The sequence below is a fragment of the Sciurus carolinensis genome, chromosome 3, assembly GCF_902686445.1.
Source record: "Sciurus carolinensis chromosome 3, mSciCar1.2, whole genome shotgun sequence".
NCBI lineage: Eukaryota > Metazoa > Chordata > Mammalia > Rodentia > Sciuridae > Sciurus > Sciurus carolinensis.
Window position 1 is genome coordinate 161,559,941 of NC_062215.1, and position 144,179 is coordinate 161,704,119.

The 144,179-nt window shown below is 37.8% G+C and overlaps 1 long non-coding RNA gene and 1 pseudogene across 1 annotated transcript; both read left to right on the forward strand.

Annotated features, from left to right (window-relative positions):
- Positions 1-9,585: 9,585 nt before the first annotated feature.
- Positions 9,586-69,343, forward strand: LOC124978978 (uncharacterized). Its single transcript, XR_007107599.1, has 3 exons — positions 9,586-9,672; positions 12,434-12,495; positions 69,250-69,343. It is a non-coding gene; the product is annotated as an uncharacterized LOC124978978 (long non-coding RNA).
- A 73,516-nt stretch (positions 69,344-142,859) lies between these two features.
- On the forward strand, positions 142,860-143,719 carry LOC124981397 (40S ribosomal protein S2-like; annotated as a pseudogene).
- The last annotated feature ends 460 nt before the right edge of the window (positions 143,720-144,179 follow it).

Consider the following 144,179-nt stretch of genomic DNA (forward strand, 5'->3'; position numbering starts at 1 on the left):
CAGGACTGTTCAGAGGTGAAATGATTATATTATGAGAAATGTGACCTAGTCAGTGGATTAATTCATTTGATGGATTAATAATTTGAAAGGACCACTAGACTGGAGGTGAATGGGCAGGTGGGGTGTGACTGGAAGTGGTGAGTCACTGGGGGCGTGCTTTGGGAATTATTTATTTTGTTCCCCTTCTGGCTCCTCCCTCTCTCTCTCTCTCTCTCTCTCTCTCTCTCTCTCTCTCTCTCAGCAGAGCAATATTCCTCTCCCCTGCCCTTTCACCATGATGTCCTGTCTCGTCCTGGGTCCAGAGCAAGGGGACTGGCTCACCATGGACTGAACCTCTGAAACTGTGAGCCAAAATAAACTTTTCCTCCCCTAAGTTGTTCTTGTCAGGTATTTTGGTTACAGCAACCAAGAACTGACTAATGCAACTTAGTCTCTTCAGAAAGAATGATCTGTAGAAACAAATATTGCAGGAGAGCTGTAATAAAATAGCTGGATCACACAAGTTGCCTACTGAGATGCCAGTCAGTCACTGAGTTCCATCCACGTGTACAGGGTTTCCAATCAGAGCTTCAGCGCCTTGATTCTAACTGTGAGTGGATGGCAGAGGGTCACCAGACATTTGGGGAAAGCCTTCAGTATGAAAGAATGATCAAGAGGGAAGAGGAGAGAAGGAAAAGTGTGTGTAGACAGCAAGGTGATGGTGGAAAGGAAAACGGGAGGAATGCCTCAAGAACAGATGTTTTTCATTAAAAATCTTGTGCTAGTTATCTTTTGATAGAAATAAGAACTTAAAAACAGCATAATGAGAAACAAGAACTATTAAGATACTTGCTTTTAAAATGTTCTTAATTATTCTAATACTGAGACAGGTTCCATAGTTTCCTCTTTTTCAGTATCTTTCCAAGTTGGAAGGACAATGAGAGGCCAGGACACATGGGAGATTGTGCTACAGAGACCCCACAAGCAGTCATTGGCAGGAAAGAATTATTTCAGCTCCTTGGGAAGGTAGGGGGAAACTTGTTTCTCAATGGCCAGATCTCCTAATGTGTTTTGACCATGGGAACATTTGAACAATGAGGGGATTACAGATACTAGGTCACAAATCAAATGGGATGACTAATGATTATTTCCAGAATGTCTTGATGTACTAATGTATACCTGTTAAAAATACCCCAAATCGTACATAGCTATGTTATGGACTGTATATGTCCCCCATATTCATATACTGAAGCCTTAATCCTCTATGTGTCTTTATTTGGAGAATAAAGTAATGAAGTAATGAAGGTCAAGTGAGGTCATATGGGTGTGGCCCTGATCCTATAGGGATGATTTTCCTTATAAGAAAGTATACCACAGAGCTCGCTCTCTGTCTTTGGGCAAGTACAGAGGAAAAGTCATGCAAAGAGATTGGAGAAGGCTGCCATCTACAAGTCAGGAACAGAGCCCTCACCAGAAACTGACCCTGCCTGACTTTGACCTTGAACTTCCAGTCTCCAGAATTGTGGGAAAATAAATTTCCATTGTTTAAGCCACCAAGTGGTATTTTTAAGGACAATGCAAGAAAACTAATATAATGTGTTACAGTAAATAAAATTAAATGCATGCAGTTGCTTTTCAATATGACAATACTCCCTTTCTCTTTGTGTTTTTTTTTTTTTTTTTTTTTGGCGGTGCTGGGGATCAAACCAGGGCCTCATGCTTGCAAGGAAAACACTCTATCGACTGAGCTACCTCCCCAGACCTCTCTCTGTTTATTCTTAAAGATACCTAACTTAAGGGGCTGGCAAACCTAGGAGCCAGATCTTTTGTTTTTATGCAGCCTATTGCTAAGAATGGTTTTAAGATTTTCAATGGTTAAAGAAAAATTTAAAAATATTATGATGAGAATATTATATGAAATTCAATTTTAGTGTTCATCAATGAAGTTCTTTAAAATACAGCCAGGATCATTTTCAATGTCTTGTTTATGGCTGCTTTCCTGCTTCACTGGCCCAGTTGAGAAGACCATATTGATATATTGCCCACAAAACTGAAAATATTGGCTCTATATTCATTTAGGAAAAGTTTTGCTGACCCCTAAGGCAGAACATCAAGGTGAAATATCTTCCTAGATTCTTCTACTATTTCCCCCAATCTTCAATAGTTGTCTTGCTAAGATTTAATTCAACAGCAATATTTTAAATGTCTCAATTTCTTTGAGTCTTTCCAAAGGAATTGAAATTGTTTTCCACAGAAAATGCTCTTTTCACACTTTTATTTCAAAGGTTCAAGAAACTGTGGACTAATTTGGTTTATGATTATCAAAACAAGTGCACCCAGTATAAACAGTTTGGTACCTAGTGACTGATCCCTAGTAAACATAACTCAACTTACAGGAGCAGAAGAGCATTGGCATTCCTGCTTGGGACATGCCGTCAGCACCACCAGTGTGTTTTAATGGGAAAAAGTAGGAGGCAGGTTACTGTGTTAGGTGGGTTTGAGACATTTTACATTGCAATTCTAGTCTGACTGTTTCAAGTTTTTGGCTGTGTCTCTCCAACTAAAGAATAAACCCTCTGAAGGCAGGGATCGTCCTTCTATTTCTTTTTTATTCTTCTAAGCATGGAACGCTGAGTTGAGTACATTATAAATACCCAGTAGATATCTCTTGAGAGGTTAGATGTTAAAGTTTTGATGAGCCAGAGATGACAATTGCTGGGGTGAGCCAGCTCCCAGCCTATTATGGTTTAGATATGTGTTATTCCCTAAAAACTAATGTGTGAGATAATTCAAGAATGTTCAGAGGTGAAATAATTAGCTTTTGAGAGCTGTGACTGAGTGGTAACTTTGGGAATGTAGGATGTAACCAGAAGAAGTAGGTCACTGGGGACCTGCCGGTGGTGTTTATATTTTGCTGGTGAGTTAACTCTCTCTGCATTCTGGCTGTCAGTCCTGAGATGCTTCCCTCTGTCACACCTTTCCACCAGCATGTTCTGCCTCACGTTAGATCCAGAACTTTCTAGTTGGCCAACCAGGGACTGAACCTCTGAAACCATGAACCAAAATTAACTTTTCCTCCTCTAAGCTGTTCTTGTTAGGTCGTTTGGTCACTGAGATGCAAAGTTGACTAAAATGCACACATAGAAGGGTCAACCAGTGATTTCAGACTCGGTCTGTTTTGATTTGAGATGCTGTGTCTTTTTTTTTTTTTTTTTTTCATTCTCCCAAATGATGCATTGGCTTTCATGGTTCATTTTTATGTTTTCTTGCCTATCAGCTTCAGTATCAGACTTTTGCCTAAGCAGCAAAATTCAAAGACATCAGTCCTGTTAGAATTGCTGATGTGAAAGAAGATGGTAAGGTTCAAATGAACTCATAATGCACAAAACAATGCGAGTGAAAATGGGGAATAATACCTATTGTTTAAGACGCAAATGAAGACAGTGCAAAAAGCTTGCTCAGTGTTGGGTGGGATGGGAATTCTTGCTGCAGATTGCCTAAAATTTGAGTTACATCATTGATATTGACTTCAAAAGAGAACTGTTCTAAGGCCAGTTGTTACGTATATGTTATGTGGTTCTTGCTTTAACCTTTTAGCTCCCCAGGAGCCTGGTGAAGGATCTATAGTAGCACAATTCAGTCTAGTTTCCTTGTTTTTCTAAGAGCAAATTGCTTTTGGTTGAAAATTCATGCAACGTTTTGTAACATCTTCATGTATAATACAATCAAATACTGAATGTGTGTAATCTGGTATAGGAAGCACTATAGTAATTAACTTATTTATTATTCTTATTTTTTATTTATCTTATTATTTTAGTTAACATACTTTTTAAAAAGTTAATCACCCTCTTTGGTAAAAGCTGGATAAATTTATATTTGGTCTGCCCATATTAATAGTATATTGCCAGATGCATAAGAACAATCTACAAAGTGGTGTTTGTGCCTTTGGGTTTCATGATATTTATCAATTAATATTTTCATATAATTGGCACTCTGGTCCTTGCTCTGGTGGTATGTCTGTGTTTAATTGATTGTGTTAGAATCTTTGTGCCTTAGGTTCTGTTCTTATAACACAAATGTGTTGAACTAGATAATTTCTTATTCCTGGGGCTCAAAAAATTACATGATTTTTAAAACATTAATGTCCATTGTAATTTTTTAACTTCTCTTTAAAAAAATGCTCAAACACATAATAATGCTACTTTCATAACTTGCTAAGCCTTCAGGTACCTGTTTTGTATATATTCAGATTTTGGAACATTCATCTTAGCAAGGGATATGGTTTCTATCCTAAATTTACTTTTGTTTCTAAGTAAAGATGAAGATCTGAAATTTTACCTCTAGTAAGAGAAAAGACTTTGTTTCTCCTCTTGGTTTAAGTAAAAGCTGTCTTACTCTTTTGTGTTAGTCAACTTTCTTTGTTGTGACCAAAATACTTGACAAGACCAATTTAAAGCAGGGAAAGTTTATTTTGGGCTGTTGGTTTCAGAGGTTCCGTCCATGGTGGGCAAACTCCATTGCTCTGGGTCTGAGTTGATGCAGAATATCATGGTGGGCAGGGCAAGGTGGCACAAGCCTGTAACCCCAGCAACTCAGGAGGCCAAGGCAGGAGAATCTCAAGTTCAAGGCCAGACTCAGCCATAGCAAGACCCTGTCTCAAAACAGAAAGAAAGAAAGAGAGAAGTGGTGGGAGGACTGCGGATGTAATTCAGTGGTAAAGTTCCCTTGGGTTCAACCACCAGTCCTAAAAACAAAACAAAACCAGAACTAAAACCCTCTGTGGCAGGAGAGCACGGAGGAGTACTGCTCCATTCTTGGCAACCAGGAAGCAAAGAGAGAGGGAGAAGGGGTCTGTAGGGAAGATGCACCCTTCCAGACACTTGCTGAGTGATCAGCATCTTTCAGCCTTCGTGCTACTTGCCTACAGTTACCACCCAGTTAGTTCATTCCAACTAGGATGGGCTGTTTAGTTCACAGCTCTCATAATCTAATCATTCCACCTCTTGCATTAACACAGGAGCTTTGCAGGGGTGGGGGAGGGAGGACCTCATATCCAAACCATGACACTACTTCATGATTTCCCACGTTTGGGGGCCCTAGAGGTGAGTGGTGTAGTGCATTAAATAGCACCTCTTCCCAGGCTGAGTTCTAAACTAATGACAGGTGGGAGCCAAAGTGGAGAAAGTGACTCAGAGAGTGAAATAGGCCAGCGAGTTGTGCCCAGACCTAGGCAGCCCCCTCTGCCCATCTGCTGGACAGGCATGATCTTTGCTCCAGCCAGGCCAGCTGTGTGAACAAGCACAAAAGCAATGTGAATCTTAGTGAACAGGCTCCCTACCTAGGGGACAAGGAGGACAGCAGTGAACAAGCTTGTCAGGGTATTCTTTACAAATATTCAAATCTAGTGAGTTGCTTCACTTCCCAGAGGAAAGACAATGAGAAAATGGGCAAAGGAGAGCACCAAGGCTGTGCTTCCAGAAAATTGCCAGGAACAAGGAAAAGGTATTACCTCTGCAATCATAATCACTACTGGCCATGTTCTCTAGAAATGAACTTTTGCAAATTAAAAAATAATTAGAAAATGCCAAGATAAGTCGTGTAAAGCAATTTAATGTAACTATTCAAGCAGATTTGTCTATAATGAAACCACTCTTGATTTTTTACATTTGCAGATGCTCTTTGCCAGAATTGTATGCATGTGTTTAACATTTACCTTCAGTATTAACTGTGTTAACATTACTGTTGCTTACTTTGACATTTTAGTTTTAGCATTTATATTTGGAGGAATTAAGAAGAAACACTTCAAAGGAACTATAACTCATTTCCACAATCTGAGTTCATGCCTGTGTTTTAGGAGAAATTTCAGAAATGACTTTGAAGTTTTCTGCTACAATGTTTAAGATTATGCCTTTTGGGAATTGAAATCCTACTTGTGGGAATTGCTTCTAAAGAAATACAAAACGACATACAACATAGAATGTAGTTTGACAGAATGAGAATGTTAGAATTTTCACAGTGACTAGACAAAGACCTATAATTAAATAATAACTAGCAAGATAAGAACAAAACAGCTGCAATTGTAAGTACAGTTTGACTTTCATGACAATAGATAGAAATTACAGAAAGGTATATTTTATTTTAATGTGAGGATGAACTTCCTAATGGTAAGAGCTATTCAGACTGAAATGGTGGCCTTGGTTAAACAAAGGCTATAAAATCACTCGGTGATGATGATACTTGAAAGGGACTCACTAACGCTTGTCCCATACTGGATAACTTCCAAGTTCTCTTTCAATTCTAATATTCTTCAAGAGCAACTGAATCAAGTAATGATATGAACTTTTTCTATTTTTTTTTCTTTTTCTTTTATAGTATTGGAGATTGAATCCAGGGGTACTCTACCACAGAGCTAAATCCACAGTCCATTTTTCATTTTTGAGATCAGGTCTCAGTAAGTTGCTAAGTGTGGACTCAAACTTGGGATCCTCCTGCCTAAGCCTCCCCAGAAGCTGGGATTAAGACATACACTGCCATGCCCAGCTCAATTTTTCTTTTATTTGTTATTGAAATAGACTAAAACTACTCAGCATGTGCCTGCTCATAGTAACAGAAAAAAAAATTAAAATGTTAGGAAAGAAGAGAACCATTTGAAATAATTCTTTTTTCAAATTACAGTGTTGACAAACATACCTATTTTCTCTACATATGAAAAAAAATCCTTGTAAGTATATTATTAGTATTCCTTTGCTAGTAATGAAAAGATTTCTGTGTATTATTCCTTAAACAATATTATACGTAATTGAAATTTTATTGGTAAAATTCTGTGGCTGACTCTAAAGTTAATGGGAGGAAATCCATGAACAAAGATTGCCCAAAGAGTGAACATTATTAATTTGGAAGCCTAGTCCTGAGGGTTTCCTAAATAGACTGGTTGTGGTAAACTGGCCATATTTTATAAATTAACCACAACCTCTTGTTATGCAGAAATGGATCAACCTTGACATTCGGTCCTTGAAACAATAGGACTAGTCAGAACACAAGACTAGTTTCTTCTTTTTCTTATAAATATTTTATTTTTATTTTTAGTTGTACATGGCAATAGAATGTATTTTGGCAGAATATACATTCACAAAGTATAACTTATTTTATTCGGTTCCCCCTCTTGTGGTCACACATGCTGTGGAGTTACCCTGTCGTGTATACAAATACAAGACTAAGAAAGTTATAACCAATGAATTCTACTGTCCTTCCTGTTCCCTTCCCTCCTCCCTGCCCTCCATTACCCACTGTCCAGTCCAGTTCATTTCTTTTATTCTCCTCCCCTGTATATTCTCCTCCTTCATGTACACACACACACACACACACACACACACACACACACACGCGCGCGCAACTAGTTTCTTTATTCCATCTTACAGTTGGGCTCCAGCAGAAATCAATTCACTGATTTGATGATAAATGTCATGCTCTCAGTGACAACCAGGAGGAGCTATTTGGTCTCAACTCTGCCTCAAAACCATCTCTGTGGGATCAAAGCATCACTCCTACTTGTATCGAGTTTATCTTTTGTGTCTTTTGGTCTACATATATAAAGGCTAAAGAAAAATATAAGTATTTTAAGTTCTGTAAAGAAAGCACAATTGCTGGATGCTTGGAAAATTAAGAGTTTATGACAATGACCATTGTTCTTTGTCCTCAAGAGGATTTTGTGGGCTTTTTTGAAAGGGTGACTTGTTGAATTCCCAGATCAGTCATCAACCCTGGGTTCTGTTTCTGTGCATGGGAACTTTTGGTGTGTTCTCAACTGCTCTTTTAGTTTGAAGATAAAGAGTTTCAAAATCTCAGTCTATGGTCTAAACCAAAAAACATCTTTTCTTCTGCTCTGCTAATACAAAATCCCCAATCTCATTCTGCATAACAGAATCATCACCTCTTTTCATTTCAAAGGGCCAACATTATAAAACTAAATCCTCATTTATTAATATAAAAACATTATACTGGAAACTAGTGTATGGTTTCTGACCTCAGATACTTTAAGATCTGAGAGCAGACACAAACTAATAGGTTCACAATTGGTACCAGGAGCAGTTAGAAACAAGAGGATATGGGGTGGAGGACATTTTTTTCTGTTGTGGGATTGACGAACTGTCAATATATTTCTTGGGTGCACAGTTTGGGGAGTTAAAGGACAGGAGAGTGAGTAAAGTTTACGAACATTAATTAATTTTTATTTTAATATTTTGCAGTGCTGAAAATGGAACTCAGGACCTTAGGCAGGTTGGGCAAGTGCTCTATCACTGCGCGACACCCACAGCCCTGAACAATTAATTTTTGGTGTCTTCCCCAGATGTCAAGTCTATAAAAACCAATTAACCAATTAATAATGTGAGCCTGAACACCCCTTAAATAATATTAGATTGAACCAAATGATCTAATTATTTCTGTAGGTCACAATGGTTCATATTGACAATTTAATATGGTTTAACCTAATTAAAAAAAAAAAAAACTGTGCTGCGTTAGTTTTCTGTTGCTAATTACGACAGATTTAGCAGCTTCAAGCAACAGTCATTTTTTATCTCACAGTTCAGTAGGTCAGAAGTCTGGGGTGGACTCCACCCGTTCCCAGGTTAGGGTCTCACAAGACTGAAATATACACAGGGCCGCTCTTATCTAGAGATCTGAAGAATCTGTTTCAAGTCTCAGAATGCTGGCAGAATTCAGTTCCTTGCAGCTGTTGCCAGGGGTTTTTCTCAGAAACCAGAAGCTACTCTCTGGCCCTTACATGTGTTCCCCTCTGTCCAAAAGCCAGCCATGGTATGTTGTTGATTCCTTGAGCTTTGAATCCCTCTGACTTCTCCTGTCTCCAGCCTTAGAAAGCTCTTTTCCTTTCAAGAATTTGTGTGATAACATTAGCCCCACCCATCTAGTTACTTTATGATTATCTCAAAGGCAATTGATCAGTGACCTTATTTACATCCACAAAGTCCATTTTGCTGTGTGAAGCAGTGAGCCAGTGGCAAAGCGCTTGGGCTCAGGAATCTAGGCCAGGTACAGAGGATCTCAAGATGGAGGCCAGCCCGGGCAACTTAGAGCCAGTCTCAAAAGAAAAGATAAGAAGGGCTGGGGATATAGCTCAGCAATTGAGCTAGTGCTGCTGGGTTCACTCTCCAGTGACACACACACACACACACACACACACACACACACACACATACACACATTCCAAAAAAAAAAAATAAAGTAGAATCAGTATGTCTGACTTCAACACAATGCTTGATCACTAATTATGTGACATTGGACAAAGTATCTTAGCCTCTCTGTAATTCTGCCAAACAAGTATCATCTTTAATAACTTGTTGGTTACCTTGTTAAGTGGATTAAATAAGACAATTCATGAAGAATATTTAGCACAGTGGCTGCACTTGGTAATTGTTCAGTAAGTAACACGTTGTTGGGGAAAAGGAAAGATGTAACCAGAAGGGAACAGCGGGAAATTGAGGGATGACAGAAGGAGCTGAGGCTTGAATGGAATTTTTATAATCAGAGAAGGGCAATGTCTTCATTCTAAATTGTATCAAATTTACCAATCAAGGTTTTTTACTTTGTAGAAATGAGAAATTGATTATATCTGCTTATTCGGACAGCGAATGGGACGAGTGGCAACCCATGCATTCTGCCTGTTGACAACACCAGGTCTGTACAGTTTCATCTTCTTCAACAATAAGTAAACAAACCAGCCAGCCACAAGGCTCAGTTAACATTTAGTTCTGGAAATCCAAGCAACAAAAATGTTCACTCGCATTTATTTGGAAAAAAAAAAAAAAAAAGAAAGAAATAGTGTTCAGATAGATGTGGAGAACCAAAACCCATTTAGTCATTCTTCCTTTACGTGCTTCATGGTCTAACACTCTTTAGCCAAATTCCTACAACCAGCCCCTATGAATTGTTCACAGTTTCTAACATCTCTCTCTTCGTATAGCACACTTGTTCCATGGAAACAGTAATGTACTGCTAAGTGGACCGTACAGATTATTTAGACCAGCTTTCATTTGGAATGATAGATTTCCAGGAAGTCAAGAATAGTGAAACATTTTAAAGGTGGCGGACCTAATTTTGTCAAAATTCCCTCAACAACTTGCTGTCGAATGTACTTTTAATCCTAACTCAAATATGGATAGTGGAGTTCTCAGTTTCATAGACTTTACTCCTAAGTAGACATTTGTCTTTAGAGTGAGTGGTCAAGCCTCACTCAGTAAATATAGCTTGAAAGAGATCTTGGAAATTATCTAGTTCGAATTATTATTATTATTATTATTTATTGGTTACCGGGTATTGAATTCAGGGGTCCTTGACCACTGAACCACCTTCCCAGCCCTATTTTATATTTTATTTAAAGATAGGGTCTCAGTTAGTTGCTTAGCACCTTGCTTTTGCTGAGGCTGGCTTTGAACTCCAGATCCTCCTGCCTCAGCCTCCTGAGCCAAGTCGCTGAGATTATAGGCCTGCCCCACTTGCTGCTAGTTCAAACTATTATTTGTCAGAGGTGGGAAGTGTTTCAGAAAATGGCATCCAGTGGAGTCCACAAAGCTAAGAGAACATTCCAGGAAGGAAAATAGCTAGAACAAAGGCACAGAGTTGAGAAAAGAAAAGCCCAGACAAAATCTGGGTGTTACCTTGGTAGTTTAGAGATTAACTGTGAACATGAAAGAAAAATTAATAAGTTCAAATTACAGGAGGCTTTAAATGTTAAAGGGTTGTTTTTCAGCTTTATAAACCACACAGAAGTAGAAAAAAATCCAATAACCAATCTTATGTTGTCATCACTCATCCCACATGTAGATGAACACACCATATCCCATCCGTGCCTCCCTCCGTCCATCCCTCTCCATCTTCTCTCTCCATTCTTTCCTCCATTTCAGTCCCAATTATTTTGAAGCAAATCTTGGTTATAATATCATTTCCTCTATAAATAACTTAGTGTATATCTCCAAAAGATAAGATCCTGGAGGGTTTTAAACTATGTCCTAGATAAAAGGAAGCCCGCCTTGAAGTATTTTGAACCTGGGGGACACCATGTTCAGAACCGTAGATGTCCGGCAATTACAAGTGGGATGGATTGGAGCAGGAAGAAGCCCAGCAGAGCAAGAACTGAATATTCCATAATACCATTGTCACATGAGCTATGTGAAAATTGTTTGCTAGCTTCCAAATCTAAAATATGCTGTATGGTTTCCCAGGCTGCTATTTAAGGGCAGAAATAATTTACACATTTTTGGTCCATGGATATATTTGTGTTTTAAAGGTTTTGTCATCTTTACATTTCAGTTTCATGCTTTGTATTTTATTCATTGAGGTGCACAGCAATAATGTTAAGTGTGAATTTTTATTTTTATTTATATATTAAATATTCCTATTTTATTTTATTATATTGCTCCTAAGGACATTCTGAGTACTGGCTTGATGTTTATGGGGGGAAAAAAGCTTCCTTAGCTCTAAAAAATTGACTTCTAAGTTTCTCATCTCTATAAGTAGCAAAATATACCACATAAATTATTCAGGCAATGTGAAAAGAAAATAAATCTATTTCAAGTGGCTATCTAAGATAGAGATCATTTCTCTGTGCAGGGCTCTTTTTCACATATACACTGTGAAACCATGGAAGATTGAAATATTTTCTGAATGAGAAAACTTTCAACATGATGCGCCACACGGGGCATTGCAAATAGAAACTAAAATAAACCCTGTCTGGCCTCGGGGTTCATGTCGAATATTTAGAGTTGGAAATACTCATTTCAGGGTACATTTTTCTTTAACCCAGTCATCCCAGAGTGGAACAAGAGCACTTGAGAGTAGATAAGAGTGTCCATCTGGCCAGCTGATACGCTGTCCTTCACGTTGCAGAAAGATTTAGAGTATGGTGGAGGTTTCTAGGTCTTGAAACCATACAATACATCTTCTGCTTTTAATTTATGCCTTGAAGATTTACACAAAATACAAAGACAAATAACTCACTTTCCAGTTAAAGTGCTCACATTTTCCATCTGGCACATCGTTATGAATAACGTGTCTGCATTACATAATAGTAAATTTTTCATACCGAGGCTCGTCTGCCATCAATTTACAATCAAAAATGTCACATGATATATTGAAAAGAAATCAGAATTACACATGGTGGCTACATTTGCCTCCTTATATTTCCTACTAGAAGCTTTTTCCTTCACTTTAGTTACCTCTGTAAATTGCGTGGAGTCATTAAAGAAAAACCCAGGTAGAGTGCTAGCAGTTTCACAGAATTGTATAAAAAAAGAAACAAAAACCTTTGGCTGAATGTCACATTCTAAACTCTTCCATTTATCTTTCTAGATGCATTTTTTTTAAAACTCAAAACACAAAATGAATAGATGACCGACAAAAGATTTCCATAACTAAGCTCTCTGAGTGCTTCAAATTTCAGACAGACCAGCAGGAAGTCATGTGAGCAGGTGCTGTAATGGGCAGACCGATACATCATGCTACGTAAGTTTGTTTTTGTGGCAGTCATGTAAGTTTTCTGAAAAAGAATTCTAGTTTCCCTACAGGATTTCGGCCTGAAAAAGTCGTAAATGTGCCCAAAGCTTTCCCAACCTCTTCTCATTAACAGAGGAGCGGCAGGAAGCCAGGGTTCTCATTACCAGTCTCCCACCAGCGTGTTGTGCCACGTTGGGTATGTGGCCAGTTTCTGTTTTCAGTGCTTCAGTTTTCTTTTATTTTCAAATAAGAAAGAATTAGAACTATCAGAACAGGTTTTGAAGAGCACACATGGGTAATCATCACTATTATTTTTATTTATCTAATTCTGGGGAAACACAATTGCCAAGAATCACTCAACCACAAACATTTATTGAATGTCCATCATAGGCCAGTTTTATTCTTGTTGCTGGGGATTTAGTAGAGAACCAGAGGGTACAGAGTCAGGGAGTCAGGTATCAGTGAAAATCATCTTAAATGTCACAAATATTTCAAAAGGCAGAGTAAAGAGTGCTCTCTGCAGGAGTGACTCATAGGATGTGCTAAACAAATATGGGAAGTCAAGGAAGTCCTACAAGAATTGGTGCAGAAGCTTATCCTTTGAGAGGATAAGCTGGGCAAAGAACTGGGGAACAGTATTCCAGGCATCAGGAATGTCATGGATTAAAGTTCAGGAGCAGTGGAGATGCTGGTACTCTTGTGGAATTGGAAGGAGATCAGCATGATTGGACTGGAGCCGTGCTTCCTGGTATTTTTCATGTCATTGCACACAAAAATCAATGGACCAGCAGGGCCTCCAGCAATTCCAAGGGCCTCAATGTCTTGGCATATTTGAAGTTAATTTGCAGAAGTGCTTTGGGCTTTGGCAAACTAGGTGGGAAGCCCTAACTTAGCACTTAAGAGAGGAATTGGCATGAGAGGATGCTGACAAGGTAGACTGGAAAGAGCTGGATGCTGAGTGGGAGGTGGAAAGTGCAGACAGCACATTCAAGATCATCAAAGATCAGACAGGTTTTGCTGAGGATACTGGACTAGACTGAGGGCAACAGGGAGCCAAGAAAGGGTTTTAAGCCGGAGAGATGTCTGGGAAGGGGCAGAGACATCCTGAGGCCCTTTAATCCACTTGGATGTGTTAAGATCTGGAGTGCAAGGGAGGTCCAGCCCCAAGTCCCATTCTCCAGAGTCCTGCTGATTCTCAGAGGCCCTGATTTTCTTTTAATACAGTATTTCCTTACCCATAAGAGCTATACTTGGTTTGTATTGCTGGTAATGAAAGCAACAGTGAGGAAATAGCAGTAAGGAGGGTGCTGATTCCTACAAGATAGACACTCAGCTTTGTTACATAAGTGAATTATCAGCATAAAATGGTTGGAATTTATCATATTGCATCCCTGTTAGGAGTTTATTGAGCTCTCTGGTTTGGAAAGAACTTTGTGAGCAGTTGAAAGATTGATTACACATGCATTTTCTTCAGGGAGAAAAGAAATGTAAAATGTTCTTTTTAAACTGGATCGTATTATAATCAGAAATAACTGACCTAATCTTTGCTGAAATCTGAAATCTGACTATAATTATCACAACAGCTGCCTTAGTGGAATCTTCTGTCCCAGGACCTGGAATGAGTAGGGGGAATGTCAAAAAACTGTGATACAGATGAATGGGAACTTGCCAGAGTACATTCAGTTTATACACATATAAACTGAATATGAATTATTACTCAATAATAATAATTATGGTAACTATTAGTAATAATTTATGGTACTCCAATTTGATTTTAAATTCAACCAGTTTTAGACAAAAATCCATGATATATTCAATAAAAAATTGTAAAATGGATCATATTCACTATAATTAAGAATAAAGATTGTATTAATTGCATGTTGTATAGAAAAAAGTTACAGTGGAAACAGGAAGCATGAATTTTGTTAAAGAAATATTTATTATGTCTATCAAGTCATATTTGCTGGACATGAAGTTAAAAAATTATCAAACTTCTGTCCCTTTTTTATAGTGAGTAAAAGATTTTTTTCTGTATGTACAGGGAGTCTAATTTTTAGTTTTAAAAATTTTTAACAGTTATCATTTGATAGGTATGGGTTAAGCACAAATTAGCTTTATGCTCTCCCTACCATAAATGATATCATTTTATTTGACTTCTTTTCTGTTTTAGCTGAGTTTTTTTTTCAGTTATTTTGATAAGGAATAAAGACAAATTTCTTCTCAACTTCTATTACTTAGCAGACTAATTTTCCATTTTGTCTGCTTCAAGACTGAAGCAGCAGCAGCCCTAATGAAAAATCTCCTTCTACACATATTCACTTGGAAAAATATCACAAAATGGTTTTGCTAAAATTAGTGAAGTGAAGCCATTTGGTTTCAACAGTGACTTTCAGAGGTTGTTTCAACAATGTATAAATAGCCTAAAGAATCTATTGGATATTTTAAAAGAGGAAAGAAAGAAAATTGACAAAGGTACTTTAAAAAATTAAGAACTCTAGGAGTTACATAATTTACTTGTGGTTTCTTTTCATAAATTCAGATATACGTGTAACTTATTTCTACTCCCATTTTGTAAATAAATTCTTTCTGTTCTATGCATGATGTTGTGAACTCAGTCTAGACATATGAATCATTAAACAACCAATTTCACAGTTAAGTGAGTGGTCTGTGTTTAGATTTCCTGTTGGTCTCTGAAACTCTGTTGTCTTCTTTCCATGTGATCACCAAATACATACACAGAGGGTACCCTGTTTTTGAGATGTAACCCGATGACTCTGATCTTGGTGGAGAGTATTTCTAGAATTCCCATCCCCTGCTCTTCCACATGATTCTTTTGCCCTTGACCAGCTATCTTAGTGTTACAATTGAATTTGATAAGTGTTTTAGTTAGCTTTTAGTTTCTATGACTAAAATATGTGATAAGAACAAATTAGAGGAGGAAAAGTTTATTTGGGGTTCACAGTTTCGGAGGTCTCAGTTCATAGATAGCTGTCTCCATTGTTCTCAGTCCAAGGTGAGACAGTGTATTTTGGCAGAAGTGTACGGTGGAGGAAAGCAGGTCAGAACCTGTCTTCCTGGAAGCAGAGATAAAACTGTGCTCACCCTGGACAAAATGTAAACCCCAAAGACAGACCTCCAGTGATCTGCCTCCTCCAGCCACACCCAACCTACCTATAGTTACCACCTAGTTAATCCATTAAATGGATCAATTCCCTGATTGTTACAGCTCCCATAATCTAATCGTTTACCTCTGAACATTCTTGCATTGTCTTACCCATGAGCTTTTGGAGAATACTGCATACCTAAACCATAACAATAGGAACTCTTTAGGAAATTCTTCATTGAATGACAGGCATGTTTGTACTCTACCAATGTTGACAAGACCACCATGAAATCAGTTTTAAACTTTTAAAGTTGTTAATTTGTAATTAATGTAACTTTTCTCCTAATATCTCCTTGAAGGAAGCATATTTAATTTTTTTATCATGTGTATTTTTTCAATTCCCACTGACTTTCCCCAAAGAATAAGTGGCACTCTTTCTACTACTATGAACTACTAAAGTTCCTGTCATAAGAGATTTTAAATCAAATATATAATCATGTGTGAGGAAAATTTTAAATGTGTTCCACCAAAGTTCATGGGTTGGAAAATTAATCCCCAATACAATAGTGTTGGGAAGAGGTTCCTAATGGTAGGTGTTAGGTTATGAAGGCAGTGTCCTCATGAGTGGATTAATGTCATCACAGGAGTGGCCTTATTATCTGGTTAGTGGGTTGCTTATAAAGGCTCTTGCTCTTTCTCTCTCGCTTTGCCTGTTTGGCATGGTATGGCACTTCAAGCAGATTCTTGCCAGATGCAGGTCTCATAACCTTGGAATTCCCAACCTCTAGAACTTCGGAAATACCTCTCTGTTCTTTATAAATTACCCAGTCTGTGGTATTCTGTTATAGCAACGGCAACAAAAAAAAATGAAATAGTCACTGGGTTGGAAAGGGGGAAATGGGGGGAAGGGAGGGAAGATGGGAATGGGAAAGACAGTAGAATAAATTGAAAATAACTTTCCTATGTTCATATATGAATTCACAACCGGTGTAACTCTATGTTATGTAGAAGCACAGGAATGGGAAGTTATATTCCATGTATGTATGATGTGTCAAAATACATTCTACTGTCATGTATAACTAAAAAGAACAAATAAAAAATTTTTAAAAATGAACTAGGACACTACCATAAGCTCAAAAAACAAGAGCAGCATGATGTAATTATCTACCAAGCAGCCCTTCCATTATTTGGGGAAGTAGTAACTGTACTGCACTCCTCTGCCGCACCCTCCCACCTCCAGGTATCTGACAAGAGCATCTCTGAAAGTCTTTAGGATGGGAGGAGGTTGACTTTGCCAGGCCAAAGTTACTAAATTAGTAAGTGTATCCTAGTGGCTTGCATTTTTAAATTTACATTTTATCCAGTTCAGAAACAAATTGGAAAAGCAGATGTTTTCGCCATTGAGATTCAAGAAAAACAATTCATTTCTAAACAATATTAGAAACAATATTGGCCAGATCTTTTCAAATGTAAGGGACTGAAATATAATTCTAACTTGCCTGAGCAAAGGAGGAAAGGCATTGTATCCTATATCTGAAAGACTCACAGGTGTCACATCCAGCAGGATGCAGATACTCGAAATGCGTCATCAAGTCCCAGTCTCTTTCCAATACTCATGGCTCTGCCTTCTTTGTATTGACTTATTTTCAGGCAGGACTCCCTCTATTTTCAAATATGCAGAATGATAAGATGTCTGTTAGCACCCCTAGATTTCTATTCTACTAATTAACCAACCCTAATGGAAAGGATGCCTCTGTCCCCATTAGTGGGATCTTTTAGGAGCTCCTTAAATAGCATCAGTCTTTACCACCTAGGTTCTGAACCAATTAAGAAATAAAAGAAGAAATAACACAGGACCGAGTTATCACCTTTATTACTGATACAGGCAGTCAGTTGGCCTTAAACATCAGGTAGCCCCAGATGATTTCCCAATGTAAACCATAGAGTCAAACAGAGACCTATTCAGTCCTGGGCCCAGGAAGTGCTGTGTTGGGCTGGCCTCCTAGAGGTTGGCTAAATGAATATGCCAATTTAGTCTTCTTAAATTTACCAATTAGGTAAGTTTCCCTTCCTTGAGGATTGGGACTAGAGGGTGAGAAAAGCCAGGGCTGTTACATCTAGTGGAGTAGAGACATCATGGATGTAGGGAAGTTCCTACCTAGTATTTCCTGGCTTTATATTCCTGTAAGCTACCAAATTAACTACTAAGCCATTAAATCCATGGGCAACCAGAAAGGTGGGTATCTCCCGAAGGACAGCCCCATTCCCTCCTTTGTGAGGCCACACCCAATATAAACCTGTATTCCACCGAGAATCCCTGGGTGCCTCCCATGAGCTGTGCAGATCTGGCAGTCAGAAGAGTCTCCAGTGGGTCAGAGAAGTACTTTAGTTCAGCTAACTCCAAGGTGTTTGTGTTCAAGACTGAGTATTCACTTCAGATTCTATTTCCCAATCCAAATAATGTCCAGTCTCATCTAATCCTATTCTTTCAGTGACCAAATGACATCATAAAGACACTGCAATAATAAAGCATGCACTAATACAATTCTAACAAACAATTTAGAAATCCCCCAAGTGGAAATACAACATTTTTCAACTATCTAAGTCCTAGGAAGTAATAATAAAGTCCACACAAAGACCCCTTTTAAATTAAAATCCATAGATATTAAAATCTAGGAAATATTAAATTCTGTAAATGAATGTCATTATCCTTGCAAGCTCAAACACCAAAATTCAAAATTCTTATGTCAAAATTAAAGGGTTTTTTTTTTGGTGCAAATGTTAATATCAACTTTATTAACACTCCAAAGTTGAAACAACCCCAATGTTCTTCAATATTTAACAACATTTAACAAAATAAAGGATATTGAGTAAATAAATGGATAAATAGATGTGGAGCAGGGTGCCATGTTTATGGATTGAAACAATTCATTTTCCTAAATTTTACTTTAGATTCAACAAAATCTCAGTAAGTCAGTGATAGTAAACTTAAAGTATAAATGTTGTTCTCCCCAGTTTACTATTCAGCTTATTAGTGTCAGCATCTGGGGCTCTGGGAGAGGGAAGGTTCTCTGAGCATGTGCAGCCTGGGCTACTTTTTCAGAAAGAATGTGGTTCTTTCAGGACCTCAGAAATGCTACTAGTTCAAGGCCAAATCTTTCATTTACTGAAGAACTCAAAGAGTTGAGAGAACACACAAGATTTCCATAGCACCAGTACTACACCCATCATTTTTAGAAAACAAGATAATGTCCAGATCCCTGAAGCTGACATCTCCAGCAAAATTATATACCAAAACCTGAGAATTCAGTGCTACCAAAGAGCCTTACAGATGCTTGGATGTTATTGAAGAAAAGAGAGTAGGTGAAAATCTTGGTTTGGCCTCCCCAAATTCTGGTTAGTTAATGCTGGTTGCCTGGAATCCATGGCCTGTAAACTTAAGTTTAGTTGAGAGAATATTCTTAGAAGTTAATTTTGGCATTTTGTATTTGCCATAATTTGGAAAAAAAAATACACTTCTGCCCACTGTCTCCATTCCTGGAGAGTGACATTTGAAATATTGCTGTCTTCTTGCACCAGTTCACAAACTGGTAACTTGGCAACCCTGGTACTCGGCTCTTGATTAAATTGCCTGTATTTCTCCTCTTAGATTGGAAAACTTGTTATTGCTATTTCTCCTTGAGTCTTATTTTCTTGACACTCTGGAACTGCACTGAGGATCATTCTAATGATACAACATCTATTATTCTGGGAGTAGATATGTAGATTCCAAATGAACAAGAAATCTGCCTTCTAAGAGATATGCAAGTTCTACTCCAGAGTCAAATTTGACTGTATTTTCAGGTTCACATGTGTGTGTATGTGGGGAGGAATTGTGGATAATTTTTGTATCTGTAGATGAGTCACATAGATTTAAACTCTGTCCCTTCCCAGTTATTTTCCTGAAAATGCAGAATGGAATTTGCATTTATGCATACCTAGTACCTGTACCTAGGTCCAAAGCAAATGCTTTCAATACAAAACCTTCCCAGATTCTGTGGTAGCCAAGACTCAGTTGTCTGGCAATTAAAAAAAAAAAAAAAGATAAATATTATTTTGTCTATCAATGTTGAAAGATTCCTAAAACTTCCTTTTCTTGATATCAAATCCTTGGATGAGTTGTACCTACTCAAGAAAAGATTTTTCCTCTTCCAGAATTAATTCTGGATTTCTCACCAGCCTAGCAAGATAGGAACTTAGACCTGGCACGAATTTGACTTAAAAGGAATAAAGAGATAGAAAACTCTTTAACAATTCCAACCGTGGACTGGGAGTCAGATTTTGCTACTGAATATGGAGCTGAAGTGGGAGTTAGGGAAGAGGGGAGAAGGGCTGGAGGTTAGGAAAGGTGATGGTTGTCAGGTAATGTGTGATCTGGGGGAGGCACTGGAAGTTCCTCTGTCTGGCTGGTCAGGAAATCTTACCTTTCAGGGCTGTGCTCTGTATTCTCAGGGCAGACCTCTGCTCCTTGCCATCTCCTTGGGCCACCTTGAGGCGGTAGGAGAGCCCACCCCTACTCTTTCACCTCTCAGCACTGCCTCCCCATCACTGTCAGCCTTGAGACCATCGTGACGAATCTCACGCTGTCCTGTTTTGTCAGTTGCCAAGAAACCTGTCATTCCTCACCCTCAGACTCTTTCCCATCACCCCCTTTATGGATTCCCGTAGATCCTCCAGCCAGACTTTTCACCTCATTCTTTATGAGGCCCTTTCCTGCTTTGTATAAGTCAGAGTTTTCTAAAGGAATAGGAGACACACACACACACACACACACACAGATAGATTTGAATGACTTCTAGGATCAGAAACCAGATAGTCCCAAAATGCCCTTATTCAGCCTGGAGGACTAGAGGAATCCCAGTAGATTCTCAGTCTAGAAGCTGGAGCCTCAGAAGAAGAGGGACCAATGATGCAGCCCATCTGGGACTGGAGGTCTAGGAACTCTCTGGTTTGCCACTGATCAGATTCTGGTTTGGAAGAGTAAAGGAGCTAGAGTCTAACGTCCTCAGGCAGTCGGAGCAGCAATGCAAGCGAGAGAGAGAGAGAGAGAGAGAGAGAGAGAGAGAGAGAGAGAGAGAGAGAGAGAGAGAGAGAGAGAGAGCGCGAGCGCACCTGCCTCTCTGGGTTGGCTTCCTCCTTCCTCTGCCTCCTTCCTTCCAGGCCCCCAGCCCCACATTAGGCTGCACTGCCCATATTCATGGGGGTCTACTCCCTTCAGTTTGCTGTCCCACATGTCAGTAATCTCTGGAAACATCCTCCCTGACACACCCAAAAGTCTCAATCCAATCAACTTGATAGTCCATATTAAGCATCACACACCTATAAGCCATTTATAACATGAACTGATCATCTAGAAATATGAGCCATGATGTCACTTCTCTTCTCAGGAATTTCCCCCATTCAGGATAAATTACAGACTTCTCACTGTGACTGCCAGGCTGGGTGTCACCCATTTCCCTCCCACTCCTCCTGTCCCTCTGTGCTTCCTCCCGTTCTTCTTCCTCATATACTGACCTCTTCACTGTTCTTCAAAGGGACCAGACTTACTCTTGCTTCAGGGCTTTTACTTGGGGTCAGAGTTCATAAGAGGGAGGCAGGAGGGTGAGGATCAGAGAAAGATGGATAACAGAAGCAGATGTGGTAGTGATACACTCCTGGAAGGGGGCCAAGAGCCCAGGAATGTGGGCCGGCCGAGGAAGCTAGAAAAGGCAAGGGCACAGATCCTCCCCTGGGGCCTGCAGAAGGAGCCCATCCTGTTGACTCTGCAGTACTGCAAGACAATAAATTTGTGTTACCTGAAGGTGCTGATGATCATGTGCCATAAGTAGTGCTGGAAACTAATGTAGAATCAATATAAACTAATAGGAATAGGAGTATGGAAATTGATGCGACCCCTCCATGTTCAGTTCTCTCTATGGTTCTTGGCACTGTGTGCCATACTAGTTATTTTATTCTTTTACTTTTCTGTCTCTTCCTATTTTCAAAGATGTAATTCTATCATCTCAGATCATTCTTAGTTTTGTTTTTCTGAAGAACTTTTACCAAAAATTTGGTAAAAGTGACTTCTTCCTTGTATTTAGGAATTTCTTTCTATATGACTAGCCCTTTCAAGTGGAAGATGAGCAGCAGTGTTCTCTGTATAAAATTGATTGCGATGCATATTAGCATTTTCATTTATAGAGCACACCCCAAGTCTTAAATGTTCTAAATAGAAAAAAAATTCACATTTTAGATATTTTTTTTTTGAAAGAGACTCATGTTCCAAAAGCATTAGTAAATACAGAAATTATGTCTTTACCTAATAAAGAAAGCAATCTTCAAATTCCTGGCCAGATATCAACTTCCTGAAGTCATACAGATTCAAATCTAAGGACCGCAAGACTTCTCGTGAGAATTCCAAAATATGTTTCTCATAGATTTAGGCGAAGTAAATCATCTTAGAATAACTCCCTCCCTTCCTCCTTCTCTCTTCACAACTACATAGTCTTTTCTCCATTTCAAATAGAGGAAATGGCAAAATGTGCTGCATTCTGATTTTATGAAATCTGCCATGATGTGTTTATCATCCTGACCCTCAGTCCCAGGCTGGGTTTCTGGCATTCCATGTGAAGCTTGTATAATCACAGAACGTCACTCTTCCCTGTCACCCGTGGAAAGGATGTGAGTAGCACCCAGGTGGTCATTCTGCTCTGAGGCTCCTGGAGTTGTATTGGACTCTGCATAGCACCCAGTGCTGAAAGAGCAATTCTCAGCATGGATATTCCTTCAATTAACTTAAGAATGTTTATCAAACACCCGTTTTGTGAGAAGTTCTTGGGGTACAAAGATTGCAGTCTCGGATCACCTCGAACTTTTTGTCATGCTTCAATTCTCCACCTTCCATTCTGCTTTCAGGATACAAGTGTCAGAGCTTGTTGCTGTATAATGAATCCCAACAGGAAATTGGGAGAGGTAAAATAAACGTTTTCTCTGTAGGGAGGCTTTGCATTTGAAAAATAACTTTTTATATAAAACACATTATATTTTAGCTTTTTTCACAGAAAAAAGCATATACAATGCTTCCAGTTTGAGATGGCAATTTGAGTACACGTGTTGGGGTCCTCCACTTCAAATTCTCATGAAAATGCAGAGGATGCTCTGGACCACTGTCAGGACCAGAAAGGGTGCCATCCACAAATCAGACTGAATGGAGTTCATAAGGGACCTTATGCAGACAGGTTGGGTTGAGTGATGGACCAAACAATTGACAGTTTACTGCAGCAAAAGAAGCCAGGCAGACAAGTAAATGGAAGAAGCCCACTAGCACCTTCTACCTCACAGGGACAGGAGCTGAAGAAAAGGGTAGGTTTTAAGAGGTCTTTGGAGTACAAATACATTTGATATTGGTCATTAGTTCACACAGAACATGATTGCTGTCATGGCTTTTAAATTATTTGAACTCACATTTTGATGGCCATTCTGAGGAAAAAAGTCAGGGATTCCTTAACTGGCCCACAGTGAGGAAGTTGTGCCAGCTAGAAAGGAAGTTCTGCTTCAGCTAGCTGGTTGCCACAACAAAGCAGAAAAGGAATTCTCCCAAATGCAGGGAGCTCTCTTGCATAACAGCCTTTGCTTGGAGTGGGAGCTCCCTTTCTGGACTACAAGCCAATGAGCCAACATTCTCAGAATGCAGTACAAATCTTTCCCTTTGTTTAGTTTGTTTGATCAAAGATTTGAACAGGTACACTTGCAATTTCTGATTAAGACCTTTTAAAGCCAAAGCAATGGATAGACCTCTCTCTGCTGTCGTAAGGATGGCTATGCACAAATAAATTACAGGGCAGATTCATAAGAAAGCTCAGACATAAAGAGAAGGGGACCATGTGAAGAAAAGACATCCCGTGACACAGTGATGATAAAATGTAAGATGAGTCTTCCAAAAACGATTAAACAAATTACAGTGCCTTGCTGCCCTAAATGGCAACCATTAAAAGATATTATGGGAAGCACTTATTGGCATGGAAAGGTTTTATAATATATTACTAAGTTTAAGAAAAAAGAGAAAAATCATGTAATAGTAAAATAAAGGCACTGTGTGACTGAACGTGGATGTGAGAACTGGGCAGGGGTGAGGGTTGGCAATGATAAGAAGATAAACATCAGAAAATTAGACGCTAATGGGAATTAGACGTTAATAGGAATTAGATGTTAATAGGAAAAAAATATACAGGGGAATGTGATATTAAGATGATTTTATGGGGCTGGGGAGATAGCTCAGTCGGTAGAGTGCTTGCCTTGTAAGCACAAGGCCCTGGGTTCGATCCCAGCACCCCAAAAAAAAAGATGATTTTATAACCTTCTTTTTCTTATGTAGTTTTAAATACTTTTCACAAATTGAACATAAATGGACATGATTTTCTTACATAATTACAAAAAGTAAACATTGTTTCTCAAAAAGCTTATTTCCAAAAAAGGCATTGGACTGGAACAATTTTATGGATGAATTTTTAACATTTACCAAGGAGATAGGTAGTTTCCATTCTACTTAAAATATTCAACTATGCAGGAAAAACTGAAAGGTACACTGATCTACCTAAAGAGACAATAATATTACTATATATCAGAACCTAACAAAGAGAGCCAGAAAGACGATCAATTAGGAGCCATTTTCATTTGTGAAAATGAAGCAAAATTTTGAAAATTTAGTATTTTAAGTTATTTTAGTAACTTGTTTTAGTATTTTAAATTAGTATTAGTAACTTGTTTTTAGAATTTTGCTAAAAGAATAATATACTATTGCCAAGTAGGATTTCTTCTAAAAAGGCAAACATGATTCAATATTAGCATATCTATCAATGAAGTTATTCAATAGATCACAAAGATAAATAATTTGACATTGAGGCAACAAGATTTTGTAAGTGTGTTGAATGGCATTTAATATCCAACTCATTCAAAACAAATCATTTAAAAAACTAAGTTTTTAACCTGAGACTAGAGGAGCACTTCCTAAACTTGGTAGTTAAAGAAAACACTCATTATTACATAAAACAATGGAAAAGTAAAGGCATTCCCGTTAAAACAAAATTCAATAACTGCTATAATTTGCATGTGGTTTATACTCCAAAGTTTATGTTTTGGAAGCCTGATCACCAATGTAGTGGTACCTATGGTGGAATCTTTAGGAGGTGGGGTCTAGTGGAGCTCCACCCTCATGAATTGATTGATGTTCTTTCACTGAAGTGGCTCAGGTCTTCTGTGATTGTATTAGTTCTCACAAAGGTGGATTGCCATAAATTGAGGTCACCCCACCCATTGGCCCCTTCTGCATATGGCCATTTCCCTTTTCACTTCTCCTCCACATTGTGGTGTTGTGTTGCAGGAAATCTTGCCAGAGCCAGCATCATGCTGTTTGGACTTTTCAACCACCAGAATTGTGAGTCAAATTAACCTCTTTTCTTTATAAATTATGCTGCATCAGGTATTCTATTATAGCAACACAAAACTAAGGCAATCACCTATAAAAAAATCTAAAAGTGTCAACAGAAAGAAATGATTACACTATTGAGTTTTGGGTAGTTGGTTAGTGACAAAGAAGAATGTGTAGAATGCAACTGAGGGATTGAATACAAAAGTAGATTGGACCTGAATAAATAAAGTAACTCAACTGCATCTTTATGGTTATTTAATTTGTTATCTTTCTTAGACAAGTAACTTTCTTCCCACCATGCTTATTTTGATAAATTATTCTAGGGTAATTGGGCTTCTGAAGCCTGTAGGGGCAGAAGTTGGGGGCAAAGTTAAGACTGGTTGCTTAGAAAAGTCCAAGCGTAGATTGAGCTAAGACCCCAGAGATTCATGCACTGTGACAGATGGAGAAATGGGAAATGGTTTTCTTCCAACCTTATACTTTTCTAAGATGGTACCTCAGCTCAAGAGTGATGCCTCTAAATGTTTACACACTTTTCATATCCCTTAGAAGATTGATCCTCTAAAATAACCAAATATAGCAATAGCAAAATCTAGGTCTTACCCTACTATCCCCTTCTGATCCAAAAGACGTGGGCAGGGATTTACACTATCTCTGACAAAATCCTCTATCAACAGACAATGCAAAGAGACAGAAAACTTTAGCAAATATGTAATTCATTTTTGACTCAAAATTGTGAAGACATTTGATTTAGATCAAGTTATAGGTTTAGGAAACATTTCCTGGAGAAGAAACTATGTTATTTTAAAAAAGTAATGGAAGGGATGAACAGCAGATTTAAAAGGAAGGAATAAAATAGTTGAATTGGAAGACGACACAGGGAATTCAGCTAGCAGAGAGAAGAATAAAGAAATAAATAGGATGAACAAAGACAAAACAGACTTGGAAGAGAGCTCTGGATATGTATGAGGATTTCAGGAGGCGAGAGCACCAGACATACCTGAGTCAACCAAGACTGGTCTTCATAGCAGAAGGTTGACAAAAATATCAGGCAGAGTACTTAGCAACCCCCTCACTAGTCATGAACACAGATTTCTGAATTCTAAAGACAGGAAAGTTTTTAAGGTGGATAATTAAAGGTATCCCCACCCGCAGCTTCAGAGGCAGACATGATATTGCTGCAGGAGGGACCCCAGCACTGGTGGTGAGTGGATGATGGAGGAGAAACAGGTGACATGGGGAAAGCTGAAGTGAGTCTGTGAGTATTTCAAAGACAGCACTTCAGCACTTCGTAAGAAAGAAACCTCATGGTGCTTTCCCCAAATGGGACAAAGATCCAAAATAATCATTTTGCATTATGACAAGTGTTGAAATTAAAAGGAATTTTAAAGCTATTAACAGTAAGAAATCAAATTTGATCAACCAGGTTGTAGGAATTTTCTTACACTTCTATATATAGAAAATTACAGTACAAGGTCGTCACTTGGACAGGTGATTAAAGAAGATGCAATAAAAATGAAGAAAAATATATATTACAAAAGAAAAATATATTTACAGAAATATTAAAGAAAAATATACATTACAGGAATATATATTACCAGGCAATTAGTTAATAAACATACTATGGTATTTTTTCTGGATTTTTGTGAGTTTTGTAGTCATATTTTAAGGTTTTTCATATTTTAAGATTTTGAAATTTGTTATTTCTCATTTTAAATAAAAAATTTCTGTCCACACCTAGTTTTCTATCAAGGTGTGATTTATATATGATAAAATGAGTAACCATAATTGTGTATTTTTCTTAAATGTAACCCCTTAAAATGCATAAGGTATGTTTCAGGTTCCCAGGATACCTAGTTAATGTATTTCTTCATCTAATCCAGAAATAAATTGACAGAGAGAAATACAAACCTTGAAAAAGGGAAGATAAAAAACCAAAAAGATTCTGGGTTGTGATATCAAGACTGAAAAACACGAATTGTCTAAATAATTGTTAATATATTTATAAAACCTACTTTCCCTGAAAGTGAAAAATAATACAAAAGTTGTTTATTCTAGATCATCAATATTGGATTGTTTCCATAAAATGTGGTGCGGAGTGGGTAGAGATATAAAAAGAGGGCTCCATTTCTCATTTTCCACAAGTTTTGTATTTCGAGTCGTTTATGATGCTATGTGGTTTGTTGTTCAATAGGAAATGGGCATGATGTTCTAAATACATAATAACTGATATATCACGAGCACTCACCACCAGAATGGACACTGGTCATGACAATCCATGTGGTCATGCTGGTGTATGTATAAGAAATACTGTCTTACATTATTACCTCATGTACATATATGACTGCATGACCCATGAGACCCTACAATGTGCATAATCAGAAAAATGAGAGATTACACTTCATTTATGTATGATCTATCAAAATGTATAAATGCAGTCTACTGTCACGTACAACAAATTAGAACAAATAAAAAAATGTAAAAATTTTTTCTAATAAAAAAGAAAAGAGGGCTGGGGATATAGCTCAGTTGGTAGAGTGCCTGCCTCGCATGCACAAGGCCATGGGTTCAATCCTCAGCACCACAGAAAAGAAAAGAAAAGAAAAGAAACACACCGTCTTAGCATTGGCATGATAGTTATTGGTAGAAACAGTAGGAAATTGAAAGGCACTTTTTTTTTTTAAAGTGAATTCCTTCAACTTCAATTAACATCCAGTCATCCTTTAGTGAAAATATGAAAATACTCGATTTGGAGATTGAACAATTCAGTGAATGAAGAAATTCCTGTCTTTGCTTCCAGACCATTAAGGCAACAGATATAGATGTGGGGACTCATTATCTCCTAGACCGTGTCGTTGGGCAGCCCGAGCTCAAACAGGAGCAGCTCTGAAGCTCTGGTACCATCAACGTTTACTTCAAAGTCAGCAGTTGCAGCAGCTTTCTGTGAACTCTGAAAGGCTGATCTCACTGCAGAGTCGCTCTCTTTTCTTCATTTCAGGAATGAAAGCAAAACCTTGCTGAAAAAGTCATACTCATCCCTGTCACTGCCAGTACTTTGTTCTTTCCAAGTTCATTGGTTTTTTTTTCTGTAAGTTTTTGCTAAAATAGACAAAACCCAAAATAAACCCCAAACCCCAATGTCCCAAACTACAACACTCTTTCTTGGGAAATGTTAGCTAGTGTATGAATTTGTTATATGGAAGGTGAGGAATTATAATTGGTAAAGAAGTAACACTCACATAGGGAGCTATGAGACTGTTATTTCCTACAGGAGGCCGAGATGTCAATATTCAGGACCTTTACATCCTATATTATTTTTCTTTACTTATTAGTGTTTACAGAAAACACAATTCCACAAATACAGTTTGCCTTCCACTGAACTTGGATTCTCAGGTCAGTATGTAATCACTTGTAAGTTATTGGCATCCCAATTATTCCTTTGTCTGAGAATAACACGGGTTTTGTTTCCCCTTTTTCCACCCAGATATAAACTGTAGCTATTAAGTTCAGTTTGCTTGTTGTAGATTTTGTGTGTGTGTGCTCTATCTGTCCCTGTGTATAAAAATTTTCCAGTAACTGAAGTGCATGATATCAAGGCAAATGTTTTTAGCATCCAAAAGACATTTTTCATGGGCTTGTCATTTTTTTGGCTTTTGCTTAGGAATACTTTAGTTTGGTTGCTTGGGTACAGTTGATTGAATACAGTTGCAACAACTAATCAAAATCTGGTACAAGTTAGGGGCCTTTTACATCTGTACTCTTTTGCCTGTAAGATGAGACATTATTTGAAACTCAAGATTTTAGCACCTGTACAAATCTTTTCTTGTTCTGAAACCTTGATTAATGATAAAGAGGATGCAGAAGTATTAACTCATTTTGAACTAAAGAATAGTTTATTAAAAGTAAAGTGTTATGGAATACTTTGAGGAGTATTGGAATGAGCTCTTCTTTAAAGGTTTTGTAGAACTCAGCTGAGAACCCATCTGGTCCCGGACTTTTCTTTGTTGGTAGGCTTTTGATGACCTCTTCTATTTCATTGCTTGAAATTGGTTTATTTAAGTTGTGTATGTCCTCCTCGTTCAGTTTAGGTAATTCATATGTCTCTAGAAATTTGTTGATGTCTTCGAGGTTTTCTGTTTTGTTGGAGTATAGATTTTCAAAATAGCTTCTAATTATGTTTTGTATTTCACTCGTGTCTGTTGTGATGTTTCCTTGTTCATTCCGAATTTTAGTAATTTGAGTTTTCTCCCTCTTTCTCCTTGTTAGTGTGGCTAAGGGTTTATCAATTTTATTTATTTTTTCAAAGAACCAACTATTTATTTTGTCAATTTTTCCAATTGTTTCTTTTGTTTCAATTTCGTTGATTTTGGCTCTGATTTTAACTATTTCCTGTCTTCTACTACTTTTGGTATTGGTCTGCTCTTCTTTTTCTAGTGCTTTGAACTGTAGTGTTAAGTCATTTATTTGTTGATTTCTACTTCTTTTTTTGAATGCGCCCCATGAAATAAATCTTCCTCTAAGTACTGCTTTCATAGTGTCCCAGAGATTTTGATATGATGTGTCTTTGTTCTCGTTTACTTCTAAGAATTTTTTTATTTCCCTCCTGATGTCTTCTATTATCCATTCATCATATAATAGTGTATTATTTAATCTCCAGGTATTGAAGAAGTTTCTGTTTTTTATTCTGTCATTTATTTCTAATTTCAATCCATTATGATCTGATAGAGTACAAGGTAGTATCTCTATCTTGTATTTGCTAACAGTAGCTTTGTGGCATAAAATATGGTCTATTTTAGAGAAGGATCCATGTGCTGCTGAGAAGAAAGTGTATTCGTTCTCAGACTTCCTTAACAGGACTCCCATAGCACAAGAAATAAAAGCAAGAATCAACAACTGGGATAGATTCAAACTAAAAAGCTTTCTCTCAGCAAAGGAAACTATCAGAAATGTGAAGAGAGAGCCTACAGAGTGGGAGAATATCTTTGCCAACCATACTTCAGATAGAGCGCTAATTTCCAGAATCTATAAAGAACTCAAAAAACTCTACACGAAGAATACAAATAATCCAATCAACAAGTGGGCTAAGGAAATGAACAGACACTTCACAGAAGAAGATGTACAAGTAATCAACAGATATATGAAAAAATGTTCAACATCCCTAGTAATAAGGGAAATGCATATCAAAACTACCCTAAGATTTCATCTCACCCCAATTAGAATGGCGATTATCAAGAACACAAGCAACAATAGGTGTTGGCGAGGATGTGGTGAAAAAGGAACACTCATACATTGCTGGTGGGGTTGCAAATTAGTGCAGCCACTCTGGAAAGCAGTGTGGAGATTCCTCAGAAAGCTTGGAATGGAAACACCATTTGACCCAGCTATCCCAGTCCTTGGCCTATACCCAAAGGACTTAAAATCAGCATACTACAGAGATACAGCCACATCAATGTTCATTGCTGCTCAATTCACCACAGCCAGATTGTGGAACCAACCTAGATGCCCTTCAATTGATGAATGGATAAAGAAACTGTGGCATATATATACACAATGGAATATTACTCTGCAATTAAGAATGATAAAATTATGGCATTTGCAGGCAAATGGATGAAATTGGAGAATATCATGCTAAGTGAGATAAGCCAATCTCAAAAAACTAAAGGACGAATGATCTCACTGATAAGCGTTGAGGACATATAATGGGGATTGGGAGGGATTAGCATTATGTTTAGGGTTAGGTTTAGGGTTAGGGATAAGGAGAGTGGTAAGAATGAAGGAAAGAAGGACTGTATAGAGGGAAAAGAGGGGTGGGAGGGGTGGGGGGGAAGGGAAAAAAATAATCAAACATCATTGCCCTATGTAAACGTATGATTACACAAATGGTATGCCTTGACTCCATGTACAAATAGAGAAACAACATGTATCCCATTTGTATACAATAAAAAAAAAAGTAAAGTGTTATATAAAAAGGTGATAAAAACAGAACCTTTCTCTTGCCATGTTGAAAACAGATACAATTCCCTTGCCATTGGACTTCCTGTTAATGGCTGGGTTTGTCCAGTGGAGAGCCCTGCAGGATGATGGAGGCTTAGAAGAGTTCATGATCTGGGTATTTATTGACCACCTCTCTGCTTACAGGTTGTTGAGGGCTGGCTTTGTTCCTCTACCAAAGGCCACAGCTCCTGTAAGGGAGCTGCTCCATCTGGCTTTCTAGCTGGCTTCTAATACTCTTCCTATTGTGTTTCTAGCCCAGGGCTGCTAACAGGTCCCTTCTCTTGCTTCCTGCCAGGTGCCACACCTTGCCTCCTGATTCACTTTTTATACCTTTGTAAAAGAGTGGTTTTAATTAAACTCATTTCAATTTTTTTCAATGTAAGTGTGCCTTCTGATTTTTGGTAGGCCCTTAGGTAAAGTGGTAATTTTAAATAAAAAGTCATTTAGGTCAAACTTAATGATGAGCCAGAGAGAATAAAAGCATTCACTGAAATTTCTACACAGTTGCTGTCCCTCCCTACTCCATTTGATCATCTCTATTCTCTTTCTGGCCTCCAGTTTCCTTATGCCTGACCATTTCTTCTCCATGGAATTGTCTCTACTTTGGATTTAGTCTACTCTTCTAGATTTATGATTATTATTATCATTATTTTTATTAATTATTATTCTCTCCCATCTCCTGAACTTCTCATCAATTTATGTGTTATGCCTCATTCTCTTGGACCACAATGACAATTAATGATTAAATATGAAGGCTAATTTATGTTAAGGTACACATGTTTAATAATCCTTTAATCATGTATAGCACTCCATGGAGTACTGACTTCTAAACAAAATTGAAGTGACTCTCTAAAGGTGAGAATATCATTCACAAAAACAGGGAGTTCTGTTGGCACAATATGAGGCAACAAGTACAACCCAGAGGCCATAGAATTGGAGCTTGGCAGCATTACTTGGGTGGAAGGTTTACACTGAAAAGCAGAACGGTAAGTTTGATGTTAAGGATTATGTCGAAAAGGTCGTTCCCTTTCTAGAATAATTTTTTCTATGAAAGTAGAATGATTATTGGAAATTTTGATATAAGAAATAAGCAGCTTCTACAATAGTTCTTTCTAGACATAAGCCATCTCCATTGAGATATGATATGGGCTGGGTACAGTGGTGCCCTCCTGTAATCCCAGTTTCTTGGGAGGCTGAGGCAGGAGGTTCAAGAGTTCAAAGTCAGTCTCAGCAAAATCAAGGTGCTAAACAATTCAGTGAGACCCCATCTGAAAATAAAATACAAAAGAGACTGGGGATGTGACTCAGTGGTTGAGTGCCCCTGAGTTCAAGCCCCAGTACCCCCTCCAATAGATATGTACAAAATTTTATGTGTCAAAACTTCAGCAAAAATCTAAAAAGAGTACAGAGTTTGATGTACTCAGATAAAGTTAAGAACTGCTGGGCGATTTGGACTTTTTTGAGAGCCATGTTTATTTTTATTCCTCTGCTTTGGAAAGTTTGGAGTGTCTTTAATGCCTATAGCCCACTTCTGATAGATGCACTATTATGTACTTGGTGCCATTAATTCAGCAGTAAGATGTGTTTTGCACACCATTTCATAAGAAGTTCTTCTGATAGTACCTTCTAATTTCAGTCCAGAAATTAATGTACAAATATCACTTCAGATTTACCTTGATCCAGTTTTGATCAGGGCATGTATGTATTATGTATAACAGGATTTTGTTAAAACACTACATATTAAATTATTTGCACAGGGAGGCTTATTAATATGCCTTAGTAAATAGTTATATTTCTATGGCCTATTTTTCCTGGGGCCATGATGAACAAACCAACATGATTTAATCAAACGCAAGAGAAAAATGATGTCCTCCAGAGACAGTAAACGGGCTGGGAATATAGCTCAGTTGGTAGAGTGCCTGCCTCGCATGCACAAAGCCCTGGGTTCAATCCCCAGCACCACAAAAAAAAAAAAAAAAAAAAAAAAAAAAAAGAGAAACAGTAAACATGAGAAGTATGAATGCTTCTGCTATACTGCTTATAGTAAACTCGTTTTTAAATAAGTGGGAGTACACTAAAATAGTGCTATAGTATAATAAATACATAAACCAGGAACATAGTCATTTATTAGCATTATCAAGTACTGTGTGCTGTAAGTAATGGTGTGTGCTAGACTTGAATGCAGCTGGCAGTGCAGATTTATTTAACCAGCACCACTGCAAACAGGGGAGCAATGTCATGTGCTATGACATCACGATGGCTGTGATGTCACTAGGCGATGGGAAATTTTCAGCTCTATTCAATTGATATGCAGCATTTTAATAAAATCCTGCTATGCAGCATATATGCGTGCCTTGATCAAAACTGGATTAAGATAAATCTGAAGAAGTGAGATTTGCATATGCAGTCCATCACTGACCAAAATGTTATATGGCACATGAAGTTATTTAATTTTTATGGTGTTCTAAAATTACTATTTTATGGCCTCTTTTCTACCTCCTCCTCCTCCTCTCCCTCCTACTGCACCCCCCCCCCCCATACTCCTCTGTACAAGTTCAATGGTAGGAGAGTAAAAGTGACAATGTGTGTTGACAGACATTTTGTATCTGCAAGCACGTGGGTAGGAGATGTTTATTCCTGTTGTGCTATTTCTTCTGTGTTAACCTGTAAGGACTGAGTCCTTCAGGTTTTTATTCTTTCACCTTTTCTGGCACACCTATTTGAGAAAATTATCTTGATTACCAACAATTTTGGCTTTGCTAAAGGTAATTTATATTCTTTCTAACCACTTCAATTTATAGCTTCTAATTACAAATACGGCTTTATTCAAGTCACTTTTTTAGAACCCTTTCACAATTTGCCTCAAATCTATGAAACTTGAGAAACAGTCTTTATAATTTGGTTACAAAGGGAATTTTTGAAAATACAGGCACTACAATGTCAAAAACAAAATAATCTCCACAAAATATACCCCCTTTGGATCCTGTCAACAATGTTCAGGGTGCATCTCTTTTAAAACAACATGGCTTCAGCAATTTTTCTTAAAACAAGCACAGTAGATGTTCCCTTACTTTTTCTTTCTTTATAAAATTGTCAACTTAAAAGTATTATTGCATTTTACCATGGTCAGCAGTTATGCAGAATTCTGTCTATAAATCCAAGATGTTTTTGCCTTTCCTTGTGTTTTAGGACACCCTGATGAGGAGTTAGAAGGAACAGCCTCCACTTCTCTGACTAAATTTTTTTCCCCACTAAATCATCTCTGAATTAAAGGCAGGGCAATCAATTTCTTCATCTGCCTTCCTTGTGTTGATCACAGAAATTCAATCTTTTAAAGACACACCATAATTTCCGCCCTTAACTCAGAATATCTGATAGAATGTGATAGCACAATTAGTAAATTTAGGCCAAAGCAAAATGTTTACAAAGACATGAAAACTCTGTAATTATTCCATTTTCAAATGTGTGCATGATATTGATTCAGCCCTTGTCCTCTCTGGGAAAACATTGTCATTCATTAAGTTTCATGAAATTGTCTCAGTTGTGTGGATTGCTGACAAAGGTTGTGAGGGAATCTTTGATTTGTTATCTACAAATTGAAAGATAATAAAATCCTCTAGTTGAATAGGTTTTTTTTTTTTCATCATTACAATCTTATTAACCTGATAATATTTATAACCCCATGGACGTGAGTGGAAGATACTAATGCCTGTATTTTCAAATAAGAAAGCATGGGCATTCAGCAAATGTTTTGTCATATAATTTACTCAATATTATGAGATTAATCAAAAATATTAAATTTAGTTCTGATACTCTTTATATTTCTTCCTTAGTTCATTAGCAAAAATTATTCTGAAGATTATGAACATAAAAAGTCTACTGTCCGTAAACATGTAACTCTGACAGTGAGATGTTCTAAAGTCTCTCATATACTTTATTCATGATTTTACTGATGTTAAAACAAAGAAAGTGTAAAACAAATCAAAACTGTAAGGCCGACCCTCTGACAGTGGAATTTCTCTGTTAAAAAAAAAAAAAGTGCATAGAAACGAGTAGGCCATTGTGACTGATTGTGTTTTCCAAAGATTACTGCACCAATTTATATCTCATCCCACATTCTCCTATAGTGTTGCATCAACGTGCCTCCACTGAGACATGGGGGTGTTTTCTCCTCATGAAATTGAGTAGATCTTTCTAATTTCCTCAACCAATATGATGTAATGGATGTGACACAGCATGACTTCTGAGATTAGGAAATAGAAGGATATTCAATTCTGTCTTGTTTTTTTCTTGCTTCACTGGGGCACTTGACCCTTTAGAAGTAGACACCATATTGTGAGGAAGACAGGCCACATGAAGAGGCCACTCATAGGAGGTCTGTCTAAAACGCCTGGCTAACAGCCAGGCTGACAGGCAGCATCAACTACCATTGTTTTGAATGAATGAGTCTTCAGAAGATTCCAGACCCCAGTCTTTGAGTTATCCTGACTATGTCAAGTAGAGCAAAGATGAGTTATCTACATTGAGTTCCACCTAAATTGCAGATTCATGAGTAATGTAAATGTTGTCATTGTTTTAGGTTTCTAAATTTTGGGGTAATTTTATATGTAATTATAGACAACTGAAATAGCCTCTAACAAGGTAGTTATTTAACACCAAAAAAATTACATTGTTCAAGAAGTATGAGTTTCATTGGATCTCTAAAACTAATGCTGAACCATAATAATTCCTGGTACAGTTAGCACATCTCCCATTTTTGTGACCACCTTGGGAATAAAATAAGTGAGACCAGGGAATTATTGTTGTATGGTTTTTGTGAGTCCTCAGTATTAGAAGAAATAATAATTGGTATACAATGAAATACACCCATTACTTCTGCTTTTGAAGAAACATCTTCATAGCTAGTAACATGTCATCCTTATATATTTATTTTGAAGCAGAATAACTCAGCTTTGTTATGGTTTAGATATGAAACGTTTCCTGAAAAGCTCATTTGTTGAGAGTATTATCCAGAATGCAGGAAGGTTCAGAGGTGGGAATTTAAGCAGTGATGAGGACTAAGTCTACTGATGAGGTCAGAGTCCTCGTTAGTAGATTAATTCATTTGCTGGATTAATCCATTGATAGATGAATGAACTTCTGGGTGGTAACCATAGGCAGGTGGGCATGGCTGGAGGATGTAGGTCACTGGGGCATGGATTTAGTCTATATTTGTCCCTGACACCTTCCTTTCTCTCTTTCTAGCGCCCGCTCTCTCTCTTTCTCTCTCTCTCTCTGTCTCTGCCCCTTTCTCTCTCTCTCCTGTCCTGCTGCCAGGAACTGAACAGTTTTCCTCCACCATACCCCTTCGCCATGATGTTGTTCCTCACCTTAGGCCTAGAGCAATGTAGTTGACTGATCATGGACTGAACATCTGAAACCCTGAGCTCAACATAAGATTTTCCTTGTCTAAGTTGTTCTTGTCAGGTATTTTAGTCACAGCAATGCACAGCTGATTAACAGGAGTTCTTACCTTGACTATCTCTGTAATTCTAATAAAAATAACTTTAGTGATGCAGGTGAGTAACCCGTATGTATAGACAGAGTAATAAGTAAGTTATACTCTTATTTATTGTGCAAAGTCCTAGGTATGCTGGAAGCACATAGTTGTGGCAAATCTGGAGTTATTCCTCCACTTGTCTGGAGTTATTCCTTCACTTGTCTGGAGTTATTCCTCCAACTCAGCAGGATGGTTCCTGTTGTTGACCAGAGTAGCTGGATGAACTGGAGAAATCCAACAAGTCAAGGCATGTTGGCCAAATTCTCAGAAACACTTCTGTTAACCTGGAGTTCAGCCTCACCATTTAGTCTGGCTTTCCTCAATTTGAGCAGGTAGGATTCCTGTCAACAAAACAATTAAATTATACTGTTAAATTGTTTGCTGGAGTCTGCATGGTATAACTAGCTGTTGTGACTTAAGGATTTATATTTGGGGGTTTCCAGGTGTTTTAAGGATTCTAAGTCAATAACATGGTTTTTCCTTTGATGTAATCCGGAGACATCCTTATGAACTATGGAGTAAACAATCTTAGAATAGCAGGAGGAATATATACAGCAATGTATTGTATCATGACAGCATCTAAGTCAATTGTAGTTTAATACACAAATCTTTGTGTCAGAACTTTCATGCAAATACTCTCTGAAAGTGTCATGAAAAGGTTGCTAAGATAATGTAATAGCCATTTCCTAGAAGAAAAACGTGAAGAGTAGAGTATTTAGTAGTATAGACCCACAGTCATACTTCCTGGGCTCAAATTCTGTTTCTGACACTGGTTGCTGGATCCTAGGACAGGGTATTTAGTGTTTCTTTGCCCCAGTTTCCTTATTTATAATATGAAAATGCTAGCGTTGTTGTACAAGACAAGCTTAGCATGTGCAAATGCATACAAGTATGTAGTAGGTGCTCCTACCTGTTAGGTATTACACATTTTTCAAATGACCATTGAGTATCTTAAATTGCTGAAAGATTTCCCCTTGTCCACCATTATGAAATATTTACAATTCTGGGCAGTTAATCATCCAACTTGTTGAGGCAGAAGATATGCTTAAAGCACATTTTCTAACATCAACACTTTATCTGAAAGTGGCTAAATCTCTCCAGGGATCTCCTGTAATAGTCTACTCTGAACATCAACATTAAATACTATTCTTTTAATTACACCTTAGGCAAGTAGAATACATCACAACCACTAAGTATTTGGCTCCAATGCTGCATAGTGACAATTAACAATAAAAGCTTTCAAGAAGAGTTTCAAATAAGTCTCTCATTATATTGGTGAAAACAGAATGAGTTAGGAGACTACTGACTTCAGAAGGAACACATGCTATAGGTGACACTTTTGAAGCACTTACTGTCTGAAAACCAACTGCTATTTATTTTCCTTACCACACATAGCTCTTTCACCAAAAGTTTAAGAATCAATGGTGAGAAATTGTGGTTTATTGTCAATATAAGCAACTCATTCTGACTGGGAAGTGCATGACCATATAACATCCCAGAAAGCAACGTTATGCTGAAACCAGCTCCGTAGACCATTTGTTCCAATAAAATATAAAGTGACTTAACACCAGGCTTTTGAGAAAGAAGAACAGTAGAAAGTGCGAAGCCCCAGGAAAGTTTAGTTTTGCTTAGCTTTCAATCATATTCGGCATTGTACATACTTACCTCAAGTTGGAGAAATGCTGATAAGCAAGGTTGGAGTAATCCAAGAAGGTGCCGGAGGAGGTTTTCATTCCAAAACTTTCCTCATCATTTGGATGCCCACTCTGTTCTTTTGTGAGACTGTCAGCATTTTCTCCCTCCCTTGAAAAGACATTAGTATTTTACTATATCAGCAGTAATGGGAAAATTTGAGAAGACAATTTTTTCTTCTCTCCATATTTCTGAGCTTTTCTGTGATTCAGCTCTTTTATTGATGTCATGATGAACATGGCTGAAGTTTGAGTCCCTTCTGTCCATCCTTTCTATTTCACTCTCAGTCTATTCCCTTCTCTATACTGGGAGAGCTGCATTTCCCGGGTTTCTTGGCACTCTGCTTTTTCCATAGGTTTGGTTGAGAGGAGGCATGGATGAGATTTTGGAGGACAGGAGGGAGAAGATAGAGTACTGTTCTGCTCCATCTCTGCTCCAGGCAACATGGGGATGTGTCTTCTCTGGCTCCGCTCCCAGTTCACCATGGTTCCACTCTGCATTGGGCTTTAGCTTTGGAACTTTTGATTTAACAAATATCCTATTTTAAACCCCCTCTGTTGAAAACATGTAATTTGTTTTTGACTGAACCTAGACGGATACACATTTGTAGAATTCTTGCAAGATCTTGGAATGTTAGAAAATTCCAGAATTTTAAGGATAATAAATTCTAAATGATATAAATTAAACTCTTTCTGGATTGCCCATGGGCATCTACAACATGCTAGCTAGTAATGATCAACTATTAATAGGCATAGACAAAGTCAATCTTTGCAAAGACCTTATCTTCAGTAAGGAGGATTATGTACTATGTATTATCATAAAATACGGGGATTTATCAAGGGCTTCCTTCAAAGTTCTTTTAACACAAAGCATTAATAACAGTATAATTAGCACAGTCCTTAATATGCACAATTTATTCAATTATACCTTAGTTGAGTAGAAACTCAAATACCTTTGTGTGTGTGTGTGTGTGTGTGTGTGTGTGTGTGTGTGTTTGTTGTGTGTTTGTGTGTGAGATTAGGGATTGAACCCAGAAGTACTTTGTGTGTGTGTGTGTTTGTGTGTGTTTGTGTGTGAGATTAGGGATTGAACCCAGAAGTACTTTACCAATAAGCTACATCCCCATCTCTTTTATATTCTTATATATTCAGGCTCTTGCTACTTTGCCAAGGTTGACCTCAAACTTGTGATCCTCCTTCCTCAGCCTCCTGAATAGCTGGGCTCATGGGAACTTGTCACTGTGTCTGGCTCAAATGTCGTCTATATATTTTCCTTAAAGCAAAACATTCATTTCTGGCTTAGAGTGATTTGTTACAGTGATCAAATGTAGACAGACACAGGCATGATTTTTTTTTTTTTGAGCAGTTTTAGGTTTTTTAGAACAATTAACCAAATAGTATGGTAATACTCATCAATATGGTAATTTCCTCATCCTCCAGTTTCCCCTATTATTAAAATCCTGTATTAGTATGGTACATTTGTTATAATAGATGAGTCATTTTGATATATCATTAACCAAAGCCCATAGTTTACATTAGGGTCTACTCTTTGTGTTGTACATTCTATGTGTTTTTGACATATGTATGACAATATGTATCTATCTACCATTACAGTGTCACACAGAATGCTTTCTCTGCCCCAAATTTCCCCTAGGCTCTACTTACACATTCCACTGAAACTCTGACAAACACTGATCTACCGTCTGCATGAGTTTTCTTTTTCCAAAATGTCGCATTGTTAGAATCACACAATATGTGAACTTTTCAGACTGATGCCTTTCACTTAGAAATATACATTTAAGATTCCTCCATGTATTTTAAGTTTTGATAGCTCAATTCTTTTTATCCCTAAATGGTGTTCCATAGTGTGGCTGTACCACATTTATTTGTTAATTTACCAATTGAAGTACATCTTGGTTGCTTCCAGGTTTTGGCGATGTTGAATAGAGCTGCTGTAAGTAAGTATGTGTATGTTTTGATGTTGATTGGAGTTTCCAGCTTACAGGTGAAGTAAATGCAAAGAATCATATGGCAGTAGTAGGTTTAGTTTGTAAGGAACTGCTGAATTGTCTTCTAAGGTGACTGTAGCCTTGTGCGTTCCCACCAGCAATGAATGAGTTTCCTGTTGCTCCACAGTCTGACCAGCATCTGGTGTTGTCAGTGCTTTGGATTTTAGCCATTCTAATAGGTGTTCAGTGGTACCACTTTGTTGCTTTAATCTGTAACTTCCTAATTATTTATGATGTGGAGCATCTTTTCATGTGTGTATTTGCCACCTGTGTATCTTCTTTGATGAGGTCTTTGTTCATATCTCTTACTTTCATAATTGAGTGTTTATTTTCTTATGGTTGAGTTTTCAATGTTCTTTGTATACTTTGGATATTAATCCATCAGATATATTTTGCAAATATGTTTTCCTAGTCTATAACTTATCTTCTCGTGTTCTTAACAGGCATAATTCTTAGGGCAATTTTTTGTGATGTCTTGGACAATCTGTTACCATTTTGTTGAAGATTTTTCTATGGTTCTGAATATCTTGGTAATGAATCCCTAAAGTTTGGGACAGTTATTCCCCCTTAATATATTTTTATGAGAAGTGAAAATATGTCCATAGTTCACAATGTAGCTTCTAGCAACATTAATTGTGATCATTTGTTACCTTGAAGAATTATAATTAGTAGTCTTAGCAGTGAAATGGAAGGGTTTGGAGGACATTTCACAGCAGGGTCATAACTATATTTTTAGATCATTTTATATTCTCCCTTCTCTGCAAACCATGGCAATGTGACACCTACCCCTCAACTCTCTGCTCTGTATTTTACCTGTCTTTCAGAAGTCTCTTGAGGAATCCATCAAGGATCAGCAGTGTTAAATTCAATTTCCCTTTCTTGAATATCTATTTTTGTCTTGACTTTTGCAACACCACCTATCCTAGAGGTAGTTTAGTAGGGACTTCATTTTCTTTTCCTTGAACTTGGTAATAACCTCTTAAGCTGTCCCCTTGCCTGTCTTGTCTTTTGCATTATATCTTCCATATTTTCATAACATAGGAGGAAACAACACAATGAGAAGATCACAGACTTTGCTTTTTTATTGTGTATTTTAATCATTAAGCATAGTGAGTTTCATTGTGGTATACATATCATATAATTTGAAGGTCACAGCCTTTGAAGTTAGAAAGACCTAGATTCAAGCCCCAGCTCCCACGTAAGTGACTTAGTGCATACCCTCAAGTTTAACGTGACATCTCTCACATGTGGATAGCAGCTTACACTGTTGCTGTGACTGGAATCAAATATGATGCAAGCTATAAAGTGAATAAAAAATAATAATACCTGTAAAGGGATTGCATGTGGTATAAGTCGTTTCCATTTTCTAAAAATCAATTCAGTTATAAACACATTTCTCTCTTATTAGTTAAAATAAATTTCACCTCCTCATCTCAGCATGCTTGGCCCTTCACAGGCTACTGTGTCTTTTCTGTCTTAGCTCCTGTACTATCACCCCATGCTTCGAAAACACAGATGGGCTTGTCTTTTTCTCACAAGTGGCCTCTCATTTATGTCTACATGTATCTGCATATATAGTACTCCATCTGTGATGTCCTTCATCCTCCCATCTAAATGGCAGACTTCCAATTTATGCCTCAGGACCCTATTCTAGTATTACCTCCCAGCCCTTTGCCCTCAACCTAATAGATTTCCAACAGCTTATGCTATTAAAGCTATCTTGAAGAGTTTGCCCTTCACATTCTGGAATTTGCCAACACAGTGAATCTGGGGCTCCATTTCTTGAGTAGATAAATCATAGAATCCAGCAGAAAGAGTAGAGCTGACTTTCCTTATGGTTTGTGAACCATGCTGTCAAAGGCATGATATTTCTCTGTTAGGAACAGAAAATTTAGTTAAAGTTGCTCAAACTGTTGGACCTGGTGAAAATATGATAAGTACTTCCATGTTACTTGATGAGAACACAAGTTTTATTGCCTTTTAGAGAGTGATCAGTAAATATACATTATCTATGTATCTAGGTATCTGTATCCATCTATTTAAATATGAATTGATACTTAAAATATTTATACTCTTTCACCCAGTAATTTTCTTTTTGAATATCTATTTAAAGAAAATAAAGAGGTATAGATATACAGATTTATGCATGAATATGCTTATCATAGTTAGAGTGAAAATGAGAAAGAACTTAATAATCTAGTTTTAGTTATATAAATTATTATATATCCATATAAGAAAATATTATGTAGTCATTACAGTTTATATTTTTGAAAGTGTTATGGTAAAATAGAAAATCTTTATGATTTAATATCAAATAAAAAATCAGCATACAAAGACGTCTTTTCATATGACTACAACCATATTTAATATATGCATAGAAAAAAATTGGAAAGAAATATGCTGAAACGTTAATAATTATCCCTTGATCAGGGATGATACTTGCTATAATAAATAACCCCATGGTCTCTGTGGCTTAACATTTAAAGTTACTTCTTATTCATATGACAGTCCAGTGCTGTTTGGAAGGTAGCTCTTCTCCATACAATTATACGGGAGCCTAGGATCCTTCATATCTTGGAGACAGTTACTTTATGCATTCAATGCCAAATGCAGGAGGTTTCAGAGGCATAGTTGAGATATATCATTTCCATCAACTCAGCATTGGCCAGAATTCAGTCCTATGCTATCACCTAACTGCAAAATACTAGGAACTATATTCCCACCAGGAAGAAAAGGCTCTTGAATATTGGCAGCCCTAGCATTGTTATCTTCATCTCTAGGAGAGGAAATTTAGCAAATAATTTCCAATAATTCCTATTTCTTTGCATTTCTTTTACATTTTCTAGTTTTTCTCTAGTAACTATGTATTTTTATTCATTCATTCATTTATTTGTAAAAAAATTTTTGTTATTTTAGTTGTATGGGACATAATACCTTTAATTTATTTATGTGATGCTGAGGATTGAACCCTGAGCCTCAGGCATGGAAGCAAGTGCTCTGCCACTGAGCTATAACCCCAGAAAATATAACTAGGAGCTCTTACTAGAGTTGTAAAAGAAGGTACTACTTCGATTTCTATGACATGAATTTATATTATCTAAAGTATTTTCTTGGACATTGTAAAGGTTAAATTTGATTCAGGTAAGAGGAGCTGTTGCAAGATTATATTATAAACACAACAAAAAGAAATCTATGCAATATGAACAGTCTTTTGATTGAGCTGAGGAATTCAAGCCTCTAAATAACATTAAGCTTATTGATTATTTTCAAAATCATTAAATATTATTTAATAAGCAAGAATGTAGACCAATCTAACTTTAAATCATGTTTTTGGTAGAAATGTATGAAGATGTGAAAATGTTGAGACTTGAAATCCTAATCCTCGAGCTCTTTCCCATCAGCACCCATGTGCCCCTCTGTTGCTCCTAATTATCCTGTCCTTGACCTCCCACACAGGCCCTCTTCTTCTTACCCGAGGGAAGAAAAGTGGAGAGGATGTTGGAGAAATACAGAGGCCACTTCCTTCAGTCCCTCCCTTCAAGGTCTAAAGGCTAGCATTTATACTGGATAGTATTGAAAATATTCTCTCACACATCCAAGATGATGGCAATTTTTTCATCTATCTATCCGTTCACCCACCCACACATCCACCCATCCGCCCATCCTTCCTTCCATCCATCTTTCCATCTATCTTTTCAGTCTTCCTTCTATCCATCCATCTGCCTACTACCTATCTAAAAAAACATTGATTGAAAATTTACAATGAACCAGGAACTATGCATATTTGGTCCTTTATTTGTATTTGCTACATGATGAAAGTCTTTGTCCATATACATTCCAGAGAGCTTGTACACTGACAGGTATCCTTATTTGATCTAGAACCATTACTTTAGACACAGTATCTGCTCTGATCTGAGAGTAGAGGCAATATTATTTTGCTCATTATTTTGTAGCACTCAAAGATAGACTTACTGGTCACCTTCCCTTTTTTGCACACAATTGCCCCTGATCTCCCATTCTCAAGTCTTTGGAAGTATTGCATTAAACAAAAAATCAAGTGAAGGTCTACTGTAAGGCAATTGCTGCTCAAAACAAGGCAGTTTGCAGACAGGAAAACTCAGAAAGATTAATGGTCGCAGCCAGCCCATTATCCATAGAGCATGTAGAGATAGGGCCTTGGTAAATATGGATTGTATGAACCTTGGTTTCGCCATCATCTGAATGTCACACTGGTGGAGAATGACACAGAGAAACTGCAGCTGTGATGTTACTACCCTAGAGGAAGAACTGATCTCCTCCTCGGGCTAACCCAAGTATGATCTTTCTACATTCTGTAGATTCCGCTTTCACATTAGTTCACAAGCATCCTTCATTCCCATGTTGTTTAAGGAAAACTTGTCTATAACAAAAATGCTAAAAAAGACACTGGGGTAACAACTCATTTTATTCTATAATATTCTAGTTAAAATTAGAAAAGTCACATTTTTTGATCTTCTCAGTTTATCAGACAGAAAACAGATAGCTAGTACATACCATTCCTTGGGTGGTTAGCATTTCACAATCATTCACATTTCATTGCCCTTTTTTTTTCCCCAGTACAAAATGTCACTAGAAACATATGCAAAGTGCAAAGTATTTAGGAACCTGTGTAAAATGTATAAAAGAACATGAAAAATATTCATTTTTAAAAGTAAGATGGGAAAATAATTTAAATTTAAAATGTTTCATTAGTTTCCAATTAGAATTTTACCCTGATGGATAAATGCTTAAGTCAGTCTTGCCTAGTTGAATGGAATTTGTCATCTCTCTATCCACATCTTGTCTTTCATATCTCCTATTTCCATGGTTATGTCTGCAGATTCAGTAAAATGAGGATATAGCATTTTATTACATGTGTTTGGGATTATTAGATTAACCCCTCCATATTATATTAAGGCAGAGAACATTGAATTTTCTAAACTGTCTGATAAAACAGATCAAATTCTCTAGGTATTTTCACCACTCTCTTCTTTTTCTAAAACACCCAGGGAATTGCTCACCATATATTATGCCAATGGCTTTATTCTATGCATACAATAAAATAAGTCATACACAATACAAAAAAGTCACTTGAGATTCATTCCCTGCCCAGCAGGTCCATAGTCTTTATTGATAACTGTCACTTAAAAGTGAACAGAAATAATTGCACTTTTTAAAAAATATTTTTTCTTAGTTGTAGATGATTTACTAAACATAATTGCTATTGCATGCTGTAAAGGAAGTTAAGATTTTTTTCTTTCCTGCCAGCATTTCCTGATGGTGATAATTCTCACCATGCAATAAAGAGAAACAAAAGGTTCCTATCTCATGAAAACATTTTCGTAATATAGATATGTTCCTTTTAGGAGAGGAAGTGTGGTTGGTGTTAGAACAAACCAGATGATATCCAGGCAAGTAGCAATGCCTACAATTTGAGGATAGTGCTTCTCAGTGAAGTTCAAGTTATATGGGAGACCAGCGTTCAATCCTTTCCTCCCCAAAAAGGCTCTGATCTGCCTCACAAGGTCATTTTCTAATAATAGCACATGAGCTATATATATAAATGATTCAGGAAAACTACCACTAATCCCTGTTGGAGCTGAAAGTATATAATATAAATAATTATAAATAATCGGCACTTTCATGCAATAGTTTGGATTAAAGGATAATGTTAATTCTCCTTTAGAATATTGTACATTGTCACTTTATTTCTTTATTCCCCTGAATGAGAAGAAAGGTCTAGTCATTAGAAAATGTAGATTTAATTTTTTTTTTTTTGTCATTGGTTAAAAAAAAAAAAAAGTATTCTCAGTTCTCAGAACCAAGCTGGCTTACTTTGGCTTGTGTTTTTATTTGCTCTTTCTCCCAGTTTTGACTTCTTTGTGCCTGTTTTTCCCTTTCCGCCTCTTCTGACTCATATGTTGACATAACTCCGTGCGAAGCCTGGGGTTTGAAGACGCGGACATTGAGTCCAGGTACACAGAGATTTTTGTCTGATAACACCACAAACATGCTGCCTGCAGACTTCCTACGCTCAAGTCATAATATTTTCAAACACCAATTTGCCAGGCAGGTTGGCTGTGAATGCGCCTGCCTGCTTATAGCTTGTCAGAGCTGGGATGACTCCGTCTACTCCTCTGACTCTTGGACTTAATTCTCCATGTAGCCACACTAATAAATTCAGCTTCTTTTTGAAGTGGAGAGTCTCGAATTTTCTCCCCCAGGCTATGGAGAAAAAAAAATATTTAAAATGGACTGCTTTATTCCAAACTTTATTTTTGATGAAAAACATCTTACAGCTCATCTTGGAAGGAAAAGAGTCTCAAATTTTGAACAGTTGAAAGTTGGAGTGTGAGGAACTGTGGCATCTTTTTGATCACTTGATAACTTTATTTCCTTTTCTCTCTGTTGCTTCACAATTTGGAAGTTACATACACCTCATATCATTGTTTCTATTTGATGTCTTAGAAGGTGAACTGGTGTGACTTTTCTACCCTGACTTAAATCTCTCCTCTACCAACTCCATCCCAACGTTTTTCCAAAGTTTTTCTACTGTGTTCATGGTATGGATATTAGGTACAATGAATGAGAAGGAAAGTAACTTAGCAGGAACTGAAGGAAGAAAAAGGGAAGAACAAGTGGATGAGCAGAGAAGAATTAAAAGGAGATGGGACTTAGAGGAATGTTTAGACAATTTTAAAAAGAAATCAAATAAGTTTCCTGCTTTAAAATATTGACAATTTCTCCAGGTATGGTTGGACAATTTGGTTTCTTTCATGAAACAAAACTAGTAAAATGATACGTTTTCATAAAGAAATAATCTGCCTCTTAAGATTGGCAAAGGATATGTGAATAGGAAGTATGGAAAGAGTCTCCCACATGTACACACACACCCTGGGGGAATCTGATAGCTGATATTTAACAGGGCAAGAAGAAGAGGTTTCAAAGGTAATGATTCAATCAGCAAACAGTCAACCTTTAACCCTGCAAGACAAGAGATTTCAAAGATAATGATTCAGAGTCAGCAAAGCTTTTCTTTCTTTGGTTGAAACCGGCTGTGGCCTGTTATTTGGCTTTAGACCTGTCTTAAGAACTCTTCTAGGTGTGGTCTTGCTAAACCCAAGAGCTCAGGGCAAAATCAGTCATGCTTTCTCCTCTTTATTTTAGCACCAAAATATATCCAGAGTCTATGGTCTGTGATGGGAGGCTCACCATGATCACTTAACTTTAAATAGACAGAGGAATAACAAGATGGTACTGCTTTCTCTTACTCAGCACTGGTCAGTTTTACAAGAACGTACTTTCTAGTTTGGGGCTCCACATCTTAAGAGAACTCTAAAATTTGGAGAGAATTCAGAAGAGACTATAAATGTTGATGAGAGGGTTGGAAAAATTGAACTTCTTATAAGAAAGAGTTAAAGAAATTGGGACTGCTTATCTTGGAGAAGAGAAGAAAGGTAACCTAATAACAGTTTTTCAGTTTTTGAAGGTATGTAATATACATGATGGTTACCAGCTGTTTTCCTTCTCCACCAAACAGGACCAGAGGCTGAGTTCTCACACTGCATCCATCAAATACAAGGGAAGCTTTTTGTATGTGGTAGTGGCAGTGTTAAAAAGATAAACTGGGTAACTGTTGACTTTATGAAACCTTTTCTACAGTTATTTAAATAGTGGATGATTTGGGGTGTCACATTTTCTGGACATTGGAAGATAATATTTATGTCTAAGTTCTTAAGGTAGCATCAAGATTGATAAATTTGTAGGAATAAAAACTTATTTAACACCGTTAACTTATTAACTTATTTTAAGGATAGACAATTGCCCAAGATTCATAGAACCTATATTTATAGGAATAAATATAGGTTTATTTTATTTTCATGGAATAAGTGAAATCAAGACAGAGGACGTGATTTGCATAGGAACTTTAGATGCAAACTTTTTATTGTGGTGCTGTGCTTTCTTAGAAAAATTTTGCTGCTAATTGACATAAGGAAAGGCAAAATCAAGTGTATTTGTGTGTGTGTGTAAAATATGCAATTGATGCTAAAATTATGTAAGCACTAAGAATCCCAGAATTTTACTGGCAAAAAAGAATCACAGACCTTTTCCTTTTCTTTAATTCTTTTTTACAAAACGACTCAGTTAATTCTTCTAGTACATTCTCAAATAGATACGTTTTTATGTAAAAATCTATGCAAACCAATAAGGTTTAGCATTTCTTATTTCCCCAACTCATAAAGTAAGCTGCTCAATTCAGTAGTAAGATAAAACAAAATTTCTATTTGTAGAGGTTAGTCCTATGGTTATTTGGTTACCTCAATGAAGAAACAAATTTCATCTGATTCTTTGGCAGATTTCTGTTTTCTGTGTGTGTGTGTGTGTGTGTGTGTGTGTGTGTGTGTGTGTGTTTGTGTGCGTGTGTGCGTGTCTGGCATCATAAAAACATAGTCTCACTGTTTATCTGCTTTTTGAACTCTTATGGACTGCATCACATGATTGAGATAGATGATCAATTTTCACACAGTGCTGGCAAAAGGAAGATTGAATATGGTACTCACCCAAAATAGTATTACATGTTTGTCATGATGCAGTGCTATATGGATGTCCTAGTGTTTATCATATAAAAAAAAGCATTGTTATTCTGGTTTCACCAGATCTACTCTTACATTAAGAGATTCTCTGTGAGTATGCAGAGAGAGCTTTGCTTTTTCAGCTTTTTAGCAGAAAGCACATCATCTGTTCTGGAAATGTGGTATTAATAATCGCCAGTGGAAATATACCAATACCAAAGTCTTCCAGATTAAGTCCTAAGAGGGAAGATTTCAATTTTTGTCCTTCACATTTCATTCTAGGGGAAGAAATCAGTGTCTGTTTACCATAGTGATGGCTTTACTTAGAGGGTCTCTTTTCAAAGTGTTTTTTTTTTTTTTAATTTCAGGGAGCAAAAAAAAAGTTTAAACCTCATTGTGGACACTTTTAAACATCCAGAAAAGGGCCTGGGTGGCATAATGAACACTTACCACTCACTATTCAATAATTATTGAGATTTTACATTTCTGTTTTATCTTCTCTCCCTTAAAAAACAAAAAAACAAAACAAAACAAAACAAAAAAACTCTAGTCCAGTTTAAACGTCCTTAAATTTCCTTTGGGCATCAGAAATATTGTTGTTAGTATCTAAAACTAATAAGGATCTTTAGTAGTCAACTTAACTCACACTTCTAAATTGATGAACTTTTTGTTTCAGAATTCTGGGTATGTCTGTTACCTGTGGCTGCTGTAGCAAATGACCATTGACTTACTGACTTAAAATGACACAAACTTAATATCTGGGGGTCAGCAGTCTCAACTGAGTCTCACTGGGTTAAAAACTAAGTGTTTGAGGGCCGTGTTTCTTCAAGAGGTTCCAGAGGGAATATCGTGCTAAGTGAAATAAGCCAATCCCCAAAAACCAAAAGCTGAATGTTTTCTCTGATAAGCGGATGCTGATCCATAATGGGGGATGGGTAGGGAAGAATGAAGGAACTGTGGATTGTACAGAGGAGAGTGGGGGGGGAGTGCGGTGGGGGGGAATGGAAGGATGGGAAGGATGGTAGATTGAGACAGACATTACTACCCTATATACATGTATAAAAATTTTTTTAAAAAATATCACTGTCAAAAAAAAAAGTTAATGAAAAAATAAAGGTGAAAAAAAAAAAAAGAGGCACCAGAGACCATCTGTTTTCTTGCCAAGCCTGACTCTTAGGCGTGGCTTACATTCCTTGGTTTGAGGAATCCCCTTCCAAAATTTTCAAAACCAACAATTGTCTGCGTGGAGTCTTTCTCATGTCACATCGCTTTTTATGAAAACCCTTATGATCACATGGGGTCCACCTGGAAACCTCCCCAGTCTCAGTGCTGCCAATTCTGTCAGTAGCCAACACTTTCCTGGGTCACGCAGTGCCACCCAACATGTTTATGGTTTCTGGGTATTTAGGTGTGGACATCACTGGGGGCCTTTATTTTGCCTGCCGTCCAGGGTCTATTTTACATAAATTCACAAATACACATTGAGTTCTTTCTTTTTAAATAAAATATAATGCAGATTTAATAGTCATGGAGAAATAGCAGCTGGACACTTTAATCCTATAGATTGGGTCTGTATCCAATTTCGTGGCCTGATCATTGTTTGTCTCACTGTTCACGCTGAATAAACACAATATCAATTATCTCACATTCTGGAGAGTAAAGTGAAAAAACAATAGCAATAAAAAAAAATTAACCCTGTGGTGGGTGACAGAATAATGAGAGATAGAGAAGTTTATAGATGGATCTGGCCTTCTAGCCTGGAATCTTATCATGATAACATATCAACTTACTTATCCTAGAGTATTTCTAAACCTCTTTTGCCTAGGATCCCTCAATCATTTGAAATACTGGGTACTTCCTCTCTGAATTATTAATTTCGTCTTCTACAGACTGCCACTGGCCTCTATGTCAGACCCAAACACCCCTTTTCTTCCATTTTTTCCCCTAACATTATGCTCAGTGGGAGGCCTCTTAGATTTGTCTCATGGTGGAGAGGGACTGTGTGATTTCACTGTTGCCACCAGACATAAAACTGTAGCCAGAGAGACCACAGATGTGGAGCAGATGTGTATGATGATCAGTTTAAAATTCTGAGGAGAGCACTCATAAAAAAGTGACTGTGGTGAATGTTTGCATGTTGTTATTTATTATTTAAACAAAATCATCAATTTATTTGTGTTTTACAGTCTATTTCATATATTGCATAAAAGCAATTTATCACTACCTTTTTTCTCTTGCACTTGGGGAGCATGATAGCTTTGCCTTCCCTTGAAATTCAGGAGGATTGGTTTACCTTTTTCTTTTTCCATTCTAGATGGAGTTGTTGCAGAACAGTGGGGAATCACCCTCCCTGAAATGGGCATATCTCTTAATGGTGTGAGAATTAAAACTATGAGAAATCCCATAGCTTGGTGAGAATCACACAAGCAGTTAATATTTGTTCTCAAGGGCTAGGGAAAGACAGATACTACACATGCTGGAAGGAATGGTAGTTTTAGATTTATTAACATGGATTTGTGTTTAAGGTTATTTTGTCTTTTTGGTAAAAACTCAAGACAAGAAGTCTTTGTTTACCGTCTGGAGAATTAATATGTCCATTTGTTTCCTGTCTTTTGTATCATGTGCAAATAACATCTTCCTAAATAAGGATCCTGGATTGCATTCACAAAGTTGAGCATATGTGCAGAATCACCTAATTGAAATAAATCTTGGGGTACCCTTAACTCATAGGAACTTCGGGAAATTTCAACTTTTTATACCAACAGATGAGATAAGTATTTAAAGCAAGATGTAAAGCTATGCAAACCTCTGTGGTTGGAATAAATATTTTGTGCTGTGGAAGGTCTACCAGAAGACCACCTCCTGATTTATATCTGTACTGAATGATGAAAAAGGAAAGTGGGTCTGAGGAGTCAAAATGAGCAAGTGTCACTAAGACACCCTCAAGTAGACTTGAAATGTAGCAGCAGAGGGTGGTTCTGAATTGGATCTGGCTTTGGATAATAGATAAACAAGGAAGAATGGGTATTCTTTAGAAAGGCAGGGTGGCTACCAAGTAGTGGAGAAGGCCATTTCACAAGCAAAGGTTTTGAAAGACTAAAAAGAGGAAATTGAAATAGAAGAAAAGGAAGTGATTAGAGCATTTCACAAGAATTTCAGAAGAACCGGGGTCAAGATACAGCCACAGTCTGTCAGTCACAGTCTGGAGGAGCAGGAAGTCGATGTAAGGATAAAGGGTGGGAAGAGAGCAAGGTTCGGTCCAAGGTTCCCCTTGGATGTGTGCTGAGTCAGCAAACTTTCCTCTGACTTGAGGGAGAGTGGAAACCAGAGGCCCTGATGGGAATAAATGTGTGGAAACATTTTAAAAATTTTCTAATGCCTGAAACTGGATTTTTAAATAAAGTCTGAGGAGGTGCAGGTAGAAAACAATAGCAGCAAATAGTTTTTCTCTTTTTCAAACTCTGTTGTGAAAATAAAATATATTTGTTAATATTTTAAGCTTGTCAGCATCTGTCAAAATTATTAGGTCCTGAATTCCTATGTGCCACTGACACACTCATGTTCTTTATAGGACAGAAAGTGAGAGAGCAAATTTTCTTAGGTGGCGGTTCTGTGGAAATCTGAGGCAGGGTGCTGCTTACCCAGCAGTGTTCAGAGGCCGAACCTGGAGGACAAGGTCAGAAGGGTCAGACTCGGGTAGCTCTCCTTGTTGTCACAGTGACCATTTATCACCCCCACATAGACTCTTGCTGCTGATTAACATATTAACTTTAATCTTAGAATGAGATAATGTCACCCCATTTATGGCGGGAGAAAACATAGGCTTAGAAGATGTCAAGTAACTTGCCACATAGCCAGCAGTGCTGAAGCCAGAATTCCTATTTAGTTCTGTCTGATCCAAATATACATGTTTTCTAACCATATGCCCTTCCCACGATGCCGTTTCATCATTTTTGAAGTCTTGCATATGATCAAGCATGTACTTTATCAAAATCGAGGGTAAGACAAATATGTATTTCAGCTTTATTTTTATTTTGCCTATCATTTCATATTACCACTATCATTGCTCACTTTGACCTGCAAAAATAATGAAGTGAAATATAAATCATAGCCCAATTTCTTTTGCTGCCTTGGATCAGTTCTGCAAATCTACTACTCTATCAGTTTAGCGCCCTTCTATAGAGTTTGAAGATGGGGAGTAATGTTCGGGAAAATAGTGAGTCCCCTCCTTTTTAAGTTACTCTAAGCCATGTGCTCATGTTTTGTAGTAAATGACAACGTGCTCTGTTCCTGCTGATTCTGGGGTATAGTATTAAATTGAAGAATTCCACCAGAAAGCAGACTTTGAAAAATTGGAAACACTAAATATTTTTAGTCAAAGAATGAAACCTACAGAGGATGTTCATAGAATGTGATTCAGCCACTGAGTTTCTGGCTGGAGTAGATTTTGAGCCCCTTTCCATGAAAACTGCCTTCTGTTTTCACAACTTTGATCACTTTGTGTCGGGTCCAGGTGATTTAAACTCGGCAGTCATCTCTGTCAGCCTTTGCCCAAGATGAGTCAGTTCCTTGCATCTGGCAAATGGCAAAAAGTTTGGTTTTAGGCAATTCCATCTTTCACTCAAAAGACTATGGAGACGTTGAGAGTGGGAAAAGGAAAATCTCAGATTTTCACTCTTTTGTGAATTAATTTTCCTTTGGATGCTTAAAAAACAAAAACAGGTGACAGACTCCTGCTAATCTATACTCTACTGAAATATGCATGACCAGTTCTAGATAAAGACAGTGAGAGGCTGTCTTTCCTCCTTCCCACACCTTCATCTGAGTTTTCATCTGTCCCTCCCACCCAGCTGGGTCACCTCCTTTCCAGTAAGAGCCCCACCTTTGGGCTTGGCATCCCAAATTGCCTTTCTTTTGGGTAAACGTCCTACTCTCCAGAATTTGATCTCTGCTCTGTCCTGTTTTTCTCAAAGTCCAGTTAAGTGACTCATCTGTTAAACTATTCAGTCCGTTAAACTAATTGTGTAAAACTGTTAATGAGTGACGAAGGCTTTCAGGGGCTCCTCCTTCCAGATACCACTGTATACTGAAATGCCCTAACACGAGCGAATGCATCTCCAGCTAGAAGTCCCCCTGGAAGAGCAGTCCTCTGTTTAGGGTATATTCTTGGCATTTTAGCTTCTTTTCCCAAAGGAACAAACAGACTCAGGAATGCTTGACTCACAGCTGGAATTTAGAGTCTGGATTTGAACTCAGGCAGTCTGACCCCAGAGTCTGCAGTCTTTTATTGTTACTTCCTTTCTTGGCTCCAACTATTTATTTTGAAAAATTTCAAATTTATAAAAAGTTGAAAGAATAGTACGGCGAGCACCCATTTATATATTCCCTGATTTCACGGATTGTTGATATTTTGTCACCTTCACTCTCCTTCATGTATGTATGTATGCTCATGCACCACAGAATATTTCTGTTGATAGACCACGCATATAACCAGTGGTCCCAGAAGATTACCTCGCCTAGTGACCTGGTAGCTGTCTTAGTCTGTGTAAGTACACCATGATGTTTATACAACTACTAAAGCATCCAATGACACATTTCTTAGAAAGTGTCTCCATTGTTAAGTGACACATGACTATATATGTGTATACACACACACACACACACACACACACACACAGAAAAACCAATTTGAAAGTAAGTTTCAGAAATAAAGCATATTTATTTTCTTCTGGGAGGTCAGATATTTATTTGGTCATCATATTGCTTTAGTTCTTATAATCTAGAAAAAGAACTCATTTTTTTTATTTTATTTTATTTATTTTTTTATTATTTTATTGTAAACAAATGGGATACATGTTGTTTCTCTGTTTGTACATGGCGTAAAGGCATACCATTTGTGTAATCATAAATTTACATAGGGTAATGCTGTTTGATTCATTCTGTTATTTTTTCCCTTCCCCCCACCACTCCCACCCCTCTTTTCCCTCTATACAGTCCTTCCTTCCTCCATTCTTGCCCCCCCAACCCTAACTCTAACCCTAACACTAACCCCTCCCACCCCCCATTATGTGTCATCATCCACTTATTAGCGATATCATTCGTCCTTTGTTTTTTTGAGATTGGCTTATCTCACTTAGCATGATATTCTCCAATTTCATCCATTTGCCTGCAAATGCCATAATTTTATCATTCTTTATGGCTGAGTAATATTCCATTGTATATATATACCACAGTTTCTTTATCCATTCATCAATTGAGGGGCATCTAGGTTGGTTCCACAATCTGGCTATTGTGAACTGAGCAGCTATGAACATTGATGTGGCTGTATCTCTGTAATATGCTGATTTTAAGTCCTTTGGGTATAGGCCAAGGAGTGGGATAGCTAGGTCAAATGGTGGTTCCATTCCAAGCTTTCTACGGAGTCTCCACACTGCTTTCCAGAGTGGCTGCACTAATTTGCAGCCCCACCAGCAATGTATGAGTGTACCTTTCTCCCCACATCCTCGCCAACAGCTGTTGTTGCTTGTATTCTTGATAATCGCCATTCTAATTGGGGTGAGATGGAATCTTAGGGTGGTTTTGATTTGCATTTCTCTTATTACTAGAGATGTTGAACATTTTTCCATATGTTTGTTGATTGCTTGTAGATCTTCTTCTGTGAAGTGTCTATTCATTTCCTTAGCCCATTTGTCGATTGGATTATTTGTAGTCTTGGTGTCGAGTTTTTTGAGTTCTTTATAGATTCTGGAGATTAGTGCTCTATCTGAAGTATGATTGGCAAAGATTTTCTCCCACTCTGTAGGCTCTTTCTTTGCATTGCTGATAGTTTCCTTTGCTGAGAGAAAGCTTTTTAGTTTGAATCTATCCCAGTTATTGATTCTTGTTTTTATTTCTTGTGCTATGGGAGTCCTGTTGAGGAAGTCTGGTCCTAAGCCGACATGTTGAAGCTCTGGACCTACTTTTTCTTCTCTAAGATGCAAGGTCTCTGGTCTGATTCCGAGGTCCTTAATCCATTTTGAGTTTAGTTTCGTGCATGGTGAGAGATATGGGTTTAGTTTCATTCTGTTGCATATGGATTTCCAATTCTCCCAGCACCATTTGTTGAAGAGGCTATCTTTTCTCCATTGCATATTTTTGGCCCCTTTGTCTGGTATGAGAAAATTGTATTTATTTGGGTTTGTGTCTGTGTCCTCTATTCTGTACCATTGATCCACCTTTGTATTTTGGTACCAATACCATGCCGTTTTTGTCACTATTGCTCTGTAGTAGGGTTGAAAATCTGGTATTGCGATACCCCCTGCTTCACTCTTTCTGCCAAGGATTGCTTTAGCTATTCTGGGTTTTTTATTCTTCCAGATGGATTTCATAATTTCTTGCTCTATTTCTGTAAGGTACATCATTGGGATTTTAATTGGAATTGCATTGAATCTGTATAGCACTTTTGGTAGTATGGCCATTTTGACAATATTAATTCTTCCTAAGAACTCATTTTTATTTTCCTTTTGAGACACTTGATATTTTTGAAGAAAATAGGCCAGTGTTCTTGTAGGATCTCATACAACCTAGAGTTGTCTTTTTATTTCCTTATGATTCAAATTATATTAAACATTTGTGTTGAGAATATTGCAAGCTGGGCACTGTGGTGCACACCTATAATCCCAGCAGCTCTGGAGGCTGAGGCAGGAGGATCACAAATTCAAAGCCAGCCTCAGCAACTTAGTGAGACCCTAAACACTTAGTGAGATCCTATCTCAAAGTGAAAAATTAAAGAAAGGGCTGGGGATGTGACTCAGTGGTTAAGGGTTCCTGGGTTTAATCCCCTGTACCAAATCAAACTGCATAGATAGGGGGGGTGTTTCCTATTACTTCCCCTTAAAAAGGGCACCAACTTGCCCGTTCTTATCTGGTTAACCACAGATCTCTGTTGTAGGAAAATTTTCCCTTTTTTCTTTTCTTACTTGCTTTTCTTTTTTATTGTTTGTTTTTTTATTTATTTTCTTACATAACACCAAGCCAGTTCCTATGTCATTTGAAACATTTTCATGAGTATTTGAGCACTGGCTTTCTTTTCTTCTTAACAGTTATTTATTTATTTATTTTTTAACCTTTCCTACTTTGGACCTAGAATTAGTCATTTCTCCAAGGATTTTTGAACCCAGGGGGACTTAAGCTATGAGCCACATCCCCAGCTCTTTTTACTTTTTCATTTTGAGACAGGGTCTTGCTGAATTGCTTAGGACCTCACTAAGTTGCTGAGGCTGGCCTTGAACGTGTAATCCTCCTGCCTCAGCCTCTTGAGCCACTGGGATTACAGGCGTGCACCACTATACCTGGCTGGTTTCTTTTAGTGAGGATTGACATTTAAAAATCAAGATTTGGTACCAGCATATTCATTGATAAAGGGCTGTTATTTTCTTTTTAAAATTTATTTTTTATTGTGGCAAATAACACATACTATAAAATTTATGAAGAAAAAACTGTGCACTTCTGAGTGCACAGTTAGGGCTGTCATTTGTTTTAGGTATTTTTAGAAAACCCAGAATACATATGAACATAAATAGAAATACTATCTTATTTGCATGTGTATCTGTGTGTGTGTATTATGTTTGTTATTTTAAATTATAAGCTCATAGTGGTATTGTAGGACTTTTCTTCCCCACTGTCCCGTTCCATATTTACATATTTCATTTCCCACAATGAGAACCTTGGTTTTCGGCAGTTTAAACATATTTACTAATTGCCTTATGTGTATTGCACACAAACTAGTTTGAATTACTATACCAACACCATTGCCAGTAAAACCCACCGTGTTCAAGATTTTTGTGTTTTTTGCTTTTAGACTATATCTCACCAAAGATGTGTACGAATTCCTTTCACTAAGATTATATTGTAAGAATACCATGTTCAAAAGTTATTTGAATTATTTTTTTCTGACTTTTTATGATGTTCAGCTATTTGTTTCCTTCTTTGGAAAACTTAGCTTTATTATCTGAACTGAAAAATGTTTGCATGGTTCAAAGCTCCCTCCCACAGACCCTGCGTTCTTAACCTACACTTTCGTCATTCACCCATTCATTTACAATGAGAAACGAGTTCAGTTCTTGATATTGAAGTATAGCAGTGAGCTGGAAAACAAGGTCTCTTTCTACTCCGGGAAAATAGGAAACAAACGAATGTAAAGGAGAATTTCAGTAATTCATAAGAACTATGGAGAAAATTTAGCTGAGATAATAAGATATAGACTAATAAGTTCGGTGGAGAAAATTTACAATAGTAAGATGCAGACTAATAGGGGCAGAAAGAGTTACTTTTGATTAGGAAATGAGCTCTTCTGCGGTGGCTTTTGCACAGAGATCTCAGTATAGCAAAAGAAAGGAATTGTCAAGCCATGTAAGGAGCACCACCCTCAGGCCACAACAGTGAGTGAGAGCAATAACCGTGGGAGGCAGAGCAGGGAGGCTCTCCTGACCTCCAGAGAGGGAGGCAAAGGCTACAGGAACCAGCTAAGGTTTGATTCCAAGTCATAGGAAGCTGGGGAAGTTGTATTAGAGAGGTGAGATCTGACTAATATTTTTCAGGGATCATTCTAGTCGCTGTATGGAAAAGGGACCACAGGTGAGCACAGGTGCAATGAGGCAGGCCCAGGGCGACAGCGAGAGGCCACTGAAGTGCAAGGGAGGACCCAGGCTTAGACCCAGGCAGTCACAACAGGAAGTGAGGAGGTGGGGTACAGTTATCAAAAGATGTCCTGTAAAAAAAAAGTTGTTTTTGCAATCAAATGTTCTGGTTATAATAAAATGAATTTGTTTTGTATTAAAATTCATGAGAAATAAATCTTAATTTTTTTTTCTGACTTGAAACAAGCTCAGATTCACAGTAAAATGACAAGCACAGTACAAATTACTGATTTTTTTCCCCTGAATAAGTTGGTGGCAGCATGATCTCCCACACTTAACACCTCATAGTCTTTCCTATGAACAAGAGCATTTTTACATACTTGCAAGGAAGCCATCAAAATTAGGGAACTAATATTGTTTTATTACTAAGCTTTGAGTCTCAGACTCAGTTGTTTCCAGACTGTTCTCTTTAGAAAATCCAAGTACGAATCACATGCTGTAGATAGTTGCCACATCTCAATAAACCGTGTCCATCCCCAGCAGTTCTTTGGTCTTTCCTTGACTGCATGACCCAGATGATGTTGATGATTTCGGGTCAATTATTTCGCAAAATTTTCCTCAACACAGATTCCTCTGGTGCCTTCTCATGACTAGGTTTTCATTTCATGCTTCTTTGGCGGCAATATCATGGCAGGGATGCTGTGTTCTTATTGCACTCTATCTAATTTTTATGCATCTCATTTCCGAGGCTATTCCCTTCACTCCCTTATTTAAGATAGTGTCTGCCAGGCTTTTTTTACTGTAAATTACTGCTTTCGCCTTTGCAACGAACATGTATTTTGTTGGGAGTTACTTTGAAACTGTGAAAATATTCTCTTACGTGTGACTCTCCATTTATTAATTTCTACAGTTGCATTAGCATGGACTTGTGGCTTCCCCTTTTATTTGATAGGTTATAACACATTACTATCATTATTTGGGTTGCTACTAAATTACTCTGGATTTGATCAGTAGGCGCCCCTTCAAGCCGGCTTCCGTGTCCTTTTCTGAGCACTTTTTTACTTTCTGGCACCAAAAGATGTTTCAAGTTTATCTTGTATTTTTACTGCTTCAGTTCTAAAATCAGTCCTTTTCAAAGGAGTTTTATTTCCTTTTAGTGGGGAAAGAAGTTAGAAGTCAAGATGTAGGTGCTCCTGTGTTCATTGTTACTGGGCTCTGACGTGTCCACTCACTGGGTGAAGCTACAGAATACGTGTGCGCAGGCCCACACCTTCACACCTGTCTATATCTATCTAATCTAGCAATCTGTCTAGAAAACCATGTCCCCAGACTGGCCTCTCCATTCTCTCTCATTCCCCCTCCCCTTTTTTTCTCTCTTTGTCTATCTTAAAAAACCATATACTTACACTGATACCTATAATTTTATTATGATAACACAAGATTTGGTCTTTTTTTTTTTTTCTTTTTCTACATTCTCAACCCCTTTCTCTGAGAGTGAGAAAACTGGCCACAATTGCTTTTAGTATATTTATGAATTTTCTCCATTTCCATGTATGTTCTAGTCTGCTGCCCCTACCCCATCTCAGCCCACCTGGATTCCAACGCCCTGCTCCAGGTATCCCCTTTCCCACCTCCTCACCCTCACATGCCTGTGAGGTGCTCTCTATCTACCTGTTTGGATCCCAGCACCATGTAATGGGTTACCGCTGTTGCGTCAACTCTGACTCCAGGACCAAGCAACTGGTGCATGACCCCCATATTTCTACCCCCCATATATAGACACCACTTATACCCAGCCTAGGCTTCACCAAAGTGGTCAGTCATTCCCACTCTCTGAATTGTGTAGACACTCTCCTCACTGAACGGCCATATTGGAGACCCCTGCATGAACATCCTTCTGACTTAGCTCAGGCTTCCGTACGCTAGTCAGCACCATCACTCCCCATGAGAATGCTCTGCCCACACTCTTCAGGTTTTAGGACCCCATCCCATTCAGGCCCCATTGCCCACTGTGGGTAGCTACACACGTGGGGTCCTCACCATCCTGGGCTTCAGCATTATGCTCTGGGCCATCATGGCTGACTGCTCCCCCAAGATTTGAATGCCCAGCTTAGCTTCTCCTGGCAGCACTTACAGAATTGCTCAGGAAGGAAAGAGAAAGAGAAGGAGAGGGAAAGAAAGAAGAGGAGGAGAGCATTGGGGGAGGAAAGGGGGAACAAGAGAACTTAAAATGTTCTGAGGTTAGGTAAAGTCACATGGTGAAAAGCTGTTTGAACAAGCACATTACGCAACAACCAAATTGAGTTCACAATACTTTTAAGGACAAAACCATAAAATAAAACTTACAAAGCTGAAGAGTATGATTTTGCTGAGAAAAATTCCTACAATTTAATGAAATTATAGAGAACTCATACTTATTGCTTACAACTAAACTTTAAAGAGATTTCATAGTTTTAAAAATGACATTTTATAAAATCTTTCAAAACAGTGAATATGAAACATTGACCATCTTTGTTTTCCAAGAAATGCATTGTGAGTTTAAGAAAAAGCAGGAACACATTTGGAATGCTTGCATATTTCCAGAGGAAATCTTAGAGGAAAATAAATATCAGCCCAATATAAAAAATAAGGAGTCTGGGCACCATTATGGAGAAAAACACCAACACCTACTACTTTTATTACCAATGAAATAAAATTTTGCTTCCAGATTAAATTTTGTTCCCTCTTTCCATCAATACAAACATCACTGTCTTCCCTGCCATGTGCTTTGCATTTGTAAAATGCCATTGGTCAGGGAAGAAAGTGTTGTTTTCAAAAGTATCAACAGCTCCAGGCAGGAAGAGAGCGAGGTGCGTGTTTAAGAAAAGAACGTCTCCCTGCATTCTAGAGTTTTCTCTCATTCCCCCCAAACAATCAAGGTTTGGGAAATGACTAAGGTATGAAAGTGAAGGCAGGAGAAAAAACAATCCTAATGTGAAAGTTATGTGGAAGTTGGTATGGGGAGGAGTCACCCTGGTAGTTACTGCTTAAAAAATTCTTGTTCAGTAATAAACTTATATTCTTCAGGTCTTCAGGTTCTAAAACTGAAAAAAAAGTATAAAAGGAATGCTGCCGTAAATCTCAAAAGATTCTGACTTCAGATCTACATAAGCAATATGAAGTGGAGAATTTAGGTGATTTGAACAATTGAATTTCTAACACATCTGCCTCAGTTCTTTGGTGTTTATTGAGAATACATTCAGGCTCTGGGCTAATTAGCTTAACTGTCTTCCTTTTATGGCATTAGGAGCAGCTCTGTTCCTACAGCTTTATAGGACTCCAAGCCTTCAAATTACACAGGTGCCTCAGGACTCCTGGACAAAATCCTGGATGGCACCAAGTGGACAGTCTTTCTTCTAGGTGCTGCAAGTTCAGACTCTCAGCAAATTGGCATAATCCTACTTAAAGTTTAGCTGAGTGATGGGAAGTTTTAATACAGTATCAGAGAGAGGGACAATTATTTAGGGCAAAAAGTCGTCTTAGGACAACCTAGAAATTTGCTGAAGGTGGGAATTGTTGTGCAAGTGATTTATTAAGGTCATGCTCTTGGAAGACAATTAGTGAGGGAGTGAAGGAAGAGGATGAGAAAGGGAGGAAAGCTAAGTATGGTTTCAGATCTAGTCTCATCCTGATGCTGAAAGGCAGTCTAAAGAGTTGGTCTGTATTCCTTGAAGGAAGGGAGCAGGGTTTGGTATCCTCTGTACCATTTGTTGGCTCTGGAGTGTCCAGGACATGGGGAAGTAACTCCCAGGACATCTCAGGAAGCTGCTCCTATCTCCCAAGGACAAATCGTGGAGAAGTCTTCAGGAGTGGCCTTTAGTAACAGTGTTGTAAAATCTGGTTAAAAGGATCCTGGGTGTCTGAATGGAGCATTAGCAGAATCTCCTTTGTGTTGCTCAGTTCTTATTCCAGCTTATCACAGCTTCGCAACACTTTTAAACTTTGGGAAAACTTGTAAGAAGTGGGTTTGTGGAATGGGTTACAGTCCCTACTGCTACACTGGTTCTGAGATTAAACTAGAATATCCATTATCTCTTTCTTTTACCACCCATTCTTGATTCCTTTTGCCCACAGTCTGCTGGCCCAGGTGGCTTCCCTGAGAGAAGTGATATCCCTGATCTCTATCAGGGATAGAGATGATAATTTGGAGAAGATTATTTCAGGACAACCTAGAAAAGCAAAAGATGATGATCCTTCTGCAAAAGATGCCTACGGAAGACCCAGTGCCTCCTTTCTGTGGCTTTTGAGCCCCTTTTATCATACCCTTATCAGGTCTTGGTCATGATGGTGGCCACAGTAAAATGGTGCCTGAAAATCTCAACAGATGGGGCCACCAAAGTGCTGCCCAACTGCCTATATTCTTTCTTTCCTGCTTTATATATCAGCCGTCCTACCTTCTCACAATGATGGGGGTCAATTTCCCCTGTCAGTGTGGCAACTCTTTCTTTGCACAAAGAAGTGACCTGGTGGCAACCAAAGCTTTAGGTTTAGTGTGATTCTTCTTTTTGTCCCCCTGGTGAAAGAAAGTGTCTTCCAGGAATCAGAGGCTAAAATTGTTCAAGTTGATCACTGGCAGGGATGGTAAATGGGGTCATTTCTACTTATACCCTCTGGATACTAGAGCTATATCGTCTAGCTTTGGGGGACAAAAAGATCAGTAAAATAGTCGTTGGTTAAAATTTGATGCTATATCCTAAAGAATGGTTTTCCACCCTAGTATAAATGTCCTTTTCAAGTTGGTGCCTCAGCTATGTCTTTAAGAGATGACTGTACTGTGTTATTCTAGCAGTAGTGTCTAAATATTATAACCATGTGGTTATGGTATGGCAGAAGATTCCCTGGTCAGTGCCCACTGTTGTATCCCTTTTGCCATAGAGGGTATTCCTTGATCCATGGTAATGTTATGCAGGATACTAATATAAATATTCAGACAGTGGGACTGGCTGAGGCTTTGAGGGTAGTAAAGGCAAACCCATCCTATTTGTCCTGTTTATGAAAAAGAATTGCTCCTTCTAGGATAGAGAGGCTCGTCTTAAAATGCATTGTGTTGGTCTTGCCTTAGGAAAGAGGCAATGTTTTAGGAACTGTCAAGCAACATGACTTCAATTTCCTGGGAACAATACTCCAGAAAGGTTGCTAGGAGCTGTTACCAATGGCACCAGCAGCATTCAGGAAAACAGGCTTCTGAGCTTCCCCCCCCCTCCCCAGTGGTGTTGGGGACCAAATCCAGGGCCTCATGCATGCTAGGCAAGCACTCTACCAGTGAGTTACATCCCCAGTCCCAGCATCTGGGCTTTTCATCTCATCAGGGGAGAACTAGGGATGGTATTCTTAGATGGTGACAAAAGCCAGCCTGGTAAAGTAATTGAGTGTAAGCATGCCAAGAGGAAGCCATGGCCAACTTGGGAGCTAACGCCCAGTCTGAAAAGGAAGTGCCAACTTATTATTGCTGCTGATGTTGCCAGATCTTCCACTTTCTCATGAGAATCTAAAAATCTAGATTTATTTTCATGCAAAATCTGTCAACTTTCAAAATGTTGACAATCATATCATTGGTTTTATTAGAATAGAAAACAGATGAAATACTCAAATTAGGATAAATGGATGAGGGAGGATGGTGGAGAATGAATCTGCAGAAACAAGTGGAAGTTATCTAACACAATGGCCAATTCAGTTTTTTGAAAACACTGTTGGCCAAGAGCATGCAGACATTATATTAGTCTGCTTTGACTGTCACAGAAAGGTACCATAGAATGGGCTACTAAAATAAGGAAAAATTATTTTCTCACTTTTCTAGAGGCCAGAAGTCTAAGACCAGTGTGCCAGCATGGTTGGATTCTGGTGAGGACTCTTGTCCTGGTTTTCAGACAGCTGCCTTATTGCAGAATTCTCCCTTGGCCTTTGTTCTGGTGCATACAGATGGAACAAGTGATCTCTCTGTCATCTTCACATAAGGACAATAATCCTATCAAATCGGGACCCCAACCATATGATCTCACTTAACCTTAGTTTTACTTCTTTGAGGCCCATCTTCAAATAAGCCATAGCAAAGATAAGAGCTTTGACATATAAATTCTGGAGGAACAAAAATATTTAGTCCATAACAGGAATCAAATTTAAAAACTTGGATAAAACCAAATTGAACAAATGAAACACGTCCTCCTGCTAGCAGTAGAAACACCCATGTTTGACCTTGACACAACTAGCAACTACCTACTGCCATATAAAGTTGGCACTATGTAGTCTGTTGCATTTATGTTATCCCAAGCTGTGAGTCGGTTAGACAACATTTGGATCACAACATTGGATTTACTGTTTAATTGATTACCCTAAGTTTTCACCTATAAAAAGAAGTAATGAGAAATCGCAGAAGGTTGTAGAATTGGAAAATAGTTTGCAGAGAGCTTTTTTATTTGAGATGAATTGTCTGGTTCAACAAGTATTGACCTAGTAATTTTCATGCTCTTTTTGACTTCAAACTGAGCTCTGCATTCAAAAGTGATATGCAGAAGAACAGAGAGTGAAAAACATATAGAACTGAGAATGGAAATTGGGCAGGTTGTCACTATCTGTGTCAGAGCAAGTGAAGAGGCTCCAGGTGATGTACGTATTCTAATAGGACTTTCAATCTGAAACAAAAAGGGGCTTAATGAACCTAGGGCTTTGCTCCTTCAGCAAACAAAAGTAATTGCTTTTTATCTATATTAATATCAAAGTGTGGTTCACAAAGTCTTCAGCAAGTTCATGTGGGAGCTTGTTAGAAATGTAAAATCAGGAGCCCTATCCCAGACCCGCTGCACCAGAAACTCCAGGGATGGGGCCCAACAATCTGTTTTATCAATGCCTCCAGGTGATTCTGGTATAGACTGCAGTTATGAGAACTTTTATGATTTGGATATGAGATGTCCTCTAAAACCTCCTGTTAATGTAGGAATATTCAGAGGTAAAATGATTGGATTGTAATAGCTGTAACCAAATCAGTCCATTCTGGTTTGAATGGACTGACTGTGTGATAATTGTAGGCAGGTAGGGTGTGGCTGGAGGAGGTGGGTCACTGGGGGCATGCCCTGGAAGGGTTGTTCCTCCTGCATCCCCTTCTCTCTCCCTGATTCCTGATCCTGCTATGATCTGAGGAACTTTCCTTCACTGGGCCCTTCCCCCATGATGTGCTACTTTACCTTGGACCCAGAGTAATGGAGTGTACTGTCTGTGAACTGAGATCTCTAAAACCATGAGCCCCAAATAAATGTTTTCCACTCTAAGTTGTTCTTGTCAGGTATTTTGGTCACAGTGATGCAAAAGCTGACTAAAATAAGAACCATTGTAGTATATTTACAAGTTGATAGAAAGTGATGGACTCAAGAGGAGAAGGGGAAGGAGCTGACATTTTACTGAGCTGTTACAATGTCCTGAGCACCTTTTTAGGAGTCCAGTAAGAGTATCAGGATAGAAGTTCACGTCTATCCAACTTCAAAGACCATGTATTTATTGTTTAGTCAAATTCCCTTCTTAAAGTGTGTATGGAGTGTCTGTTGGATCAAGTACTTCATATATATCTTATTTAATATTTATAAAGATATCCACAGGGAGGCTTTATTGTTCCTGTTTTAGATGGAGAAAACTGAGCTTATAAAAGTGGAGTCACTTTCTCATGCAGCATAACTTTTAAGTGGCATGGCTGGGATTCACACTCAGTTCAGATTGCCACAAAGCACAGGTTCTCACCTTGTGTTCCTACACCAAGTTGTTTCTTTGATTTTTAAGATCTACTTCTGGTTGCCATTGCCTATCTACTGCCAATCTGTTTTCTGTGTTAGAGATCTGATCTTGCTCAGCTCTCATCCTGATCTGAGCCACAGAGCACAGGAAATGACTTGAATGACTCTTCTCCCAACTCTCCCAAGGATGGTACTCAGCTCCTGCCAGGAAAAATGCACTGTGTGTGGGGGGAGCAGTGGCGGGTGGAGGGGACAACCCATTACGCACAATGGAAGCTTTGAGCATTAGAGCCCACCTCTTATGCAGAACCCCCTTGGAGAAAGCCTAGAAGACATATGGAAAACCCGTCTTACTAACCCATCTGGCAATTCGCTTTACTCTCTTATTTCCAAGTTCCTCTCTGAATATCTTCCTTCAATCAGAAAATGTGCTCAAAGAAAGCACAGCATAATTGAGAAAACACTGAGCTGGGGGTCAGGAGTTTCAAAGTCAACACCTTTGCTAGGTAGTGGATCCACTTGATAATGAAAGAAACCATGCTGAATTACGTTTTCTTTTTGGTATACTGAGGGACCTCAGAATGAAATAAGGACTGAGCTGTTTATGACTCTTTATTGGTCAGCCTCTTTCCTTCACAGGGAAAATGTGGACTGGATTAATGAATATACAGGCCCACTATATCCAGCTGTACATTCTACTGTGTACAAGAAGAAGTTAAGCACTGTCAAATGGGCTTTCTTCATTCCAAAGTGGATAGAAGGAAATGAATAAGAGAACATGCATGTTTCATTACGGTGTATATATATCTTTACCTGGGACTCTGAATATTACTACATCTGATTTTCTTCTTGGCAGTCACAGTTATTTCTTTAGGTGGTATTTTTGGAAGGATCTTTGTTCACAGAGTATTTTCATTTAGGATTCAAGTTAGGATATGGATGAGGGTTATGGTTTTCCCAAAGTTCTTACAATGTCTTCAAGATGCCCTGAATCTAGCCTATTTGTAGCACTTAATTTGATCCAGTTCAATTCAATTCAACCAACTTTACTCTTCAGTGTTTTATCATGAGCACACCCCATGAACATTACATTAACTAGAAAGCTAGCTAGAAATTCTAGCAGAAAAGGTCAATATCATGAGTGAAGAGGTGTTATAGTGTAATATTCTTTAGTGGGAAACTCCATTTTGGAGTAGGGTCTATCCTTGTCTTGAGAAATATGCATGATATTAAAATTTTTGTGTTTTGAAAGCCCTTAAATGAGGAGCCATTTTTGCTTGGTTTCTTTAAAAGACGTTTCTCCCAGAAAGAGTAAAAAGTACTGCCTTTTAAAATCATTCATCAACTATCAGTCTATACCTTCATAAAATTTTCTAAAACTTCATAAAGAAAAGTTAAAATATACAGCTCAAGCAAGCCTAGGCAAATGTTGCATATTTTGATAGAAAATTAGTCAAAATAGACCTAAAGAATGTTCCAAATCTCTATCAACTGGGTTGGTTTGTAGGTTCAGCACAGGAGGATTTAAGTGACCAAAGGGAGGGGCAGGGAAGGACTAATCTAACAGTTAACTGCTTGCAGCTGCTATCTTAGAACCAGCCAATACAGATTCATAAACAGTATAGTCTTTGTTTCATGCTGAGGTCCTTCAGTAGACAGAAGAGAGGATGCAATTTAGTAAAGTTACTTTCAGCCTGGGACAATTAGGACAAAACTTAAAATTTATGGAAAATAAAGAATAAGAGAGTATGAGTATGAGCAAGAATTAATGTTCAGAATTAAATGGAAGGATCTCTTATTACCATTACCCAGCTAACCAGTCATAATATTTACATACCAATAAATACTTCTAAGGCATTTAATCTGTACAGATATCAGGTCAATATGAGTGTGAATTTTTTTACTAACATTGCAAATGTATGAATTAGCCAAAACTGTCTAAAACTCTCTCAAAATTTGCTTTCCTTCTCTTTTTAAGACATGATTAACTAACTGTGAGAGTCAGACTATGCAGGCATGATTACCAAGTATATGTATGTCACAGAGAGTTCTATTTTGATTAAGTAAAATTTACAACAAAGTTTTTCTGGCATGTTGAAAATAAAATGATTTTAATTGGGTTAAATGATACATACAAATGATTATTAGTTAATAGTAGTTACCATTTTAGTTTTTACTATTAATTCTGGTATTCATTCATTAATTCGATAAGTGTCTGTTGAATACTTACCATGGATCATGCACCATGCCAGGCAATGAAATTTTAAGTAATAAGAGTAATAATAGTTAACATCTTTGACCTTTGCATATCAGTGGAAGAACAAACAGTAAACAAATAATTAAGTAGAACTGGTGACTTTTAAACTGAGACTCAAAAATGAGAAGTCAGCTATTATGAGGAATGAGAGTGGAATCTTCTAGGCAGCTAGTGATGACAGAGGCTGATGGGGTGGAGTTAGGTGAGGAAGAGAGGTGCAGGAGGGAGGTAGGAGGGATAGGCCATGGGGGCTTTGTATAATTTGGGAAAAGTTTGAAATTTACTCAAATACAATGGATACACCTTAAAATGTTTTTAATAACATACTTGTTTAAAAACAATTGCTGCTGGCTGCATGGTGGTGTGCACCTGTAGTCCCAGTGACCTGAGAATCATGAGTTTGAGGTCAGGCAACATAGTAAGACTTGATCGAAAGGAAAAAAAAAAATCACTGTTATGGTTTGACTGTGTCTCTCAAAGTTGACACGTTGGAACTTGCATCCCATGACTGTGGTGTTGGGAGGTGTGGGTGAGGGGATGTGTTTGAGTCAGGGGGCACCAATGGATTAATTCTGTTACTGTTGGAGTAGATTAATGATTGCTGAAATGGGTTTCTTATAAAAGGATGAGTTTTTGTTCTCTCTTGTCCTCTCTTTGCTCTTCTGTCAGCATTTAATCTCAGACTTCCCAGTCTCTAAAACTACGAGGCAATAAATTTCTGTTCTTTGAAAACTACCTGGTTTTGCATATTTTGTTATAGCAGCACAAAACAGAGAAAGACAATCACTCTGGCCAACTACGTGGAGAATGGGCTTGAGGGGACCTTCTATTGAAGAAATAATACTACATATTAGGTGAGTATTTTAGTAATGCAGGTGGGAAATAATGAATGAGGATATATTCTGCAGGTAGATCATCTGAATTTTCCCAGGATGACTCCCAGATTTCCAGCTTTAGTTATTGGATAGAAAATGATGGTGCTATTTCCTAAGATAGGGACTACAGGATGGAGGTTAGGCTTTTTAGTATTAAGAGCTCTATTTTGGGTGAGTTATTCAACTGGAGATAATAATAGATGGATGGATGTTCAAGTTTAAGTCATTACACTTACTCCATTCATATCTATTCCCATAGATTCCAGACTTCGCAAAAGTAGGATTCTGTGGCATCTTCTTCACTTACCTTCTCTGCAACTCAAGTTCTCCTCTACTCATGTGCCCCACGAGTCAGCCTATTCCTTGTCTCAACAATGACTCTAAGTTTCCAGAACTCAAGACCAGTGGCAGTGGATTGCTTGGGGAGGAAGAAGGTGCGGCTGTTTTTGCTTGCTGAAGAGAACTGGGGCAGTATGGAGCAAACCAAGATGGGTGGCACAGAAGGTTGATGTGGAGCACACGATTCAAATGGACTTTACGCCCCAGGCATCTTAGGGCAGAGGAATGAGAGGGAAAACGTCATGAATTAAATGTCCTGAAACTATTTTAAGTAGGTTTTTATCTTTCTAAGCTGTCTAAAACTAAGGCTTAGTAATAGAATTTACTACATGGTAGACAAGAATCAGTTAAACAGCAACCCTCTGAAAAAAGCCACATAAAATGTTGCTGGGGGAACATGGGGTGGAGGGGGAAGAACTTTTTGGGACTTAGGTTGAATTCATTCTGGAAGTTGTTGCCTCCCCATCTTGGGTTTGAGGGAGGGGTATGTGGTGCTCCTTCCAGCATATGGACAGGATAAAGGAAGCCTTTTCACAGACTGGAGGAATGGATGGCCTTCCACCTCTTTAAGGACTTGTGAAATAGCAATCGGGTAGAGGGGGCTGAGCATTCCCAGAAACATGGTGGATGAAAGGTCTGCCAGTTTGTCTGGGCTTTGCATGATTGGCTACAGATGGAGAATCCATGCCCGTAACATGTCTACTGTTGAACAGAAAAGTGATTGTTCTTCACAGATTTGCATGAGATGTGGAAGAAATTGCCAGATGACACAAAGCTGGAGTGAGCTTGGAAACAGGTGACCTGAATAGGAGCCAGTGTGGTCTCATTGTCTTGGCTGCAACTGACCACAAGTTTCATCAATAATTCAGTGAGGAGGAATAGACCTTGAGCTCCAAAAATGATGTGAAAGTGTTTAAAAAACAGTAAGTTACTGGAAACCTCAATGGTGAAGGAGGAGAAAGGAATAGAAAGGAAATTTACAAATGCAAATGACAAACTTTTTTTTTTTTTCGTTTTTTTGCAGTGCTGGGGATTGAACCCAGGGCCTTGTGCTCACAAAGCAAACACTCTACCAACTGAGCTATATCCCTAGCCCACAACAAACTTCTTGAATAGGCTTTATGAGTTTCTTCTTCATAGAGTATTTAGATGTTGTTATCTTGTATGTTCTTTTTTGTTGTTCTAAAGAGATATGTAGGTATGTCCAAAGTTTGCATAATCCCCTTCTTCTTTTCTCCTTAGGTAATCTATTTCTTAAGTCTTTCAAGGTCAAGGAGGCCTAGAGAAACTAGATTTTTGAATATCTGACTCAGGGGAAATGTTCAGGCAGCCATACTAATTGTGTGATTCATTGATGTCAACCATCTGACTGGATTCTCTTCTCCTACCATTACCCCATTCAAATTTTGTTGATCCCATTATGGCTGAACAGTAGGCAGGGAACCCATGCCCTGACTGGTTAGAACATCCTGTTTAAGGACTTTCGTGGTGGGGCCTTGGTTCTAGCTCATTACCAGGTAGGATGCTGGAATTATTAAGGTACTCACGGAGTTCCTTCTCAATCTTCTTACCTGAAATAGGAACTAAAACACATATGCAGGAGAATGAGAAGACTTTGAAGTCTAAGACTAAAATGTGATAACCTGAGTGAATGACCCAAAGCAAAAACTTCTATTATGTCCCTGCTGCCAAGAGGCTGCAATGTCTACGTTGGAAACTAGATTAGTGCAGAACTGAAAACAATGACTTGTTGGCTTGGGATCATGTACTTAACAAAAGAAAGCTTTTCTTGAATAAAATGTGGAGAGTGACATCAACTATTTGGATTATCTAGCTGCATTGCTGCAAGTTGAGCTTTTTTCCTGAAACCTTTTCCAAATGCTTTTGAATTAATTTGTATTATATCAACAAACATTTGAACAATAAGCCTGTTTCGTAAAACAATTCAAAAGCAAACAAATAAAAACATGCTGACCTTTTGGTTAGCTACATGATTTTGTTGACATTCCTCATGGTTTTAGGAGACTGTCCGTAATTGACATACTAGATCAAGTTTACAATGTAAAAAGGGGAAAAGAATGAAATAATGTCTTGTGAAGTTAAGAAGTATTAATAGTTTGGATTTCAAAACAATTTTCTTAATTAATTTAATCTGTATCATTTGCCCCTTGATCACTGGCTGGCTTTGTACCATGTTTTATGGTATCTATGTGTGATTGTGTTTGTGTGTGTGTGTATCTCTACCTAACTTATATATTAGATAGATTAGAAAATCTTTTTCGTTGAACTTGAGTTGTTCTTACATTTACCAAAAGTATAAAAAGGTAACGTCCTAAAAATATATATTTTTTACACTATCTTTCCCCTAATGTTTCGAAAAACATGTAGGTGGAGGATTTGACTTTATCTTAAGTGAATCATATCTGTGGACCCAACACTGATTCAGAATGAAAATGATTGTAGGAGATTATTCTCATTTTGACATGTTGAACTTAATATTCCAGAAGCTCTGGGCTGGTTCCCAACTGAGTCTGTGACTCATCCAGTCATGTTTTCCCCACAGGATGTGAGGAGGTGGTAAGTCTGAGGGCCTAGAACATCCCAAAGGCATTACTCCACCCAGGGTTCCAGGGCATAGATTGAGTTTTCCAAAATGCAGAGCAAAGATTAGTCCTTGTGTTCTTCTGTTCTCCCCAGCAGCTGAAATGAGGAACCACTGGAGAGATGGACACAATTTCCTCCTTTTCCACATAGTTGTCTAGTCTGCAGCTAACTATTCTAGCCCCATGCTTGTTGTTCAGTCCAGTCTTTTACTCTTTCTATAATAACTTATATGTGGTAGAAAAAGTATGTTGGAATTCTGTACAGATATATTAAGAAACTTGCAATCTTCGGTACAGGTAAAGATGTGCATGATGACATTGTAAGATCAATGTTATGGCTGAACTGCCCACCTCCCGCCCCCATTTATGTATTCAAGCCTTCATGTCTGTACTTCAGAATGTGACCACGATTAAAGAAAAGGTCTTTAAATAGGAGGTAGTTAATGAAGTCACAAGAGTTGCCGTTAATTCAGTCTGACAGGTCTCTTAATAAGAAAAGGAAATTTGGATACACAAAGAAACACCAGGCCTGTGTGGAAGCAGAGGGAAAACCATGTGGAGGCATAGCAAGAAGGCAGTCATTTGCAAGCTAAGGAGAGAGGCTGCAGGAGAATCAAACCTGCCCACGCTTTGTTCAGTGATTTCCCACCTCCAGAACTGTGAGAAAATAATTTCAGTTGTTTGAGACATTGGGGCTTTTTGTTATGGCAGCTGTAGTGAACTGATACAGCAGGATGGTGGGAGAAGCCCAGCTCCGAAGTACACAAATCTTGAGTATGACTTGCAGCACAACTGTGACCTTGAAGAAGTCGTTAGAACACTCTGAATGTCATTTCCTCATTTGTAAATTGGGGTAACAATAAGTGCCTATTAAGCTTTTCTCCATGATCAAATCAATGCATGTAGACAGTGTCTGACGTGAAGTGGGAACAGAGGAAATATTTAGGGAGGCAACTACCTGCTCGGGGAAAGGCAAGGGATTTTTGATGAATCAGACTTGGGTTTGAATTCAAGTTCTGCCTCTGAGTTGGGTCACCTCCAGCATATTAGTTAAAATTCCATTCCAGAGATCCTACCTGCTTAACACTTGGGGTGGATTAGGTGATCAAAACATTAGTTCTCCTTGAGGGCCCTGGTTACAGATGCAAGGTTGTGTATTGACAGTGTTTGCTGGGGGTGGAGTGAGAGATGGAGAGTACTGGAAGGATAAAGCTGTGATTGCAATATTTTTAATTTACATTTTGACCCTTTTCTCACTACATGCTGAGCAAATGGAATTGTCTTTCTGAAGGAAGAGCAACCAAACCTGAGCATCTGAGAGAAAGCTTTACCATTAGCCGGGTGCAGTGATAATTAGTAATCCTGTTCCAGAAGTGTCAAAGTGCCCAGGTGAAATCTAGTTACCAAACTCTTGATTTCTAGATGTAAAAGTCAGTTAGGGTAGGACTAAAAGAAGCAAAACTCTACATAAGTTATATGTACCCCCTGCCCAAAGGATACAAACCGCCAATAAACTGGGCATAGGGCCCAGATCTTAGTTCCAGCTACCCAAGAGACTAAGTTTTCAAACAGGTGGATTGCTTGAACCCACAAGTTTGAGGAACTATAGTGAGAACCCCATCTCTTTAAAAAGAATCACCATTCATTCTGCAATGAAGAGACAATTACCATTAATTTAGTACAGCTTTGCAGATATCTATGATTCTGTGTGTACTTATATTCATATCTACATAAACACTTTTTATGCATAGTATTTGAAAAATATCTTCCTTGCTTAACATTAGATGATAAACCTATTTCTATGTCATTAAATGAGAGAAAGTCTTGCATTTTAAGAATTTAATAGGATTTTAAAACAAATTCTTTAAAAACTTTGCTTTTAAAGGTCAAGATGTTCTGAATGCCCTTGTGATTGCTAACTTGCAGTTGCACAGAATGAATTGAAATAAACCAAATGTGTGAATGTGAGCTCATGAAAGTCGATAAAAATATAACATCTATTAGGGCTCTGGGTATTGGTGGGGGGATAAGAAAAGTGAAATATAATGAGGAATGCATTTCTACCTTAAATTTATTGAGAAAACTTTTTCTTTTTAGGGCCTGTTAGAGCATTATTCACCTACACAAGGATTCTTATCTCCCTTGGAATCAGTGTGTTTCCAGCATTGACTAAGGACTAGTACCTTGGACTAAGGCTCAAGAGAAATGATCCAGAGTTTAAAAAACAAAACAAAACAAAAAAACCCTTTAAAGCTTAACAATTGTAAAGAGAAAACTGATCTGTATTTTTGCAGTCCTTTGTAAATCGATGACTTTATGAAATTTGAGTTTCAAGAAAAATGATTGCAATTATAAATAAGCATTTTGTTTCTTATTAAAATAATGGAAATTTCTTGGAGGTTCTATTTTTAGATATAGTGATCACCATTCTGTTCATTAGAGATAAGATATCAATTGCCTCTCTCTCTTCTCTCTCTCTCTCTCTCTCTCTCTCTCTCTCTCTCTGCTCATGAAACAAAAGTAGCTCTTATGGAATCAAATACCCAGCTAGGAAAATGTGTCAGACTTACAGTTCAGCTGAGAAATAGGAAAAAGGTGAGGTCTGTTTAGCTTCTCAAATTTTTTTCCTTTTCCCTACTCCCAGATCTGTGAGTCACCATTCTGTGTGAAAAATATTTGGAGTGAGAATTATTCCTTGGCAAGTCATGTTACTAGACAAACTTCCCTATCGCTCAAAGAAATGACCCTTATCTCTTTCTTTGCTGGAAGAATGTCTTGCAGAGGCATTCAATCTACTCCAAAATCATTCCTTAGGCTTCCCAGGGATTGACTGCACTGCTCTCAAGTCATCATGTAAATACCACAACCCCATTTTAAAGAAAAGCGTGGCTGTTTATTTTCTTAATTAGTTGATGTTGGCCAATCCCATTCATTTGGTTTTACAAAGAGAATTCCTGACAAATAATTGTATTAAGAGCACTGATTTAATATCTTGATTCAAGAAGAAAATTGCCTAAATTTGAAAATTAAAAATATAAATGAATAGATAACATGTCATTTTGCCAGGAAGTATACCTATAGAAAATTATAATAACATTTCTTGTATCTGTTAAAAACATTAAGACTATCGGTCTGAGAATTTAATACATTTTTGACAATATGATGAATATGGTTTTTACAAATATGTACACACACACACACACACACACACACCCTGTTCTCATGTTTTTCACCCATGTCCCTCATTCTCCGCTCTCTAACAAGCTAGTGTGACTTAACTAATGTCAGGCCTCAAATAAAGTTTGCACTGACATTCTATTTGACTTTAGAGTAGGAACTGAGATTTTTAATTGGTTCTTTTTAGTCATACATGACAGTAGGATCTATTTTGATATAATTGATATAATATACAAGCATGGAATATATCTCACTCTAATTAGGATCCCAGTCTTGGGGGTGTACACAATAGTGAGATTTACTGTGGTATATTCCTTTATGTATATAGGAAAGTTATGTCAGATCCATTTCATTGTCTTTCCTAATCCTATCCCTTCCCTTCTCTTCATTCATTTTGTCCGATCCACTAAACTTCTATTCTCCCCACTCCTTATTGTGGGTTATCATACACATATCAGAATATCAGAGAAAACATTTGACTTGTGTTTTCTAGGGATTGGCTTATTTCACTTAGCATAATAGTTTCCAGATCCATCCATTTACCAGTGAATGTCATAAAGTCATTCTTTCTTATGACTAATAGTCCATTATATATACATTAATATATATATATAAATATATATAAATATAAATATATATATAAATATAAAAATTTCTTTATCCATTGGTCTGTTGAAGGGCATCTAGGTTGGTTCCATAACTTAGCTACTGTGAACTGAGCTGCTATAAACCTTGCTGTGGCTGCTCCACTGTGGTATGCTGATTTTAACTCCTTTGGATATATACTAAAGAGTAGGATAGCTGGGTCAAATGGTGAGGAGCTGAGATTTTTAGTGGCCTGTTGATCAGTGAAGTCACTCTCACTCTTGCTCCACAATTTAATGTTTTTATTGTCAACATTAATTAGCATTAAGTGGAGGAAATTTATCATTTATCTATTCAAGGATTGATATTCAGAATATTGAGAGAATTAAAATTCAACAACAATCAAAATAAATAACCTGATCCAAAAATAGGCAAAGGACTTAAAGAGACAATTTTCCAAAGAAGATTCACAAATGGCCAATGGATGGCAAATGAAAAAATGTTTAATGTCACTAATCATTGGAGAAATGCAATTTAAAACTACAATGTGATATAAGTTCACAGCCATTGAGATGGCTACTATAAATAAAGCCAAGAAAATAGAACGTATCGTGGAAGATGTGAAGAAAACCGAAGGTCTTGTACACTATGGTGAGAATGTAAAGTAAGGCTGAAGTGGAAAATGGTATGGTTGCTCCTCAAAAGTTTATGAGCAGAATTACCACACTACATTACATTACTATGTCATGGTAGGCTTATATCCCCCAAATTGAAAGCAGGGTTTTGAAGAGATATTTGAACCATGTTCACAGAAGCCTTATTCAAAATAGTTAAAAGGTGGAAGGCACCCAAGTGTCCACCCACTGATGAATGGATAAGCAAGATGCATGTGGCATAAACACACAGTGGGGTTTGATTCAGCTTTAAGAAGAAAGGAGACCCTGTCATAGGCTCCAATATGGATGAACCTTAAGTGCATTATGCTATGTGAAATAAGCCAGTTACAAAAGAGACATACTGTGTGATAGCATTTGTATGAAACTGGGAAAGAAAGTGTAATAGTGGTTGCCAGGGTTGGGAGAGGGAAGAAAGGGGAGTTAATTTTTTTTTTTTTTTTTTTTTTTTTTTGCGGTGCTGGGGATCGAACCCAGGGCTTTGTGCTTGTAAGGCAAGCACTCTACCAACTGAGCTATCTCCCCAGCCCGGGAGTTAATTTTTAAAGGGTAATTAGAGAGTTTCAGTGTTACAAGTTAAAAAGAGTACTGGAAATGGATAGTAATGATGATCGCACCACAATATAAATGTATTTAATGTCACTAAACAGCCCACAAAAAAATGGTTAAGATAGTGGATTTTATGTTATATGCATTTTACCAAAAAATTTTTAAGTTGGGAAAATTTTATTCTCTTTTTAAGCACTATTTTTATTCCATTTCTCTTTGATTTTTCTTAAACTGTTGTTAACAGTTTTTGTTTCTCATTTGACTTGACTTGTTCAGTAGGTGTGCTTCTTAGATGTTTTGCATTATGTAACATTTCAGCAACAAATCTCTGAAGACAGTATTTCTTTTTCATGTTGCTTCCATACGACAGGGTGGGACTAAAACATCCGTTCCAGTAGCGTCTTTCAATGGTGCATTTCATTGGTGAGTTTGGGCAAAATAAGGCTGGAGTCACCTAACGAGCCGTGGTAGCTAGTTGAGCAGATAAGGTAGGTAAATAGCTCTGTGTCCACATGCTTGCATGAGGCAGTGCCTGAGGGTGGAGTGTGTATTTTGGTCAAGAGAATGTTTTAGTGATGTTTTCTTTTCCATGTTGACTATAACTCGGCCATCCCAGAAATCTAAATATATTAAAGTTTGAAAGTATTGTTGGCTGTGAAAACACTGATTTGTGTGTTTAGACATCTCCTAAATAGTATATGGGTCTTTTCTATGAAAAAAATCAAGCTTTATGCCAAAAGAGCCCTAGTTAGGTTAATTTATGTGCACTTAGTATCAGGAATGAAGGAGTCATTTGTTCTAAGTAGTAAAACAATTTTGTGTTTTGGGAATCATTTTTCAAAATGCTTAATTTTCTAAACAAGTTGCCAAAAATACTGGAGATAGATTACTGAGAGATCAATAATTATCATTTCATTTTACTACCTCTGCTAAGTGGAAATGAAGTCAACATATAGAAATCTTTAGTGAGTCAGAGAGTTTAAAACCAACTGTTGCAGTTCAAGAAGCTTTAGAATCAGACCTAGCACTGGGGATGACTGTTCCTTTGCTGAAAATTTGCACCTAATTCCTATGGAGTGTCCCAAGTGAGTTCATCCCCACCCCTTGACTGATGGTCATTTCCTCACGTCCACACTGATTTTCAGATAGCAGTGCAATGCACTGATGCCTTCACATTCCATAGAACAACGTGAAGAATTTGCAGATGTATAGCCAAAAGGAAAAAAAATCACTCATTTTAGATGGCACATAAAAAAACACGGCCAATCCTGGTATCATATACTTTCTTTTTTTGTTTGTTTGTTTGTTTGTTTGTTTTGTTTATTTATTTATTTATTTATTATTGTACACAAATGGGATACATGTTGTTTCTCTATTTGTACATGGCGTAAAGGCATACCATTCGTGTAATCATAAATTTACATAGGGTAATGTTTGATTCATTCTGTTATTTTTTCCTTTCCCCCAACCCCTCCCACCCCTCTTTTCCCTCTATACAGTCCTTCCTTCCTCCATTCATATACTTTCTTGAAGAATAAAAAGTAGACACCAAAAAGCAGATACTGCTTTGTTTAAAAATGTTCCAAAGGTAACCAGTGTTGATAAACTCAAAAGCACTCGAAATCTGTAAAGTAGAAAGGCAAGTCTCCATCTCCCTTTGATCAACCCTGAACTCTACAGGTAATCACTTTAAAGAGATTGTCAAATATATTTTCCTAGATATTTTGTTTGACCTATGAAAAAATTATGTATTTGTACATTTTTTATAAAAGTGGAATTAAAAGTGCATACTTCTCTGTTACTTTTTATCATTTAATAAGGCATTAGAGAAATTTTGTGTCATTTCAGAGAAATCTGCTGCATTCTTTTTCATATCTGTGTGTGGGGTTGCACAACATGGATAACTCACTGCTTCTTGACCAATCGCCAAGTAATGTTTTTTTTCCCCTGTGTGCCTGCCTCACAGATTCTTTCCTATTTTTTTTAACTGCAATTCTCCATGATCCAGAAGCTTGAACCTTGGCTTCTGATTGGTTTTAGCCAAAAGGCAGATTTGGAGTGGGGGATGATGTTGTGATATTTCTTCCATTTCCTTTCTCTGCAAGCAGCATTTTCTGGAAGTGACTGAGCAGGTCCATAATGACAGTTCCTTATGGACATCTCCTTCACCACACCTCTGCCCTGGTTCTGTTAGCATATTTCTTTCCTTTGCCTGGAAATAATAGTGGCTTCCCACTGATGCTAGTCTGCATGCCCAGTCACCCCTTACGGGCCCCGTCCCTCAACCAGTGGTAGGTAAGCTGACGGTATGCTTATGGATTGCAATTTCTACGGTTTCAGATACTTTCCCAATGGACTGACTTGAAGTCACTGAATTTAATGTTAGGAAGAACCATGCACCAGAATACAGGTACCCTCCTCCATGCTGGTACCTTCCTGAGTTAGTCACTGTATTAACATGAACTACGTTGGTTGATTCTGTTTCCTGCCAGGACCTTGAATGTCATAGAGGATTTCCTTTTATTTTTCTTTCTTTTTGCTATTTCAAGTAACATAAATACCCTTTTGTATATGTCTTTGCATGTGCGTGCAAGTATTGCTAGAGGTTCAATTCTAAAATCTGAGTCAAAGTTATATTAATTAAAAAAAAAATTCATGGAGCTGGGATGGTAGGTAGTTCAGTGGAAAAGTGCTTGCCAAGCACGTGTGAGACATAGTGTTTGATCGTCAGCACCACATAAAAATAAATAAATAAATAAAATAAAGGTATCATGTCCATCTACAACTAAAAGAATTTCAATTTCATTGATATTGCCTAATTACTCACCAAAAAGTTTTATCAGATTGAGTCCTTGAACAACTCCAAGAATATTGTTTTCTGCATAGCCTCCTCAATACCATATTTTTAATTTTTTTCAATCATTGCTAATAGATGAGTAAAAATTGGACCTTATTGTATTAATTTGTAAATTGTTAATTAGTTGTGAGATTGAAAACACTTTCGGAATTTCTTATTTGTTGGATTTCTTTTGTGACTGGGAGACACAATAGGCAGGCATATGAATCCTCTTAGGAGTCCAGCAGAGGACTGAGGCCCGCTCTTCTGCTGGAAGGAAAGGGCAGATGGCCCTCAGTTCCTTGGGGGAAACAGCTGTGTGAGTTTTCCAAGGCTGTGGACTCAATTCTGTTTAAAAATTTGTACTTTGAAGCCTTAAACCCAATGTGACTGGATCTGGAGGTGGGGATCTTTTAGAAGGTAAATTAAGGTTAAAGGAGGTCATATAGCTGGGACCCTGATCCTATGGGAATGTGGCCTTGCATAAGAAGGGGAAGAGAGAGAGAGAGAGAGGGAGAGAGAGATCTTTCCCTGGCATGGATGGACATGGTGGGTGAACAGGCAGCTGTCTAGCAAACCAGGAAGAGTACTCACCAGAACCTCACCATGCAGTTCCTGATATCAGACTTATAGCTTCTAGAATTGTGAATTCTAGAATGTCTATGGCATGTTGTCGTGTTAACCTGAGGCTGACTAGGATACCCATGGGGCCAGATGTGGGCAAATCACAAGGGGAAACCAGCATGTGCATACTTTGATCAGACCCAAAAGATTACATGGAGGTGGTTGGTTGGAAAAGACCCATGAAGGTACCCAGGGGACAGGCAGGTTCTATCATCTGAAGATAGCACTGGTCCACATTTTCACCCACAGATGGGGAAGACTTTCACTCAGTGAATATGTTTTACTGGGATAGTGGAGACAACAAACAATTAACATTTTAATTTTATGCCGTAGGGCCAAAGGGCTCAAACGAGGGTCTCCAAAATGCAACTTTCTAATCCAGAATTTCTTGCGAAATCCGAATTTATAGTTTTGAATCTCAGGTTGCCTACCTCATATGTCTTCTTTCTTCTAAGACATATCTCAAAATGCAAATGCTCAACATCATAATTAGCTTTCCCCATCCCCCAAATCAAAGTCCTCAACCAAGTTAAAGAACTGTTCTTCCTGCTCACCCTTCATTTACAAACTGAGGTCCGAGTCATCATCAGCGCTACCTGCTTCTCATGTGCCTCTGCTCTGGGCCCAACTAAACCTATGAGTGGACAATCCTTAATATAGTTGACACCCACCCCTCTTCTTTATCACCCTCTAGACTCAGTCACCTTTGTCCTGTCTGGCCTGTTTCATTGACACATTCACTGATCTTCATGTAACCTCTTTGGCTTCTTCCAGTTCATTCTCTTGTACAGTAGCCAGAGTGATCATTAATTAGAGGTCTGGCCACATCTCCTCTTAATGCCCTTTAGAATTTCTAAATTTGTTTTGGGATAAAGATCTAAGTGCCATCTGTCCTTAACATGAGCACTTGTCTGCATCACCAGCCTCATCTTTTCCTTCAACCCCACTACTCGTCACTCTCCACCCCAGGGCTGTCAACTGAAATTAATCCCCTAACCAAACTCTATTCCTCTACTGTGCACTTGAATGGTATCTTATTCCCCTTCTCACCCTTGTGAACCTTATTGCAATTGCCATTTAAATAGATATTTTAAAATTATTTGTTTAACCTTAGTCTCTGCCACTTGACCGTAAACTCTATGAAGAAAGGACAATAATTATCTTGTCCTCATTGTAGCCCCAGAACCCAGTTAAGTCCCTGGCACATAGAAGGAACTAAATAAATATGCACTGAAAAATGGGCTGAAAAAATTCTTATATTAGATTTGTATCAGAGAAGTTGAAAGTAGCATATTCTTAAGTTGTGGGCATAAAAGGGGACTCAGCTCTGGGCCTCCTTGTGTCTCCTGGGAAGGAGAGCTTCCCTCTGAACCCATCGGTCTGTCCTAAGAGTTAGGACTCAGCAATTGATAGGGTATTCAACATGGAGATAGATTGTTTTTGTCATTAACTCAAGACAAGCATGTAGATGCTCATTTTCCTTTAGGATCTTGAGTTATTTATGCTAAGAACATCAGTTAGTGGTAGAAATGGGGGAAAGAGAATTCTGGACTTTAGCATCATCATTTTTATAAAGTACCCTAACTCTAATATATGATTACATGAAAACTAACTCATTTATTTAATGTGTACCATCCATAAGAAAGCAGCATTTACTTTTCAATGTGCAGACCTGGTCTAGAAGCTTATGTTAGAACCACTTCAGTCCTTGCCCAAATATGGTCATATAGCACTTTAGGTTGAAGAAATTGGCTTGGATTTATCGTCTGAAATCCAGACTGGATGAAACAAGACCTCAGTGAGTCAAAGTGTGTGATTGTTCCAAAGGTTTGGATGAATGCCAGTCATTCATAGCTTGCCATTTCCAATGAGATTTCAAAACGTGAATAATTTTAGTCACTATTAAATAACAACAATCAAACATTCTAAAATAACAGTAGCACATTCCAGCTGAAGATCTGTAAAATATACATTCAGATTGCTTAATAACTTCAATATTATTTATGTCCACCAGATTTATTTCTAACAGCAGAGTCCCCATACTATAAAAGCATCAACTGTTCAATATAGATTATAGAGTCAAAGAAACTTGTCAACATGCTCAAAATAAGAATTTATATAGTCACCATTTATTTTTGGACTTTTTCTTGAATGCCAGGCCAATATTTATAGAACCTGGGCTGAACTGAGTGGCAGCCAGTTCTGTGTGGTGTGTGGCTGCTTTAGATGAGGTTTCCTGGATCATCTCCAGCCTTCTCCATCCCTTCCTTCCAGCTAAAAATGTCCTTCATACCTGCATAGGGTCTGGAATTTTACCATTCAACATTGATATTTTTCAGTTCCTTAGGGTCAGAGCATCCTGCCTTCTATGAAAATCCAGACATTCCTGGGAAAGGCAGTTACAAATAACTTGTTATAAGTTAGCCAACACATCTAGACACAAAAGATCAGAGTGTCCATTTTCAATACAGTGATTTGCTGCCCTCCTCAAGTATTTTGCTATTTTCAATTAAATAGTATTTTTTTTGCAACCTGTTATGGTTTAGACATTGGGTGTCCCCCAAAAGCTCATGTGTGAGACAATGCAAGAAAGTTTAGAGGTGAAATGATTGGATTACGAGAGCCTTAATTAACTGAGTAGTGCACTGAGTAGTGATTGTAGGCAGATAAGTTGTAGCTGGAGGAGGTGGGTCATTGGGGATATGCCTTTGGGGTATATATTTTTTCGTCTCTGGAGAGCAGAACTCTCTCTCTCTCTGCTTCCTGGGACCATGTTCCCAACTCCTTTCCTGGTATACCCTTCTGCCATCATGTTCTGCCTCAACTTGGGTCCCAAAGAATGCAGTCTGCCATCTGCGGACTAAGACCTCTGAAACCATGAGCCCACAAATAAACTTCTCCTCCTCTAATTGTTCTCATCAGCTCTTTGATTCACAGCAGTGAAGACACTGACTAAAACACAGTCTATTTTAATAGGTTGCATGTGCAGCAAAAATCCTTTTAAAGTGATTTGTAGTTTATAAAGCACTTTCACATACACTATATATTATGAATGAAAAGAAAAGAGAAAGGTATGCCTGGAAGAAGCTGTCAAAATGTATGAAAACATCACACTGAACCTTGTTCATATGTCTAATTTAATATGTGACAGTTAAATTTTTTTCCTAAAATGAAGCTGCAAAAGCTAGGAGCTTTAGCACGAAGATTTGAGTGACAGTAGGTTGAGAGAAGGAAGGTGGAGCAGAGAATGAAAAAGAAACCTCAAATTGACCTTTGTCAGCATTTACAGTGTTTTCCAAGAATGGTCCTGATGTTGGGTTTCATGTGCTTGTGGATTTCAAAGAGATAAAGTCAGAGTGATTTTGAAGGACTCGGGAGGAATCTAGATTTAGGACTCTGTCCGTGCATCATGCCACTGTAAACAATGGAAAAGTGACAAGTTCAGCTACCAATTAGAAGGTCTAAACTATATTTTTCCTGTTTGAATTGTTAAAAGTCAGAACTTTTTCTGGTATCCCAAATATTCAGTTTTAACCAGAAAGCTTGAATATCTAACTTAGTTTTCAGGAGCTGTATCATTTGACATGGTATTCAAAAATTTTGCCAAGGCATATTTTAAAAATTGTCTAGTTTAGTCATTTCTCAGTTGGTGTAAGCTCCCTTTAGCAATAACTGGTGGCATTTTCATTTTGAATTATTTTTGCCAAAAGTAAAAGAAATATTTCTGATTTGATCGTGTGATAATTTTCCAAATTGAAGTTGACAGCTTAACCCTCTTAAGTTTCTGCTTATACATTTTTATGTGATAGATCAAACAAACAAAAAAAAACCCTATGCAATGATGTCATGGCATGCCTGGTTGAATAATACATCATTGGATGCGGTACTGTATTTTGATATGCCATACACCATCAGGACAGCTCGTTACAGCAGTAGATGTAAAGACATCCACCTTGTGAAGCGTGCTGACATCAGCCTTCTTTAGTAAATTCCAGAAAATTTTGTTTGTGGTCAGTAATTTAATTGTTAATGTTATGAACAGAAAAGTCCTTGCTATGTAACTGAACAATATCATTAACATCTAAGTAGTTAAGATTTTAGTATCATAAAACCTCAACTTTATCCAGATTGTTAAACATCATATTTGGCAATGTTTTCATTACTTCACCTATTTTTATGGTGTATGTCATTTGTGAACTCACAGTATTGCTTTGCTACTTAAAAAAGACATTAAGTGGAGAGAATTTAATTAATCCTGATGACTTACTGTAGTTATTGGTCTGTCGAGTTTCTTCTCTTATTTTGTTGATCTTATTAGTTTTTTTACCCCCAATCTCTACTCTATTTCCCTTCTCTTTCTCCAGAGGCACCTGCTTTAGCGTACTTGGCTTATATAGCTTTGATTCATGAGTGTTTATTGTTGTTTTTATTATGAAAAGTTTTAAACTACACAAATAATATCACATAGCAGAATGAGTTCAGTTTCTTATTGTTTGAACTCGACACTGTGATTTTTGAGATCTAACCACGTTACTGTAGATGGCTATGTAGTTTATTGCATTTGTCGCTCTGTAGTAGTTCATAATACGCACCCGCCATATTCAACTTGGTGGTTACATATGAACTTCCTCCAATTCCCAGGTCTCCACCTGCGATAACAGGGCAGATGGGGTTGCCATTATTTATACAGAAGTCCAAAATGAAGAGGAGCAGGTTTGGGAGAAGACTCTGGTTTTAGTGTTGTTCCAGTTGCCTGCAGAACATCGGAGTGGATGAATAGAGGAAGCATTGACTGTAGGACAGCCTCCTTGCAAACAGACAGGCTCTCCAGAGACATCTTTTAGACTAGAGGGTCATGATTTAGAGCCACTAGCATAAACATTAAAATGGATGATATTACCATGAGAATGCAAAGTGTGTGAGACTCAATAGCTATTGAGGAGCTCTAGGCCATACCACATGCAAGGGAGGGTCGACACAGGGATGTTCAAGACAAATAAGTAGCAGTGATTGGGCAGAAAAGTGATGCACTAGACTAGGATCAGCAAACTACTTCCTGTAACCCAATCTGGTTCAGCTGCCTGTTTTTGTTAACAAATAAACAAACATAAAATCTGTTGTATTGGGTTGGGGATATAGCTCAGTCGGTAAAGTGCTTGCCTCGTATGCACAAGGCCCTGGGTTCAATCCCCAGCACCACAGAAAAAAAAATTAAATAAATAAATAAATAAATAATCTGTTGTGTTACAACACAACCACACGGGTCTGTTTTCATATTGCCTATGGCTTGCTCCATGCCCCAGGGGTAGAGTTGTGTTATCAATAGAGAGAATGGGACCCACAAAGCATCGTTCACTCACCACCTGCCCTCTTACAGGAAAGGCTTGCCCACCTCTGAACTAGACAAAATTGATGGATAAGGCAAGTGGCTCTGGGATTCTTAATATTTCTCCTTTGTACTACAAATAGGTTACATATTCATGAAAGTACGCTCTGTGCTTGATCAGCATGTACTTCATAATTCTATAAAAATGATTTGTGTTCCTTCATTTGTCGTGAATGGATCAGTTTCTTTATGTAAACCCACTGGAGTCAGATTTGCTCTTCTGCGAAAGACATAGCTTTGCTTGTTTGCTTGTTCCTGGCTGCATGGTGTGATTAACGTGAGGTGTCTCTGCATTTTATATATTCGAGTTCCTCTGGGTGTGATTACCCATGACTGGGAAGAACCATTATAGATTTTTAAAATGCATTTTGAAAAGTAAGTGAAGCCTGATAGAAGTGCTGGAAAGTAAGCACCTGTCCACTCCCAGGGAAGAAGTTGTTTCTATGTCTGGTTTGAGGTTCCAGGCTCAGGTAGCTGGTGGCCTCCTGTTTTCCTTGATATCCCTTGGAAGATGCTTTTACACTGTAGCGCTCAGCCTTCTGAGACCTTCCTTTGAGGATAGTCTGCATCAGAAACAAGTTGCAAATATTTGAGAATCCAACATTTTGATTTTATGAATGAATTTTTACTACTCACCTTTACTACCAAATCATATGTTCATTCAACTACCACCACCAGAATAAAACATTGTCCACTTTTGTCAATATTGAATTCCAGGAGAAAAAAAAAATCTGTTTAATCATTTTCTTTGCCTGAACAAGTTTATGAAATTTTTATGCTTTTAATAGGTGAAAGATAGTATTTGATACACAGGTGTTTGGGCAACCTGATCTGAAATCAAATTTCCAAGTTCAATGAAAAAAAGATACTAAAACAGGATACATATATAAATACTATAACATAGATGTTCTGGATCTTGGCTGCGCATAGGAATCACTTAAGAATTCTCAACAGCAGCGACTTCAACAACATGCTGATACTGGGACTCCCCTGGGACATTTTGCCTTTATTATTCTGGAATACAAAGCAGCCACTGGGATTTTCTACAACTCCTCTAGGTGATTATAACATGATGCTAGAATTGGGTAGTATTGCTGTAAATAGGTATTGAAGGAAAATGGTAGGAGGGTTGAGGGGAGAAAGGTCAGAGACCATAACAGAAATACCAGTGTATGAGCTTGTGAAAAGAAGTAGATGGATTCCTGATCAATTAGAGAAGGGAATTCATCAGGATCAGTTATTACACTACAGCATGTGTGGAGTCTATGAATTTAGGAACGGACCAATATGCCATCAAAAACCCATGCAGCAACCAGGGAAACAAGAAGTGAGAAATGGCAGAATGTTTGTTCCCTAACCCTTAAGGTCCAAGTGGTTGACTTGAGAGCCCCTTGGTCTCCTGGGTAGTGTGCCCTTCTCCCTGTGCTACCTACAGAATGAGAAGATCCTAAATGCAAACGAAGTAAGTTGTAATTAAAGTGAGAGCAACACACAGTACTACTGGCACCATGATTTCAACTCCAGTGAACGCCAGAGTCAGCTGTTACCAGGCCCATTTAAACACAGGTTGCTGAGCCTTACCCCAGGGTTCCTGGTTCAGAAGTTCTACGGTGGGGCTTGAAATTTTATATATCTAACAGGTTCATGATACTGATGCCATTAGTACAGGGCTCTCATTTTGATAACTTTTGGTCCAGCAAGTTGCAACCCGGAATGAAGATCTGGGTGGGAAACTGGGAAAGAATTTGGGGGCGAGTAAAAGGCTAGCACATTCTTTATACTGGTTGCAGGTGACAACATGTTTCACTTTAGGTTTATGTTTATGGTGTGAAGCGCTGATTTGGATCTGTTACTATCTTAACTGCTTACCTTTGAACCTGAATTCATAAGTAAAAGGTCCTAGGTCATTTAGATATTTATGTGGGCCTTTCTATCTCATATTGGCAGCACAAATTCTAAGTACTTTTTCTCTTAGAAGTGGAAAAAGAGAAAGTGGTCTACTAGAAAAGAAGTGGACCCTTGACCCAAATCATTTCACTCTCCTTGAATGGAATTAATTCACCACTATAGACATTTCCTTGGTTTTAGACAGTGACTACCATCAGTACTTGGTAATTTAGCTATGACAACTGGTTTCCTTTAGCCTAGTCATGCTGGACAATGTCTCCAAATTAATGAAGTTCCTTTGCTAAGTTTAATACATGATTGTCAGGAGGCAAGAATGTGCTAATATGACTAAGGTTCTGTCTGCACATTCAGAAAAGAGCTATGGTTGGCACCTATTCTGTGTACAATACTTCCAGAAAAAGGAGATTTCTCATTTCAAATATTCATGGGGCTGGAAAAGTAGACAGTTCCATCAGGCTGTGTCTCTTGTAAGGAAAGCTCCTGCTAGAGTCTTCAGAATAGTTACCTCAAAGGAGACTTAGAAAATTCAAATGGACTTGACAGATAACGGGGAGACATAGTTCAGAACTATAAATTTTACAAAAGGTTACACTGTATATTTTAATGTGGAGATGGATGGCAGTGTTTAAGCCTTCCTGAAGTACAACAGTGTTTGGATGGATTTGACTTTGAGGTTCATTTTTTTTGCCGCTGCTTTTGAAATCTAAAATACAACATGTTACTCTAAGATAAAGAATTCATTAAAATGTAAAGAGTTCTTCTGTGCAATGGGAATCGATTGCTTCATTTAAGATCTGAGAAGAAAGGACAAAAATTGTTTTATCATTAAATATGGGAGAGCCTGATGGATGAAAACAACCTTTTCAAAGCAGCAGACATACTTTTGAAATATAGCAAAATAGGTAAACGAGAATGGAAGATCGCATTGGATTTACTTTCGGTAAAGCAATCCCCGCTGGAAATTCACTGCTGGCAAATGGGAACAAGGTGTTGCTTGACTTGGTTTGGCTATTAACCAGCATTTTCGGGAGCACGAATTATAAGCAGTATGGTTATTTTTCTTTTTTGAAACACCTCCACCTTTCATAATTCAAATTCAGTAAACGAAACACTTTTCCCCTCTCCAGGTGTCTAATGAAATGAGTCAACATTCTGCCCATTACAGCTACCTGATTGTGAAGTGTCTAGTTCACAATCTGACAAAAATAAACAAATGCACCAAATTGGGAAAAGAAGTTTGGAGACAAAATTAGTAGCCATTTATAGGAATCCTATGTGCCTGGAAGACAGGTGAGAATGGTCCTTTAGTCATGCTTGCAGCAATTCCAGGGAAAGTTTCCAGCTGGGAACGTGATGATTAATTAGAGGTGTGCTTGTCACATCAAACATACACACTTGGCTCCGAACAGTTTGTCCCAGGTGCTGCGTGAATGACAGGAAGAATTGCATGTCCGTCCCCAAAGATGAGGAATTGCAGAATCTCAGGCCCAGTTTTTCGTGAGAATCCCTGCAATCTTAAAGTAAAACAGATGAACAGAAGTAGCATGTCTTGAAAGAAGTCCACAATGAAGTCAAAGCCAAGTGAAATCTCGTCTTTCTCTGAGGTCATTTGCCTACAATGTGTAGACATTGAATAATCTTTGGCACTTTGAATTACAGATTTAAAATGGAAAACTTCCTTCTGGAGTGTACTATGCCCCCAAACAAAAGAACTCAGTAACAATGGGTTTTCAAATTCTGAAGAGTCCCCTGGAGTATGTGATAAAAGGGTGAATTGCTGAACCAGCATCCCCATTGATTCCAACTCAGAACCTAGGACTCTTGTATCAAGTCTCCCAAGAGTTTCTGATTCTGCTGCTTTGGGATCATGTTTGGAACAAAGTTAAGAACTACTGCGTTTGTGCTTCTTGTGGGAAAGAGATCCTGTCCACTGAACTAATGATGTTCATGTCATTCATTCAATAATACTTACTGAGTACTTTGCCCTGCATCAGTTATGGGAAACAAAACAGCCCAATGGTAATTAGAATCTGGCAGCTGACAGTTTTGGGATAGGGGAGAAATAGATATTCCTCATAGTATCACACAAATAATTGTGAAATTACACCTTTGGTAAGTTCTATTAGAAGTGGTGAATGTGAAAGCGGAAGGATTCATATGACAGGATGCATCTCATTAACTCTGCAAGGGTAAACAAAACTAGCCTTAAAGTTTAAATCCTGAAGTTATCATTTCTTGTCTGGCTCCTAGGATAGTATATTTGTCAGCATGTTGCTCCTGTCCTGCTGTGTTGCATGATGCTGGAAATGGATGGCGTTTATGTTCTGCACGTTCATGCTGAGATAACATGTAGGACTCTCAACCATAGACTGAAACCAGAAATGTTTTCCTTAACAGGAATCATACAGTCAAATGAAAGAACCTGATACTAGAATCCATGAAGCCTCCAGCAAGACTCAGATATCTTGATCTAGAAATGTACTCTGCATGAAGAAATGGTGCACTGTGAAAGAACTGAATCCTGAGAATGGCAAAATCTCTTGCTAAGTCCTTCTTGCCCAGAATACGCAATGTTTTTGGATATGCTGAAAAGGGATCATGGCTGTGAAACTCAGCCAGAGATATCCATTAGGTCTACAAGATGCAAATTGTAGAAAAAGAAAAGTAAATTGCAGATGAAAATGTTTTCAGTCTTAGCAAATTGCAGATGAAAATGTTTTCAGTTATTAGCAGTCTTTAATAATTTGTAACCTTATTAAAGTCCAATATGTCACTATTAGACTATTCCAGCAGAAAGTTATCACCTTGCCATGTGCCACGTACTGGTAGAATTTGGAGAGCAAGAGACAAATGAGCCCTAAGTGCCCATCCTAGAGACAGTGACTCTCAGTGTGTAGAAAATAATCAGCAAAAACACATGTGAACCTTGAAGCTAGATAGGACTTCATTCTAATCCCAGAGTGTCTGCTGCCTGACCAGAGTGTTCTTCTGAGAACATTGTGTAGTTCTTTTGTGCACCAGGTCCTTCCTCTAAGTTATTGGGGTAACACTTGACCTGAGAGGCATTGCAATGACCTGATACAGTTATTCTTTATGCATTATCTATTTTGCCCCAGGGCACCAAATCATCACTTCCTAGTTACACCAAAGATGATGTCTCTCCGATCCTACCATTTCAGCAGACATTTTACTCAAAATTTGGGAAATGGAAGGAGAGACTTACATTATATTCTCCCATGTATTTTATTTTCAAGTTGCACTTCTATTCCAAAATCATATTTCTACTCTCTTGTCCTGTGCAAGGTATGACTTGTGAATCTTTCCAGCTCTCTACTATACCTCTCATCTTCCCTCTTCATTATGAAGACTTATTTAACTTGGTCGGTTGAGCTTTTCTGGTACCATATTTCAGCATCCTTTGAAGAGAAAAGATGGATATAGATACAAGTGTAAATAAAAACAACCAATAATTCTTCCTGTCCCAGAATGATTAGAAATAATGTATACAAAATGCCAGGGCACAGAGATAAGTGTATAAATGGTCCACAAACCTGCTGTTCTGATGTTCCATGATAATATGTATTTAGAAAATAGTTTGAAGAGTACGAAGCAATTTGTAGTCATTACTACATATTATATAAAAGAGAGAAGAACAGAGATAATTGTTTTGTGGATGAAAATTTACTAGCACAGAAATATTCAAATGCTCCCAGTCCAGCGACTAGCTAATTCTGAAAGAAAGAATAGAATACTGAGTTGTCATCTGACGAAGGTCATGCACAGGGGATGATAAATTTCTAAGTGAAAAATGAAATTTGTATTAATTTTTAGGGTGTTTAATCTACATTATGTTAAATATACTGATATCTGTTTTTCTGGATTCATAGCCAGGTCTCTAATTTAAACAATTATTAAAATGATTTAGTATTTTGAAGAGGCCAATTATCTTCTTTCCACCTGAAAATTAAATCTTTAAATTGATTACTCTGCAGCATCTACTTAACATTCTGTTTATAAAAGTTTCAGCAATATATTTCTTATGCCCTCAGTACATTTGATACCAAATCCACTTTGAAAAAGTAATTATAATGATGCTTTATTTAAAATCTCTGTGATGAAGGAGAACAATTTTTTTCTTTCAAATGTCTTTTCAATTTTATCTAAGTGGTTCAAAGCGCATGTGCTTGGTAAAGCAAATGCAAGAAAAAAAAGGCAGAAAACAAAAAAGGAAAAAAGAAAGAAAGAAAAAGCGAGTTTTTGTTCAAGTTGAACCTTCAATCCTGCAAATGTTTTTTAGGAGCCCTGGATTAGCAACAAATTTTAGAAATCTTATTTAATTAAAACAAGACCTCTTTGATTTGATTCCCCCCTGGGATAGACATTAAAATAATAAATATGGCGAGTGTGGTTTCTCTAATTTTATGAATCAGGGTCTTTCCCAAATGTATTTCCCAAAAGGTTGGTGTTTTATTCCATAGACTTAGCCCCGAACAGTCTCTCCATGGAAGTTCCTTTGCAGTGACTGGTTCAGTGAAACCCACATTTTAGAAACCTCCTGTACCCTAGAACCTGTGGAGGTACAATTTGAGGTCACTGCACAAATAGACCCCTGGAGACTGTTGGTAGCTACTGAATAATGCTGTCTTTAATTGCCTTTATTTTTCTGGGTTCTACTTTCACCCAACTCTGTAAGGGCTTGGTCCCCAGTGAGGTCACTTCACATGGGTTTTGCAACTGGTTTTAAATGTTTTATATTACTGATAAGTCAGATGTAATAATAGGTTGTTTTGAACTACTTTAATCCATAAATTAATTATAGTCTATGTGAAGATAATCTATAGCCCATGGAGTTGATAATTTTACTTTAAGGCAGTAAGAACATTTTTAAAAAGTAAGATTCTTCATTAAAGCTCAAAAGTGGACTTCTATTACACTACTTTACTAATTTTGTATATAGATAATACTTACAATGTACTGAGGACTGTTCTTATCCATATAGTAGCTCAGTTAGTCCTCACATTGACCAAAAAAAAGGTATTAAGATTAATTCCATTTCACAGATGAGAGAACTGAGACACAGAAAAAAAGACAAGAAACAAGCAGCAGGACTTGCCCCAGAAGTCTGTCTCTAGACCACACTGTAAATCACAAGGCATTCCCTCTGATGATTTGGTAATTTGTAGGAAAATATAAGTGGCCTTACATGTTAAGAAAATTCTCCAAAGGAATGTATTTTAGTAGATGAATCAGGTGCGTTTTGCATTCTCTTTTCTCTGGAGTACATTCCCTGTATTAAAACTTAGACTTTTCAGTATAGACAGAGTCCATAGACAACCTCAAGCCAGGTGAGTATAATCTGTAACCTTTCTCAGATAAGCAATGCCTACCAAAGTTGCCTAGATGAACAGCATGACAGCAAACGAAGCTCACTCTGTGCTCTGCTCAGAACCCAAGTGTGGATGTTATCATCTCTCATAATTGGCAGGAAAGTATAAAAGCATTACTAGCAGTTTGGAGGCGAAACATGATTAGCCACTTGAATTTCTTATCCTTGTAATGTCTTTTTTAGATAAAAAAAAAAAAAAATCTCGGTTCCTGCAAAAATCATCAAAATAACTGTCTGCATGGGTTTTATGAGAGATTTAGATTTAAACGACCACTTCAGGAAATAAGCCTGCCCCAAATCCATGTCCATGGTTTTATCTTCGGGAGGGTGGCTTCAGTATGGCATCACCTGTGTTAAGGCCAAGTTTGGCTTTTGGCATGACTAGAAGAAAATAAAATCTCTGTAAAATATAAGACTGAAGCTAGCTGAATTTTTAAGCAGATAAAGTGTGAATTCATCAAACATTTATATCTGGTAGTGATCACATGTTACAATGATCTCATGAGTTTATGTTCACAGTTCTCAGCTGCCTCTCCTGAACTTAGTTATTGGTTAAAACCAAAGCATAGATGAACAAGAGGGTAATTCTGGGTTAGATCCATGGGGTTGGGAGGAATGGGGATAGTTTTACAAATGAAAAGGGAAATAACCTTAGTAAGTATATAAAACCAAAACTAAGGTATACCATTATCCATTTTTGTTGTTGTTGTTGTTGTTGTTCAGAAAATGTTACTCGGGATTAAAGCACATAAAGGAGAAACATCTTCAACCAGAATTCCTAGACTTCCTTCTATGCACTATAGTGACTTATAAAATTGTCTCGAATCAGATTCCAATATCCCAGCAGAACTCCAGGACAGTGGCTGTAGGTAGGAAAGCCGATCTCAGGGCAGATTGAGCACTGGTCAGAGAAGCCCAGGGAAATACAGATACATGAGGAGAATATACTTGAGTCCAGAGGGGTCAAGTCCAGGCAATCAAGGACTGAATTGTCTTCAGAACTGAAAGAAATAGAAAGGAAAATGAAGAACAGATGCAAAGCAGTACAGATAAGGAAGGACCTTGACATGGGAGATAGGCATGATTTTCTTAAGGTTGCAAGGAGGTACTGTGTGACCATCCCACAAATTAGGTTGGGGACAGAGCATGGCAGCTTGGGGGCACAGTCAATGAGGAGTCAGAGAGGATATTGTGCTGTGTGAATGTCCCTGACAGAGGCAGAACCTGACAAAATATTGGCATTAAATGTACAATACAATATATGCACGAAGGTAACATGTGTATTATACACATACTATCATATTTTAAGCCAAATGTATTTTCATATTTAGAAGGCACAAGGAGAGTAGTATGTATATTCTACATAGGTATTTATAATAGATGAACTGTTTTATGCAATGTATATAAAGAGCAAGGAGGACATTGTGCTGGTGGTTTGACAGCGAGCACCTCTAGAAGCAGAGCCATCCAGACCAGAGTATTTTAGAGAAAGAAGCAACAGGATGTGGTGAAAAAAATCCTGGAGGGAGAATTTTGAGTCCAAATGGCAGTCTCACCATATCATGATCCCAATGACCTTGAGCAAGATTCTCCTCTAGGGCATTCAGCTTCCTCCCCTCTAGGATAAATAGTTTGAATAGGATGCTAAGGTCCTTTCTTGTTCTAAGAACAGATGGGTCTCAGGATATTTGGATGGACATAAGAGGTAAAGAGGGACCTTTCCCTGCCTGGTGCTCTATATTCTTACTATAAGATAACTAGTTTATATGCATATAAAAATGATTAATTTTTAATCCAGTGTTTTGAAATGCTGTTAAATTGTTTACTGATCAGGAGCATACATGGAGAAGTTTCACATTTTCTTCTTCGGTCTTTATTCTACAGAATGCTGTTGCCACTGATGAATATTATCAGAGCAAACCTTCTAGTTTTATTCATTTCTTTTTTAAGGAGAATGCTTACCGGCTTCTGAAATGTCTATTCTGACCTAAGGTTACAAGGTAGTACAGAAGGGGTAAGAACTGCCAGCCGAGGGTTGTTCTATCTATGTAACCAGAGTGACCACAATGGCATCGTCACCACACTGGACTCCCTATGACCAACCTGAATGGTTCCCAAACAAAGGATGAAAATGGCACAGAATTTCAGGTCAAGAATATCACCACTGATCAGGTGAGTCCAAACATCTGCCTAGCGGTGTCTATTATGGGCTAAATCGCCTGGCCCCCAATGCATGTGTTAAAGTCCCAACTCCTAGTGTTTTGAATGTGCACTTTTTTGGAGACAGGGTCTTTTAAGAGTTAATTATGGTTAAATGACATCATATGGAGGAGGCCATAATCCAGTGGGACTGGTGTCCCTATAAAAAGAGGAGGTTGGTGTGCACACACAGTGAGCGAGTGGCCACCTGCAAGCCAAGGAGAGAGGCCTCAGAAGAAACCTGACCTGTCAACACCTTGATCTCAGATATCCAGGCTCCATAACTGTGAAAAAATAAATTTTTCTCTGCCTAAGCCACCCGGTTTTGGTATTCTGTTATGGCAGCTTGAACTGATGAATATAGTGTCCCAAGTAATTCTCATCAATTCAAGTGCAGTAATCCTTTTATATGTCTCTATATCACCCCGTACCTAATTATGCCTTTAATAAATGTTTCTTATAAAAATATTTTATTTCTAGACTAATGCCTTTAGGGAGGAAATGTAAAATATTGATATTTAACAGGATTATATTTAAATTGCCTTGTGCTGTCAGGAGTCACATGTTTTCTCTGAGTCTTGGAAAAGTTGACGGGAAAAATACATAAATGAAGTTGATGTTCCTGTCACTTAGGCTGATGGAATATCACCTTGCTGACATGTTACTGTGGAAAACATCTGGATCGATTAATTTATTTCCTTTTGTTAAGAGTGTGTGGATTAAAAACAGACCCCTTTGGCTTGGCAGCACAGCTTAGCATGGAGGGTCACTTAGCACACTCAGGCTTTGTGCCCCCAGCACAGGGCTTAGTGCAGAGTGAGGAGAGAACAGTTTGAAGAGGGATCATTCTGGCCTGAAGCAGGAGCAGTCAAAAAGAGGCAGGCAAAACAATCTTGGCTACTGCAGGTAACTAGTGAAGAGACCGAAGGGCGAGCTGCTGTTCTGTTCCGTGTCGTGCTTACCCTGTGTACCTTGAGACATCGACACTCACTGGGCTCAAGTTATGTTCCTGCCTCAGCCTCCCAAGCAGCTGCGACTGCAGGCACACACCACTGCACCTGGTTCAAAGTCCATTTTCAGAGTGGTATTGAGGCTGGAGGAGAAGGACTGGATCTAATTTCTCTGCCCATCTCTTTTCCATTCAGGGCCATGAGTAGCTTGCAGACAGCCAGTGGCCATGTCTCTGTTGATCTGCCCCAAATCATGGAAGAGGAAGATTTCCAATGGCAATAGGTGCTTCTTGAGAGATAGACATGAGTGTGTATATGTGTAAATGTATAAATACATGTATTCTGTATACATTTAGAACCTCCCTCGAATATTTCTTGAACGTGAATTTTCGTCATTACGATTTTGCATCAGGAAGAAAGGAAAGTCCATAAACAGTCTGCCTGAGCTCAGCCATGCTGGAAAGGGCAATCAGAATTCAGAAATGGTTGCTCTGAGGCCCTTACTGCGAGCCCCCGCCAGTGAACCCTCCCTGCCAAAGAGGCTAAATGATGAAGCATTTCTGCTAACAGCTTTCACGCGCCTGGAGAATTAGGGCTACACCATTGCCCTGGAATATAAATGAATGTTCTTTCAACAAAGGACACCATAAACAGATGTTCTTCCTCCCACTTCTTTAACTATAAAACACTTTGGTTGTTGTTGTTTTTTAAAAAGGATCTGTAGTCATATTTTTAAAAGGAACTTCATTGCCTCAGGAGCAAGAGGATTAACATGTAGTATGAGGTATTATTTGCTTTGAACTTTGCTTATGTTGTCTCATTTAATTCTCAAAGTAACCCTTTGAGGAAGGAACTATTAGACCTAATTTAATGATGAGGAAACAGACTCCAGAAGGTTACCAGGCTTCCCCAAGTTCACCAAAAAAGTAAGTGCACAACCAAATCTTAATAACCTGGGTGGAAAATCCTGCACAGGCCTCACCCCTCTACCTTTTCCACTGCTTCCCAGATGCCCCATCTTCATCTGTTTGGGCTACTGTAACAAATTACCAGAGACTGAGTGGTTTATAAACAACAGAAACCTATTACTTATAGGTTGGAGTCTAAGAAGTCTAAGACCAAGACTCCAGCAGATTTGCAGTCTGGTGAGGGTCTGCTTCCTACTTCAGATAACCATGTTCTCACTGTATTCTCACATGGTAGAAAGAGCAAGGGAACTCTCTGAGGTCTCTTTTATAAGGCCACCAATCCTACTCATGAGGCTCTGTCCTCATTACCTGATCTAATCACCTACTAAAATCTCCATATCCAAATATCATCACATCAGGGATTAGGTATCAATATAGGAATTTTGGAGGTACACACATTCTACCCATCAGCCCTGAGGCTGATTGCTAGAACCTAAACATAATCTATATAAGTTGCTATTTGCTTGCTTGTTAATGCATCACAAAAAATTTGGCTAGAGAGATTTTCATCAAATTTGGAGGGAATGTATAAGATGGTCTATTGTTAAAAGTTAGACTATGTGGCATGTATTAACTTCATTTTGGAGAACTCTGAGGAGTACCATCACAGAATGCCTTAGGGAAATCAGGAGACACACGTCCTTTCAAGGACAAATGAAAGTGACTTCCAAACGGAAGGGTATTTTGTGGTCCACCAGGGAAGGGATACTTCATCAAGGGTAATTGAGATGGATGCCGTATTAGTGTGCTAGAGCTGCCATAACAAAACACTACGGTACAGACTGTTTGATGTAAGAGATTCATCTTCTCACAGTTCCAAAGTCTAGAAGTCCAAAATCAAGGTGTTGGCAAGGTTGATTTCTTTTGAGACACCTCCTTGGCTTGCAGATGGCTATGGTCTCATTAGATCCTTACATGGTCTTCCCTCTGTGCACACACACACACACACACACACACACACACACACACGTGTCTAACCTCCTTTTATGAGGAAGTAAAGCCCAATGTGGGAGATATATTTGACTACCTGTTGGGAGGTACTTGCCATAAGTCTAAGATACCATGAACAAAGGACACAAACATTTCCAGTTATTAGCCCCAAGTAAAATCATGCTTAAGAACCTAATCGGTTCAATACCTGCAGTTTGCCAATTACCAGGCTGAAAGAAAAAGGTGGTGTTCGTTATATGCTAGTCAAGTCCTTGGACCTCAGCACTTCCAGGGTTTTCATAAATGAAGCAACATCTGGGGTTCACACATTATTTAAAATGTGAGTGATTTCAATTTGGTGTGATAAAAGGGAATCTACAGAGCTCCCTGAACACCAATGATTGCCCTCAACTATTTTTTTTTCCATCTGAAAATCTCTAAAGTTTCCTACAAGTATCTGTTTCACCAGGAGTAAAGCATAAATCCAATATCCCAAATTGCAGATATTCATTCCTGATTGATATGTTTCTTGCACAGAAATTAATAAAGAAGGACCCAGGATGAATAGCAGGAAAGGTTTGTTCATATGTACCTCCATGTAATTCCAAATACAAAATATTTAGAGAAACTTGGTTACAAATTTGAAAAAAAATGAGATTTTATATCAGCACCATCCAATGGAAAGATGATATATAGTATTTCAAATCCTTCAGTAGCTGCATCAAAAAAAGTAAAAAGAAACAGGTGAAAATAATATTAATAGCTATTTTATTTAACCCAGAGTATATAAAATATTCTCATTTCAACATGTAATCAGTATAAAATGATGTACATTCTTCTCTTCTGTACCACACTTTGAAATTCTGTTTATTTTATACTCACAGTCTATCTCATTTTCATTAGAGATATTTGATTCTTATTTAGATTTCATAAAATTAACAGATGGAAAAGTGAGTCATACAGACATGTTGTTCAAAACTTAAAGTTTTAAATAACCAAGTCAAGTATCAGCTTTTAAAGTTGAAATTAAATTAATTCAAATTGAATTTTTTAAAAGTGGTTTTTCAGTCTCAGCAGATACGGTTTAAGTAAATTCCGTTGAGTTGGTGGCTAGTTTTGACAGCACAGGTTTAAATATAATGAAACCAATTGAAGGGACATAACTGAAGAATAAAATTTAAAAGAAGATAAGTTCAACAAAAACTTTTTATTGTTTCTATTATACTTTATTGAAGGATGATGATTTTTCTGACCCAGCCAAATCCTAAATAAGAAGGCAGAGTGTCATAGAAATTGCACAGTCCTGGACTAGAAGGGGGTCCAGGTGACAGTCCTGCCTTGACCCCACCCATTACCTTGACCTCAACTAAGTCACCTTGCCTCGTAGGCCCTTAGCTTCCTCATCTGTCAAAAGGAATTGTCCTAAAATCTTTTCTGTCTCTGATTTTTTGTAATCTACATTCACTGAGCAATTAAAGCTGGCTTGTATGAGAGTAAATTGTTATGGGGAAAAAAGCATTTTGTTTACACTAGAGAAAAGCTGTTTTCTTCTTACTCATCAAACTCCTAACACACAGGATAATATCAGTGTACCAAATTAAAATTGGTGAATATGTCAGTAGTTAAGAACTTGAAGACCAAATCAGGTGGGAACTTTTGTGTATCTTGAGACATCAGGAGATGAACCATGGACAGTGTTTCTTTTTAGGGGAATCTTGCTAATTCTGAGCCCTGCTTCTCCCCCAGAGCACTGTTTCTAGGAGCTGCCTGAAAACCCACTGTTAGGTCTGTCCTCTGTCAGAGGCTCACTAAGTTCTGGGATATTGTGTACGAGATGATTAATGATGCCTTTCCATCTAGTGGATATCTGTGATGGTTCCTTGGATGTGTCAAATTGGCTAGGCCATGGTCTCCACTTAGGCAACCGATCACTGCTAGGTGTTGCTGAGAAGGGACATGACCAATGTAAATTAAAACCTCAAATTGATTTTTTTTAAAACCTCAAATTAATTTTAAGTACAAGAGATTACCCTGAATTATCTGGGCAGCCTGACTTAATCAGCTAGAAAACTTTGAAAGTAGGGCTAAGACTTCTGAGAGAGACAGAGAAACAGAGGTCCCTGTAATCTTCCTTTCACAGCAGCTGGCCCTCTGGATCTCAGATTTACAAACTCATAAGCCAATTCCTTATAATAAATGTCTCTTCTCTGTCTCTCTCTCTCTCTCTCTCTCACACACACACACACACACACACACCTACTTTTCTAGTCGAATCCTAATTGATACAATATGTAATTTTATGATCCATTCACTGAGCATCATATTTTGAGCATTTTCTCATGTCTCTAAATTATCTTCTAGGTAATATTAATATTTAGGGAACAGTCTGCATAATATTATAAGGGGGAAGCTATGTTCTTATTACTTGACGTTTAAGTGCCTTGTACTTTTCTTCATCGTAGATAACACTGAACTGCAGATACCTGTACACAAATCATTGTGTGCATAAGAGATTCTTATATGAAAGAGCCAGAGACATTTTAAAGGCCAAATTGCTCCTCAGAAAGGCTGTATCAATTTACATTAGCAATAATATAGGATTTATCTCTAGTACTCTCAAAAACTTTGATCATTTGACCATTATCATAATTTTTAGAATTTGTATATTTTTAGGCAAAAAGGTATTTTGCTATTATTTTAATTTACACTGTGTGTGTATATGTGTGACGTAAATGTACACACACATACAAATATATAAATATGTTTATATAAAACATTTATGTATTTAACTTTTAGATGGAAATTTGAACACTAGTTTTATCAGAGTTCTTGACTGATATGTCACAGAAACAGAACCATAGATAAATATATATGTATACATTTATAAATATGTACATATATTTATAAATTAGTAAATTTTATATATAAATTATGTGTACATATATACACAGTAATGAATCACATAACACATTTTGGTCAATAGCAGTAGTCCCATAGGATTATAATGGAAATGAAAACTCCCTGTCGCCCAGTTATGTTGTAGCCATGGCAACGTCATGGCACCATGTGTTAGTCACGCATTCATGTTGATGGTGGTGTAAACAAGCCTGCTGCATTGCCAGTTGCATAAAGAACAGTATGTACAACAATGTAAATATACTACATATTATCTTGATAATAATACTTGACTATGTGTTACTGGCTTATCTTTTTTTTTATTGTTATTTTGGAGTGAATTCTAGCTTTAAAAGAAAACGTTTATTGTAAAACAGTGTGCCGTGTTATACAGGCAGCAGCCTCATGTATCTAGTGCCTACCAGGTCTCCTAATTGCATCATTTTCTCCTGTTCTTGGTTTAATCTCATGTTGTTTTGTTCATTGTGGCCCTGGGAGCAACAGGCTATACCATAGGTAGACAGCTGGATACACCATATCACTTAGGTGTGTAGTAGTCTACACCATTTAGGTTTGTGTAAGTGAACTTTCCTGTGATATTTACACAGCAACAGAATTGCCTAACAGTGAACTTCTCAGAATGTATTCTTACAGTGGAACAGTTAAACGAGGTATTACTGTACATGTATTAAGAGAAAGAAAGATTTGTGGCAAACAATTGGCTTAAACAGTTGTGAGGACGAAAGAGAGGAAGGAAAAGAGAGAGAGAGAGAGAGAGAGAGAGAGAGAGGCAGGAAAGAGGATTTAATGCAAAGAATTGGCTTACACAATTTTGAGGACTGATCAGTCAAGTCCAAAATTCACAGGGTAAGCTGTCAGGAAGGGCAAGCGGGAACTCTGTGACATGAGTCTACACTAAAGTCCACAGGTGTAATTGCTTCTTCAGGGAAGTTTTAGTTCTGCTCTTAAGACTTTTCAACTGGGTGGATCAGGTCCAAATAGATTATACAGGATAATCTTTTAAAGCAACCAATTATACATGCTTATCACATATATAAAATATCTTCACAAAAAACCCTAGATGCATATTTGATTGACTAATTGATCAAATTGATTGATTCAACTTTTGCCTAGCCAAGTTAACACTTAAAACTAACCATCCTAGTGAGTAATGTAGAAGAAATGTTCTACAGTTTACACACCATACCACATTCTTCATGGCAATTTCCAACTTGAGTTATAATTATCATAAAGTTATATTCTTCCAGATATCAACAACTGAAAATAATTACTTCAATAAATAAGTGTGAAAATATTGCAGATACTGAACACCAAGCTTACAGCAAGATTTTGCTTGCATCATTCACTCCACCAAAATGTAAGGATCATCTTTGAACAAAGCACCATGCTGAGTAGGCTCTGTGGGAAACACAGATGAATCTGCCATTAAGGGGCTGTGTGGGCAATTATAACACAGGGAAGAATGTGAACAGCACCCTCAGTGAGACACAGAAAGGGCAGTAGAGGGTCCAGGAGAGAAGGTTTTTGTTTTTGACTGTTCGATGAAGCATGGCTTCATGGCAGAGGGGATATTGGAAAAATGAAGTATATTTTAAGTTGGCCATTTGACATGGAGGAAATATTAATAAAACACAGAGCTGGAAAATTGTAAGAAACAGGTAGGAATATGTGGTGTTGAAAGAGAAATATCAATAAATAGTGAGAAAAGATACGTTGAGGCGGGATGTCAAAGTTTTCAAGAGGTTAAGGATGTGGGCTTCATACCACAATCCATGGGGAATTCATCAAGCAGTTTTAAGAATGGGAGAGCATGAATCGTAGTCATGTGTCAGGGCAGTGACAGCAGCAGCATGGATCCAGCAGAGTTAGGCTAGGAGCAAGCGATGCATCAGAGACTTTTGCAATGTTTCAGGAAGAAAACAATGAGTTCCTGAGGCTGGGGTAGTAAGAATAGAGAGTACATTTGAGAGATATTTTGGAGAAAGAGAAAGCTATCCTTGGCCAGTAAAAGAATCTTAGAGACAAAGGAGAACAGAAGTGAACTACAAAGCCAGATTCAAAGGCTGGTGTAGGGGAGATGTTGGTGGCATACATTAGCTTCCATTGAGTATTGACAGAGACGGCATTTAGCTCCCCCATGAATGTGACCTTACATTCCTCAATAGCTCTTGGAATGTGTCCCTGGTTAGCTCTAGAGTTTCTGAGGTCTCCAAGGCATATAACTAAAGTACAAGAAATCTAATAAGAGTGTGGAGAACATCTTGTCTCTTGGTCTTCCTAGAGAAGTTCAGGATCTTTTCTGGAAAGGACTCCCCATGGTAGGATATACTCTGCAGAACTGTGCTTCTCCACCTAAAGCATAAGCCCCGCTCTTGGAGACTGTTTCAGGAGGTCTGTGGTAGAGTCTGAGTATTGGATACACTTCACTGTGGAAAACTACTGTCCTGGCTTCAGCCTAGTCCTACAGCACAACACTTGCTCCAAAATAGAACAGGTGTCTGGAGTCTGGGCCACTGAAGGACCCCACCTTGAAGTTGCCTGGGAAGCTTACTCAAATGTATGTGGAATTACAGGAGTGTAGCTTGAGGTCAGGGAATATTTAATTTAGGGTTTTTGATACATACACGTCTGGGGAAAAGGATAGTGTAGACTTGTACCTGGGCTCTCTGAGTGTACTTGTTCCTATTCTTATTCTTTTGTGTTATTGAGCATTTTTGTATATCTTTTATATTATCTGGTGTATATTTTTTCCATGAAACCCAGGTTTCTGAACTAGAGAGTAGTTTCTTTAAGCATAATAGAAATCGGTGTTTCACCATCTCACATTCTATAAATGAATCACAGTTACAGTGACAATGTTGTCATGAATGATTATGTTAGAACTCAAAGATACAGATACAATCTGATTAATAAAGTATGTCAGCAGCATGTAAGTGTTTATTTTGGGGAGTACTATAGCTTCATAGAGGAGTGAAAGGTGTATATTGAATTGTAAACTAATGTGAACTCTCTGAGTCCAGTGAAATCTGAAAGAATATGATTGCTCTTTCTCTAGAACTGAATTTCTCAATGTCAATCCTATTGACCTATTACGCTTGGTAATTCTTTGTCCTGGGAGCTATTTGGTGCATTGTAGGATATTTAACAATATCCAGGTCTTTTATCCACTCTGTGTCAGTAGCATGCCCACATTCTACTTGTGACAATAAAAATTATCTCCAGGCATCGTCAAATGTCTCTTGAAGAGCACATTCACCCCAATTGAGAACCACTGTTCTAGACAGTGATTCTTCATAGACCTTTTTGGGCTATGATCATCTTTTGCTTTACCTAAAGGCTATTACACTGAGAAAACTGGCATATATGTTCAATATGATATTTTATAAGTTTCATTTGATTAAATATGAATATCAGGACTTCCAACTGTCTGTGTTGTGGGAGACTAATGGGATGGCTTTGGGTTATGAACTCAAACTATATGTAGCACAACATACAAGTGGAAGAATATCTCACACACTATTGGTAGGGAATTGGTAGGAAGTTTTATTGTTTTTTGGTGTTTTTTTTTATTAGTGCATGATAGTTGTACATAGTAATTGGATTCACTTTGACAAATCATACATGTATTGGATTTGATTTCAATCCTCATTCTCTCCACTCATTTCTCTCCCCTCCTCCCTATTCTCTAAACTCTACTCATCTTCCTTTCATTCCTTTATTTATTTTTCATTAGTACTTTCTACATATACATAAAGGTAAAATTCCCTTTGATTCATTTATATATGCATATAACATGATTTTGTTAAATTTATTTCATATTTCCTCCTCCTTTTTGTCCCTCCTCCCTCTTTCTCTTTCCCCCCATCTACTCCACTAATATTCCCCATATATATATAATATCTGACAACCTCCATCATCTTCTTGCCCTTATTTTGCTCTAACCTCCACATATGAGAGAGAACATTTGACCTTCAATTTTCTGAGTCAGGTTTATTTCACTTGGCATGATCTCCATCTCCATCCATTTACCAGAAAATGGCACTACTTCATTCTTCTTTACAGCTGAGCAAAACTCCATTGTGTATATATACCACATTTTTTCATCCTTTCATCTATTGATGGGCATCTGGACTGATTCCATAATTTGGCTATTGTTAATTGTGCTGTTGTAAACACTGAAGTAGCTTTATTGCTATAGTATGTTAATTTTAGTTCTTTTGAATAAACACCAAGGAGTGAGCTAGTGAGTCATATGATGTTTACATTCCTAGTTTTTTTTTTTTTTTAATTGTTTTTGGTACCGGGAAGTGAGTCCAGGTGTGCTTAACCACTGAGCCACATCCTCAGCCCTTTTTTTGTTTTGTTTTTACTTAGACACAGAGTCTCACTGAGTTACTTAGGTCCTTGCTAAGTTGCTGAGGCTAGCTTTGAACCCATGATTCTCTTGCTTCAGCTGCTGGGATTACAGGTGTGCAGCAACACCCTCAGCTCCATTCCTAGTTTTTAAAGGAATCTCCTTATTGTTTTCCAGAGTGATTGTACTAATTTGCAGTCCCACCAATAATGTATCAGTGTACCTCCTCCCGACTTCCTCTCCAGCATTTATTATTATTTGTATTCTTGATAATTACCAAGAGAATCAGCAGTTTTATCAGATTTTCTCATATTTTAAGACCCCCGACACCCCCCCCAAAAAAAAAAAAGATTCAGAACCTTAGTTTTGGTGAATCAAAAAGATAGGAGAGTCTCAGAAGAAAAAGAGAAAGATAGGATTTAGTGGAGCTGAAATGCTTGTGAGGATTAGGCCTCATGTTCTTTAAAAATTGTTTTGATGATTTGTGGACAGGAAGAAAAGATTCCTAGCTAAATAGCACTTATTCAATTATGCTAATCTGTACAAAATGGTAACTTCTGTTTTGAAGTGGACATAACAACACACATACAATTTTGTGTCAGATATTGTGTTAGGTGTTGAAGGATATTAGAAAGGTGTCTCTAATGTCAGACAGGGTTTTCTCCCCTAGTAAAAGGGGTGCATTGGTTATCTGCCTGTTTTCCTCATATTATTTTCTCATCTTTCCCTGGCTTTTCTCTGTATTGTAGGTTGCTGCATGTCCTAGACTCTTTGGTCAACTGGTTTCTGGGTGAGTTTGACTAATAAAAGGCATTGAGACCTAGTCCAGGGGGAAAGAGCTGGATGTGATTGAGTGCCAATTTCAGCTGCAACTCTGTCTCCTCTATTGCTAGAGCTCCTGGTAGGCAACTCTCTTCCCATGGTCCCAGATGCTGCCTGTTAACCCCAGCAATGGATCTGGCTTGATGGCTCTGGATTCTGGCAATATCACTTTATTATTCCACCAGCCCCAACTGTGACATCACATTTCTGCTATTGCTAATCTCTCATTTGTCTCATTAAATCGTCTGGTTTTGTCAGCTTTCTCGTAATTTACATAATAACTTCCCTCTATTCAATTCCCTTTATTTGAAGTACCTAGAGCGGTTTGGTTTTCTGGAGCAAATACTGAATTATATAACAGGACAGAATGAACACATAAATAATTTTCATAAAAGACATTTTCAATAAAGGACAGTGTGCTTAGGCTTGTAGGAGGAGGAGCAAGAAGCTTGTTGGGAAGTTTCCAGGAAGAGTTGATTTTGAAGATGGTACTGAAGGAAAGCAAAACTTATTAACAAGTAGAAGCAAGCAGTGAGAGATGGGAAATGAAAAGCACAATTCCATAATAAGGAAACAAAATAAGGACAGGTATGCAAACTGAAAATCAAAATTATTTTGTGGAAAAGAGTCAGAAATAATATAGTTTGGCTAGAGTAAAAGAAATATGTCATGACTATGCTGAGAAGGGTTGCAGGGTAAGGAGAAGACTGTTCAGTAAGCACTAGATGTTGAATAAAAGGTGAAGTATTTGAAATTATGTCAACATTTTTGAATTGGTATTTATTTCTTCATCCTTCAATGACTTTTGAGTGTCTAGTTTCTATAGGAAAGAAAAGGAAAACAAGGTAAAAATCCCTCACAGAGCTTGTATTATGGTGGATTTGTTTAATATCTATGAATAATTTTGGTTTCTATGGCTTTGACTTAAACTTGGATTAGGGATGGCATTAGGGGAAGGGTGATAGCTGGCCGAGGAAGAAAGGCATGGACGTCATGAAACATTTACCCTAGGTTCAGTCCTCTTATTGAAACCCACTCTGAAGTAATTGCTAGGCCAAACCAGACCACTTTGTTTTAAATTACAGATGTTGCCTCCTGTAATATTCAAAGCCTCTTGTGAAGGAAAGGTTCTGACAGAAGTCAGATCAAAGACAAGACTGAAATAAAATGAAAACTTGTTCAATCAAAATAAAGGCAGCGTTCTTTAATCACAAATGTTGGTTGCAATTTTTGTCAAGATAGCAAGTTTCTCTTCTATTGGTAGGGTGGTAGCCACAGTGCCAGCTTCAGCAAAAACTGAAAAATAAGCATCATTTTCCCTAATCCTCCAGCTTCCCAGAATGGTGATTTTGCAGGTTGGTCATTCTGTTTCCATATTGTCCTTCAAGTTTTCCATTTTTCCTTCAAGTGTCCCCGATCTCTAATTTATCTTCAAGAAAAATCAAATCTTCCTAAATGTTTTGAGATGGAATTTTATGCATTTAGCTTAAGCCATGAGCATCTTTCATTGAGACTCCTACAATGACTGCCTTGCTGATTTTCCCATTTCTCATTAACTTCCTTCTCCCCCAGCAGTTTCCTCTGCTAAACGAGCTTTAAATCTGCATCTATAATCACTTCATATCCCACCCCCCATTAAATCCCTTCCAAGTCCAAGAGCATTTTTCTATTTTTGTCAATAAATATGTGTTTAATTAAAAATTACTATTCGTTAATGAAAAGATCGGATTTTGTTATTGGAATGGATTTGTAGGCTTCTTTCATATATCTCGTACATTTCACACATTAAGGGGTTTCCTACCAGGTTATAAAACAAGTTCAAGGAATACAGATGAGAACTGCAAACCATTAGCTGAGAATTTTATGTCTCTGAAAATCTTTTGAAGCTGATTTAGGATGCCACATATTCCAAGAAGATCATGCCCTATTTTGGAAAGTGAATGTGTTTCACATTGCAAATAGGAAGATTTCCTTTAAACCAGAGATGGATGGATATTTTTCTATAATTTTTTTCTTTCAATGGCTGCATACAGGCCAAATGAAATATATTGTTTGATTATCAAGCCCATAATCTCAGCAGGTGGTGATTAGCAGGAAATTTTTCTGCTGTGTTATCATAATCTAAACTAGTACAGCTGCACTGTAAGGGCTTTCAGTGTCTGGGAATTTCCCCCACCTCCCCTAAAACATCTGGAAGGTGCCGTCAGAGGCAACATAACAACAGTACCTCGGCATTGAAATGTTCTGCTTTCTCTAAGGAGGTCTTAATTTTATCTCATCTCACAAAAAGCAGGGCAGATGTTTTAATAAACCAAGAATAAAATAAGGTAATAATAAGGCTGTGTGCATCACACAGCAGTCAGGTACTGAAATCAGAATAAAATGTCCCAGGAATAGATGGTATGTCTGCAATATGTAAACTGCAATTGAAGCATAATATTAATAATGCCTTTCTTGAGGGATGTAACTGGCCAGTGAGCCAGGGTGGTCAAACTGTGTAAAGAATCCCTTTCCTTCACATGTCTAAGGTGCTGTTCCTGCACTGCAGGGCTTTATTCTCTTCAAGGTGTACATGAGTAAAGACATTTTTCTGAGCTGTGAAATCTTACACAGAGGAAATTTACAGGTTGAATGTGGTAAGAGGTAGAGTTTGGGATTAAAACCCCAGGAATCTCTTTGGTTTTGATGCCAGACAGCACTCTCTCCATCCGTCTAAGGAAATCAGCTTTGGGGGAAAAAAAACGAACAAGGAGGCCAGTGTGGCACCTCACTGTGGCTTTTAGAAGGATCCTCTTAAGTGGCATTTACAAAAGTGGTATTCATTTCAAGGTTATATCCTAAAGTGAATAGATCTGCTAAAGAGACATTCTGTGATTTAATAATGAATGGAAGCTTTGGACATTGGTCAAATTCATTGGAAGTTGAGCTGATTAGAACAATCCCAGCCGATCAAAACCAAACTGTGTTATTTGTGATTTTCTATGGTGTTCACGGAGGGAAGTTCACACTAAAAATACTTTAGAGGTTGAGTTTCACAGTCATTATTGTTTTAATTATGGGTCAGCTGTCTCTCCATTAAATCTTTTTGGAATTCACATCAAAGGGATATAAAAAGGGCTATTGAAAATATTTTGACTGAGGAGTGGAGAGTTTTAAATTGTAAGGCTTAGTAAATTTACTCCATTCTTTTATTCCCTCATATTTCTAAAAATAACTCAAATGTTCAACCAAAAATATTGAGATCTACTTAAATTTAGACCAAAAATTGATTCTTCCTTTGTTTTCCTGCTTCCAATGCATTTTTCAACCAGGTTTCCCCCTCCCCTCCAAGTAGTTTTATATCATCAGTCACTTTATTGTACTTTTAATGCTAAGAAGACTTACTTTAAAGACGTTGATGAAATCAACCCAAGTAGGATTTGATCTCATCACAGAAATATATATGCTAGAGTGACCAGTGTAAAAAAATAAGCAAACAACCAAAAATTATAACTAAATGGATTATTTTTTCACTTCTATGTGTGATTTAAGATGCATGGTTTAAAGAATTAAGCATTTGATAGTGTAGTGTCTGACAAGCTTAAAATACAACTATTGTGATTAAAAATATAGACACTGTGATTATTATTATATAACTTTGTGATTTTTTTCTTTTCTAATATAATTTTGGTTTAAATTTTCATTTTAATGTTACATATTTAATGTACCAAATATTGCTGGATATTCCTTTAGCAATATACAGATGGGTATATTAGTATGTAGAATTTGCTCTGCTTTGAGACCTAGATTCAAAATGAAGGGGTGGATTGCAAAAAGATATTTGGAATTTAATATTGCCAAAATTAAAATTACTTTAAAAAATGCTTTATGAAATTCTTCTTCATCCTGGGGAAGCACTTCATGGATTTATTGAGCATCAGCACAAACTAAATAGTAATGAGCTCATTTTCATAGAATGGAGCTTATAATTCCAGCTGTTGAAAACCTGCACAGCTGGATACTGGCTGCAACACAGAGCTCTGATCTGCTGGTGACGAAAAAAAAATCCAATTTAAACTTGCAACAAAAGGCTCTTTCTGTGACTTTTAAGAATCCATTTTCCACTGAAATCCATGTGTGTGACTGAATATAAAGTGAAAACATGACCAAACCTTCTTTTAATACATCTGTACCCATCTATTTTAAGAAAATTAAGACAAAAATAGCTTGACAACACAGCTTATTCTGGTAAAAATATAAGCCTCTCCAGAAGGATCTAGTATTTCAAAGTCAAGTGTTAGAACTTGGCAAACTGACGTAAGTCAGCACAGATTCTACACGAGGTGGTGGGGACAGCGGGTTTGGCAGTTACTTCAAGGGTCAGCGGGTATATGCTCTCCAGGAAACGTGAAGCAGAGGAAAGAAGGTTCTGTCACCCCCTGATGAAGAAAGATTTGGAGCTTTTATTCATTCCTTGACAAGTACTAGGCACATCCTTATAATTAAGGCAGAGCTGAGAATCAGCTTCCACTCACTCACTCACTTTTTATCCAGCACTTAGGAGCAACTACTCATGCAAGCTGCACCTTAAGTCTTGCTTTTACATTAACTTTTGGGTTTTCATCATGACCTTACCACTGTCAGTGATGATTGCTCACTCTTAAAGTCCTCCTTGACTCACTTTTTCTCTCACATTGCATATCTAACACGCCACCAAATTCTGTCTTCTAGACTCTTCTATGACCTCCATTATTATAACCTTGTCTAAGCCACCAACTATCATGTTCCACCTGTGATGCTCCAATAACCTTAAAGGATCTTCTGACTCCCTGCGGCCAATTCTCTGTATAGTGGCAAAAGTGATGCTTAAAAACTTAGGTATGAACACCTCAATCCATTGCCCCCAAACCTCCAATGATTCCCTCAAACACATAAGAGTAAAATCAAATATCCTTACAGAGGTTTACGTGGTCTACATACTTTAACCCTGACTCTTCTATCTCTCTATCTTCATCTCCTGCCATTCTCCCCTTCATTCCCAATGGTGGAGTTGCAATGGATTCCTTAGGAATCTTCTAGAATGTCCAGCATGTTCCCGCCCCAAAGCATTTGCATGTACTGTTCTTTCTGCCTGAAATATTCTTCCTCCATATCCACCTGATCTCATGGCTGCTCTCCCTGTGGTCTCTCTGCCAACCTCTGGCTTGGCTGATGCCCTTTCATAATACTTTTTCCTTTGTCTTCCCATCAGTGTTGCCTCCACCATCCACCATTCATCTCTACCTATTTAGAGAGAGCGATTTATCTAAAGCATAAATTCAATGGGACCCCTCCTCCGTGATAAAGTCTTTCCATGGTTACCGTGTCTTACCACGGGAATTATATATACTTACTTACTGGCTTAATGATCTGATCCTAGCAATTCTTTGGTCTGCTTTTCCTCCACTTCTCACCCTATTCTTTATAACCCAGCCGTACCAAGCCTTTCATTCTTCCTTTCATGCTATTTGTCTGCCTGTAGTGTGCTCACTTTTCTCCTAGAGAAGTTCCACACAGGAAACTCCTAGTAAAATGAGTGTGAATTGTATTCACAAAAGAAGGGACACTTACACTAGGGGTCAGGGGAGGGAATAGGGAGGAAAGAAAGCATTCCCTACAGGAAGACACTGGGACAAAGACAGAGAGGTTGAAATGTGGCTCCCGCAGGCATGGCTCCTAAGATTTGTTAAAATTGGTGGGAGAATGCAAAACAAGAATAGGGTTGTAAGATAGATAAAGTCCAACCACAGAAGCCAGTCTGAGGCAGGGGACTGGAGCTTGAACTGACCAGGTTTCCCAGAATGAGATACGAATTGAATGAGGTAACATATGTATATAGAAAGTCCCTAACAAGATTTTGGACACATATGCATCCCTCAATTCTCAGGAGTTGTAATTAGCAATAAAGATCTATTATAAGTGTATAATCAAGAAAACAATGACAATAAAGTTGTCCAACTAGAGTAAGTGGGGAATGTTTATTCCCAGACAACCACCTTCAAACCCAAAACCAAGGCAAGTTTATGGATTTGATGAAATTGCTTCTAAAGTCTACTTTTTTTTTTTTTTTTTTTTTTTTTACAAATATATATGGTTCTAGTTTTATTTGAACTAATACTATGATATTTTTAGGGATAGTCTAATGCTTTTTCTTGTTTCTGGGATGATCTGGGGTGTTCAGACATACCATGTAAACAGTGAAATTGAACCACAACTTATAATTTCCTTGAAATGTACTCATGACCCAAGGAATGAGTTCAATTATACTATGGGCTCTTTTGCTACAAAGCAAAATAAACTGGTCCAACCTTACACCTTGGGACAGAAGGGTAAAGATGTATGTTCAACTCCAACCTATTGCATTGTAAATGTCTCTAAGATTAAGTATGAGACCCAGTAATATGCCTTAGGTAAAACCTGAACTATAAAGAACCCAACTCCTGGCAAATGGCAAGTCTTAATAGATTGCAGGACATTTTCTGTGAATCACCTAGTGTGCAGGAAGTGGGTCACAAGTACTTGGCTGGCAATGTGTCTGGAGCATCCACGTTACATTACAGTCCCTCTACAGCCCTTACCTTAGAGATCTGTAAATCCCCAGAATGCAACTTTCATTTTCTTAAAGAAGCTGGCTTTACAGTTCTCTTGAGTCCTATGAACTTCTGTATTACAAAGAATGACTTCCAAGAAAAATTAGGATCTTTTAAGAGTGGGTGAATTATTCTCAAGAACTGCAAAAATGAAACTTGCACTTCATTTTTTTTTTTTAATGACCAAAGTATTTATTGAAAACTTGCCCTTCTTAAAAAAGTACTAGAACTTTAGAATTCAATTGTGATTGGGCAACTAAAATATTTTTTGATTGGGGTATAATGAAAATTTAAAGAAACAAGGCAGGTTGATATTGTTATTTCCTTTGTTGAACATTTCCAGTAGAATGCACTTTGATACATCATATGTAATGGAGTAAAATTTCCCATTCTTCTGGTTGTGCATGATGTAGAATCTCATCAGTCGTGTAGTTACATATGTACATAGGGTAATAATGTCTGATTTGAAGTAAAATATATCAGCAAAGCAAATGCAGCAGATGAAAAAACAAATTTCCAAGTATGTAGGCTTATAGTCAATCCTTCCTGTCTTATGTTCGGCTATAGGTTATCCATATAGCATGCTTCTTTTGCTGACTCAACCATTATAGAAACTGTCTGCAGAAGGACTGGCTACATTATTTTCAGGGTCTAGTACAATGCAAAATGCAGGGTCCCTTTGTTCCTAAAGAAGGAACTCAAAACTATGGGAAAAAAGTACTGAAGCAAGCAAGGGTCCTTCTAAGCAAAGGGCTCATAAATTGAACAGGCCACATGCCCAGGAAGCCAGCTCTGATCTGCAGTCAAACAGTAGTGGCAGAATACATGGGCTTATTTCACACAATACCTGCCAAAGGATACTCAGTAGTTTTATTAAGTACTACTTAACCAATATTATTCCTGAATCTCTTAAACTTCATTCTGATTTCTTTTGATCAACAAAAGCTATTTTCCCAAGTGCAAAGATTAATTAAATCATATATGGGCAAAAAAAGAACATCATCTTGTTCTCTCTTACTTATGTGTACAAGAGGACTGTCATAAATGCATAAATGCTTTGTATTTCCTGAGTACTATTCTGGATGTTGGTGATACTTCACTAAACACAATAATGTTCTTATGGAGTTTATATTCTAGTGGGATGTTTTACACTTTAGTAAAGATTTCCACAAGTACTCAAAATTTTATATATATATATATATGTTTCAGGCTGGCAACTTAGTGAGACCATGTCTCAAAATATAAAATAATATTTTAAAAGACTAGGGGTGTACTTCAGCAGTAAGTGTCCCTGGATTCATTTCCCAGAAGCTGCAAAATCAAACAAACAAAATCAACGACAAAAACAAAAAAGAGTAACAGGAAGAGATTTTGTCTTTAAAATAACTATGCAATGGTTTTGATAAACTTATATTTGAATGGGCAAAAATAAAAACAATTTTCTTCTGGAGAAATCATGATGATTTAAGGTAATTCAATAAATATACTTTAATTAATTTATATCACTTAATGAGTTTAATTATAAGAAAAGCAGAGAACTGTTGATCAGAGGACCAGAGAAATCCATTATCATTTTCATTTACATGGTCCTAATTTTCTTTTTATTATCATCTCTCAGTAGTTTCATCTTATGATTTATTTCCAATTTGTTTGGTCAGTTTTCCAAAGTCTTTCATGACATCCTTCTTCCTTAGTGACCAGTTACAAACTAACAAGAGTCAGACAACACAGGGATAAATGTGTGCTGCTGCTTCTTAGGAAAATCTCATTTTTCCTCTTCATTGTTTCTTCACTTCCACAGAAAGTTGGTTCACTATCTTGTCACTTGATTTGGGAGTATACAATTTCACATTTAATAAGCTCTTTATGTACATGTTGTATTCTCATGAATCCCAATGACTTTTGTAAGCATTTGATTATAGAGAAAGATTGTTTTGGGGTGCAGCAAAATGTCTTCTCCTCTCATATATCCCCTGCTTGTGGCAGTCCTATTGATTTTAGTCAGCAGAAAAGTATGGATATTGTAAAACTAATTATTTTTATTTCAGATATTCATTCTGCATTTACATTTCACTCTCTTAGAAGTATTATAAGTTTTTTTTCTCCTTATCAAACTCTAGATTCTATGTTGCTAAAAAGAGTATCACTTAAATATTGAGAATTGCCAAAAGTGTGAGTTTTATTTTTGATTCCTAAAAGTGGTTTGGTGTATTGATGTCTGCAAAAGTCAAAGAAATACCTATCTGGCTATTTATATGCCTTTTTCAATAAATAATCTGCTCTTATAATTTACAGCAATTCTTATCAGGAGATGCAAGAAGCAACTATTTCTAAACATTTCAAATTTGACCTTGTGGCTTATGCCATCTTGTTTCCTGCAAGCATAACTCAGGAATTTATTTTTTAATAAAGAATCTATTTAACTTTCAGTTAAGAAACTACAAATAATTCCCCAAAAGACTGCTGACCACAGTCTGAAAATATGAAATGTTCTTTAGAGGGTTTTGGGTGTGGGGTGAGAGACACATTTTCATAATATTCAGTATGTCATCATCAAGCAATGTTTACAAACCCCAGCACTCTTGGGGATGTGTGCAGGCTTTAGCAAGCAGATGTTAGCAGTCAAGGAAAAATTATGACTGCTGCCTGAAAATATTCCCTCTTGCCTATCAGTTACATACAAGATTGTCAGGATCGCTTCTTTCTGGTGTGGATAATGTGCCTGGTTTACAGGACAGTTAATCCAAAAACAAATTTGAAAATTATTATAGAAACAAATCCTCTAAAAATGGTCATCTTAAGAACCTCTCGTACTATTAATGAAGTTTTTTTTTTTAATTGAAAAAAACCCTAGCTGTGGACATTCTAACAAACTACAATGTTATTGAAAATGATTATGTTAAACTTTGTTTTATATAACATTTGAAAAAAAAATTCCACTTTCCCTCCCACCTCTCCACTTTTCTGAATACTCTGCTATTGAAAACATTAATTGTACTGCATAGCCATTTCAAAAACATGTTAATTTCAAATTCTCAAGACTGATTAATCTTTTCAGTAGAAATAGATGAAACAAGATGAGTCTCCTACCTTGATATATTGATTTTTAAAGAAGAAATAAATCTTTATCTTCTAGATAAAGTGTAAAGGTTTGGGGGACAAGCTGAGGGAGTTTTTTGTATAAAGTCATTGGACTAATTTTAAGCAAGCAAACAAAATTTTAAATTTAACTTCAGTGATATAGCTTATAAATAGTCTTAATAGATGGCCAGATTCAATAAAAATAAGTGGACAACCATTAAGCACTTTTACTTTGAAAGAGATTTTCTGTAAAGAGTAATTTTGATAAAGTATTAATTTATTTTTGTGGGCCCTTATTTATATATGAGAAAATTCCCATGAGTAGCATAATTGAGTGATATTTCATTTCTAAGATTTGGATTGAGGATAGTTCTATGCTGAAAAGTCACCATTGCCTTCAGTTGTAAGATTTGTATTGATGGAACAATTATTTATGGCTTCTTGCTTTTTTGTTTTTAATATTTCTTTCTTTTAAAAAGTGTGCATTTTGGGCCACTGAAATAGAAAAGAGAATTAAGGAAGAGAGAACACCAATTCTTTCTGAAAATTGCTATAGATAAAAAGGGGGGAAAATCAGCCTTTCTTGTACACACTACATTTCAGGATAACCAGTAATTGATAAGGAAAAATTCTTTTTAGAATGTCATTCAAAAAAGGCAGAATAACTAAGAAAAATTAGACAATCACAATTTTTGAGTTCCTAAGGAAATAATGAATTGAGGTAACAATTATCCAAGGTTCTCAAAATGATTGTGTAAAAAGGTCGATGGAATACAAGGTGGTTCAGCTGACACCTGAATCTACTGATAATCTGAACATATTAAAAGGATAATCAGACATGCCTTCCCTTCTGATGTAATACAGCAGAAAGTGAATAGCACAACCTATGAAATTGAATGTGCAACTAGTTAAGTCACTAGAACTAATTACCAGTTTACTGGAAATAGAGGAGATGTGGGAACATATTAAATGGCTTCATAAGGACATAATCGGATAGGAACCTGGAGAATGTGGGAAATTCTGTAGGACCCACAGTCCTTTCCCCTGCCCTTTTATAAGTAAATAAATAGTATTATTAAAGTAAATTAGAGTGGAAAGCAGAACTAAGGAATCCACTGGTAGATAGAGCCAATTAGGTCTTGGAAGTGACCTTAGCCTTGCTCAATTTGCAAGTGTAAGTGAAAAGTTCTTTGAGTTATTTTTTGTTAATACTTAAGTTTAAAAGAAAAACGAAACGTAAGGTTAACCAATCAGAGGCTACCAACTAACATATAACTGAGAACTTTCCAGCAAGAAGATCAAATAAGGCAACTGTATAACTGTAACTAAAATCAGTATTTGCTTTGCTTTGCTTCTGTGTTTGCCTTGTAAAAACCGTCCCCTTGAGTCCCTTCAGGTAGCCCTCACAGTACCTAGTTTGGAGCTACTGGATTCATGAATTGCTATTTATTCAAATACATTCTTTAAAAATTTTTATCATGCCTCAATTTACCTTCTAACAGGATGGACAAAGTAAAATAAAGGAAAGGGAAAGTACTATAGATAAAATTCTTAACGACACATGAGTGAAATGCAATGTGTGATCCTTCCTTAGACCCTGATGCAAATAAGTCAATAAAAAGATAATTTTGAAATAGTAAAGATACACTATGAGTTCAAGGAATCATTATTTTTTAGCATAATGTTGGTATTGTGATTATGTTTTAGAAAAGGAAGTTCTTAATAGTGATAGATAATGAACATACTGATGAATAGAATAAGATGATATCTGGGATTTGCTTTAAATACTGGAGGATAAAATTGGAATTGTTGGATATAGATGAAATTCAATGGCTGAATGTTGTTCATTGTTAAAGCTCAGTGAGGTAAATGAAGGTTCCTTGTGTTACTCATATTTATTGTAATTTTATATCGATGTTTATATTTTCCTACAATCTATATATTTATATACATTTGTACTTATCTACTTCAATGTATTATATATTTCTGTATGTTTGAAAACATGTACAATGAAGAATTAAATTCAAGTTGCTTAATTTAATTATTCTGTTATAAACAGTAAGATTTGGAGAGAGTTCCCATAGAAATACCTCTTAATTTTCTAAAAATGAACAATAAGAAAATCTCCCCTCTTATGAAAGTAGAAAAATGTGTTTCAGAAAGAAACAAAGCAAAAAGGTTAAAACTGAAAATTTTATTTTGAACTATTAAGCAATCAGAAAATTCAGTTTATCACAGCAATTCCAATATCCTGTGCATTGTAGCTAAACCCCCAGCAGTAATGTTTGTTCAGTTTGGTTTACAAGGAAGGAAAATCACTCCTGTGGATTTGTTATATGCTCTTGTTCAAGGAAAATAATTCCCTGTGTAATTGAGTCTTAATTATATTCTAAGACTTTTTTCTGGTATCAGTTCTAAATGTGCTTATGTGCTTGGTAGCACATTTGTTAATGGGTGGGGGAGTTCTTTGCTGAAGAAAATAAATAATTTCTGAACCAAGATGAGAAAGTTTGAGATTTCACTTCCTTGTAAAGTAAAGCCTTAAGGGTTGAATTAGTTTACCTTTGGCACAACTTAATTCAAGTCTAAAAAAGTTAAACATGTAAATGTTTCTTTGATTTTAAGACTCTCACCAGATTCTGTTTTGATATATTGGGAGAAATGAATCTAAATGAATGCAAAACAGGTAAATTAAAGTGCCCTTTAAATGCACTATTTCTAAATAAAGAATTTGGGTTAGAAAATAATGTTTTACTCTTCAGGTGATTGAAGAAAAAATGCATGAATATAAGTTATTATATTTGGGGAGGAGTGTATGAAATCTGAAACGTTTTCAGAAACTAAATTTGTGCAGAACACAAACATGTTTCCTTTGGATTCAAATGAACTGGATTTCAGAAGTGAAGTAAACAGTCCAAGGAATGTGGCCATGTATCCATGGATGCCCAAGCTGACGACAATTTAACCCTACACTAAGGGGACAGTGGACTGCTCAGCAGTGACAGCACTATGGCCTACCAAGAGGACTCGGCATTTCCTTTGTATGAGGCCACTGTTTCCATTCCTTGCCACCTTCAGAGTGGTCTGGGCACTGCCAGCTAACCACTTGGAAGTTTCAGCTCCATGGTGGGTTGGCAGAAGAGCAGAGGCAATGCCTACTTTCCAGCAGGACAGAAGAGTCATGCTGCTCTTTGCTTTGGCCAGTGACTAGGAGGTCCAATTCAGGCTCTTGAAGCCAGGCAGGGTTGCTGCTTGGGCAATGGCCTCTTTCCTATTGCTTTATGTCCATCTGCCAATGACTGCGATAGACCATTGCCTTTCACTTGGCTGCCTGCCTGATGCTTTTAGTTACCTGACTCAGAAAGGTTTACTTTCATCATAAAAGAGTGGGAACAGGGTTTGAGAACTATAGCTGGCTACTCAGTAAATCAGTGTGGGTCCCACATAGCTGGGTGCAAACACTTTCAGAAGTCATTATGGCAGGCACAAAGTCTCAATAATCCTTGTTTCTCTGATACTGGCCTTTCTTTCTTTGCTTTGCTGTGATTCAAAAGGCTTTACCACCTGTGTTCAATCCTATATCCCCCCCCCCATTGGCCTGTGCGTGAAAATTCAATTAATAAAAATTAACTTAATGGAAAAAAAGGTTTTATATCTGAAAATGGAAAAGAAATGTAAATGTATGGGGAATATGCTTACAGAAATATCACTTTAGCTCTGCTGAAACACACATTGGAAAATAGGATGACCAGGATTCTTCCAGGATAAATTTCTAAGCCAATTTTTGAAAGTGGCCAATGCATGGAAGGATTCATATTTGGTTAGTAATATCAGAGGTTAGTCTCAAAGATTCCCAAATTATCTTTACAATAATTTAAGTGTCAGATTGGTGTTACAGGAATCCTGATAAATAACCTAAATTTTCTCTTTCCCTGAGACAACAGACCTTGTCATGACCTTGCAGTAACTAAGGAAGTCTCTTTCTTTTAATTCAATGCAGTAACCTTATTTTAAAAGTTACCTTGAGTTGCTTCACTCAGAAAATTCATTAAGACCAGCCTTAGGTAAAGAAATGTTAGGTAGTTAACAATGTTATGTAATCCTAGAACTGTCTGCAAGGATTCTGGTTTGTCATGGTTTATTTCTGCCCTGATAGCCTATCACCCAACTTCCTCTTATTTGCTTGCAATTTTGACATTTGTCAAAATCAATTAATCATCAAAAGACAAAGACTTAACATGGTATTGGAGCAGGTATGCTGTTGTTTCTCACACACCACAGACCCATGGCAATTCTAGCAAATACTCTTCATATAACTTCGGATTTTCATGCCTGCAATGATTTTTTATTAGTTACAAAATCAAAACTCTTTTGCACTAGTAATTGGCAATTGTGAGGCATCGTTTCCTGGGAAGTGAGTGGGAATTTTTTTTCTTTCCAAGGAGGTACTTAGAACTTTCAGGTTTAGGAGTACAGAGCGGCACGCCAGTGTTAATGGGTGGTCCCATGGCAGGTTTCATCTCAGTGAGAAAAACAGTGGTGTGAGGAGCCTGAGGTCGCGAACACAAGCATCCCTTCCTTTAGAGGCACACACAGGAGGGCTCTTTGAGGAAGGTTCTCCAGTTGCTGCGGACGGTGGACAGCAAATGGAAAGTTGAGCTAAGGGTGAAACACAGGAAGGGATGTAGGACAACAGGTAGGAACCGAAGTTAGGAGTGGAGCCCATGTCCAAGGCCTGGCAGCAAAACCTTGGCTTTGTCTTTCCTTTGAAAAATCATGCTGTCTCTCTTTCAGCAAGCTGTTTATCTTGGGACTTCCACACAGTCAGCCCAGTGGAACGTGGGGCCAAGAAAATGGGAAAACTAGCTCATCCGAGGTTGTGTCCCTTGTCCAAGATCACACAAGAAGGTACAGTAATAGCAGAGTCAACACACCGCGGAGATGCTCTGGCTTCCTGTGTGCAGCTGTGGCCTGGCATGATTCACTCCCCTGCCTGCATCCCGGCACACACTCTGTGACCCAGGGTCATATGATCTGTCCAAAAGGAGAGGCTTCACTCTTGGAAATGATCTTCCTATACCCCTCCACACGCCTCTTTGGGAATTCAGATTGTTACTGTTTTTCTTTCTTTTCAGGGCTGGACATATTGTGTAGATCACGTCGATCTTCCATCTTTAAACGAGATCATAACTGAACTGGGTATGGCAGGACTCGTTCCCCCTCCTTTGCAGTATCTGGGGAAGCACAGCCCTCAGGGAAGACCCATTGCCCCAAGCTCCTCACATCTGTCACTCCTGCACCATTGCCACCCTTAGTCATCTAGTGGAACCCAGGCATGGATCTCTTCCCACAATAATGTTTTAAAAAGCTTAAAATAAAATGCACAGGATTTCACAGAATCCCCAAGGAAACCAATTAAGTTGAAACATAATTTTCAAAACATTAAAATACCCCAATTTTGATGTAGTAGTATATGTGCTTCCTTATTAACAATTATATAATCAGTCATAGAGGCAAGTTTAGTAACTATCATAATTTCAAAATAGTGTTGAGGGTAAATGGTATTTGAAGATATCCACAACTACTGCAATTGATATAAAAACATCTGTGATTTCTATCACTGATGAATCATAGTAGCAGTCACTGTGGTTTGTTGCCTGAATTCATAATTGAAGAAAATGATAATTTCAGTTTGAGTATAAAGATGTCTTTTTTTTTTTTAAATTCAAGTTCACAGATTCATAGACTCAATTCTATCCAAGGACCTTAGGATTGAGAACTCCAGCTTAGAAAATTTGATGCAATATTATACCTGATAAACTTTCTTTTTGGTAAGTTATAAGAAGAGAAGTTTGCATGGAAGATTTCACTGAACTTTCAAATCATCCCCCACCCCCAATTTTCCCCCTCAAATTGAAAATCTTCATGTGCAAAGGTACAGCAAAATAACCTTAGATTTCGTGCCAGGAAAGATTAATTCCAACCATAACCATATTTCCTTCCATTTTGTTGATGTGTTAAACATCAGAGAGGCTAGAATTGGTGGTGCTCTATTAGCCAAGTCAAGTGAATGACTTCTGTCTTGGGGGCTTGATTCCCTACTTCCTCTGGCAACTCTTTAAGCCAGGGAGTGTAAGTACCATGCTGTTCCTGCATGTTTATATACTTTTTCTTCAAAGGACTTAAAACAGATGCTGCCTTTCCATGAGAGAAGCCTCTGGATGCTGTTTGTCCACAGAGAGCAGATCCTGCTGTTTCTGACTTTGCATTTGGAAGAACAAAATCTAATTCTACTGATGTTGGTTTTTCCATTGGAATTTTTGACCACAGTATACATAGGCCTAAGCATGCACCCTCGACCCAATTCCATTCTCAGTCCTCCCAAGAATCTGTTTGAAGTATATTTACTTTATATGTCTATTTTAATCATTTCTATTAATCCAAACATTGCATCATTTATTTACCTAAGGTTTATAAGGAGAGCTGTCTTATTAGCTAGATATCATCCTGCCTGCCTCTGTGCAGCAAAAGAAAAAGCTTGAAGAATGAAGACAAATGGATTTTGGAATTTAGTGACAATGCAGAGTTATTCCTGAGGAATCAAGGAACTGAGTATATTTAACAAATGCAATGGTTATTATAATTACATCCCAAACAAACCACTTTACCAAAACGTACACTCTGCATACAAATTGAATTTCATTGTTTAACCAAAAGTGGTGGCCTGTTTCCTTTGAACCCGGACTCTAAGTCACAGACGTGTGTTGTCCAAGGCAGTTCTCATCCTGGGTTCTTTGGGCAGGACTTGCATGCTGTTTACACTCAGAGACAATGCATCATCTGTTGCTCTACCTGACCTTAGTTGGCCAATTTGGAGAAGATTTGCCAAGGAAAAGTTTAACAGCTGGCTTTCCAGTAGATATAAAGGTCAAAATTCTGGCATTTGCCAATTTTTGTGGTGTAAATCCTCCCACCACCATTCAACCTACCAAAATGACTTCACTGAACTCACAGATGTTAAAAGATGACCGTAAGTGGCTCTTGTAAGCCAGCTCAACCCCTCCCTACCGGACTCTCTCTTGTCTACAGCAGAGTTATCATTGTCTAGTTGTTTTGTTTTGCTTTATTTCCTTTGTTTACAATCAATCCATACAGTAAAGTCAAGAGAGAATGAAAAAGAGAGAGAGAAGCAGAGAGAAGAGAAATGTTCCTGGTATTCTTTCTCTGGAAGCTGGTTTCTGGATCGGTAGTTCTGGTAACAGTCAGCATTATATGACCTCATTATAGGCAAATTTATGTTCAGTTTTAATGTTGTTCATTACTACTGATGTCACCTACTAAGTGACTTCAGAAGCTAAATGTGACAGCCATTAGAGATTCAAGCCTTGTACCTACATCTGTCCAAGTCTCACTTTGGCTTTTTGTAGGCCACACATATTCCAGTTAACAAAGGAAGCCGTAAAAATTGTTTTCTGATGAAGTGGGGTCTACAGCTCTTCAGTACTCATGAAAGTATTATCTAGAATGGGATTTTTTTCCAATAGAAAAATTTCATCATTAAAATATTTTCAGTACACTTGAATCCTATCAATTGAAAAAATAATGTGTTAGTCTACACAGCTCCCCAAGTCCACTGACTCTAACAGGGGAAATTGGGTTAATGTAACATGGACCATCAATTTTAGAATATTTCATCATGCATAAAAGAAACCCTGTACCCCTTCGGTGGTCATTTCCACACTCCCTCACCTTCCTAGTCCCAGGAAACCACTAATCTACTTTGTCTCTGTAGATCTGATTATTCTGAGCACGGTTCTGAGATGGAATCATGTCATATGTGGTCTTTCATGACTGGCTTCTGTCACTTGGGATAATATTTTTGAAGTTCATCCTAGGAGTACCATGTATCAGCACTTCATATTTTTGCAATGTGATTTGTAAAAATTTTCTGCATTCTGTGGGTTGCCTTTCCACTTGAGAGTATTCTTTGCAGCATAAAAGTCTTTTTTATTGGTTCTTTGTGGTTAGACATGACAATAGGATCCATTTTGTCATAATTATAAAAGCATGGAATATAATTTAAGTTCAGTCCCCAGTACTTTCCCTTCTCTTTTCTCCATCCCTCCCCGTTTCCTTCTCTATATCCTATAGGTATTTCTGCTACTTACTTATAGTTTTTTTTTTAATTCATATCTTGTGAATATACCTGAAGTTGAGAGTCACTGTGGTGTATTCATATATGTACACAGGAAAGTTAGGTCAGATCCTTCCCACTGTCTTTCCCTACCTCATCCTTCTTCCTTTCCCTTCATGCCCCTTGGTCTACTCCACTGATTTTTCTTCTATACCTTTTTTTTATTCCCCCTTTTCTTTTGTATTAACTTTTACATATCAGAGAAAACAGTCTACCTTTGACTTTTTTGGACTGACTTATTTCACTTAGTATGATTGTCTCTAGTTCATCTATTTACCAGCAAAAGTCATAAAGTCATTCTTCTTTATGGCTGAGTAATACTCCGTTGTTTCCATATACCACATTTTCTTTATTCATTCATCTGTTGAAGGGCACCTAGGTTGGCTCCATAGCTTGGCTATTGTGAATTGTGCTGCTGTAAACATTTTTGTGACTGTGTCACTCTACCGTACTGATTTTAAACCCTTTGGATAGCTGGGTCATGTGGTGATTCTATTTCTAGTTTTTAAAGGAATCTCCATACTGCTTTCCAGCTCAACTGACAACATATGAATGTATATTTTCCCCCACATCCTCGCCAGTATTTATAGTTATTTGTATTTTTGATCATTGCCATTCTAACTGGAATGAGATGAGATTTCAGTGTAATTTTAATTTGCCTTTCTCTAATTGCTAGAATCATTGAACATTTTAAAAAATTTGTTTGTTGATCATTTATATTTCTTCTTTTGAGAAGTGTTTTTTTAGTTCCTTTGCACATTTATTGGTTTTTTTTTTTTGGTGTTAAACTTTTTGAGTTCTTTGTATATTCTGGATATTAGTGCAGCATAAGTTTTAAATTTTAATGTAACCCAATAAAATTTTAAAAAATTATTTGTTCTAATTAGTTATACATGACAGAATTCATTTTGACACATACATAAGTGGAATATAACTTCTCATTCGTCTAATATAAAAGTTTTTCATTACTTGTGCTTTTGGTGAAGAATCCATTCCCTAATCCACAGTTATAAAGATTCATACCTATGTTTTATTCTAAGAGTTTTATAGATTTAGCTCTTATACTTAGGTCTCTGATCCATTTTGAGTGAATTTTTTATGTGGGGTGAGACTCTGGTTCAACTTCATTCTTTTGAATATGGATATGCAGTTGTCTCAGGAGCATTTATTGATAATACTATTCTTTCCTGTTGGGTCGCCTTGGTATTGTTATTGGAAATCAATTGACTAGTGAAAAATTCAGATCTAAGTATGTGGAAAACTTAAGAACCTCTAGGTAGATATTCAGGTGACTCAGAAACAGGTCAACTTTCTCACCTGCTCTCCAGGTATCATAGAGGTTAATTGTAAAATGAACACCACAAAGAAGGAAATCGTGAATCTGTGTCAATTTGAGAAAGAGCTCTAATGAAGTGCCCCAGGGCATTGCCCTTCACTTGTTATGGATGATTTGAATGGAGATGCATGTTTAACTTTTACAGAATTTAAAGCTTGAAGTATTTAATCGTCGGGGTCCTTTTTGCCACGTCCCGCTGGAGCAGGATGTTGACAGTTTTTCTATCTATTACCCAAAAAACTTATCTACTCAATGAACACACAAGAGCTAATAGCTTTTTCATATGAGAGGGGGTGTGGCAGGTCTGACCATACCAGCTCTGGCCTCTTACAACAGCAACTCGCCCAACTCTCCTTTATATATTACATACAGGTAAAGGGGTCAAGGACAGGAGGAGCTTCTTCTGTGATGGACTGGAGAGTGTGGAGCCATCCTCTGAGGGGGAACATTCCAGAAGGAAACAGGGAACCACTCCCACACAGCACCACATGCTTCCTGGCAGTTCCTAGAAGCCAGGCCTCTGCGTCCCATGGCTCAACCTAGTCTGGTTCTGCTAAATAAGGACAGCTTCCCACATTTAATACCACATGTAATAAAATTAAAATTCAAAAATTCTTCATAGGCCAGAAAACCAAATCGAGATAAACAAAATGAATGCAAACTGGAATAAAGAGGCACAAATCATTTAAAAATGTTAATTATGCAAATATTAGGTATTGGAAACTTGCCTGAAGACTTTAGTGAATAGAATTATAGTTTCTAGATTTGGCAGTTATGTTTGGGTAGATCCTACACAAGCCCTGAAATTCCCTTGATAATACCATATCATAACTTGTCAAGATTATATAACCAATAGTATTTTTTTCTATTACCTCCAGGAAAGGTACACCAAGCCTAAATGTTCCTAATAAGAAAGAGGACACAGACACACACATCGTGTACACATGTGAATACACAGAATTGATCAATAGATAGATAATAGTTTCATTGACAGATGAACCGTACAGATTCTTGAAGCACCTTGTTTAAAGTTTTTATTTGTTTGATAGTTACAGCCTGAAGGTTTTTCACAAAGAATTCTCCTTCTCTGTCCATTTCTCTTTCTTATCCTCTTAATATATATGCATGTTTTTCTATATCTATATGTAGATATAGATTGAAAGTATTATCTAGAATAGGTTTTCAGAGAGAAAATTTTAATCCATATATATACATACATATATGTATATATATGATATTGATAAAAGATAAAATGAAAGGCTGTTTTTAGAATTTCTCATGGTTCCTAAACTTCCATTCTATAAAAGACTATAAAGACTCATAGTATTCTTTTCATCTATCTTATACCTCCATCACCCCAGAGCAGTTTTCTCTTATTTCCTTAGATTGGAAAGGAAATAACAAGGAAATAACACCCTGGGATGAGGTCTTGGGCCCCCTGTTTTGTGGCCCTAACACTAGTTTCAGGGAACTGAAACTATTTGAATTGCTGAAGATCCTATACTTTGCAGACACAGAGTCCAGATTCAGTGTGGTTATCTCTAAAATTTTCCCTAAGAGACGTGAAGGGACAATATAGCCCTGAGCAGCCCTGGCCTTTTGTGTCCTTTGACTTTATTAGAGCAGAGTGTTCAATTCTATCAAGTGAGATGGCCTACCTTGGAGAAGGAAAGACTAAAGAAAATATGATAAGTCTATTCAAATATTAGAGCTGCTATCATGTTTTATAGGGAAATATGTAAATTTTTAATTTCTGATTCCAGATATCAGTATTAGAAGCAATACATGTGTTATATTTTTACTCAGTTGAATGAAGAACATTCTAGTAATTGCAAGTGAACAACAAAAAATATTTTGCCTTGTGAAGGCTTAGCACGATCTCTCACTTCTCTAAGGAAATACCAAATGCTCACCAACTGGGGATACTGTAAAGGAGATGGAGATGATGGGGAGATGCCTCTTTCCAATCTACATGTCTATAATTTTCCATATCCATTATTGCCATAAGACACAGACACTAGGCACTAAACATGGGTTTCCTTCTTCCCAACAAGTCAGGAGACCCAGTGACACCATTACGTTTTGCTTTACTCTGGGATAGAGAGCTAGGCATCCCTTTTCATATCCAGCCACAGCTCATGTTATACCTGGCTTCTCTCCACAATGACATCAAAACTTACTCAGTCTCCTCCAACTGTGTTTTTAAAATTAACAGAACACCTGGCCTTTGGTTTTGAGTTACATTCATTGGAGAAGTCTGTTTCATTTTTTTAAAATATTGAACAGTCTGAATTTGGGTTTGCATTTAGTGAAACTTGTCCCTTTTTTTCCCCTTCCATTTGCAAGGTCCTTTTCTGGACCACTTCTTGGGGGCCTAGTGATCAGTGACAAACACTCATTTTGACCCTGAGACATGTGGGTAGGCTTTCCTGACCCTCTCCATGGAACAGCTTGTGCTTTCCATGTAACACAGATGCTTGAAAGGATCCAGCATCATCCATGCTGGTGGAGCATGGACGATGGGTGAGCTAAATATGTGTTTCTCTCTGCAATGTGTTATTGGATGAGAGCAAACTACCACAGTAGAATATCTATTTTTAAATTATATTCCAATCAATTCAGACCAACAATGCCAACTTTTGTAATGATGCTTATTTCAAAAACATTCATATTCTGATATGACCCATCTCATAGATATCTTGATTATAAGCTGAGGATAATAAATATATCCATACTTTCTGGTCCTCAGGCTTGTTTTCCACTTAACTCAGGAAATCTGTGATCTTGGAGTTCAAGTGGTGGCTTGTAGCCAAACACAACATGCACATACACAAGTGTGGTCATGGTCACACCTATTTTTGGCAATTAGTAACAGGAAGCCTTTCCTGTAATGGATGGCAAAATTTGAGATGCAAGACTTCATATATTGATAAATTGTAAGAAAAACCCTTCTAGTCTTTTGCTTCTTACACATGTTTCTCTCTTAACACAAAATATAGTTACGGATTCACAGCAGGGAAGAGGAAACTTATTATTTTTCAGTGCTTGTCATCATAAAAATATAATGAAGTGCATTGTATTTCTGATATAGGAATCAAAGCCACATATTGGTACATGTCCTTCAAATAATTTGGTTGAAAGGAGAATTAACTTGTCACATTTTTTTTCCTCTTTCTACTAAAAAGTATTGAGTAAGAGATCTTCTTACATCTTCCCGCTGATGAAAGAAGAAAGTTGGCATGTCCTAGGCAATTAATTTCAAGGCGTGGGTGAAAGTTTAGATAAAAGACTCAAATGATTTCCTCCTTTAATCTGCAAACAGCCTCTACAGGAATATTTGTAATTCATAAGGCATGAGCCGGAGAAGAGATAATGCTCTGAAATATGGGAGTGTAAATTTGCACCATCAGTTTGATGATTTCCCTAAGAGTGGAAATGTGTTTTTAGAACTCTTGGGGAAAGCAGCAGAGTGAGGTACAGGAGACCTGAGTTCCAGTCCTCCTGGTACTGGTGATGGGGAGCTCTGTGATGGGGAGCAAGTAATTCAGCCTCACAGATCCATAGCATGTTCACCTTAAACTAGATGTTCTAACTACCATAGCACAGGACGACTGAGAAGATTTAATAAATTAATATCTATAAAGTGATTGGCATGCTTTTTACTCTGTAGGTAGTCTTCTACCTTCCACTATCAGAAATGGATCTTTGATGATAAGAAATAAATTTGGAATTCAATGTCCTACTTTTGAATTTTTAAAAAATTTAACATTATCATTTCTAAAGATAACACGTGCATTTGTGATTCAAACAAAAAACTAGTGTGTGATGTTCTGTGTAAATGTATTTACAGATATATTCATATATTCATGCTCACACATATAATTCATTAAATAGGCAGGAAAAATACTATCACTTGGTAACAACAAAGCCTTGCTTATGAATGTCTTTTAGTTTCCCCAAATTATCACATCATATGTTCGATGAGTTTGGATTATGAAATATGAAATCAGACCACAAAATCTTCAGTCCTACAGAGGCACAGGAAGCTCACATTCTGCTCTGTAAGGTGAGCAGCCTTCCCAGGTAACTTGTCCCCAAAGATGGCCATTGGCAATTCTGCAAGATGATCATTAGGAGCTTTGCCGTGCTGACAAGGCCCACATCTGGGTAAGTTTCAATTTAAAATAATGTCAGACTTGTCCATATAATCTAAAAAGACATAACTAAATAAAACTTTAGGGAAAGCATGATAGAATTAGACAACTGGTTTAAGAGTCTAGGGGAAGGGGCTTATATGTTTCCCAATCTTGGAGGTATTGTTTAATTTCAGGTGTCACCTTGAGTGGGTTAAGGGATACCCAGATAGGTAGGGCATTATGTCTGGGTGTGTCTGTGGGGATGCATCCAGAAGAGATTGGCACTTGAAGCAGTGGATCGAATAAGGAAGATTCACCCTTATGCAATGCAGGTGGGCACCACCCAATCAGATAGATCAAAAAGGCAGAAGGAAGTTCAATTTTTTCTCTCTTCTGGAACTGGCACACCTATCTTTTCCTGCCCCTGGACATTAGAACTCCAGATTCTCTGACTTTGGAATCTGGGACGTGTGCCAACAATTCCTCTAGATTCTCAGGCCTTCTGCCTCAGACTGAGAGATACACTACCAACTCCCCTGGTTCTCCACCTTTCAGACAGCATATGTGGGACTTCTACATCTACATATTGTGTGAGCTAATTCCTAGAATAACTATCATCTATCTGTCTATCTGTCTATCATCTTATTGGTTCCATTTCTGACAAATACACTAATCTATCAATAAATACTGAGTTATTTACCAAACATGAAAATAATGCTCCATCTTTTAACACCTCCTTCCTTGCTGTCTACACCACAACTGCACAGGTATTCTTTAGCCTCCTTAAAAGTACTGAGGTCTTTCCCACTTCTGGACCTTTGCACAAGATTTACCATCAGTCAAGCAGGAAGATTCTTCTCATCATGTGCTTCATGACTGTTTCCTTGTCTTCTGAATCAGCTTAAATATTACCTCTTGAGAACTGCTCTCCCATCTTCTTCCATGTCTTTGTGTTGTAACACTTGTTTTTCTGGTTTTGTTGTGATTCACACATCCATCTCACTGAAATGTAGTTCATTTGAGGGACTCTTTCTGCCTTGCTAGATGAGACCACCATGAACCATCTAGTACAGTACTAGATAAGGTTCAGTAAAATGTGTTGAATGGAAAAATTAACATTTGCAGGGTACCATGCAGTTTAAAGAAGACAATTTGTGGTATGTTGTAAGTGCCTGATAAAGTAAATCTTTTTAAAATTTATTTTTAGGGGGAGGATCTGTGCAAGCTCAATATGCTCAAGTAGCTGTAATTAGATTGTAAAAGCAAAGTAGAGCAGGTCTACCCCTGGTGTGGAGCCCCAGTTATTCCTGGCCCATTGACAGGCCAACTTACAGATGAAAATCCTCTCAACCAGACAAGGTGTCTGCCATTCGAAAATATTCCCAGATTTAGAATCATTCACAGTCTATTTTCAGAGTTTTTGTTTCCTACTGACCTGCCAGGACAAAGAGATAACTTTATTCAATATCATCTTCTGAAGAATAACATTTTCTTCACTGTTCTCAGGGCAAAGCTGGAAGGACAAGTACGGTTGGGCATCCCTCACAACGTTTGGTGGGAGATTTTCCTTACACATTTTCTTTAAGCAAAAGAGCTTTGTAAATGGGCCTCATCTGCATCTTAAATAAAACTGGCCATAATTTAACACCCATTGGAAAATGGTACTTAAACAATTAAGGGATCCTTCTAGTGTGTTTTTCCAGATGATGATACAGATCCAGGTCTCCTTAGATGCATCCAAGTCTCTGAGAGAAAGGACAGTTCTGCAGATGCCTTCTTAAGAGCGGAAAATGTCAAGAGAAAACCAATGATCTAACAAGGCTCAACTGCCAATTCTGTGTCACTGAGTCATCGTCCATGGGGAAGTGTTTGGACTTCGTTAGGCTTTTAAGAACCACAGGCTGATTTATTATTTTCATTTTTATTTTCTTAGTGGGTTGTCCTGAAACATCACATCATTAATATGAGGAATAAAGTACCAAATAAGCTATAATTTCCTGGACAAGTGCAGTAATTATGATAATAATAATCACGGAAGGTTCATATTTATTTATACCAACTGAGCTCCAAGGTGGTACAAAAATCCCTATCCAGAATACTTAATCACATTCCTCCTACTTCATCTTCTAGCCCTGCTTCCATTCTGGCCTCCTGATACTTGACCCACATCCAACATACCGACAGCCTCCTTCCTAACATCCTTCAAATCTATACATACTTTTTCACTTTTTGATGAGATTTTTTTTCTGATTTTTCTTATTGTACAGTCTTTAAGAACATAATCAAGAAAATCACCTCTGAGAATGGATTTAATAAAGGTACATTGAAAAAGTAAAATAGTGTCGCTTATTTCAGAACAATGATCAAAATAGAAAGTTTTAAGCACTACTGGAATTTTTGTGATTTCTCTAATTGGGAAACAGTCTCTTCAACTAGTCTGTTCTCCAATGGTCATCCCTTGATATTAATATATGCCTACTTTCTTAGTGAACAAAAACCCTAAATTAAATTGTTACATAGTTTTAGGGAAATCTTCTATAGAGTCCTTTAACTCAATAAATAAAAACTCCAAAGGGAACTCTGCTATGCCCAGTAATCTAAAGTCTAATCAATTATATCTTAGAAGTTGAAGAACTTACATTATTTTTTATGTTCTTATTTTTGTTTTTTCTATGCCATACTATTGCAAATACAAATAGATTACCACAGAGAATATCACATACATAAATTTATGGTGCTTTGGATCTGTCATCAGCCAGAACAATGTGATTCAGGTGAGTATCTTGGCAAATATTTTTTCAAAAAAATGGAAAACTATGAGCCCAAGTGAGAAATGCGTTTTATCTAGATCCACCACTCACAAGCACACACTCCTGGCTGACACCAAAGTTTCAGGGTGTAGTGAACTACATGTTCACCAGACGTGAGATGTGAGTGTGCTTGTTGCATCCAAGATACAATAAGTGTCATTGTGGCCATGGCGGCCTGAAGGAAGATGGGAGGAGACGCAGTCAGAGGCACGAGGGGCACTCTCTTTGGCCCCTGTAAGGGTCACAGCTTCTGTGTAAATGTGTGATGGGGGGCTTCTGGGGGCTTTTGGCTGAGGAGGTACACAGTTTGCTGCATTTCAGCAGGATCATCCTAGCTGCTGTGTCACAAATGGACTGTAGTAGGCCAAGTATGGAGGCCAAGTGACGACTTAGAGGCTATTGTAATTAGTTGTAATTAATTGTAATTAATAATGCAGGTGAGAACTGATGGAGGCAGGACAGGGGAAGTGATGATGAAGGATGTTAAATTGTGAATAGTTTATTAGTTGTGAAATTAGAGACATGTTGAGCCGTTGGATGTGCAGTGTGAGTAAAAGGAACAGGAGGCAGGGGTGATACCCAGGTTTCCCCTGAGCGTCTTGAAACATGGGTGCTATTTATCGAGATGGGAAAGATAAAAGAAAAGCATCTTCGGAAGAAGAAAAGAGTTGAGTTTAAGTTTGAGTCATCTGTTGGATATTCAAGTAACAAGTCTGCTAGTCTCAGATTCATAAAGAGAACCTGGCAGGATGTACTTATCTGGGAATAGTCAAAATAAGTCAGTATTTAATGAATCAGGACTAGAATTTCTGGATCATCAAAGGAGTAAGTGCTGATTAAAAGAAAAGTTCTGCCTTAGTTTGAGTTCTCTTGGGAATAATCCTAAGACAGGGACTTGAGTGAATTCAATTTAACTGAAGGGTGGGTTCCCAGAAAGCATAGGAGAAGAGAAGGAAAGAGAAACAGGAAAGGTGGCAAACCAGTGGGGATGCTAAAAGGTGCAGCCAGAGTTCAGTCCCACGGGCACTCCGAGGAAGCACAGAACAACTCCAGAAGCATCCTGTCAAGAGATGAGTATTTATCTACCTGACTTTATTAATTGAAGGATGGTAAGTCCCTGATATGTCAAGGCTCCCAGGGAGCTGGAGAAAGCCCTTAGCCAGGCAAGCAGAGACAAGGACCTGGGGATGTAGGGTAGGACATTGAAGGTCTGACTCAAAGTGTGCAGCCTGAACCATGTCTGGAGATTCAGAACACGAGGAGGATCCAGCCAGGGTAACTGAGAAGTAGCCAGTATGGCAGGAGGAACATGAATGGGTGAAAGTCAAGAAAAGGAATTCTGAAAGAGAATTGAACCAAAATATGTTCATGGTGTTTTGCATCACAGAATTTGAGCATTGTTGAATTGGATGCAGCAGGATGAAAGACGAAAGACCAAAAGGAGTGAGTTCCAGAGGGCGGAAGTGGGAAGCTGACTTAGAGGACGTAGTGGAGGGAGAGGTGAGAATGAGGAAGGAGTCTGCAAGGGGCTGAAGGGTGTTCTCGCCGTGCAGTCCATACCAGAACGGAAAGGGAAAGGAGGGCCAGATAGATGCAACTGGGATTTCTGGCGTAATTTCAGGGTCAAGAGCAAAGAGTTTGGCTGAGTGAGTGCACCTGCAGGGTCCTGGCTATCAGCCATACCTGCATTTCACCAGGCACCCTCCCTCCTCTGAGCTTGGGCATTCCTTCCTCCTAAACCTCTTCATTGAATAGGATCAAAATTGCATTTAACATCATGACAGATTCCATTTTCCTAAAAAGATTATTATTTTAACTTTTAGTAACTAAAGAATTTGAAAAACAGTGATTATGTTTATAAACAAACTTAGCCACGCTTTGTCAGGACATCGAAAAAAGAACATTTCACGTGGAATTCAGAATAAGTGGTGTGTGCACATGTGCTTCTATGTGCACATGTGTGTGTGTGAAATGACAAATTTACAGCTAACTAAATCTCAAAAGATCATGTTATTGGTCATTTTTATGTCCTTGATGTTATTCAACGTCTATATGCTTTTCATGTTTGTTCATCAGTTTGAAAGTTAATCATCTCTGGTGATTCTGAAGTTGCTTAAAAACAATCTGACGTATCAGAAAGAAATTCTGCTCACAAGCCCCGTATGATAAAACAGTACCACCACTGGCTCATGGATGCTTATGTTGTAGGAAAAATGGGAAATTGTGGTATCACAATCTTAGGGATTATAACAAAAGTTGTTGAGCTTGTGTAAAAAGAGTAAGTAGAGAAGTTATTGAGGAAGCAAAACCAAGATACTCTTCATTAAAAAATCTTTATTCCATATAGTTTTTCTATTTAAATCACTTTTCTTTTTTATACTGTATTTGAATGAGAAATTTTTATAAGACTTAGAAGTACCTAGGGTTTTATGAAAGACAATGGCTCTTACTTTCAAATGTCATTCATAGAGGATTTGCATTTATGTCTAGAGATAATGTTGAACACCAAGTACCTAACATCGATTTGATAAGGTGACTTGACTTCACCTTTGCAATATGAAGGGTGACAAAAGATGAGCTAATTTACTCTTCAGTTTGAAATCTAATGGAACTAGTTAAGCAGAAAAAATAACACCAAAGATGAGTTGTGGTCACATCACAGATGAGTACCTTTTGGCATAATGACTCTATTAAAAATTAAACAGTAGGCAGTACCCAGGTGTTAGACATCTCTGTGTATGTCTCTGAGTGCATGCATGTGTCGGCATAAAACTACTTGGAATGTTATATAATGAAAAATGGCCATTTTCAGAAAATAAATTATTATAAAGAATAAAAATCATTCTAAATACTTATTATTCATATTTATCTCAGAAAGTAAATCATTATAAAGAATTATAAGAAATAGCGTATTAATTTAAAATGCAATCCCATTTTCCACTTTCCTTTAAAGATATTTTGGGAGTACTGAAAATAAATTTCCTTCTAGAGGGAAAAAAATATTTTGCTAAAAAATCTCACATTCATTATGCAGTCTAGCCACCGATGACCCAAAGACCAAGAGGTAATGTGCATGCGTGAGGTCTGTAGGCAGGCGCAGATGTGACCACTGCTCAGAGGTGGAGAAATGGCACTCCACACTCACGCGTGTCAGGGGACCTCAGTGCCAGGTGATTTTTTTTTTTTTTCAAGAGAAGATTCATAAAAATTTCTGCACTTTAAAGATAAAAATGTCTTCTCTCTAAATTTGGGTTGTCCTGTGAAATGCCTTAAAGTTTTTGTTCAATTTTTAAAAGACATTTTGCAGTGCACACAAGTCATGTTCACAGAGCAGATTTCACCTACAGGCAGCCAGTTTGCAAGCCCTGGTCCCTGTAGACAGTACAAAGAGTATATGCTTTGGGCCAGATTTCAGATTTTACATTCCTTATGAACCGCCACGGATTCTTAGTGCAGAAACATTCTTTGTCAGTGGGGTTAGAAAAAAAAGGAATTAGAAGTTAATTAAATATTGTAGATGCAAGAGCCTGGGGGGAGAGTAAAAGGGAAACTTCTGGGTGCTAGAATTGTTCTAGAGCTGGATGATATGGTTCATGACATTCTGTCTTATTATCAAAACATTCCCCAGTAGACCTGTGGATGCCTCTTCAATTCAGCCAGCATTCATGAGTCACAAGAGGACATAAGAAATAATGAGCTGCAATCCTTGCTGTATTCGTTTCCTTGGGATACCATAACAAAGTGCCACAAATCGGGTAGCTTTGAACAACAGAAATGTATTGTGTCATGGTTATGGAGGCTGGAAGCCCAAAATAAGGTGTTGGCAGAGCCATGCTCTTTCTGAAAGGCTAGGGACGGGGAATCTGTTCCAGTACTTCCTTGACAGCGTCAGTCCACTCTTCACATAATTTGTGATTTGTATGCAAATCATGCTAGAAGTTCTTCCCATTGCAAGGAATTTTCTGATAATATCTACCTACCAACCATTAGTTCCATTTTTTGTCAGTATGACAGTAAGAAACATTGACATATAAGCACTTCAATATTGTGTGATATTTTAACCATGACAAAAAGTTTAATAATATTATAAAGAAATGTTATATGATTCTTAGTATAAAACAGAAAGTTAAAAATCCTTAATAGTAGATTTGATTTATGTTATAAAAAGAGGTAAATAAGAACTATATTGATGAAGGCATTGCATTTCAATTTATCACGGCTAAGACAACAAAGCATGTAGCATAAAACTACTTATGTGGAACCTTGGTGATTATCTAGTTAATCTAATTAGTTCGAATATCCATTTGGATAATACAAATGCAAAGTGAACAGGGCAGGTGTGGGAGAGAATTTTCCAAAACATTCATCTAAATATTTCAAAGAAGAAGACCAGAAATTAGATCAGTGAAGATAATTTTGTAACTTTTCTCCTGGATTTTTCAAGCTAATACTGACTGCCACAGAATTATAGACATCAGGAAAATAGATAAAGTTCCATGTGAACCAGAAAATTCCAGGTGTGGTGGAGGACACCATGGGGGTGTGGAAGGCAGATACGTGTCCTGCATCTGCCACTAAAAAGACTGGGCATGTCACCGAGTGGGGCCTACTCCTGGTGGCTTTCTACTGAGATGGAATTGAAGTAACCCATCCTTAAACGTCACTGCTTTATGTCTGATCGATCACACCTATTTTCTTAGGTGTATTTTTTGCGCACTTACTTGTCTATCACTTGTACTCAAAAAATAAAGTATCATAAAAAGTATGTGATGGGAGCAGTACTGCCTCAGATGTTCAATCCTAAACCAAAATATCAGAGCAAAGTTGTTTTTCAGAACTTTGCTTTTTCCATCTTGTTATTTCCTCCAGTGTGTACTAGTCTGAAACAGAAAGCAAGCTGATGAAGACAGTGCCTTGCTGAAAATGCTTTGGTGGCTCTCCACGGCCCTTAAAGCCTACCAGAAACATGACTGTAAAACCCCTCGGTTCTGACCCCGGCTCACTTGTCTAGTTATAAGGACTGTTTCGTTTGTTTGTTTTCAGTTCTACAGAAGTTCAAGGCTGTCATTTTATGTGGCACATTTGCTCCCTCTGCTTCGGGTTCCTTGTGCTGTCTGGTTGGCCTTTGCTCATCTTCTTCCAGTTGCATCCTGGTGTCATGTGTTCCAGAAGCTTCCGTGCCCACCACATCCATGCTGTGCACCCTTCCCTGGCATCTGGTGCTTGCTTGTTTTACAGCACCTACCACACCTGCCATCACTGCAAGCTTACTGTGTATTTTTCCAAGAATCTCTGCAGACACAGATTCTTTCTTCCCCAATGTTGTCTCCTCCATGTCTGCTGAGCAACATTGGTACTAGATAGCGTTTTGAACAAGTGAACAAATGAATCAGGGAAAAGAAATTTATTATCTGTGCTATCTCTGGGAGATGAGTAATTAGTGGTTATACTAAACATTTCACACACAGCGTTCAAAGCCAAATGCCACTAATCTGTGGCGATGGAGGTCAGAGTGGTTACCTCTTAGAGATATTGCCTGGGAAGAGGCATAAGGAAACCTCCAGGAGAGGAGAAAATTTTGTCTGTATTTGTCTTGGTATGGGTTTCATAGATTATGCATATATAAAAGTTCATTGACCTGTATACTTGCAATTTGTTGTATCAGTTGATACAAAAGATCTAAAAAGGGAAAAATTTTAAATACTTTTATCTTATTCTAATATCAAGCATGTATTTTACTAATAGTTCAAAAAAGCTGGGATTCTGGTTTTAAAAGTAGTTTTGCAGTTCTGTTTAATATTGCTACTATATATAAAGATTGTCTAATCCCCCCTTGTGTGAGACTTTTGAAAAATATTAATGTGTTTAATGCACATAGAGATGAAAAATCTGTAGTTTGTATATAGCTTTATTGAATATATTGTTAAATTCAAAATTTAACACTACCAAGTGGGTTTTCTTTGACAGATAGAGTGGACCCATACATATATGGCTATTACTTCTCTCTATAGATCCCAGAGTGGTGCCACACAAGCCAATGGGTTGGTCGTGTCTGAGCATCCTGTGGAAATTGGTCTGAGCATCCTGTGGAACAGGGCTTCCAATAATATGAAATTCCCTCAACTTTAATTCCAACCAGACTGTACTTCCCTAGCCTACTTTCAGATAAATCTTAGCAAACCCAAGAATCCTGTTGACCATTAGTTCTAACCCAGCTCCAGTTGTGATTGAAGAACTCCTTTGCCAAAGATGGAATTCCCCTGTCTGCAGACTGACTTCTTCAAGGGGACTTCCAACAAACTAAGCAGAATTCTTGTGCAATGAAGTCATTACTTCAGCATGTTCTCATTTAAAATTGCATCAAGAAATTTTTCCAAACTTCTAGGAAAATGGCACTAATTATCTTCCTATAAAATGCATTTCATTTGTATGCTTATTTACACAACTCTTGAATTACCTTCACTTATATTTACACTTGCTGCTCATGCAAAATTAAATTTATTTTGAAATATGCTCTTTATTCTGGTACCATATTTAAGATCACTTGTAACACCTTTTTCTGTTCTGTCTTCCTCATCAAACTTCTCTTTTATCTGCTGTACTTCAGTCTCTCAGTACCTAAAATTCTATTTTTTGCAGCTATTTGGAGGATTAAATAGGCTGTTCAAATTGACTGGAAATTGTCTTTGCATATTGGTCTACATCATCATTCTGGATTTGTTACAACCCTGCAGTTATTCAATGTGGAATAATGGCCAAAATCAATTGCAAACTCCAAGTTATCTTTGACAGGGAAATATTTATTATTGTTATTAGATGATGCATAAGCTATTGATGCAGTATTTATGAAAGCAGAAACATGCTTCTCTCTAAAGATTTTATATTTAAAGGGCACATAAAATCTCAGGCTCGCTTTTCAGCTTCATAAATACACATATGGATGCATAGAGTTAACACAGCTCATCCATCTTGAGTTTCCTTTGGTTCAAGCAACCATGGAACTAAATCCCATATAACCTGTATAAGTCCTTATGTTTAAATCAACTTTAATGGGGGAGAAAAAGTTTGAATCCTTGATAATTCAGAACAAGAGAAAATTGTACCTTGAATTTAGCAATATATTCAGCAAAGTTATGTACCCGTAGAAAAACGAACTACAGAGTTTTCACCTCTAAATTAAATGTTTCTCAGAAGTTTCTCAAGTCTAATCTGAAGCCATGTTAGTGACACTCTTACTTCAAACCTTTGAAAGCCATTCCATAACAGAATGTTGAAAGTTATCTATTTTTATAAACATACACACATACATAAGATATAGGGCAATACTGGACAATGTAGGCATGTAACAATTTACTCCAAAACTTAATGTCCTAAAACCATAATGATATCTACATTGTTGATAAGTCTGAAATTTGGGCGGGGCTCATCACAGCAAAGGAATGTAGGGATGTTGGCAAAACAGGAAAAATCGCAATATTTATATAAAGTAGTAGGGTAACCCAGCATTTTGCAGGAGGAATAATTTCCTCTTTATTTGCCTTCCCCGTTTCAAGCATGTAACCCAGTTCTGTGTTTGTAATCGGGGGGAAGAATATGACAAGGTAGGAAACAGAGATAGCCAGGGAGTCTCTGGCTTTTGTGTTTTCAACTGCCTGAACCTTTTAAGGAACTCAAGCCAGATGCCTGGGTTGCAAACATGATTGACAGAGGGTTTCCCACTGAGGAAGGAGGTCAAGATCAGTTTCCTGAAAAACGTCTGTATCTCACTAGGTATTTCAAAAAGAGTGGGTTTAATTTTGGAAATTAGCCCTCCAAGTGCTGAATATTAAAAAAGGAGCAGAAGGAGGTCCTATGGAAATAATCTGGGAAAAAAACAAAACAAAACAGAAACAGGGACTCTGACTGGACTGGTCAGGGATATGGATAAGAAACAGGAAGAAGCCAAGCTGGTGACACCTCAGAGCTCCAGGGAGGGCTTCATGGAGATGGTGCTTGGACCCAGAGATTGCTGCTTCTTCTAAGAGGTTCACCTTGATGTGGATTCTGGAAGAGCTGGAAAGTGCTGGGACGGAGATCAAGGGTCAACTGCCCCTCGTGGAGCAAATTGTCATTCCTGGGCAACACTAACAGGACCAGCAACAAACAGGAAGGAAGCCACTTCTTCCTTCCTGCTTCCTTTTCTTCTCAGCTGCTTCTGATTTTCGGGACTTCTGAGAACCAGCTGGCAAAGGAGACTTGAAAATACAGTTTGAGGAATCTCAGTCCCAGCATTGCAGAGCAGAGTATAGAAAGGGTGAACTTGGAGCTGAGAAGCAGTAGGTAGATAATCAGCTGGACCCTGTACCTGATAAAAGGAACCCCTGAAAAGAAAACCGTTGTCTCAGATTGACCAAAATGAAATTTTGGATCCCAGTCAGGATGAAGATTGACACAGAAATTAGTTTAAGCTTTGGAAAAACGAAGACAGTTATTTCAAGTTATGGACTGATCGGTATGCCTTCTACAGTATATTTTCAATTGTGTAAAAACTGTGGACAAAGCAAAAATGCTAAGAATAATATAGCAAATGTTTTTATTTCTAGGGGCTAGGATTATGAGTGATTCTTTTTTTCTTCTTTATATGTTTTATTATTTTCTTAGTTATCTACAATAAACATGTATCACTTTTACAATGATTTAAAAAAAAAAAACTTGGTGTGTTATATTGTGAGTTACTTGTACATCATGCCTCAAATGCATATATGAATTGACCTGATAAAAAATTTAAATTCATTTTTTATTCTTATGCTTTTTAAGGATGGTTAGGATCCTGCATGTTCTGTGAATTCCACTCCTCGGCGTTTTCACCTAACCTTCGCACACCTTCTATTCGTCAGCTTTGCATCCCTGTGACCAATATACCTGGCAAGAACAACTTAGAAGAGGAAACACTTATTTTGGCTCATGGTTCCAGAGACTTGGACCATGGTTGACTGACTCCATAGCTCTGGGTCCAAGGAAAGGCAGAACGTCATGGCAGAAGGGTGTGGCAGTGGAGAGCAGCTCAAACAGGGGAGCCAGGAAGCAGAGAGAGCTTGGGTGCAAGGAGCCAGCAATAATACAATCTCCCAGGGCATGCCCCCAGTGACTTACCTCCTCCAGCCACATTCTACCTACCTAAAGTTATCACCCATTAATCCATTCAAATATTAATACACAAAAGGTATTAATGTGCCAACTAGGTCAATATCCTCATATTATCTAATCACTTTACCTTTGAACATTTCTGTATCCTCTCACACATAAGCTTTTGGGGAACACCTCATATCCAAGCCATAACACCTTCTGAGTAAAAGAAGAGGCGTAGTCTTTGTTTTATATCTCATTCTGACAAGAAATTCTTGATTCCAATCATTTTCTAGTTTGAATTTTCCTATACTCTTTCCTCTGCCCATTGGCACCAGAGTCCAGGTCTATTATGATAGCATATGGTTTTTCTTGAAAATATAGTAGAAACGATATGCCAAAAGAGAGCATGTTCCAAAAGTTGAACCAAGTTCTATTTCTGTCAGTAAAACACAGACAAGAGGGTGAGCCAGGAATTATAATCTGGGCTTTGTATAATATGAGGGATCAGATGTATCTAAAAAAACTGAGGCAAAGGGAAACTTTCAAAGGGTAAAAGGAGAACACATGAGCTGTTTTGAAAGGAAGTTCATTGGTCATGGAGGTTTGTAGGAATTGGTGATCACTCCTCAGTAACAGTAGTTGTTGCAGGGGGAGAACTTCACAAAAACAATTTATCTGGAATATTTTCTGCTGTCAGGGAGTTATTATAAGAGTTCTCATCATAGGCATAAGTGCATAAGAACCTTCAGAGAGTCTTTTTAATAGTTCATAGGTCAGACATGCAATCATGCCATCTCCTCTCCCATGACCCTCCTGGCATGAGTCTGGCATAAGTGACTCCATCTTGGCATCAGCAGGTTTCAAAGTGACGTTTCTTTGAAAGCATCACTGATCAACCTTTTGGTAGGGTTTCATTGTCCCCCAGAACCAGTTGGTCTGATCCCACATTGGGAAGAATGTCAACAACTGTGAGATGATGTCAAAATCCTTTGGCTGCTTCTCTGGCAAGACACCAAATGGCGGATGACGTGGGTGCAGTGGGAGGGCCTGAAGGGCCCGGGCCCCAGGAATGGGTGACAGCTGCTGCTTCCACGGAGGCTTCGGCAGTTGTCTCTGAGGTCATGACTGGGGCTGGGGCCGGGGCTCGCGGAGGCCAAACCAAAGACAAGGAGTGGATCCCAGTCACCAAGCCCGGCTGCTTGGTCAAGGACATGAAGATCAAGTCCTTGGAGGAGACCTCCCTCTTCTCTTTGCCTATCAAGGAGTCTGAGATCATTGACTTTTTCCTGGGGGCGTCACTCAGGGATGAGGTTTTGAAGATCATGCCTGTACAGAAGCAGGCTCATGCTGGCCAGCAGACCAGGGTCAAGGCATTTGTAGCCATCGGGGACTACAGTGGTCATTTTGGACTGGGAGTAATGTGCTCCAAGGAGGTAGCCACTGCTATCTGAGGGGCCATCATCCTGGCCAAGCTCTGCATCATTCCTGTGTGGAGAGGCTACTGGGGGAACAAGATCAGCGAGGCCCACACTGTCCTTTACAAGGTGACAGGACATTGTGGTGCTGTGCTGGTGCAGCTCATCCCTGCACCCAGAGGTACTGGCATGGTCTCAGCCCCTGTGCCCAAGAAGCTGCTGCTGATGGCTGTACTGATGACTGTTACACTTCTGCCAGGGGCTGCACTGCCACCTTGGGCAACTTCGCTAAGGCCACCTTTGATGCCACCTCCAAGACATATGACTATTTAACTCCCGATCTCTGGAAAGAGACTGTGTTCTCCAAGTCTCCCTCTCAGGAATTCACTGACCATCCTGTGAAAATCCACCCCAGGGTCTCTGTACAGAGGACCCAGGCTCCAGCTGTGGCTACAACATAGGGTTTTTATAAAATAAATAAATAAATAAAGTGAATGAAACCTGTTAAAAAAAAAAAAAGATCCTTTGGGCCACATTAGAACAATTAGACTTTCAGATTAAGCCTGGATTTCTTGAAGTTCAATTTTGTCAGTTCTGTAGGCATTGGATATTGTCTTAAGCTCTGGGCTAAAATCATTGTGTTAGGCCTTGTGGTTCTGAGGAAGTTTGACAGGCAATAGGTGTAAAGTCTTAAAAGGACAATACAAAGCAAAACCAATAGTGATGTGATAAATACTTTTGCATAACAGTTTAAACCACAGAGCCTGAACATAACAACTAAACAACTGTAATGAACTGGATAGGACTTGTAGTTGGAAATTAGAGGAAATGAGAAGAATTTGGGGTCTAGCCCAGTTTGTAGGTGGATAACAAGAACTCAAAATACAACAAACATGAGGCAGGACCAACAATTAATCTTTG